The sequence below is a fragment of the Falco punctatus genome (genome assembly GCF_963210335.1).
Source record: "Falco punctatus genome assembly, chromosome: 10".
NCBI lineage: Eukaryota > Metazoa > Chordata > Aves > Falconiformes > Falconidae > Falco > Falco punctatus.
The window spans coordinates 1,329,560-1,447,411 of NC_137590.1; the positions used below are offsets into that span (position 1 = coordinate 1,329,560).

General features: G+C 52.0%; 5 protein-coding genes across 21 annotated transcripts; 3 read left to right on the forward strand and 2 right to left on the reverse strand.

The window, feature by feature from the left end:
• Positions 1–12,940: 12,940 nt before the first annotated feature.
• Positions 12,941–17,623, forward strand: SRSF6 (serine and arginine rich splicing factor 6). Its single transcript, XM_080405684.1, has 6 exons — positions 12,941–13,267; positions 13,515–13,663; positions 14,956–15,083; positions 15,309–15,517; positions 15,875–15,964; positions 16,086–17,623. Exons 1-6 carry the CDS (start codon positions 13,161–13,163, stop codon positions 16,447–16,449), a joined length of 1,047 nt encoding a protein of 348 aa, XP_080261810.1. The 5' UTR covers positions 12,941–13,160; the 3' UTR covers positions 16,450–17,623.
• A 128-nt stretch (positions 17,624–17,751) lies between these two features.
• On the forward strand, positions 17,752–53,136 carry L3MBTL1 (L3MBTL histone methyl-lysine binding protein 1). 10 transcript variants are annotated; one of them, XM_080405673.1, is made up of 23 exons: positions 17,752–31,105; positions 32,123–32,320; positions 33,501–33,663; positions 34,534–34,757; positions 35,529–35,673; positions 35,827–35,965; positions 36,653–36,776; positions 37,425–37,512; positions 39,683–39,774; positions 40,407–40,511; positions 41,381–41,516; positions 41,819–41,919; positions 43,605–43,756; positions 44,675–44,751; positions 45,156–45,241; positions 45,826–45,936; positions 46,221–46,335; positions 46,577–46,676; positions 47,588–47,785; positions 48,112–48,158; positions 49,120–49,277; positions 50,122–50,184; positions 51,167–53,136. In XM_080405673.1, the coding sequence occupies exons 3-23, from the start codon at positions 33,528–33,530 to the stop codon at positions 51,299–51,301; spliced, it is 2,532 nt and encodes an 843-aa protein (XP_080261799.1). In that variant the 5' UTR covers positions 17,752–31,105; positions 32,123–32,320; positions 33,501–33,527; the 3' UTR covers positions 51,302–53,136. The 10 variants fall into 10 exon arrangements, with proteins under 10 accessions (XP_080261799.1, XP_080261800.1, XP_080261802.1 ...); XM_080405674.1 differs by having other exon boundaries at positions 17,752–27,082; XM_080405676.1 differs by having other exon boundaries at positions 17,752–26,154.
• Positions 53,137–55,329: 2,193 nt separating this feature from the next.
• LOC308070929 (osteoclast-associated immunoglobulin-like receptor) lies at positions 55,330–60,065 on the reverse strand. Of its 2 annotated transcripts, XM_080405688.1 has the most exons (7): positions 58,066–60,065; positions 57,813–57,978; positions 57,687–57,737; positions 57,236–57,505; positions 56,702–56,986; positions 55,874–56,068; positions 55,330–55,459 (listed from the first exon to the last, which is right to left on the reverse strand). In XM_080405688.1, the coding sequence occupies exons 2-7, from the start codon at positions 57,844–57,846 to the stop codon at positions 55,440–55,442; spliced, it is 855 nt and encodes a 284-aa protein (XP_080261814.1). In that variant the 5' UTR covers positions 57,847–57,978; positions 58,066–60,065; the 3' UTR covers positions 55,330–55,439. The 2 variants fall into 2 exon arrangements, with proteins under 2 accessions (XP_080261814.1, XP_080261815.1); XM_080405689.1 differs by lacking the exon at positions 58,066–60,065 and having other exon boundaries at positions 57,687–57,722; positions 57,813–58,059.
• Positions 60,066–62,160: 2,095 nt separating this feature from the next.
• Positions 62,161–76,949, forward strand: LOC308070918 (sacsin-like). Its single transcript, XM_080405662.1, has 7 exons — positions 62,161–62,514; positions 62,931–63,018; positions 63,153–63,255; positions 63,565–63,711; positions 64,060–65,392; positions 65,592–65,680; positions 66,299–76,949. The coding sequence occupies exons 1-7, from the start codon at positions 62,492–62,494 to the stop codon at positions 76,399–76,401; spliced, it is 11,886 nt and encodes a 3,961-aa protein (XP_080261788.1). The 5' UTR covers positions 62,161–62,491; the 3' UTR covers positions 76,402–76,949.
• Positions 76,950–78,054: 1,105 nt separating this feature from the next.
• CEP250 (centrosomal protein 250) lies at positions 78,055–114,595 on the reverse strand. 7 transcript variants are annotated; one of them, XR_013930925.1, is made up of 32 exons: positions 114,466–114,595; positions 113,689–113,745; positions 112,899–112,981; positions 112,134–112,299; positions 111,353–111,459; positions 109,852–110,079; positions 109,169–109,265; positions 108,587–108,685; positions 107,442–107,603; positions 106,948–107,126; positions 106,352–106,534; positions 105,270–105,414; positions 104,840–104,986; positions 104,420–104,650; positions 102,026–102,219; positions 99,670–99,797; positions 99,300–99,469; positions 98,350–98,529; positions 97,046–97,180; positions 96,562–96,705; positions 95,807–96,108; positions 94,370–94,529; positions 93,276–93,588; positions 92,739–92,866; positions 92,355–92,475; positions 90,508–90,662; positions 85,811–88,855; positions 84,016–84,168; positions 83,504–83,611; positions 83,293–83,343; positions 80,915–81,439; positions 78,055–79,064 (listed from the first exon to the last, which is right to left on the reverse strand). XR_013930925.1 is itself a non-coding variant. In XM_080405664.1 (31 exons), the coding sequence occupies exons 1-31, from the start codon at positions 114,580–114,582 to the stop codon at positions 81,152–81,154; spliced, it is 7,719 nt and encodes a 2,572-aa protein (XP_080261790.1). In that variant the 5' UTR covers positions 114,583–114,595; the 3' UTR covers positions 78,055–81,151. The 7 variants fall into 7 exon arrangements, 2 of the variants coding, with proteins under 2 accessions (XP_080261790.1, XP_080261789.1); XR_013930926.1 differs by having other exon boundaries at positions 78,055–80,557; XR_013930927.1 differs by having other exon boundaries at positions 78,055–80,692.
• Positions 114,596–117,852: the final 3,257 nt, after the last annotated feature.

The window sequence follows — 117,852 nt, forward strand, 5'->3', positions numbered from 1 at the left end:
CAACAGCTTTGCTGGGCCAGCCTCTGCTGCACCCCGCATCACACAGGTCCTGCGCCTCAGCATCCCTGGGCAGGTCTTCAGAAAATGAACCCTGCTTTGCAATATACCAAAGTTTATCCAAGGCTTTACATTAATGAGAGATGATTAAAGTCCCAAATCAGGCTCTCAGAAGGTGTCTGATGGCACACCTGGAGCTGGCCTCTCAGCACAGGACACCAGCTGAGCCACCCAGTGCACGAGTGCCAGCTGGCCACTGCTGGCTGTGGGGCTGCAGGGCCGACATGCGGGGTGGTTGATTGGTGGAGAGGGCACTTTGCATCAAGCCCTAGCTAGATTTGTGGAAGCAGGCTTAGGTGGATCCAGGGGTGAGAGGGAATATGAGCTGGGCACGTCGTGCCACCTCTGCCCGATGAGAGAGAAGTGGCTCACCTGAGGATGCTCCAGGCTGATAGCCTCGTCATCCTCTCAAGTGCTGCTGAGTGTGAGATGTCAGATGAGCACTTCTGGGTGTCTGGTGAGAGCTGATTATGCAGAGCCAGGCTAATATTAGCAGTCAGACAAGCTCTTTGGTCTGGAAAGGAATAGGCAAAAAGCAGACTGGAAAAACTAACCTGATCATAAATCACTCCCAAAGAAGCTGATGTCTCCAGTGATCCATCCACAAGAATAAACCCAGGGACACCCCCTGGATCGTGATCAGCCAGGCTGGATCCGCAGGTTACAACAGCAAGGGCTGAATGTGTCAACAGGATGGGACAGACTGAGCCACTGGCTTATTTCTCTTCTTTGTCTCTACACAGGGAAAATTTACTGCAGCTCAAATAACAACACGGCAATTAATTCTTCCTGCCTTCTCTATTTGGCAGTCATTGCAGCAGGGAACTGATAGCAACATTTCTGAAGGTTAGGAGCAGTGCTCAGGAGGTCACAAGCCTGGCAATCCATGAATCCTGAACAGAACTCCTACACCATCACCTCTTCTGGATGTTATCATGTCTTGTTTTCTTTTTACTCATGAGAAACTTGTTCCTCTAACATGTGCTGCTAACTCCTCAAAGACTTTGAGATGTTCTGGGATCAGCACCAGCTGGCTGGTGGCTGGAGGGACCACAGAATCCTCCAACGGCTCCTACCTGCTTGGTGCTGAGGGTGTGAGTGCTGGAGCTACTCTGGTCTCACCACATTTTTTGGTCAGCTGGGGAAATCAGTGCTGTTCACTGTCAGCAAATGGCGCCCCTGGGGAGATGCTCCTGGAGGACCTGAGACGAGCAAATCGCTTCAGAGATAACTGAAGCAGCTGTGACTGCTGCTCCAAGCCCATTGCAAGAGACAGCGGTGGGGACAGAAAGACAAAAAAACATCAGTTTTTTAAGTCAGTCAGCTGGTTAAATCAGAGGCCAATTCAGCAGCCAACAATTATTTGGACAGAAGAAGTCCAAAGAGATCTCCAGAGTTTGGGGAGACCCCAAACACTCTAATACAAAGGGCCCAGTCCCAGATGGAGAAAAGCCTTTGGTGGCAAAGGGATGTGAAGAAAACCCTTAATTATCCCTGGGAGGAGAGAGCTCATGTTTGCCAGCTGACTGTCACATTTCTCTTAGCTTGCACAGCCAACACCTCTCTTTTCTGTGGTTGTATGGCACTGTGGACCACGAAGTTGCAGCCCATGCCTGGTCTTCCAGCATGCTGCCACATCCAGGGAACCCGGAGGGAGCACAGGCAAGGTGTGCAACTGTGAATTCTTTTGCACTAGTGCCCATCTCTAAAGTGGCCCAGTCCTGCAATGTGGGCTGCGGTGGAACGGAGCCCAGTGGGACGGGGCAGCACGGAGTCTGGTTGCTGCTGGCCCAGTTCCCTTGTGCCTCCAGGAGGACTCAGGGGGGGAGGCGAACTGCTTGCAAATGGGGCACTGTCAGGTCAGACAATCTATTTTCTGTCCCCTCCCAGCAACTCTGGCATTATTAGAAGGTGCTGATGTCTCCAGATTGATAAACAGGAGCAGAGGAGCTGCAAGGGAAGGTCACTGGTAATCACACGCCAGACAGCCTGATTGCTTTTTCATATTGCCAAGCGAGGCATTCTGCCTGTGAAGTGTCACCCTCTGGGCTGAACTTTGTACACACAGGGACAGCTCATCCCAGAGAGGGCACATGATATGTGGGGTCCAGGCCACTTTCTGACTTGCCTTCCCACAGCTCTCCCTGCCCTGGTGTGGGAGCGCCAGGCTGAAATGCAGCCACTCCACTCCAGCGCCTGTGTTGCCTAAACAAAATCAGCTTTTCTTTCCCACAGTCCCTGCGCAATCCCACAGCTTAGAGTGTCTTCACTTCTAATGCCATCACTTCTCATCCTGCACGCTCTTTCTCTCCTTACGTTCCTGTATCTGCCTGCCTGTTCCCACCCGCGCAGTGTGTTTCACACAGGGACTATAAGCCAGGGCTGCACCAAGGTCTGGCCTTTTTTAAGTGCGTTCTGGGAGACTGGACTTGCTGTAAGGACTTGAAGGCTCAGATTCAGCTGGCCGAGTTGCCCCTAGATCGCTTATTAGCTGCTCAAGGCTTCATTCCCCAGGACCACTCCGCAGAGGTGGAGAACAAGCCATTCAAGCAGCTTCCAGAAGTGGTTCGCAGGTCAGTTCCCTGATGAAGATACCAGCGTCATTAACAGGGCTCTGTCTCTGCCCTGGTAACCAGGCCTTTCTTGGGGCTCCCGCGGTGACCACCAATGCGATGCCCTGATTGAGGGGACTGTGGGTATCTGGCTCCAAGGCTCAGCCCGCTTATGTCAGCTCCCTGCTGGAGCAGGACAAGATGCTGGAGGCAGTGGGACAGTCCCTGCACAGCACCCACCCCACCACAGATACAACACGTGCTGAGGTCACCGTAGCCCCACCAAGAGCCTTTCAAGGTCCTCTGTGCCGTCTCATGGCAGATCTCAGCTCTACACCCAGCTTCAGCCAAAACCCACCGATCTGCCGCCCGCAGCCCCAAGTAGCCTGGGCAAGCTCTGTGCTGCTGTACATGGGCACCACCAAGGTGCCAGGAGTGTCCTCAGCTCCGATGTCTTCATAGCACATGGGAAATGCTACAGGCATGGCTGATAACCCAGGTTTTATTTTTCTGGAACAATGGATGCATTTTAGGTTTTACTGGGGGGGGGGGGGGGGGGGAGGGGAAATAATTAGCTTATTAAATGACTCCCAAACAAACTTCTACCTAGGTTTGTACAGTGTACACTAAACCATTCTTATAAACAGGCTTGTCAGCAAGGCAGCAAGTCATTAGAAAAGGGTAAAATTAAGCCATGAATGACAATATTTTAATAAGAAAATCTGTCATGCCTTCAAAGTGAAAGCAAACTAAAAAACCATCAAATCAGTAAAATCTGGGGAGAGGAAAACTAATGAACTATTCTTACAGAGGTTACCCATCCTTGAAAAATCCACAAACACACCGATTTCCTATTCTGTGCCACCTAAAAGGTACAAAAATGTTCTTGTTTCAGTAGCACCTTCCATCCCAGGCTCTGTAAGCACAACACAAGACTGTCCAATTGTGCAAGCAGTTACCTGCACCACAGTCATTCTTCTGTTTAGTTGTGTGTGGCATTAAGTACCTCTCTCTCGCACACATGGCATAAGCCAGAGATGTTTCACTGGATTTACCAGGTTAATTCTGAAGTCTGGTCACATAAAGCTGTGGCAGAGAAAAATAAACTCCAGACATCTTAATTCAAAGCCCAGAGATATAACCTTCATGGAAAGTACTTTGCACTGCTGAGAATAAATCTATATCTCTGCTCATGTATAAATATCCAAGAATAAATTATTTGATAATGTTTATCCTTGCGACACGTGTGAAAGTCTTATATCATTCATTAGATGTTTGGCTTTCAGGATCAGCAGATGAGCACTGGCTGCTGCTCTCTTGACTTGATAGAAATTCAGAGCAAAAGAATTATTTTCCCCTCCTAGGATAGTAAAGGGCCATTGCCTAAAAGCCATGGCCAAGCTCAGCCCTGCTCCCGTGTGGCAGGATGCCCCCGTTTGCCCACCAGCCCTGTCCTGGAGGGGTGGCACCACCCCATCCACCACCATCGCATCTCCTGCCGGCTCTTCCCCAACACCTCTGCTCTGTTCACTGGATCTCCTGGGGCTCCTCCATCCGCCTCCAGAGCCTCTGACAGCTGGGTCCAACCCTCCTGCTTGGCTTCATCATAGTGCTCCAGCAGCAAACCTTGCCAGCATCCCAAGGACAGCCTCTCCCTCAGCAAGCCAGCGCAGCCTGGCAGACTGAAGGGCATGTGCCCAACCCCACATGCCACCAGTTCCATGACAGCTGCACTAGCAGGTCGGGCATTTTGCTGTCAAGCCTTAGCTCTCCACTTCCTTCCAGAAGCATTTTATTCATGATCTCCCTGTTGCAAACCCTGCTCCTTCACTGTGGTTTGGAAGGAGCTCTGACAGGTTGCTTCTCATAGAGAGATCATCTCATTGAATTTCCAGCCCATAAGGGTTTAGGTTTTATTAACACTGTTGGGAGTGGGATTTTTAATGCTAAATAAGTTTCAGCCTGAGCCAAGGAGGCCAAGTATCAAGGGAAGCATAGAGAAGGAATCATTGATGTTAAAGAGGGTTGTTTTTTTTAAAAAAAAATGAAAAAAAAAAAAGCTGTGACTAATCTCCTTAATGCAAAGAGCATTTTCTGTGACATCAGTTTAATGAGTCAACACTTTTGCCACCGCGCTGCAAAGTCCCTCCACTCATTCAGCTCCTGGAGTCCATAGAATTTCTGCTTTCTATTCAGAACAAAAATTGTTGAACGCCAGGGGGAGGGAGAATAGCTGGAGAAGGGGATAAAAGCCCCGTAGGATGGCGGGCAAAGAGACTTGGCAAACCACCACCCTCACACCAGACTTGAGGTTTCGGAGCCCCATCCCCACCCACCTCCCAGCCACTGCCTACAGCAGGCTCTTCCCACCCCCTACCCCAAGACCCCCCATGCCAGCAGCCACCCTTGTCCCTGCAGTGTGGTCGGAGGGCTGGGAGGGCAGGACACGAGCCTCCATGGGACGGGGACACAGGCACTGCCTGCGGGGACAGCCAGGGCTGGCCGCGGGCAGACCCTGCCTCTGTGGCAGTGGCCAGGCTGTGGTAGCCACCCTGGCCACGGCCCCCCAGGCGGCACCGGCAGCGCTGGGGACGAGCGGGCAGGCGCTGAGCAGGGCGTCCCGGCGGGCTCCATGCGCTGTGCTCCACAGAGCCATCCTGCAGCCACACACTTCTGCAAGGCCTGACACGAACCCAGAGCAGATCGACAGAGGCTGGAAAGCAGATGGAGAGAAGGAAATTTGGATGCAATTTGAAGGCCCCAAAGTGTCTTGTTAGAAAAACACACGCCACAGGCAGCTGCTGAGCAGCAAAACAGCCTGCAGCCAGCCACGAAGGCAAAGGTGGAAAGGGGAGGATGCGAGAGGAGGCAAAGCACCGCCACCACTCATGAGCAAGTCACGACCTGCTCCAGCCACCAGCAGGCTCGAAGGACAGCCAGGGCTCCGAGCAGTACCACGCACCTCGCCTCAAGCTTGCTGGCTGGACCCAGCACGGACACAGGCAGCAGCTTTTCCAGCCCTTGCAGGCGTCCAGCCCACACTCTCCAAGCAAACCAAGCCAGGAAAGGCTGAGACCTCTGCCAGCCCCTGAAACAGGCTGCTTCGCCCCCGGCAGCAGCAGAGCACCCCTGGGGGTTTCCTTTAGCTCATCATGCCCCGTGGTCAGGCCTTGGAGCAGGCTGCCCAGGGAGGCGGTGTGATTGCCGTCCCTGCAGGTGTTTGAAAAAAACAGATGCGGTGCTTAGGGGCAGGGTTTAGTGATGGACTTGGCAGTGCCGGGTTCGCAGTCGGACTTGATGATCTGAAAAGCCTTTTCCAACCTAAATGATTCTATGAATCTGTGCTCTTGGCCAGAAACCCCCGTGCTGGCCATCGCCAGGCCAGCGCCTGGTCCATGCTGCCTGCGGCACGGAGTGATGGGCACAGTGCTGTGCCCGCAGCGGGGCAGGGGTCTGGGCCACTGCACCGCCAGCTCCTGGGTAGCTTGGTGGGCTTCTTCTCACCTCCTCCATCACCCCCACCCCTGCCGCCCCTCTCCGCAGGGTCGGGGCGGCAGCCGGGTCCCTCTTAGCTTGGTTTCTACACCCCTCTGCTGGGCACGTCATTTATCGCTAAATAACGTGGCAGAGAATCGCAGCGGTGGGCAGGAGTGAGGGCTGGCAGGGAAGGAAAGAACACCCGACAGAAGACATGTTTTCAAAATGGAAATGTCCCTGAAAGAAAAGTAACCTCAGCAAAACTTCCCAGGATGGAAGGTCTCCGCCGGCCCTACGGGCAGACGAAGTTGGGGTCCGCACTGACAGCCCCCAGCCCAGGTCTGCCTGGGGCCGGGACAGGATCAGATGGGAAATTTTCATCAGAATCACTGAAATAAAAATAAGCTGGAAATCCTTGCCCTGCTCCTCTAGATACCTGCATGTAAGAGCTGGATAGCAGGCATATAGAAAAAAAATCATCACTCGTCTTTATATTCTTGTAAGGCAGCACAGGCTGGGGATTCAGGCTTGAATACACCCCAGATGGGAGGGGGTTCAGCCCAAGTTCAGCCCAAGGTGTCCTGGCATCCTGTGGCACCTGTGCGGTGGTTTAACCCCGGCCGGTAGATCAGCCCCCCACGGCCACTCCTCGTGAAGAAAAAGCCACGTGCAAGCCAGGCCCGGCAAGGCGTTCATTCTGCACTGCCCGTCGCGGGGCGCTGCTCAGCCACCCCGGGACAGCCGGGCTCCATCCTGTGTAACGGGGACCTGGGGGACCAACGGCGTCACTCCGAGTGTCCCCCCAGTTTATGCGCTGTGTGATACCACATGGTTGGGGTGTCCCGGGGGTCAGTGGGGGTCAGCTGTGCCGGCCGTGCCCCCTCCCAGCTCCTTGTGCCCCCAGCCTGCTGGCTGTGGGGTGGGCGAGGGGCAGCAAAGCCCTTGGCTCTGTGTGAGCTCTGCTCAGCCACGAGGAAAACGCCCCCCTGCTCTCAGCGCTGTTCTCAGCACAATTCCAAATCACAGCCCATCCCGGCTGCTACGAAGAAAATTAACTCTACCCCAGCCAAAACCAGCACAACGTGTTATAAACCAGCAGTGTGCCAGCTGTATCTAGGCTCCCCATACAGACAGATCAAGTGGTTTTACATAAATATACATAGGATGAGCTGAAATATTCAGTCTCCAAATTGAATAATACAATAAATTTGGGTTCAACATGTAATTAGTGCTTTGTCTGGGCACAGAATGGATGGCATTCTTCCTGTGTCCTTCCTCAGGGGCACACAGAACCTCCACCTGGAACGGAGCAAGAACTTTTGCTGAAGTCTATGACCATGTGGGAGATGCAATCACCCACGTAACATCAGCCACTGGTACTGGAGAGAAGAAAAAAATGCTTTCACAGCCCAAGGGTATCCATTTATCCCTGTATGTGTAAGTTGTAGCTGTATAAACACTCATTCAGACCCACTCTGGGTGCCCCTGCTCAGATGGAGGGTCCATGGGGGAATGAAACCCATTTACAGAAGAGAGAACAACAGACTGAAAGCCATGAAAGCCCACATGCATCTACACTTGGCTGCTGTCCTAACAAGGTGCTTCAAAGACTGTGCCTATAGGGGACCTGCAGCATATATAAGGGCATTCACTCACATATTGCAAAAAAAAGCAGTAGGAAAAAGTCACATCCTAGCAACTCATGCACAGAAACAGCCGTGGTCAGCTCAGCAGCTCTCTACATGTGTGTCAGGAGGTCTCAGTCCAGTCCAAAGCCCAGACTGATGCTCATGAGTCAGTGGCTGGGCTGACCTAGTGTGGTGGCTCCAAAGGAGCTGCTAATGCAGATAACGAGCTGCTTGAGCAACAGCTCTGGGCAGCTGTTAATATCTCCCATGCCTCGGCTCCCTTGGAGACACTTTTTTATTTTGTACTGTGACTCGATGATGACAGCTTTTGGAGCTATTATGTTTTAACAGGTTGGTGCAGCTGGAGGACTAAAAATCCATACGAAAACATCCATTTCAAGCACGCTGATTTGCAGTGACCTGTCTCTGAGACAGCACTGCTTTGTCAGTTTGCTTTCTTCCTGCCATCCTATGGAAGAGACCTTTATACCCTCCAATGCTGCCTGACCCTGAACTTTGGGGAGGAGGACCCACGTGTGAGAAGAAGGGACCCTTGCAGGCACAGCCTGCTGCACAGCCGGGGGGGGACCTCACGCCCTCTGGTCTCCCTAAGCCTCCCTTCCTCACAAACAAATGAAGGTGCAGGTACGTCCGCAGAGAAATACCCAGTGATCATAATACCTGAATACACCTGTCAAAGACCTGAACTGAATTGCCCATGTTTTGCGTGTGAATCCCGACTTGCTCTCCAGGGTCAGTGTCTATGGGATTCACAGCAAGGAGCCACAGGGAAACATGAGGAAGCCAGCCAGCCTGCCAGCCTGCCCATCCACTCTGCCTCCCCAGCAGCACCCATGTTCTGAACCGGGTTCTCCATCAGAGACGTGACAAGGATGAGGTGATGGGAGAGGGAAGTGTAACACTTGACAGCAGCATGCCGAGACACCAGTCTTGGCAACAAACAGCTGGTGCATGACAAATTCATGATATGCATATTTTATACTGTTTTCATGAAACGCTCACATACAGCCATACCCACTGCTGGCAAGACTGGAGAAAGAGCATGAATTTCACACCAAGGGCTCCTCTAACAACAGATTATAAGAAATAATCACTAGACAAATATTAGTCCTCAACAAGACAGACAAATTAGGAGTGATACTTTTTATTGGACTAACAATAAAAGAACCATAAAAGGTGACGACAGCTCTGTTTCATATCTCACAGATTATGATTAATCACAGACTTCAAACCTTTGTACCAAGAAATTAGAGCCTTTTGCCCTTAGGAGGAAAAAACGATTAATTGTAGTTTCTTCTTATGACACTCCTCTCACCTTCCACTGTGGAAGTGGCATGAAAAGGTTGTAAAGCTTATCTTTCTGCATTTCTCTCTTTGTCTTAAGGGCCCAGGAAAAACCACCAACAGTTTGAACTACAGAGCTGTGGTTTCCAGTTCTGCAGTGCGGGTTGATTTGACGGATCAGGCCACAAAACTAATGCATTGGAGACATTTATCCGGGGCTCCCAGGGGTCAAGAACACACGTCCCTCTGTGCGTGAGAAAGGCTATTGATTCAGAGGCTGAACCTGCTGCTGTGCATGCTCGGGTACGTCAGGAATATGACTGTTAAGTCAAGGGCGTGAAAATAATTGGACACAACAGAGAGAGGTCAGGGAAATGGCCTGGGCCCACTGATCCAGAAGGTTGAAGAAGATAATTGGATCTTATCTGCATCTCCTTTGAGCAACATCCACCAGCCTGCCTGGATTGCGTAAGAGGTGAGGCTCATCTCTGTTCACTGTGTCACTGCTTTACAGCCACTTCTTTCTGTTCAGGGTTACCAACAGACCATAAGAGAAGGCACAAGAGAGCACAGGGCTGAGGCCATTCTAATTAGAGCCAAGGCTGGTCCATAAATGGCCTTGGAATAGGAGGAGTTTTTGTCATTCTCCTACTGGGCACCAGGCTGGTCCTAACACAGCCATCAAGCTCCCCAAGGTGGGAGAAGGCTAGAGGAAGAAGAAACGATGGTGAAAGCCAGATAACTGATTATGTGGGACAAACAGTGAACAAAGGGCAGGGGTGTGAGAATCAAGGATTCAGAAATGGCTTGAGGGGGCACTGGAGCGGGACATGGAGCATGGCACCCAGTGAGGTGGCACCTAGAACGCCCTTTATTCCTCCTCAACTATAGGAACAGAAAAGCAAAACAAGTCTGCAACATCCTAACATGAATCCTCCCTCCCTTCTTCCATGTGGCCTCAGCAAATCTCTCTCTTTTGCCACCTGCCAAGAGCTTTGAGATGTCCTCCCAGAGAGAACCATCATGTAATGGGGGCCCTTGGAAGCCTGACATACCAGCCAGCAGCAGTGTATCAGTATCCCATGGAACATGGGACTTCACATCCTATGTGGTCACATCCTCTGTATGCTTACCAAAAGTATATGGGGCACAGGCAATGATACTCCTCTGGAGAAAGAGGCACCGCACACGTGGAGGTACCCGCACCGCCCCTCTGTCACTGCATGTGCTTAGCACGTGTATGATGGAGGGCCACCCTGCATGTGTGCTTTACTGGTCCAGAACTGGGGAGGCACCCAGTGCCTCAGGCCCAGGCAGCTCTGCTCACCTCGTCAGCAGGATGTGTTGCTTGTGGTAACGAGCTAGGCCAAGGGGAGACAGAATCAGGCAGCTGTCCCTTCCTTCCCTCCCTAGACACTCCCCTACCTAGCAAATGCATTCCTAGTGCCACTTGTCCCTTTCACAGTCTCTCGCTCTTCTGCACGGCTCCATTGATTACTTGGGTTTTTTCCAATCAATGTTGCTTTTAGAGTGGGTTTGTCTGACTGTCTCACTACAGGAGGACCGTCTCACTCCTGTGCTTCTGTTTCCTACTGCTCAACATTCCAGCACTTGGGATGGGCAGGTCCCAAGCTCTGTCCTTTGCACACATAAAATGAGGCCAGAAAGTGCCGGGACTGTCTGTGCTCACTCATGTTCCATATGGCCCTGCACTGAACAGAATGGTTTTCATCCATTTCTAGGGCATTGTGTGGGGATGTTCTCCCCAGAAAAGACAGTGATACAAACACCAGCTGAAGGCTTAGAGGATGCATGGACAGTGCTTTTGTCATGAAGAATTTATTTTTCCCTCTTGGAAGGGGGAAAGAAATTTCTTATACTAAGAGGCAGAGACATTGAAATGGGCATCATCACCTATGAGACAGCAGCTTTTATGGGCTGTGAGGAAAGTGCCGATCTTTCAGGAAAGGCAGTTATTTAAGGCTCTGATCCTGAGGAGCATCCATTTGTAGGGACACCCCTAAAAGCAGGCTTAGCTTTCCTTCTTATCCTGGTACTTCAGTGCAGGCTTACACGTTATCTTCAACCAAGCACAGGATGTTTTAGCAAGAACTATCTAATTGTGTCATTCCCAGTGAGTCTTAGCACACAGCTCTCCTACTTCGTAGGTGCCAGCACAGACAATTTCAGATGAATGCTCATTTCCAAGGTTTTTAAAAGTTGAGACAGCGAATCATTATCCTCTTACGAGCAGGAGTGGAAAATAACAGAACATAGCTGTAGTGGGGAAAGGACGTTTATGATCAGACATTATAACCTGCAGTTATCTCAAAGAAGACACAAATGACTGAAACAAATGGATTTTTTTTATATTCTGAGTTTTTAGTAGGAGCAGCCATCCTTCAGTCCTGTACATAGAGCGCTCCATGCAGTGGCATTGCTGTCCATGGGAGAGGCTCGGAGATACTATTACATTTTAGCAATCAATAGCTGTGATGCTTTTCCCACTTCCCTGTTTCAGAACTTGTGCTTCAGAACTTGTTCTCTAAACAAAACAGCTGAAAGACCATGAGTGTGAGATACATCCCAGCTCTTCCAGGAGAGCTTTTATTTCAGTAGGCTTAGGGTAAGGTACAGCATGTCTTGTGCTGTTCCCTTCTTGGCTGGGCTATTCAGGGCTAAAAAAAAGCCTTTTGAATTGTCTACACAGAGCTGACAAATGCTACGGCCTGGCTAATGGTTAAATTTATCCACAAGTCAAAGTATCTCTTGGTGATATTTTATAGCAGGCCCATAAATTAGTAACTTATCTGCATAAGACTTTCTAAAGCAGACCAAAACCAATGAACTCGTGAAACCTGCCAAGCGCTGTCCACTATAGCGGAAGAGGTCATTCATTGCCTGTTGTATTGGACAAACCAAGTTTTTATTAAGGGGGAGGGAGAAAAGGAAAAGAAAAAAAAATAAAAGAGACTCTCGAGTGAAAGTCAAGAGATTTCCCCCCACTTCTTTAACCCAAACTTGGCATTTGCTTTGTTACAGATTAACACAGGTAACATCCTGGAAAACGAAAGCAATCATGGTGTCTTTGGGGGGCTGCATTACTGACTAACCCAGATGCCCACAGTACTGAACCATTAGGCAAACACGAGCTGCTTCTCATGCAGCTGGGAGAAATCCAGTAGTAAATGCAGCCTTTCCACCTTAAAAAAATTGTACAGTGTACATTATAAAGATATAAAATAGTGTATATGTAAAATAGTGTATCTGTAAAAATGTTACATGTTATTGTAACATAATCTACACTTACAGTTTGTATCAAATACACAAATCCTAGTATACGCCATGAGATAGCATTACAATGCACAGCCCAGCAGACTGAGACAGCGGTTTCAGTACTGCAAAAGAAATTAACTAATGCTGAAGGCGAGCCCGGACACAGAAGTTGTAACCTCGGGGGAGTACTGGGGACCATGATTAGGGTCCCACGTAGCCGTGCCTACACAGCAACTGCACCAAGAGGCCCCCGGGCTGCCCCCGCCTGAGGGGCCCCCCGAGGGCCCCGGACCTTCGGGCGGGCCACCCTCCCCGGCACCAGCCCCGGCTGAAGCGGGCCCGCTCGGAGACGACTGCCGGGCCGCAGCAGCGGGAGGCACTGGCCTGCGACCTCCTCCGCTGCGCTGGGAGGTGGAGGTGCAGCCCCCAGCCCCCAACCCCCAGCCCCCCCGCAGTGCAGCCGCCACCGCGCAGGCCCACAACGGCGCGGCCGCAGCCTCAGCCCCACCCGGCGCCAGGCGCACGCGCACCGCTGCCCCCTCGCTGCCGGCGCGCGGCGGCGTGATGACGTCCCCGCTGCGTCCCGCTTCCATCCGGGCCTGCGCCGTAACGTCCGCCCCGGCCCCGCCCCTCCTATAAAAGCGGCGGCGGGCGGCGGGCGCCATTGTGCTGCGGAGCAGGCCGCGGCTGTGGTGCGTACGGGCCTGCAGCGCCGGTCCCCGCGCCCCTCTCGCCGCCTCTCGCGCTCTCTCTCTCCCCCTCCCTCCCCTCCTTTCTCTCTCTCTCTCTCTCTCTCTCTCTTCTTCTCCCTTCTTCTCCCTCTCCTCCTCCTCCTCCTCTCCCTCCCCTTCCCCCCGCCGCGGACATGCCGCGCGTCTACATCGGCCGCCTGAGCTACCACGTCCGGGAGAAGGACATCCAGCGCTTCTTCAGCGGCTATGGCCGCCTGCTCGAGGTTGACCTCAAAAACGGGTGAGCTGCGCCCCGCGGCCCCAGGGCCGGCCCCGCCCGGCCCACACACACACACGCACGCACGCACCCCGCCGTCCCCTCCGGCCCGGCCGGGCCCTCCCCGCCGCCCCCATGTCGCGGCCGCTGCCGCGTGGCGCCCGGCGCAAGATGGCGGCGGCGCGGGGGGGAGCGGGGGCGCTGCGGCGGGGCCGGCCCCATTGTCCTGCCGCGGGCGGGCGGCTCACCGGGCCGTTCTCCCATCTCCTAGTTACGGCTTCGTGGAGTTCGAGGACTCCCGCGACGCCGACGATGCCGTTTACGAGCTGAACGGCAAGGATCTGTGCGGGGAGCGCGTGATCGTGGAGCACGCCCGCGGCCCCCGCCGCGACAGGGACGGGTACAGCTACAGCAGCCGCAGTGAGTACGGGCCCGTCTTCCTGCGTGGTTCGGAGGCCGCTTCGGGCGGGGGGGCGCGGGGGGCGGCTCGGCCGTTGGCGGGGGGGGTGCCTGGTGCAGCGCCGGAGCCCGCTGGCTGCGCGCCCGGCCCCGCGCTGCACGCAGGTACCCCCGGCGGCGAGCGGGCGAGTGGCGTGAGGCAGCGGTGGCCGCAGCGCTGTGGCCGGTGGCGAGGGTCTGTGGTGCGTTGGGAGCGGCCTCTGCCCAGTGCAGGGCTCCGGCATTCTCGGGAGCGTTTAGCTGATACGGTGATGTTGCATCACTGACGTTAATGAATACCGTTGCATAATTGGGGTGGAAGCAATCAGCTGTGAACTTTCATGTGAATGTTTCAGTTGAATAAATATATATATGGAAGGGGAGGGGGGAGGTTTTCGAGCAGGAATCTGTTGTGCTAAGTGGGGGATATTGTAAATATGTTCAGCTAACTTGTATAGCTCCTTGAGCTGAGCCGTATAAGAACCTAGCTGGCCTAGTACTGTAAGTAAAAGTACTAAGGTCCATTTTTTGGTAGTCTGTAGAAGCTTGGTGTTGGGGGGGTGGGTATCTTGTCTTTTTAAAAAGAATCAAATGTATGTTGTTTAAAATTGTTGCATGTTCAATTCAAACTTTTTAACAAGTCCTTGATGTTTCAATTTAAAAGTGACCAGTGGGGCTGAGGCTGTGTCCACTGAGGCTAAGATGACTGCCTTTCCTGATTGGCCATGGCTTTTCCATACATTGTGTGACCCTTGCCCTATGACCCTTTGGCTGACCTTACCGGAAGCCATGACGACAGCAGCCTTTTGCCATTAGACGCAGGGTGATGGTGAGGATTCCAAGGGTTAGACAAAACTGGTTAAACTGAACTAGGTGACTGTTACCTTGCGTGTTTTGTGGCCAAACCACCACCAAAAACCTCATACTGTGATGTAAGTACTTAGTGTAACTAGTAAACGTTTTTGTAAAATGTAGAAATGCATGTAATCAGTTAAGTTTTATATTTTACAATGTTCTGTAAAATAAAACTTAGCAAGGTGAATCTAATAAGGAGCAGTCACTCTCTAACAGATCTTAGGAGCGCAGACTTGTAGGATTTTAGTCTGTTTGATTTGCCATTAATATAGATTATGGCAAAATTGCAAAGTTTATTGGAGGCTTAGAGAAATAAAGTCCTACTCCAGTAAATATAACTGTTTAACTAACTTTTTCAGAACATTTTATTTTTCCTCATGCTAGGAGACGACCTAACTTTATTTCTTTGTACAATAAAGGTGGGGGTGGTGGCGGATATAGCAGTCGGAGACAATCTGGAAGAGATAAATACGGACCGCCTGTTCGTACAGAGTACAGACTGATTGTTGAAAACCTTTCCAGTCGCTGTAGTTGGCAGGATTTGAAAGTACGTATTAACGTTCTATCATGGAGCCTGTTGTGACTAGCAGGAAGCAATAACTTCCTTTAATATCAATGTTCATTTTGATTTAGGTAGAAGTAATTGAGAAGTATTTGTGCATGAATGTCTACGTGCAATTAATGCTTCTTGCATTTGCTCAGACTTGTCTTAAGTTAACATAGAGTATAAGCATGTGGAATGGTTAAGTAATTCTTCATCTACTCCCTGAAGGATTTCATGAGGCAAGCTGGTGAGGTAACCTATGCAGACGCTCACAAAGAGCGTACAAATGAAGGAGTGATTGAGTTCCGATCTTACTCGGACATGAAGCGTGCCCTGGACAAACTGGATGGCACAGAGATAAATGGAAGGAAGATCAGACTGGTTGAAGACAAGCCACGGTCAAGCCACAGGCGATCTTACTCTGGCAGCAGGTCAAGGTAATGTTCTGGGACGAGCCAGTCTCTGCATCAAGACTACATACACTAAGAATGGGTCTAGGTTAGCTCTGTCTGCACTAGTTAACCTTTGGCTGGTATTTTGGGAATAGGAAGATGTCGTAGAATGTAGAAGGTATTACTTTAGGTAATACAGCAAAGCCAGTTTGGAGAGTTTTTTGTCTGTGAAACATCAGATGTCATTCGTTGACAGTATATCGACTGGGTGGATGAATAGTACGTCTTGGTGTGGCCATACCTGTTCTTGAGAAGTTCTTTAGCAGCTTTCCTCTGTTAGGTAGGATAGCAGGGCATGCCAGATGAAGAATAAGGGGCAAATTGCATTTTAAATGTTTGTAGGTCGCGATCTAGAAGACGATCTAGAAGCAGAAGTCGTAGAAGTAGGAGCAGCCGCAGCAGATCCCGTAGTGTCTCCAAAAGCCGTTCACGGTAAGTGATACGTTGCTTTCTGTTGGTACAGGAATTTCTACTTGCTGATTGATAGGTATTATACAGCTGCTGTAAGTACTCTTCAGTTCATGCAGAATAAACTCTTGTCTCTTTTTGAAAGATCTAAATCCAGGTCACGAAGCAAAGACCGTTCACGTTCCAGATCTAAAAGCAGGAAGTCTAGATCAAAGAGCAAATCGAAACCCAAGTCTGACAGGGGTTCACGCTCTCACAGCAGATCCAAGGAGAAGTCTGAGAAGTCTCGGTCCAGATCCAGGTCCAGGTCTCGATCTCCCAAAGAAAATGGTAAAGGAGATGCTAAGTCTAAGTCCAGGTCAAGGAGTAGGTCTCGTTCCAATTCTCCGCAGCAGCAGCAATCTGCCAAGGCTCGTTCAGAGTCGCCACCCAAAAGAGCTGCTTCGAGGTCCCGCTCCAGATCTCGTTCAAAATCTCGTTCACGATCAAGATCTAGTTCAAGAGATTAAGACTAGAACTCTCCTCTTACATTGCACACTATTACGGAACATTTTCCTACTTGTCAGGCCATTAGTGTTATGTTAGTACTTCAGAAGTTGGTTTTTTCTCTTGCAGGAGTGAATGGCCTAAGAACTAAGTAATGAGGCATAAAGGTTTCATTTGTATCCCAAATTTGAAAATACAAGATCGGATGGTGGTACAAAGCAGGAAAAGTCCCCCTTTTGTAGAAATTCAGCTAAAAGTTTGATTTTATAGCATTTCTGCAGGAGTAACTTAACTACTCTTAAGTGCAAAGTGGTTTTTATATTAAAAATAAACTGAATATAAACAGGCTTAAATCTGGGCTTTTTTGAAAGTATCACTTTTTCCTATTTTTTTCATGGTTTTCGAACTATGGGTATCGTTAGCTTAATAGGTTACAGCTTGCTACCAAAGGCAGGATTGCCTTGCTGGGCAGGTCAGATAATTCTCTGGTTTATCTTAATTTGTGGAAGCAGGCTGCAAACTGTATAAACTGGTAACAATACTACAAAGATGTTAGACCAGCAATAAACTCAATTTGGAGCATTTGTATTGTATCTTAACTTGCCAAAAGAACATTCCCCCCGTACTGTGACTGTATTAAAGGTAATAAAGGTACTCCGGAACCTGTATCATACAGTATTGCTGAAAAATCCTAAGTTTCAAACTTGAAAGAACGAAAGCTCTTTTTTTTTCTTTTTCTTTTTTTTTTTTTTCCTCTCGAATATCAAGTGTCACTGTTGTCAGACACTTAACGTGTCTCTTGGATGTGGTCCAAGTCACTAGTATGTTGTATGGTTTGTCAGCCTCTGAATACCTATTGGTTATGAAAACTAAGTGAATAAAACTGTCTTCCCTCCCTTTTGACTCATTTATGTTAACATTTTGCTTCAGACTAGGAGAACTATAATACTGTTGTGTGTAAGTCTGAACTTTATTGGAAATGTAATCTCTTTGAGCTAGAGTTCTAGTCTTAACAAAGGCTTTGCTAAACCACAGTTGCCAATTCACTTAAATTGTGGAATAGGACTCATCCCAAAAATTCCCCTTTATAGCTAAATTGATTTTTTTTGTAACATGCAATAGCAAACATTAGAACTGCCTTGTACTCTTTATACAATGTGTAGTTTGACTTGTATAAAATTAAATTGGTGACTCAAACTCTTGTGTTTATTGCGGTGTAATGGGATTCTTTTTCTGCCTCATGCTGGGGAAATCACAATTCATCCTACTTGCCTCTTTTGCTGGAGTAACTTCTTTGTTTTAGTAAGAGACTTGGGAGTTCTTGAAATGCCCTTGGGTTTGTGGTTGAGACCAGCTAGTGAACCAAGCACCGTTTCTCCCAATACATTGTCCTTTCTTCAAGCGTGACTGGATATGAAAGCAACACCGCTGACCAACCGGTCAAAAATTTTACACATCTGCTCAGATGAATTGGATCTGGCACAAGGAGCACATCAAGCGCATGTTCAAATGCGACTTGATACCAGCTTTTCTTTCAAGGAATTACTTTGATCTACACAGTTTCCCTGAAGAGTAACACTCAGTTTCCATTTCCTGATCACATCTAGAAAGTTTGAGCTTTTGCCTGTTGCACAGGAGTAGCCACACTAGTACCAGAAGGGATCCCAGGATGAGTGAAGTTAGTTTTGCCCAATAAACGCAAGTTCTTAGCGGAACCTGAACAGAAGTGATTACATGGCTTGTCTTGCCATCAGATCGGGCTGCTGTTGCTTTTATGTTGTGTACCTCTGCATGCCTTTTCTATCCCAGGGGTGGAAAAGCAGCTGTATTTGAGCTGCCAAGTCAAGTTTCCCCACAATTGATCATAAAGCCATGGAGTCTTAGAAGTATTTCTGGCATGACTAAATCCACACTTCTGCAGAGTGCATTTAGTGCTAAGAGTTTTATTCTCTGCACCTGGAATGGGGTGACTCCTGTGTTTCATTTGTTGTAAGGGTTTTTTGTTGTTTTAATTGAGGCATTTCAGTTAAGGTCTATCTTAGCATAATGATTAGAAAAAATAGTTGCTGTGGTTCTGATCACTGCAGGTGGTACCTTCTCCACATTGGATTTTTAAGTGGGGGGTTAGTACTGGGGACTTCCTACAGAAGCCAGACTGCACAAGAACAGCTTAATGCAGGTTTACAGCCCTAAGCTACGCTTGTGGAAATACTTACCTCCCTTAAACTTGACACAAGCATTATCCCCCCTTGATTTTTATTTCTGCCGACCATGGAGTAGGTCAGACTTACTTCATGGAAAATCTCTCTCTGATTAGCCTCCGGGGGTCTTCAGTATAATACAGGTCACACTTAAAACAGGAATAGAGCTCGGTAGATGAGAAGGTATATATGCATATTTCCAGTAGCTCTGTGTCTTTCCAGTAATAAGGTGTTGGCCATTAGTTTTTTGCATATGCTCGTAGCTGTTAGTAACAGTTTGTTTCTAAAACTGATTTCTAGTGCCAGCATGAGAATGTCTTGGGCTTATAGTAGCCGATCGCACCCGATGCATAACAGTGGCTTTTTACCAACTATATTCTTAGCTTTCTGAAGTGAGGTGGTTATGACAGTGGTTATGTTTGAAGTCGTCTTTATTCATGAGGTACAGGGAGGGCCTAGATGGGGTTTAACCAACATGTGGTAACGCCGATATTTAAAGGGAACTCCCTTAGACACTGAAGATTTCTTTTACCGGAGCCACCTTCGATGTCTCCCTTGGCTGCTATGCGAACGAGAAAGGCCCCTTTACTGTGAAAATGAAGGAGGAATTCCTTGGCATAACTTGTATCCTTCTGGATTAGTTTCCTCTGGAAAGCTAGTAGAATTTCAGCAGTGCCAGATACAGAGCCAGTGCAGTTAAGTGCAAGGCTTGTGATAACTAAAGAATCTACCAACAAACCCCAAACACTGTAATCCCTTTACCTCTGTCAGCACTATTTTTTGTAGGAGTGGAAGACTCGATCTGGTATGTATTTGTGACCACAAGTATTTGAGATCTCTTGTAGGTGTTACAAAAGTGTGATTTGGGTAAGTGTCTTGAATCTCACAGAAGAGTAAAAGGCTGTGGAAGACTTGCAAGCTTGCTGCATTTTGCAGACGTAGCATGTGCTTTGCTTTGGCGTGCAGTTATAGCAATAGTTGACAAAAGTCATTTGGCATTGCTCATCTTGGTTTTTAAACTAACTGGAGCCATCTTTTCAGAGATGTGCTTTAGTATTGGGCATCCAAACTCTCCTGGTTTTTTTTCTGCGCTTCGTATAACCAATATAAATTTGTTCTTAAAAAGACAGAAGAGAAACATGCCTTCTCACCAAATGTGGAGTGCGGGACTGACTTAAAACGTTTGTGTCCTATAGTGAATTGTGAAGGAGAAATCAACACTACTGTTTAAAAAAAAAAAAAAAAGTGAAACTTAGACTGCGACTGCACTTGGAGTCTGTTGCTAGCCTTTTCCTGTATTTAGGAAAGCATCCCTCCCTGTGTTTTGGTGTTAGATGTAAATGCAAGTTCCATCCTTAAATCAGTGATTTATGTGATGTAAAATACCTGCTTTAAAGTCATATGATGAAAATAGCGCTTCCCTTTAGTGTGTCTCACTTAAACACTGGCAGACGGTAGGAACGTGTTTCTGCTTTGTGTAGGTCGTGGGTGGGAGTGCGCCTCGTGATGCCGCGTGCGTGGCCTTGGAAGCGATCGCAGTCTTTGCACCGTTTCCCTTGGACAGCAGTGGTGCCAGCTATTGCACACAAATGGGGAAGTCTGGTATTAAACCAAACTCATGCCTGCTCAGAGTTTCTGGGTGCCCCATCAGTTGTGTGCTTTGAGCTTAATCTCCTTGGTGGCCCACGTCAGGAGGTCATGGAAGAGGATTCTTTTGCCCAGTTCAAAAAGGGGTTTTTTTCCATGCTTTGGCTTCCAGCTCAGTGCTTTGATGGAGAAGGGAACAAATCCCTAATGCACGTGGTCTGGTGAGGAAGCAAGCTGCAAAATGTGATTACTCCTGATCTGGGTAGGTGACTGACTCATCCTGAAGTATGAAATGTGGTCGTGCTTTAGGTTTTGGTGACTACAGTGAGCATCTTGGCTGGCAAGGAAGGTAATTTGGTTGTCCCCAGAGCCAGCAAAGGGGGCGGATGAATAGAGATGCTTAATTCCTCTTAAATGCTAAGGCCCAGCAAGGCTCACCTTAGCCTTTGCATCCACGACACGTGATTTTCAGAAGCTGCTAACAGTACTGTTCGAGTCCATGCAACTGATCCTGCTTCAGTGAGTACCTGTCCACCACAAGTAAGAATGCAGCATGCTTTATTAGGCATACGGGCTTGTTCCGTGCAAAGCATTCAGAAATCATTGCTTAAAAAAGAGCAGGAAATGGACTAAGAATGAGAGGATTTAAAATGTGCTGTCACAAACCATACCCTTTGAAATGGCCATTTGTATTGCATTGCTAAGAGAAAACGGGTACGGTATGTTGGCTTGCTGTAAGGAAGAGCACAGCTTTTGTGTTTAATGTACATGGAAATGAGTATCTCACCTAGCAATATTGCCGTGTTTAGAGTGAAACTGAGTGACTAGAATAGGTGACACTCGTTTTTCCTGCTCTAACATTTCTATCTCTAAATTTTGCAGTTTTAAAGTCCGTTTACAACTGGGAAATGACTGTGTCCCAAATGAGACTGTAACCATCTTTGCATGGGCAACAGGAGGGGCATTTAAAACATGATTGTTGGATTTATTATTCACAGATGGAATAACCTGAACTGTTTCCAGCTCCTACTTCAATCTAATTCAGGTTGGTGTAACAGCCACATGGCACCCACAGCACAAATACGTAAGTTAAAGAGAAAAAGCTGGCAAAGTAGGAATTGGGCTCAGGAGCCTGGAAATCCTGAAAATTTAGCTGAGCTGATGTTCGGGATGTCCTTGAGAGATGATGCAAAATGCTGTGATCACTTGAAAGATGCACAGTTCAGATGTTGCTCAGGAGGTGAAGTTCCTGCCACACCATGAGCAGATCTTGGCTGTGTTTCCTGCATGTGTTGTAATGGCTATTTCATGAGAATGGGAATGCGTTATTTCAAAAGGGGAGAAGCAAAACTAATACAAATACTGCTTTGCGTAGTGGCAGCTATTAATGGTTCAAGAATTTTAACTATCTGTTCTTGGGATCATAATGGTATCTGTCAGCATTGTGGTCAGCCCTTTCCCCCCATCTTTTGTTTTGTGGTTAGGTGGAAAAAAATCAAAAAGCAGAATGTGGGCTCTTGACTTCTTCACACATTATTATTTTGCTAAATGTGTATGTAGATGTCAGAGGGGAAGTTTCAGTTGTCTCATAATCCAATAAAAAATTGAAATAAACAAACTACTCTGAAGTGGCTCATAAACTTCTCCCCTTTTAGCTACATCTGTCACTAAAATGTGAGCTAGCTGGATGAACGCGGGTGTGCTCCTGGATGAGCAGCAATGGCTCACAGCAGCTGGTATGATCCATGCCACTGACAACGTACTGGCAATAGGAAGATGTCTACAGCTAATGCGTGCTTTGGGGTGTGCTTCACAACAGTTCATACCAATACTCATGTTTTGGGCAAGATTCTGAGGGATTCTCTGACTCAAAGCCTACATCCTCTTGTTCACAGAAAGTGGCTTCTGCAGGGCAGTCTCATTTAGAATGTCTCAAATACTCATTTTTTAATATCAGTATTTTTACTCATTTTAAAAGCAAAAGCTTAAGTTTTGCTCCAAAGTTTTGCCTTTCAGCAATAACTGAATACAGTGATTTCAGTCCAAAATACTGATAATGGTGGAGGAAAAGCTTGGTGGGTCACGCTGGGGTTGGAGGTGGCTGGAAGGTGCAGCCTGTGCTGTCATGTGGATGGAGTTGTGGGGGGAATGACTTGGGCAAAGTCATCAGTGGTGTCTGCAGCTCCTGGAACAGGGTTGTCCTGTAAATATGAGTAAGGAAAGTTAGTGCCATTAAGTCAGCAGGTGTTTTGAACAGGTCACACCTGACCTTCTTGGAGTAATCACAATGTACAGTTGCACCCAGTTGATCTGCTAGCCAAAGAGCAGTGTTTCTCCCTGAAATGGGTAAAGAGCAACAAGCTTCCCCTGCGCAGCGTGTGTGTTCCTTGTTCTGCTCCGTGCTGACTGTCTGCATCCTTGCTCAGCACCAACACGAGAGGAAAATGATACGGCAGATGGTCTCTCCTAAGCACGGTAGTGCAACAGTGATGCTGTGCAGTTAACCTAGGGGTAGCGATGGAGTGCAACAGCTGCCCTGGGGTGGCATCTCCTGTTCTGCTGGGCTCTCTGGTACAGGCGTGTCACTAGGTGTGGAGTAAGTACCGACAGTAACTGGGGAAACAGGAGAAAATGTTCTGAAAGAGCCCCTCCACTTACCCCGTCTGGGTCTGTTTGCTGACAAAAACTGTTGCTCTGCGAGCTGAAAGTACAGTCCACCATTTGTCATAATTTCGGTGTCATCTAAGTACATCTGATAGCCCAGAGGAGATGTGTTTTGTAGTTCTCGGTATGCAAAGGCCCCCTAGAGCGCGTGAAACTGAGGCACAGAATGGCAGTGACTTGCCCAGCGGCAATAAAAGTCGTGGATGTCAGTTTGTACTTCAGGCTTACTCCTATTGTTTCATGTTCCATAAGGTGTTTGTCAGGGTTTTGGGTCGGATGGGCATGGGATGTAGCTGGGGGGGAGGACAGGAGTGGTGGGCACGGCCACCCGCAGGCGCTGCCTTCCTGTGAACCGCAGTGCATGGGGACGGGTCCTGGCTGAACCCATCCCAGAGCAGCTCTGGGAGATGCTGCAGCCTGCACTGGTTGGGTCCAGTGGCGTTAATGGCATAGTGGAGTCTGAGAAGCCACATCTGAATAAATAAAATAATAAACCCATTAGTAAAAGCTAAGTTTAAATAAACAAAAGCTCACAGAACCACAGAGTATCCTCAAGTTGGAGGGACCCCATCAGGATGGTGGAGCTCCCTGCTCCTCGCGGGGCTGCCTGGAACTTGGCTGGTGACTAAGGGGGTATCTGTGGACAGGGGGCACGGCCAGCCCTCGGGCTGCTGGGGCACGCTGCCCACCTGCCCAGACCCCGGAGCTCTTCCCATGGGGCTGCTCGCCAGCCCCTTGTCCCACCGTTCATACATGAAGGGAAGGTGCTTTACAAGGGGTGGCGGAGGTGGGAGCTGAGGCACTGGGGCCTATTGCGGAGCTGGAGGGCTCGTGGGGGAGCCGGGGGTGCCGCCTCTGCTCGGCCCGAAGCAGCCGTGTCCTGGGAATCCATCACTCTGAATTCCCGATTTTTATGGCACAGCCAGGAGCAGGGAGCAATGGGAGAAGGCGAATGCCGAGCTGCTTTTCAAGTGCCTTGAGTTTCACTCTGCTCCCGATCTGAACCTCCCACTACAGCACTAAAGGACTGGTAAGGGAAGATGTTCCGTACTGTGTCCCCGAGGGCTGAGGCGAGACCGGGGCGAAGGCAGCGGCACCGAAGGACGCACCCGTCCCCTGCACCCCCATTTTCAGGATCACTTCATTGGAGTCTGACTTCATCTTCTGTCCTGCGTGACAGGTTGTGGGGCGCAGACCCAAGCTGATCGCAGCTGTCAGACACTGACCCCAGAAACAAAGTGCTGGCCCCTGTGCTCCACCGGGCGAGTGGGGGGCTGCAGGGGCCACTGCCTCCCCCCACTCCCCCTCGCGTGGCTCTTGGCACCCCTCCGTGTGTGGATGGTCCTCGTGCTCCCCTGCTCCCACCCGCGGGCCCGGGGCAGCTGCCAGTGCCCCCCACCGTGGGCAGCCAGAGCCGGGGGACAGCGACCCGCGTTTTGAGCAGGGCCATGGGGAAGCGCCGCGCGGGGCGCCCCCTGCGCCCCCCCCCCCAAGACCGCGCCGCAGCACCCTGTGTCCCCCCGCGCCGCTGGGGGCTTCGTGCCGACGCCCCCCGGTTGCTGTCCGAGGCTGCGGTGCGGGCGCTGGGGGGGCTGTCAGCCCGGGGGTCCCGGGGGCCGCGTGCCGCAGCCCGGTTGCTGGCTGGGGGGGCACACACGGCACAGGTCAATGTCAGTGACTGGAGGCAGCTGCTGGCGGCGAGTCCCTCGCCCCACGAGGGGCAGGGGGGGCACGCAGCGGCACGTCGCCCCCCGCCCCGCGCAGGGTGGGGATCCGCGGCAGCCCCTCGGGGCGGGGGGAAACGGGGGGCGCCCGGCCTGGCCGGAGCTGGGCGGGGGGGGGGGGGGGGGGGGGAAGATGCTCGGCGTTGCCATGGCGACCCCCCGCCGGCCCCATCCCCGAACCCCTGCGGCGGAGCGAGCGCGGGCGCTGCGGCGCGGCGGCACACGCGGGTTGCCATGGCGACGGCGCTCATTAAGCGCCTGCGAGTCAGCCTCCCAATTACCGCCCCTCCCGCCGCCCCGGCCCCCCCCGCTCCGCGCCCCTCCCGCCGCCCGCGCCCCCCCCCCCCCCCGGCCGGCGCGGCCCCGCTCGCAGCCCCGCTGGCAGCCCGGGCCGGGCCGTGCGGGCGCGGCGGCCCAGCCGTAGGGCGGCTCCGCGCAGCGCACGCCGGGCCGGGCAGCCCCCGCCGCGGCTGGCAGCGAGCGCCCGGGCCGGGCCGCGGCCGCCGGGCCCCGCCGTGGAGGTAAGGAGCGCGCCGGGCGCTGCCTGCCCCGGGCCCCCCCGCGGGCCGGGCCCCGGGCCGAGCGCGGCTGGGGGCCGCGTCACGCTCCGCGCCGCCCCCCGCAGCCGGGGCGGCCCCGGGCCTGCCGGGGGGGATCGCTCCGCCACGGCCGCCGCTCGTCAGAGGCCCCGGTGGTGGCGGGGCCGGGGGCGGCGGGGAGGGATGGGCCGGGGGCTGCTGCCTCGTGCCCCCGGGGGGGCTGCGGAGCCGCCGCGGGTCGTTCTGCGGCTGTAACGTCCATGTGCAGGGAGGTATTTTTTTCCTCGAGGCACTACGCCCAACAGCAGGGATGTGTGACCAAAAAATAATAATAAAAAATAAATAAAAAAGAGTACGTGCATGTGCATGTGCTTATCTTAACAAAATTAAAAAAAAAAAAAAAAGTACGTGCAGGTGCTTATCTTAACAGAAAAAAAAAAAAAAAGTATGTGCAAGTTCTGGTCTTGCTGAAAAAAATTTAAAAGAGAAAAGTACATGCAGGTGCTTGTCTTACAAAAAAATTTAAGTAAGTCTGTGTGGGTGCTTGCCCCCTTTGGACAAGTTCTGTGCTGGTGGGCGGTGGGTCTCGCTGGGCAGACTGGTCCCAGCTGGGCGCGTGTGGTGCCAGGCGCTGCCCGGGGTGGCCCAGCGGTGTGGGACGGCTCTGCTCTGGCTCTCCCGAGGGATCCTCTCCGGGAGACACGAGGTGGGAAGCCCCTCGCAGGGGGGGCGCTTGGCCGTCTTCCCTCCGGTGCTTCTCAGGCACCGCAGGAGCACAGGCTGTCCTGGAGCCCAAAGGTGACACCGCTGTGGCCCTCGAAAGGGTCCTGCAGCACCGGGGGCATCAGCCCAGCCGAGGGGGGCACCCAGCAAACAGTCCAGGCTATGGGGTGGGGGCTTTGGACCTGCTGGGACACGTTCTGGGTTTGTTTCTTTAGGAGTTGTAAAAGACTGCACATCTTGAAACATTTCGGGATCGTGTATCAATCCTCTTTGGATGTTTCCGCCTGCTTGTAAGTGTCACTTGCAGAAAACCACCCTGTGTTGAGCCCTGACGCTGGCAGGGTGGGATGCTGCAGCCCGGCTGGCGCTGCCGACGGGAGCGGCTTATGGCAGCAGAGTGGAAGGTGGGACGTGGGTGCCCCCTTTGTGCCCCTCCAGTGTTGGCTGAGGGTCTGCGCCCAGTCGGAGCTGCCCAAGCTCCCTTCCAGCCTCAGCACTGAGCGTGGATAGTGTCACCTTGAGCCCACTGGGGTGGCATGTGAGGTTGCTGGTGGCTGCTCCTTCTCTCCCCCTGTGGCTCTGAGCAGATCCACAGGCCCAAGAGCTAGTCCCAGTGGCAGTGACGCCCCTGGGAACAGCAGGTGATGCCCAGCCCAAGTGTCTCCACTTTGTTAGCTGTGCCTGAACCTGAAGGTACCTTGCCGCTGTCTTGCCCTTCTTCCTCCGATTTCTCACTTTCACAGAATCTATTAGCTATTTTGAAATGTGCAACACGAACGGCATCTTCCTGCATGGAAGGATGCTTCATCCTGCTTTGAGGTGTTAGTAAATACCATGGTCTGTTCCAAACCTTACCCCATGCTGCAGCAGAATTAGGAGGACTCTGTGGCCCCTGGTTCCAGGGGAGGCGTCGCCTCCTGGGTTTGGAGCAGCAGTCAGATTTGGAAGGGAAGAAGCCGGTGTGTTTGCCTTTCTCTGCTGAGCCGCTTGCCTGTGCAAAGGGTGTTACTGACTGTGCTTCTCTGTATACGGAGCAAACACTTTCTGCAGTGCCGTTGGTCTCTTAAACGCCTGCCCTGGGCAATGTCAGAAGATGGGAAGATCCAAGGGAGCAGCTCCCAGCCCACCATGTCTCTGCAGTGCTCTGGTGTACCACTCGTGGTTTTAGCATGATCCCAGCTGGTGCATTTTCTTAAAGGCTCGATGTTGCCACAGGAGGTAATTAATAATCCATACCTCACCCACTGGTAAGGATGGGGAAGTTCTTTGTTGTGGCTGAGGAAATTCCTGAAAAAATAATTCGCAGATTCACGGGCTGATTGAGGTTGGAGGCACCTCTGGAAGTCACCTTGTCTAGCCCCCTGGCCCATCAGGGCCACCCAGAGCTGGCTGCCCAGGACTGTGTCCAGGTGGCTTTTGAGTATCTCCACAGATGGAGGCTCTACCACCTTCCTGGGCAGCCTGTGACAGTGCTTGGCCACCCTCACAGGGTTCAGAGGGACCCTCCTGTGTCTCAGTTTGTGCCCATGGCCTCTGGTCCTGTCCCCTCTGCCCCCTCCCTCCAGGTGTTTGTACACATCAGTGAGATCCCCCGGCGCCTGCCCTGCTCCAGGCTGAGCAGCCTCAGCTCTCAGCCCTTCCTCACAGCAGAGATGCTCCCATCCCCCCCTCATCTTCACAGCACTTTGCTGGGCTCTCTCCGGCCTGTCCCTGTCTCCCTTGTACTGGGGAGCCCAGTGCTCCAGCAGCGGTCTCCTGGGTGCAGAGCAGAGGGGAAGGGTCCCCCCCTCCACCTGCTGTGGCGCTTCTCCTGGTGCAGCCCGGACACCGCTGCCACCTTCGCTGCAAGGGCACGTTCCTGGCTTGTGGGCAGCCCGGTGTCCCCCAGGCCCCCGGGTCCTCTGTCGGCTTTAGCTTTCCAGCTGGGGAGCCCCCAGCACATACCAGTGCAGATTTCAGGAATATTTAAAAAACTCAGAAGCCGCAATAAACATGTTAATATATTTTGAAATATGGTAATTTTAAGGCAATTTTGTGATGAAAAGGAACACTTATTTTGACCAGACTGTGCTTTATAAAGTGCTGACGGGGCTGTACAGTGTCTCTGTGCTGGGAGCTGCTTTTCTCTGAGCCCCTCTGTGGCCTGTTGCATGCAGTGTATCCCTCCTCTTTCCAAACAGAGGGGCAGCCCCTGGCTGTGCTGTGGCGTTGTGAGAGGGTGGGTGTGAGGCTGTGGCGGAGTCAGAGACTCTGGTGTATAGCAGCCACAGAAACGCTTGCTTTGCAAGCCCCTGTGTCACCAGCCCGGAGCGCTGCTATGCCAGCACCCAGCCTTGCTGGTTTGATGAACTAGAAACTCTGAGCAGCAGGACCAGTGAATCTGGTGGCCCTAAAACGCGTGTTTGGTGGCCAGTTTCGCCTGTGTGTGTGCACAGATCAGCTGTCCCCAGGCGCACTCTGGTGCTCAGGAGGTTCAGCCCATGTTTCATGCTGACGCCCTCCCCTGCAAGGTGGGGGGCAATGTGGAGACCCTCTTCTCTGTGCAGGTGCTAGGTTTCCCAGACTTGAAGGTTTTACTCTGACAGAGACCACCGTTACAGGGACGTCTAATCTTGCTGTCAAAGCTGGTTGAAATAGGCTGGCGAAGTCTGACTGCAGACAGATGGCCGTATGCACGTACATACTTGTACATGGAGAACGTGGTTGCAAGAACCGCTTTACCAGAGCGAAGCAGGCCAGGAGAGAGAGCGCTTCTGTGTGGAAGTTGTCTTGAAAAATTCCTCCTTCCAGCCAGCGTGTTGTGGCAGTCTCTGGAGAGACCACAGGTCAGCGTGTATGCATGGCCAGGCTTCCCTAGGGTGGCTTTTCTTCTTTCTGGCTTCCCCAGAGTGGGAGCCCGAGGTCCTTGGCCGCCCCTCGGCAGAAGGCAGCGGAGAGCAGTGGGTGTGCAGGCTGAACAGCAGGCTTGTTGGGGCGTGGGGCTGACCTACACCCTACGGAGTTACGCTCAGTACCAGGAAAAATGGAGAACTTGGGGCCTCGCTGATAAGTTCAAAATAGCTTTCGCGTCTACAATTGCTTGCTATTTTAAAATCTGGATGGTGGGATTTTTGAAAGCTGCGAAGTGTTGGCCTAATTATGGTCCTGTCGGCGCAGGTGGAGATTCTTCAGATGTCACTGGGGCATGTGTAGGCCAAAAGCTTTTTAAGATCCCACTAAATAAAAAATTGAGAAAATAAGTAAACCTTCTCTTTATCGTCTGGAGCAGTCACCAGAAAGGGAATGCGTTAGGTAGTTTTGCTAATCGTTGTGCTAATTTGTAGGGAACGTGCTTTCCCTGCTGGGAGGTTTTCAAGACCAGACTGGATAAAGCCCTGAGCAACCTGGTCTGATCCCATAGCTGACCCTGCTGTGAGCAGGAGGTTGGACTAGAGACCTCCTGAGGCTCTTCCCAGGCCGAGTTATCCTGCAGTCCTTAATGGGCCATACCGTGGCTTGTAGGGGACCCCTTGAAGTGTTCTCTGGGGTGGTGGGACCTGCCCAGGCTCTGGCTCCATGCACTGAAACAACCAGGCCTGTCTCAGCTGCAGGCATCTTCTCCCTGACATCTGTCAGAGGTTCTGCTCTTGGGCACCAGGGTTGTCCAAAGGGACGTGTGCCAGTGCCTTTCCCTGCTGGGGCAGTGGTGCTAGGGCAGGTCATAGCTGTGGCTGTGCTGCCTTACAGAGATGCTTGTCCTTTTCTCCCCTTTTCCTCATATGCTGCTTCTGACCTGAGATACCTCACAGCAGGTTGGGCTTCCAGGTTTTTTTCTGCCAGCGTTTTGAAAACTGTGAACTGCAAACAATGTCTCCAAACCTGATTCTCACTCCTCCAGGTTGGGGATTGAGCTCTGCAGCCCAGGTGTCGTGTCATGCCCACACCCACCCCAGCATCGAGGCTCCGGGGCAGTGCTCTGCGGCTTGGTACTGCTTCTGCAGGGGTTATCTCAGAAATTCCAAGTTAAAAGTTTGCATGTGCTATGGTTGATGTGAGCAGTGTTGGTGGTAAATTGTTGTCTAACACCATGGAAGCCCTTGACAAGAGGTGGGAGAGCCCTGGGAATCCCTAGGATTCAGCTGTGGCAACAATGTGCTTACAAGTTCACGCCAGCGGTGTTCTTGCTGCTCGTGTGTGGCCTTGGAATAGCTTTGGGCCTGTCAGCCCCCACATATCTTAAAATGAGAGAAATGTGGCTTGAGATGTCTGTAAGCATAAGGGTTTGTGGTGTCTAGGACCTCAAAGCCTTTGTTCCCTGTGGGATGGAGCGGGACACGTGCTGGGGGAATTGTTTGCAGAACCTGTGCTCCCCACGTGCTGGAAGGGCAGGAGCTGGGGCAAGGTGTTAGGGAAAGGTTTCTGCCAACAAGAAAGAGGTGCTCTGGCCAGAGGTGCTGCAGGAAGCTTGGGCATGGCTGCTGAGGGGCAGAGAGGAGCAGGAGTGACGGTTTGTTGTCGGGCAGGGCTGTGGGCTGGATGGGCTCCTCTGCCTCCCTCAAGCTCCCTGGAGGGCTCTGTACCCTCTGAGCTGGGCTGCCCAGCAGCAGGGGGGGGACACGTGCCCTTTGCTGCCATGAGGCCTTTCCCAGGAGCCCTAAATCTCAGTTATTTAGTTCTTCCAGTTTAAGGAATAGCACCACAGTCTATAATCCAAATTAATTCTGTTCCCCCTGACCTCACAAGGCACAGGAGAACCAGTCTCAACAGCATTTGCAGGCAGCCCTACAAGGATTTGGAGAGTGACACGTGATAATTACTGCTGATTATTTCCTGTGCAATTATTGTTCACATTATGGACTGCTCTACAGAGATGAGTTTGAGCATCACCCAGCTTGGGCACTGGATCTAGTTATTTCTTTTCCTTTCTAGGCATTTCCAGTCCCAAGTTCTCTTTAAATAAATAATTTAAAAAAAAGCCAACAGCTCACACAGAACGAGGAGTTGTCCTTGGAACGTTTGACCCATGTGATGAATCAAGAATAAATAACAGATTTAAGTACCTAAGGACGCAAAGAAGTTCCTAGTGGATATTGGGAAGCACCAAGACAGGTTGGCTGCCATATTCATTTTGACTTTCAGTTGGAGTCCGGTGTCAAGCTGAGTTACCCAGTTCCTTTGGTTCTCCTGAGACTTAACAGTCCTTTTCTGGTGCTGCACCTGGAGGGCCTTAAAGGTCCGTATCATCTGTCAGTTGAACATCAGGTATTTCTGATCACAAACCTGGCAGGACTGTAAGAGAGAAGTAGTAGTAGATCTTCCCCCTGACGTGAGCACACCGTCCCACTCTTTACCCTCTGGTTGTAACGCCTTTGTCTTAATGCCTCAGGTTTTAAAATTTCAGACTGCCCTTTGTTGCCAAATTCTTATTTAACTGTGCTTCACAGAAATGGTCGTCCTGTTTTCCACGTGGCTGTCTTCTCTTTCAAATCCAGGTTGCATTGAAAGCAACCAAGACACAAGCACAGTCCCTTGCTTAGCCCCATAGCTGCCCTGCCTCTGTCTTGACAGAAGGTGCTTTGGAGAGGGTTTGGGAAACAGGGCAGGTCCAAATTTCTTCCCCACCGCACTGTCCTCAGGCTCCAGAGTGGTCTCTGGGACACTGCCCACCGGTTTCAGTAGGCGTGGAGACATCTGCCTACCCTGACCGCATCCAGGGATACTGCTGGTTTTCCACTCAGCCCTGTGTACCCATTGCACCTTTCACTTGGGCAGGAGCAGCACCAAGAGTCGTCCCTCACCAGGGCACCCTGGGCACCACAAGGCAATGCTGTCCTTCCCTCCAGTTTGCAGGCAGACCCTGGTCTGGGGACATCCTGGTGTAGGCACCATCCTGCCTGCTGGGGCACAGGAGGGGCCAGCTGCTGCCACAGGAACAGGGAGGCGAGGGGGGCAGCTGGCAGGGCCACCGTGGCCCACTCCAGCTGGGAGCTCAGGTCACTCAGGCAAGGTCTGAGACCGAGTCAGGATGCTAGCAGCAGGTCAGGTCCTGGCATAGGCAGGCTGAGAGTGGGCTGACATCGGTGGACGTCCCGGCGGGCCGGTGAGATCCAGTAGTGCCCTCAGGGCCCTAACACCTTGCCTGCTTCTTGAAATTGATGGCTAAATGGGTTGAATGTCACCAGTCCTGTGAGAAACTCAGCTGCATGCAATTGATGTCATGTTCTGTGCCCACCCGCCCCCTTGGTTGACTCCTGTCACTTGTGAAATTCTCTCTTACAGCCAGTTCGAAGATCAAGGGTGGCAGCCCAGCAGGAGAACTGGAAGGGGAACTTCAGGGACCTCCGTCTTCTCCAGGATAGAATTTGCCAACCCTGAGTCACAGCCTGCATCAGAGTGGTGTAGACCGCAGCGGGAGCTGGGAGCAGCCATAGCTTGTGGTGGACCTGCTGTGCTCGTACCTTCTTATGGTGGTGCCAGGTAAGAAAAAACCCTCAGTGTTTGCAGGCTTTGAGATGGGATCTCGCAACAGGGGTTTTACTAGGTCATGTTGGTGCCACTCAGTGGATAAGGAATTGGCTGGGTGGTCGCGCTTAAAGAGTTGTGGACAATGGCTCAACGTTCAAGTGGAGACCAGTGACGATGGCATTCCTCAGGGGTCCATACTGGGATCGGTGCTGTTCAACATCTTTGTTGGTGACGTGGACAATGGGATTGAGTGCGCCCTCAGCAAGTTTTCCAAGTGGTGCGGTTGGCATGCTGCAGGGAAGGGATGCCGTCCAGAGGGACCTTGACAGGCTTGAGAGGTGAAACTCATGAAGTTCAACAAGGCCAAGCATAAGGTCCTGCACCTGGGTCAGGGCAGTCCCTAGTATCTGGGCACAGAATGGACTGAGAGCAGCCCTGAGAAGGACTTACACGTGTTTGTTGATGAGAAGCTTTACCTGACCTGGCAATGTGCACTCACAGCCCAGAAAGCCAACCGTACCCTGGGCTGCGTCAAAAGAAGCGTGGCCAGAAGGTCGAGGGAGGTGATGTTCCTCCTTTACTCCACTCACAAGACCCCACCTGCAGTACTGTGTTCAGCTCCGGAGCCCCAACATAAAAAGGATGTGGACCTGTTGGAGTCCAGAGGAGGCCGTGAAGATGATCAGAGGGCTGGAGCAGCTCTGCTATGAAGACAGGCTGAGAGAGTTGGGGCTGTTCAACCTGGAGAAGAGAAGGCTCCAGGGAGACCTTATAGCACCTTCCAGTGCCTAAAGAGGCTTATAAGAAAGATGGGGACAGACTTTAGTAGGGCCTGTAGCGATAGGACAAGGGGGGATGGTTTTAAACTGAAAGAGGGTAGGTTGAGGTTAGATATTGGGAAGAAGTTCTTTGCTGTGAGGGCGGCGAGGCGCTGGCACAGGCTGCCGAGAGCAGCTGTGGGTGCCCCATCCCTGGCAGCATCCAAGGCCAGGCTGGACGGGGCTGGGAGCAACCTGGTCTAGTGGGAGGTGTCCCTGCCCACGGCAGGGGGTGGGAACTAGATGGTCTTTAAGGTCCCTTCCAACTCAGACCGTTTTATGAAATGGAGGGACCATCCTCCACAGTGTCTTTCTCGCTTCTTTGTTGTGTTTGTACTTGTACCAAACTTGATTTCTTTCTTGCTGTCTTCCAGTGTCTTGCTCTGTGCCCAGGCAAGGTGATGGACAGCAGAGCAGAGATGGAAGTTGTGAGAAGCACGAAGGGGAATGTTGCTGGGGAGGTCAGCGTCCACGTGGTCACCACTGAGAGCACTGTGCAGAGCACCCACCTGCCAACGACTGCCTTCATCATACCAGGTATGTGGAACTGTCCTCTGTAACTGTGCCTCCCCAGCCTTCTCCCCCCACACTGATACCTCACACTCCTTGCGTATCTGTGCTCCTCCCAAATCCTTGGGAGGCAAAGCTGTGCTGCTGTTGCAATCTTAGAGGTTCTCTGTGACTATCCCACATCACTTGGACAATTTGTGGCTGATTAAAACCTCTTGAGTTTTAAACCAAAGCCCTGATGTCTGGGGCCCTGTGTCAGTGCAGCGCAGTGTGCTGGGTGCCTGCGCGCAGGGCATGTGGCCTCCTGGGTTGCTGCATTGTTGTAGAGTCGTAGAATGTCTCAAGTTGGACAGAACTGATAAGGATCATTGAGCCCAACTCCCTGCTCTTCACAGGACTGCCTAAACCTAAACCATGTGACTTTCATGAGGTGTGTGAGCAAAGCATGGATGTGTTAGCTGAGGTCAGGGATGTTCTTGCAAAGCAAATCTCCCAGTTTTTGCACTCCCAGTGCCTTGGATCCCAGTGCAGAGAGGCCCTGGACTGCACAGTGAGTTCCTGTGAAATTAAACTGAACTGGGAGATGCAGTCCAGGAGCTTGCCAGCGTGCTCCTGCCACATCAGAGCATCCTGCTCGTGGGAACAGTCTGAGATTAGGCTGAAGTAGGAACCCTTGAATGTGGATAGTGTTGGGGCCACCCCCCAGCACAAGCCATTGCTGGCTGCGGATCTTGTTGGGTCACACTGCCTGCTTTGTGGGTGCTTTAGCCCACAGCACAGTGCCCTTGGCAGCGAGACTATGTCCTCTCTGTCATTTTGTGCTGCCTTTGAGCCTTGTTTGCATCAGTTAAGTGTTCTGTGTGTGCCTCTGGTTGTTTCCTTTCTTCCCTTCTCAAGCAAATGCCACTACCATCAACCTTCCCACGAGCACCTTAGAAATTCAGCGATTCCCCCGGGAACCACAGAGAAGCACAGGGGCCGAGAGGCCAGAGAGGGGAGCAGGGAGTGAGCCCATCACAGCTACTGTCATTCCCCAGATCAGCGGGGTGCAGACCTGCAGCACAGTCCGTGTGCTGGAGTGGAAAGATGGGGTGGCTACTTTGCCTGGGAGTAACCTGCGGGTAAGTGTAGCCCTGGGACACCGTTTCTGCCCCCCCGCTGCTCCCTGCAGCTGCTTGCCCTTGTAAGTGGCAGTCCTCCAGCCTGTGGCAGGCAGGGACCACCAGGATGACATGGCCCTGGCAGTCCCTGTGCCCCAACTGGAGGGTCCCTCAGCTGCTCTGGCTCTGCAAAGCTCTTCTTGTGCCCCATCCCTATGCCCCTTCCATCTTACGAGCTTAGCAGACAGAGCATACACATGGTGCCTGAGGGGCTGCAGCAGGTCTGCCATGCACAGGGAGGCAGAGGGATGCTACGTGTGTGGGGTGGCTTTCCTTTCCAAACTGTGCCATGGAATTGGCTCTCACCAAATGCCTGCACTCACCCTGGAAACAGTGGTCTTGCACTCATCAGACGGCGGGTGCCTTTAGGTGTACCCCTCAGTACATGAAGTGGCTTGCACAAAATGCACCAGTTTCTCAGCTGCTGCTCAGCCTCAGGGCACCACATCCCCCAGCCATGTCCCTGCCCCTCATCTCACCCAAGCGCAGGCAGTGTGCTTGCCCTGGCAGGCTCAGCGGCCAGCGCAGGGCAGTGCAGGCAGCTGCAGCAGGGCAGGTGCACTCTGCTGCTGTGCTCACCTCTGTCACCAGAAGAGCTGTCCTCTTGTTGGACACGCTAATGACTGAAAGCGTCCCTTGTTCTCAGAGCTCACGTGCACCCACTAGCTATCAAGTTACATTTCTGTCCTCCTTGTTAACTATTTTTCCTTGTTTTTTGGTTCAATGACATAGTTTCGAATAAACGAGTACGGGACACTGAAGGTAGTGAGTGCTGATAAGATGCCTCCAGTAGACGCTATAAAGGAGGGTCACACAGAGAAGGACGGGGACTCAGAGGTGGCACCCACCAGCAGGGACAATCCTACTGTGGCTCAGGGTAAGGGCACCATGGTAGCACTTCTGGGGTGGGTACCCTCATCCAGCAGGCGCTGTCTGGCATAGGCCCTGAGCAAGGCAAATATCTCCTGCTTCCTGCTCTCCTTCCCTCACTGCACCTTGTGCCTCACTGCTTCTCTTCTCTGTGACTCAGATGTGCCAGAGCAGATCAAGCTGCCGACAGCAGAAACCATGTGCCACTGTGATACCTGTGGCCGGAGACATGTGTCAGATGGAGCCCGGGAAGGCCGTGGCTTCTGCAGTGAGCACTGTCACCAGCAGTTCAAAGAAAGGTAAAGGGAGCAGAGTCTGCTCTGTGCAGAGCAATATCCATCTGTCTGCCCTCCTTCCCCTGGTCCATATGCTCCAGCAAGGGCTACAGGCACATCTGTCTGCAGCAGATGCTGAGCACCCCACTTGTTTCCTTCTTTCCTGTAGGCAGAGTGCCCTGGTTGCAGTGGTGGGGGGATGAAGGCTTGTCCCAGGGGTCAGCAGGAAGCACAGGGGCCAGATTTTGTCCTGCCCAATTTGTGGCCTCATAAACACGTATCCGCTGGAGCAGGGCTGCAGCGGGAGGTTGCTGCAGTGGGTGCTTCCAGGCTGAGCAGCAGTGGGAGGCATGGATCATGACAGCATTTCTAGCCCTTCTGCTTACTGATGTATCTCATTTTCCAGCATCTCTGTGTGACTATGATGCAGCTTAGAGCCCTGCTGTGAAACTGGATCCCATTTGATCCATCCCTGGATTCAGGTTTCTGACACCCAAGCGGGTGTGAGGGTGATTCTGGTCTGTAGCATGGTTCTGACCTCTTGCCAACTTGTGTGCTAAGAGGAGCGCACACATTAGTCAGGAGGGATGGGAGCATGTGTGAGTAAGAAATGGGGTGACAGTGATTCTCCAGGAGCCGCTGCACTGGCTGATGCCCCAGCCATTGCCACATACCGTGCCACAGTGGTTTATTCTTCCTTCCTCTGTGCAGGTCCGTCATTGTGGAAAACTCTGCCAGCAGCACCAATGCTGCTGAAATCCTCAAACCAGTGAAGAAACGAAAGAGGAAGGACTACCAGAGCCCTTCGGAGGAAGAATATGAATCTGAGCAAATGGTAGGAAGAGGGCAGGGAGGGCACGTGTGGGCATGTGCTGGTGTCAAGGGTGGGCCGTGGGTTGCCCCTGTATGCGCTGAGATTGTGCACAGTTCTCATCTGTACTTTTCTGTGCTATGTCAGCTATACGTCAAAGGTGTAACCTCTTGGCTGTTAATGCCCAAAAGACTTGAATGTGTAGAGCATCAGGGCTTCTAGACACTTGGCTAGCTGTTTGGCATGCCGAGCGCCTGGGGCTGGGCATGCCAGACACGTCCTCATCGGGCTGTAGGTATCGAGCGCTCTCAACTGCTCTTTTGAGTCTGGGCCGCCAAAGTCAAGTGTTGAAGTAAGAGGGTGTCTGTCTGTGGCGTGTGTCCGGGGCAAGGGAGGGTGACACTGACAAGGCAAGGAAGCTCTGCTTGCCAGCCCTGGCTGTAGCAGATACATGGCAGGTGCAATTGCTACCACTGGGCACCAAAATCCCGCTCAGGCTGCTGTCATCAGATCCTCTTGGGTGCCCATTGCTGGGCCAAGCATCAGTCAAATCGTAGGTGGTGTGGAGGCACAGTGTGGCCCTTGGCAGTAGTGTGAGGGTATAAAACTCAGCATAAACCTCTGTGCAGACCTCCAACATGATGGATTTCTGGTTTGTCTGCTCATGTCTAGGAGGAGAAGCAGGAAGAGAGGAAAAGCTCGATGGGAGACTCTGCCATCAGCAATCCAGAGGCTGATACGTGGAATGGGAGCCAGCACGGTATGGAGGGCTGGGTGGGTGGTGGGGTGAGCACTCCTGCCTCAGCTGTGGGGTCCCACTGTGGGGCTGGGCCAGAGGTTTGGTGCTCCAGCAGAGTCAAACACCCAGTGCAGCGCACTGGTACATGTTCCTTAAGGCTTGTAAGCTCCTCTGCTTGCTTGATCCTGCTCTCTCTGTCTCTTTCCATTTCTCTCCTTTCCTCTCTTTCTTTCCGTGGGAAAGGTGCACCATTACAGATATGGCTGTGTCTTCTTCAGGTACTGGGCTGTACTGTACAGTGCTCTCCAGTCCCTCCCCTTGTGAGCTGAATTTATTACTCGTGGATACCATGTTTACTCAGAGATGCACAGTCCTGAGCAATAATGTGACTCAGTGCCACGTATGGCTTTGCCTTGCCTTTGGACAGTCTTATGGGGAACTTCCCTCGCTTGTTTGGGAGCTCGCAAGTTCTGGAGCTGCTCCTGTAGGTCTGGTGCTGTTGAAGCTGGGTGATTTGGGGTTGTCTCACCTCATGGGGATCTATTCCTGGACTGTAGCAGAGGAGGTCTTAAACGCAGAGCTGTTGACACAAAGGGAAGGGAGACAAGCTGAAAGATGCAGTGTTTGCTTGTTTGGGTTTTTTCCTGCAGCGCGATGGGGGAGAGGGGGAGGGAAAACTTGGGAAAATACTGAAAATAAAGATTGATGGGAAACCTTTCGTTTTTGAGTAGTGAAAGGTCATGCTCAAAGTAATTTCAAAATTCAGCTGGTCCAGCTTCATACTCCTCTCCATAACCAAGTGTAGGGACAGTAGCAGGGGCCAGGTGTCATTAAGCCCTGATGTTACAGAGTTAACCACTATTTAGAAGGAATCTCGTACTCTCTTACCAGGTCCTTTTCTCTACAGTCTGAGCTTTGAACATGTAACCTTCCCTGCTGCATACAAGGAAGCAGTGCTGAGCCTTGTTATGTCAGCATTTTATTTTCTCTTATTTTAGAAGTACATCAACAAACAAAATGCACACCTGGATGCTTTGGTGCAGCAGAGTCGGTGTATGCTCTGGCTGCAGGCGTATTTGTCATTCTCTAGAAGTGCAGAGCTTGTACTTACAGATTCCCCAAACATGCCCACTGCTTTTTCCTATGTCCTAAAGAATAATAAAGGTGTTTGGCACTCTTAAGTATTAGTGAAGCATCTAGGTTAGTAACCTTGCTTACTGAAGCTCAGCTTTCATGTCTTCTGCAAGTTCCTATTTTTTCCACCTCCCCTTCCTGTAAGCTCAAGAGAGGAAGGAGCCGGGCTGTTTTTGCCCTGCGTTGCTGGCCTGCCCTGCTCAAGGCTGTCTGCCCTGGCTGACCTGTGCCTGTGAATTACTCAGCACCATAATAGGCACAGCACTCCCAGAGTCCCTTCAGGCGATATGAAGCAGGGAGAGAAAGTGGATGGAGAGCAAGAGACTTGGTTTGTGTCTTGTGTGCCTTGGGCGAGGCCTTTGTGGCCTTCCCAAAAGGGTCAGAGGCATGGAGAATCCATCTCCCTGCCTGTGAAGAGACGATGCGGTCTTCTTTTCATGAATACCTTAAGGGCAAACGCATCTCTAGGGCATCAGGGTGGCGCTGGTGTGCCAAGGGGGGCTCAGGTGGTTGTCTCAGCAGAGGATAGCAGAGCTGGTGCCTCTGGAGCAGCAGTGGGAGGTGAGCCCACTGCTGGTTTGACTGGCCGGGAGCCCCTTGCATCTGGGAGTGATTCCCAGACCTCTGGATGGATCCTGCTGGTTGTCCCAAATCCATCAGTGCTGTGGCCGTTTTGGATGTACTGACTGGAGGAGGACTGGTTGCAGAGGTGTCCTGATGCTTTGCACAGGATGGCTTGTCCCTCAAGCTCCTTAGGTGCCTTACTAGAGCATCATGCAGCAGGAGAGGACATTTGGGTCATGGGGACCTCTGTGAGAGGGGGGCCTCTTGGCTCTGACCCTCCTCAGCCAGCCAGCCAGGTCTGCTGGAGAAGGGGTCCTGGTAGGACGGTGCTGAGCTTTGGAGGGATGCAGGACTGTGTGCGAGAGCGGGACGTGGCCCCAGCGGGACCCATGCGCTCGCCTGCCCTCCGCTGCCCTGAGGCAGGCAGGCAGGGACAGAGGCTGGAGTGGACCCTCAGCAGCGCGTCTTGTGTGTGCGTTTGTGCTGCGCTCAGGTGCCAGTGAGGAGAAGAAAGAAGGCTGGTCTTGGGCGTCCTACTTGGAGGAGCAGAAAGCTGTCGCTGCCCCTTTAGATCTCTTCCAGGATGTGAGTTGGGATTTTCCTGTCTTTTTCCCTCTTTCATCTTCTCTTTTCTTTCCCTTTTTTTCCCACCCCTCCTCCTTCTCCTCTCTTCCTTGCTTCCCTATTTTGCGCGACTCTGAGCGATAAGCAAGCTCGCATCTTCACCTGGAGGTGACCAGTCAGCCTCCAGTTTTGATTTGCCCCGAGTCCCACTCCCCAGCAGGGTGCTGTCCCCCATCCCAAGCAGCCCACGCTGGCCTAGGACATCCCTGTGGCCCTGGCAGGGTGGCGCAGCCTTTCCAGCCCTTCCTGGAAGGCAGGTGTGGGCTCTCCCGAGGCCACGTTGCTGCACCGCACTCCTGCGCTCAGGCACCTGCTCGCCAGGGTGCAAGAGGAGTCAGGCCCGTGCCCCACGTGCTGCGGCCGCTAGCGCAGGGACACCCTGCCCTGCCAGCAGCAGGGGATGCAAACCCACAAGGAGCTGGAAGAATGCCTTTTTCTATGGGAAAGAATTAGAATTCGAACCAGAACATAACCTGTGGCCCACAGTCTCCTGTTCCCAGCAGCTCCCATTGCCTGATGGTTGCTCCTTGGGATGGTTCTAGACCCAATTATCTGTGTCGTTTTTTACACTGTAGTTTAATTTTTGTTTCCAGTACCAAGTAGCTTCCCAGCACAAGAATGGCTTTAAAGTGGGGATGAAGCTGGAGGGGATCGATCCGCAGCACCCGTCTATGTACTTTATCCTGACGGTGGCTGAGGTAAGGTGCCTCCGGCGTCCGTGTTCCTCGGTCCCCTCCTTGCGCCCGCGCGTGGGAGGCTCTGTGGCGGGGGCTGCTGCTGGCCGGTCCGTGGAGGAGACCGGCTTTGGACCCTCGCCTGCATGTCGCTGCATGTGATGCTCCCACACCTTGGTCAAGCGAGCAGGGAGTTCCTCCCAGCTCACGGGGCAGGAGACAGTGTTGTGGAACAGTGGTTCTGCCCCAGCCGGGTTGGTCTGTCTGTCTCTCTGACACGGCAGGGCCACACGGGGGAAGAGACTGTGGTGATGGTAACAGCTTTTTGGAGCTGATGCCCCTCAGACAGGTCTGAGCCCTGGCGATAGCGGGTGCGGAGGCATCCCATTGCTCTTCCTTGTGTCCATGGAGGACCTGTCTGTGGGGCTCCCCACTTAGCCTTGTGGCAGCTGAACCAGTCCTGCCTTGCAGCGCTCCCCAGGCAGCCAGGGAAATCAGCTGTACAACAGTGGCTGCTGTTCTTGCTGCTGGGGAGATGTCACCAAACCAGCACGGCATTTAGCCAGAATCCCTGCACCATTTCCCCGGGTGCAGAAAAGGGAATCCTTGCGCTTGCTGGACCCAGCAAGGTGCCCCACCATGGCATGTCACGCACCAGCCTGAACCTCCCTTCTTAGGGCTGGCTTGGTGGCCTCGCACTTACCTTGTTCTGTGCTGTACGCCTTTTGGGGCTGGCATGTGCCCCCTGATGTGGGCACTGGCCGATGAGTGACTTGGCTTCCCTAAGTGATATGCTGAGGTTGTGTGCGGGATGGGAGGTGTGCGTGATGCTTGGCCAGGGACAGCAGGAGGGTTTCATGCTCCTTTCCTTTTCCTGCCCTTCCCGCTGGCAGGTGTGCGGTTACCGGATGCGCCTCCACTTTGATGGCTACTCTGAGTGCCACGATTTTTGGCTGAATGCTGACTCCCCCGACATCCACCCTGCCGGCTGGTTTGAGGAGACTGGGCACAAACTCCAGCCCCCAAAAGGTAAGGAGTTAGCAAGTTGCTGGGTCGTGTTGAAGTGGAGACCCAGAACGTAGAGCTGGAGGTGGGGACAGGGTGGCTCCATGGAGCCCTCAAAGGGATGCTGCTGTACTGGGGGGGTTCCACAGGACAACCTTTCGGGCACCCATTGTGCTAAAGATCTCTGCTTGCTCCCATTCTGGGGCAGAGCCCTGCCACCTGGATGTCCCAGTGCCAGGCTGCAGCCAGCAGCTGTGTCCCAGGGCACAACCTCCTGGCTGCTCTCTGTGAACTCTCTCTCTCTCTCTCTCATTTCTCTTCCTGAGGGGTTGTAGGTTATAAGGAAGAAGAATTCAGCTGGACAAACTACCTGAAGATAACAAAGGCTCAGGCAGCTCCTAAGCACCTCTTCGTGGTTCGAAATACTGTGAGTAGCAGCTTCTCCTTCCTGCCAGAGCCTGCAGGTTCAGGTGTGGCTTCTTGCCCTCCAGCTGAGCAGAATGCCTCCACCATTGCTGGGCAAAATTTTCTCTGTCCACCCCTGTCACGGTCTGCTCAGTGGGCTCGTGATGGTTCATTTACTATGATCTCGAAGCGCAAAAATCAAGGTGACCACGTTGAGGGGTTATGCTTCAATCAGTTTTATTGTTTGCCCGTAAAGCAGTGTGCGATAGGGAGAAGGACAGAAAGTGAAGAAAAGGTAAAGTGAAAAGGAAAGAGGATTATAGCGACCACCACCGGTCCAAGGCGTCCCTATGGTCCCAGGTCCAGGCAGCGTCCTGCCGGTCCTTCCGGGCGTCGTGATCCTTGGTGGGGAAGATCTCCAAAGTTCAGTTGCTAAAGAGTCCTCTTTTATGCCGAGCAATACACGTTGCTCCTCCTCTGGCCCGTGGATTGTTGTCAGTCTCTGCCTTCTCGAGCCAGGTTATCACGCATGTTACGGTTCATTGTAATGACGACAGTTGTTATACGACCTTATTGTAGTCGTTCCTTCCAGTCCCAGGTGGCAGGGAGCGGCACAGCACTCCTCGTACCGTGCAGTTCTCCTTCCCGGGGTCTCTGGGTCTCGGTGTCCATGAGGAGCACATTCCATCTCCAGGTCTCTGTTAGCAGTGTTGAGACAATATCGTTCTCTTTAGAGTGACTCTTACAACCCCATGCTTCTCAAGTTCGCAGTGCAGAGGGCCAGGAGAGCATACTGCTGGCATTGCTTAATGAGATGAGGCATGCTTTGCTGCTGAGGATCTGTAGTTTGGACACCAGTTTGGTGTGCCCAAAATTGGCATTGGCCTGAGTCACTCTTTCATTCAGGTTGGTCTCATGGACAGTTAAATATGTTGCAAAAGTACTGGTGAGAAGTAACCACTACTCTCAACAATTACTTTGCCAAACCCCCTCGGTTAATATTTCATAAGTGTAACTCTTTTGTCTCTGTTTTGTGTCTTCGTTGTTTCTGTCTCTGCCTTTATTTTTCATATGGCAGCTTGGGTAAGGAAAGCGGGAATGTGGAGTGCAAAATGTTGATGGTTTCTTTGTCAGCTGCTGAGGAAACTCAAACCTACTGATAAATCAGCCTCTCCCAAGTTATTTATTGTGCCTAAACTCTTCTGTTCATTGCTGCAACAATCCCACTAGCATGTGTGATGCAGCATTTTGCACAGATTTCTGAATTCCAGAGATAAAGGTGAGGTGGGATGAATGATGACCCCATCCATCCCAGCTCCTCCTGCTAAGCCTAGGGCGTTGGTTGCTGCTAGCACACATGGAGAGCATGACCGCAGACAAGTGTTTTGTGACAAAATACAAATCACTGGAAGTCTGAGGCTGTTTTTCTCTTAGCGGTTATTGCTTATAGAAGATCCTGAGGTTCTGAAGATGTCTTTTCCTCTTTGTTTGTTTGGCCAAACTGAGTTACCCTCTGCCTTTTTTCTTGCATGCAGAACAGGGCACTGCCCTTCTGGAATCCTTAGTGGTCCCGGGCCTGCTGGAGGCCAGGCACAGTCTGGTTTTGGGAGGGTTTGGGCAGATGCCTCCTTGCAGCAGGCAAGGGAAGTAGTGAGGAGGGCACTGGGACTGCAGCTCTGAAGGAAACCTGCTCCTCTTTCCTCACAGCATGAGGCTTCCCCAGGCTTTGAGGTGGGCATGAAGCTCGAAGCTGTGGACCGCATGAACCCTTCCCTGATCTGTGTTGCCACAGTGACTGATGTGGTGGACAATCGCTTTTTGGTGCACTTCGACAACTGGGATGATACTTATGACTACTGGTAAGTGCACAGAGGCTCCTGGGGTGCCAGCACTGGGGAGACACCCTGCCGCTGCTTCAGCAAGAGTTGACGGGGTGCTCAGGAGAGCACGGGGCAATCCTAGCACGCTGCTGCAGACAGGCCACCAGTGGTTCCCCTGTGCTGGGAGACAAACCTTTGCCTGTTCCGTGACATGTCTTGGGATGTTGCCACGGCTCTGTAGTTAATGTGAGGCAAAGACAGGCGTGATGGCATATTGTGGGCTGCCCTGAAACCCACCTGGGAGATGGAGCCGCCTGCGATGCAGAGGCCAAAGGTCTGATCTTTAAAGGAGCTCCTGTGTCTGTAGGCAGGGGATTGTGACCAGGGCGGGGAGGTGTCCCAGCTGAGGCTGGCTGAGGCTGATTACCATGGCCAATTAGCATAGTCAGGGTCCTGAGAGCAGGTCCTTCCCTTTGTGGCTGGAGCCCTCTGACCTGTCGCCCCGAGGAGCTGTGGGGCTGCAGTGGTTTCTGTCCCTGGCTGCTCCTCACTCACCCGTGTCTGCTGTGACCTACTGGGAGCCATGACCGTCAGGTTCCCGGATGCTCCGGTGTCATGGCTGCGGGCTCTGGAAGGCACAGCCTGTCTCCCGGCAAAGGGTTGCTGTTCCCCGGGCACTTCTGCAGCAGGGCTTGCACCCGGCGCGTGTTCATGTCCTGACCCTCCGAGCTGGAGGCCCCCTGCTCTCGCCCTTGCCTTGCCAGCGCCTGTGTTTCCTGGGTCACTCAGGGACCAGGGTGCTGCAGACGACCTCGGCTTCTGCAGGGGCTTGTGCTGGTGCTGCAGACCTGGGGGGTGCTGCCCCGTGGCCTGCCCTGCGCCCCTGCAGCCTGCGCTGTCTGGCAGCGATACACCAGGCATCTCAGCCTTGTGTAAGGGATTGGGTGTGTTTTCTAGGTGCGAACCCAGCAGTCCGTACATCCACCCAGTTGGATGGTGTCAGGAGCACGGCAAACCCCTCACACCTCCTCAAGGTGAGTCAGTGGCCCGGGAGCGCTGCCATCACTGGCGCATCCCTGGGGGACAGGCTTCCCAGGGTGGCATGGAGGAGCCTGGGGGTGCAAACCCCATGGCCCTGGCTGGCTGCGGGCCCAGGCAGTTTCCTTCAGCCAGGCCACAGCGGGGGAGGTGGCACGCTCCTGCTGAGGCTCCTGGACACGTGTTCAGGTGCAGCGGTGGTTGTGTCAGACCAAGTGTTTCTGCTTTCTTGTACCCTGGGTTTCGTGATGCACGAGAAAACAGTAGCACGTCTTGGTCCCTCTCACATTCCCGTGTGTCTGGCACAGGCTTGGTTCGTCCTTCAGGGCAGTAGGACATTCTGGGGTACTTGCTGTCTTCCTGCAGGTGTGTCTCACCGTCTGCATATTCCCCCTTCTAGATTATCCTGAGCCCGACAGCTTCACCTGGGAAAAGTACTTAAAGGAAACTGGAGCATCTGCTGTCCCGGCTTGGGCCTTTAAAGTGGTGAGTGCCACAGCATCAGCTCCGCTGTGCCTGGGCAGGAATTGGGGGTTTCTCCATTGTCGGGTCTTTGCTTTTATGAAAAGTCAAGTGGTGTGCATTCAGGTCATTCATGCTTCTGCCACAGGCCTGGGGCTCGGACCTACGCTCAAGTCTCAGAAGTCAGGGCTATCCTGAGCAAATAGTTCAAAACTGGGAAAAATGGGAAGTCTGACCATCCCCTCAGCTAGGCGGGAACTGGTGATGGGAAATTGTTCAGGCTTGCTTGATCGTTGTTGTCTCCAACTGCAGCAACAACAGCTGTGTCCAGCCACGCGTGGCTGCAATATAAATCCCCAAAACGTGTCTCTTGGAGACCTTCTTCCCTTGGGCACAGCTTTCCCATCTTGTTAAAACACAGCTCAGACCCGGGAGGCCTGTCCCCACTCTCTCCTGTTGCCAGTGTGAGCTGGGATGGCTCTTACCCGGACAGGCCAGGGCTGGGAGCTGGGCTTGAGGAGCGCACGCTGCTGGGAAAGCTGCCGAGGGGCGTGGGAGCCCGAAGCACAGTCCTGCTCCCCGCTGACCTGGGTTCTTCCTGGCCCCAGCGCCCACCCCACGGCTTTCTGGTCAACATGAAGCTGGAGGCAGTGGACAAGAGGACTCCTTCCTTCATCCGAGTGGCCAGTGTGGAGGATGTGGAAGATCACAGGATAAAGGTGGGTGCTGGAGCATCGGTGCTGAGCCTGTGTGCAGATGCTGTGCTGGCTTGCTCCTGCCCTTCCCAACTCACTGCCTGTTGCAGTGGCAAAGCGTGCGGAGGTCTGCAGAAGCACACCGCTCCGAGGGTGGCAGGTCGCAGTGGCTGGCTCCAGGGGTGGGGGGGGGCCTTGTGCTGCAGTTCAGCTCTACTCTGCTGCTTGCTTTCACCTTGGAGGGCTCCAGAGCTCCTCCGGGAGGTGCCCCGAGGTGTGAAGGCTGACCTCTCTACTTGTCTCCCCAGATCCATTTTGATGGCTGGAGCCACGTCTATGATTTCTGGATTGATGTGGATCATCCGGACATCCACCCCATAGGCTGGTGCTCAAAAACTGGACACCCGCTGCAGCCTCCTCTCAGTAAGTCCTGCGCCTGGGTCAGCCCCCCATACCAGCGTGCCAGATCTCCGCTGTCGCTGCCACCTGCCCGTGCACAGAAACAGGAGGGCAGGTGCTGGCTGAGGGTGGGCAGGGAGGAAGGGCCTTGCCACAGAGCTGTTATTTGGAAAGTCCTCCCTGTTTGATGCAGGCAGGGAGCCCGGAGCCCTGGCTCTGTCTGGCACTGCAGCCGTGACAGTCTCTCTTTCCTCTCCTGGTCTAGGGCCAAAGGAACCAGCCTCCTCTGCCCATGGGGGCTGCCCAACCCTGGGCTGCAAGAGCATCCCTCACACCAAGAGCTCCAAGTACAGCTTTCACCACAGGTGAGCCCCCCGGCTCAGCTCCCTGGCTGGCCCTTCCTCTGCACCCACCGCCCCAGGCAGCAGCCAGCCCTTCCCTGCACCCACCCCACGCCTGGCGCTGTCCCCCGCTGAGGGGCAGCCCTGGCACTCCCCTGGCCCCACAGAAGCCTGGAGCCTGTGGCTAGTGTAACACCTGCCAGCTCCTACTTGGTGCCTGTCCTGTGGCACCCAGAGACCCTGGAGCGCCCTACGTGCCCATCTACCTGTGGGGACATATGGGCTACATAGGGGACAGTGCCTCTAAAATGCTGTTCACTGATACCAGCTCTGAGGATGATGTTCCTCCAGCCCCTCATGGATGCTTTTCACTGTGAGGGTATGAGCTGGAAAGTTCCAAGAAGGAACAATGCCATCTCCACCAGCTCAGTCAGTCGCATGCGTGACCTTTTCCAGGGGAAGCCAGGCACGGTGTAGTGCTGACCCCAGCGCGGCAGGCTGGTGCCAAGAGAGACGAGTATGGTGGAGCATCCATGAGGATGGGGAAGGCAGATCTGGCTCCCAGGTCTACTGGCCACATTGGTGACACTTGCTTCCCCCTCACTGTGAGGCTAGTCGGGATGCCCATGGGGACAAGGAAGGGAAGATGGAGACTGTGAACCCCAGTGACCTGCTTGGTCGGCACTGTGGCGCACAGGGTGGCTGTGATGGCAGCGGGGAAGTGGGACAGGCGTTTGTAGCTAGAGGGACTGGGCATGCCCTGCCCATGCACGCAGCACACTCGCCCCGGGAATGTGTTCAGCACGCCTTTATTCTGCTTCCCACGGCCAGGGCTACGGCTTCCCGTGCTCGGGGGCAGAGGGGTGGCCCTGCTGGCTCGACCTGCAGTGCTGCTCTGAGCTGGGTCCAATGCTTGCCTCCCCTCTGTTCTCTAGGAAGTGCCCCACGCCGGGTTGTGATGGGTCAGGACACGTGACGGGGAGATTCACGGCCCATTACTGCCTCTCAGGGTGCCCACTGGCAGAGAAGAACCAGGGCAGGCTTAAGGCGGACTTGTCTGACACCGAGGCCTCGACTCGCAAGAGGAACCTGATAGGCTTCCCTCAGCGGAAGAAGTCTCGGCACCACGGGAGGTAGGGGCGAGCCCGGTGAGCCCTGTGCAGCAGCGCACGGCCCCTGTGCCACGACTGCCGTCCCCGGGAGGGGTGGCCGAGCCGGAGAGGCTCCTTGGCTGCAGGGGAGCGTGGTTGCTGGCAGCTGGCATTTGTCCTTCCAGCTCTGCTGGGCACCTCTCTTGGGTTTTCTTCCTATGTCTTGTGTCTTTAGCTGTCAACCCCTTGGGTCAGGGTCCAGGAGGTAATCCTTGCTCCCACTGCCAAGGCATTGCTCTGTGCGGTGTGGAGGAGGGCCCTCGGGCCAGTTCCAACCCAGTTGGAAATCAGTCTTCCTGTCTTTTTAGAGGGCGACCCCCAAAGTACCGGAAGATCCAGCAGGAAGACTTCCAGAGTAAGTGCCATCCTCTGCCACGGTGTCATCACAAGGGCAAGGCTGTAGAAGCTGGGGTGGGGGTGGCTGGAGGCAGGTCCCCCTGGACCCACTCGGTCAGACCTCCCCCAGGGCAGCCCCGGTGAGGAGCTTGTGGCTGACTGCCAAAGCTGACCATCTGACAAGGAGCGCCCCTGCCTCTTACCAGAGCTCTGCTCCGTCCCCTGTCATGTCTCTTGGTTTGTGTCTGTGAATCTTTGAGTGCTTTAGGGCAGGGAATTAGGATCCTCTCTCTGTGGCAGTGCAGTTTCCCTGGTGCTTTGGTCTCTTCAGACAGGGATGCGGTGCCTTCATCCTGCGGCTGCCCTACCCCAAAATTATCAGTGTGCGTGTGAAGTGCCAAATCATTGCTGCAGTGCAGAAACTGATGCTGAACAGTTTGCTTGGCATTTAGTTCTGATAACTGACGTGAGACGATGACTGACGTTTATTCCAGCCACTGTCTGTTTTACCATGGGCTGTCCTACTGCCTTCCCCAGCGCTGGTGGTGAATGAAGAGGGATCTCTTCATGGGAGCCATCCTTGACTCCTTGGAGCACAGAGCAAGGGAAGAGCTTTGTTAAAAAAACTGAAATGAACTGAATGATATGGGATGGCATTCTGGTGTGAAATTTGACATGGAAGTCTAGTTCAGTGTGGAAAATGAATGATTGAAGGTGGTGAGAATAAGGCAAAGCCAAGCTTCTCTCTAAACTTCTTCCCCCACCATCCCCTATCCCACCAAATGGAACACCTGGATACACTGATATCCTGTTAATCCAAGGGACAGCTACTCGCTCTTTATACCCAGACCCATGAGACCATCTGCTGCCAGCCCTGGGCCCTCCCCTGAAGGGGGCCCTCCCCGAGGCTTCTAGGATAGGATGGGGTGAGATGTTCTCGTCCTTATACCTTGTATCACATCTTCCATTTTTATTGCCAGCAATTTCTTCAGACAATATGCACCAGTCGCTCTTCATGTCTGCCCTGTCTGCCCACCCTGACCGCTCCCTGTCGCTCTGCTGGGAGCAGCACTGCAAACTCCTGCCAGGGGTGGCTGGCATCACAGCGACTACAGTGGCCAAGTGGACCATTGACGAGGTAAGATGGTTTTGAAGACTGCATACTGGCTCCTAACCCACTGGCATGGCTGGGAGCACTCTACCTGCCTGTGCAGCACCATGTATGTACACCAGGCACAGAAGTGCTTTGGCGGCCACTTCCTTGAGTCAGCTGGGCGGTCTGCTGGGCTTGCTTCTGGGGTACAGTGTGGGCAGCTGCCAGATGTGAGCCCTGATGGCAGTTTCTGGGAAGCACATGCAGAACTCCCACATTCTCGCTTGGCTTGAATGTGACACTAGCCCGGGGCAGGCGAAGGCAAACAGCAGTCTCTTCATTTAGCAAGTTAACGGTTTTCCAAGGAAATCAGTTTCATCTTTGCCAAGTTAAAAACCTAAACCATAGACTGCAGGTAAGAGGCCGCTTCCCTGTTTCTCTGAAAAAGAAATCTGTACTTCAGATTCTTCGTAGTCGCCCTCATTCAGGTTCTTGGGCGTCTGCATGTAAGGCTTGGGTAGCTGGCACCCTGGCCCCAGCCCCGGCAGCCAGCCCTGCCTGATTTCCCCATCACCCTGCAGTGTGCCCCTTCCTTCCTGCCCCTGCCCCTCCGTGGGAATTGCCTCGCTGTGCTGGAGCTGGCTTGCCAGAGGCGAAGCTGCTGTAGCATTTGCTGCTCTGGGGCTGGAGGAGGCCGGTACCTGTGCCCTCATCCAGGGGTGATCCCTGGGCATGGGAGGGTGCTGCAGCTGCAGCCTTTGCCCTAACAGCCACATGTTACTTTATGGGGCACAAAATGCTTCTGTGGAACTGAGGGTGTGGGCTCACTGGGGGGTCTCCGGCCAGAAACATTGCCTCTGTTGTGACGTTTTTCTCCGTTTATTCCAAGGTCTTTAGCTTTGTTCAGACTCTGACGGGTTGCGAGGACCAAGCCAAGCTCTTCAAGGATGAGGTGAGAAGGGCTGGAGGATGAGTGCAGGTGGCCAAGGTGACAGATCTTTGCTACCAGGGCAGGGAGGAGTTGGCCAGTGGCCTTCCTGCAGCCATTGCCATCAACGCTGAGAGCATATCCAGCACCTGGCAGGGATCCCGCCCCGCAGCCCTGGGAGCAGCAGCCCTGCTGCATCCCAGTGTGCAGCTGCCAGCCTGTGCAGATGTGGTGGCAGGAGGGGAGATGCTGACCCCAGGGAGCTCTGCTGCCGGGCTCTCCCAGCATAGGTGAGGGAGGGCCCCGCTGAGGAGGCTGGGATGGGGGAGCGGGAGGAGGGTGGGGTTGCAGCCTTCACCATCACCTCCTGAGGGAAGCTGCTTACTCCTCACCCATTCATCCTTCCCTTCCTGCATCCTCTCATCAGCACAACAGTTCGGTGACATTGCTGTCCGTCAGCCAGGCTCATTGTTTTTAGACCCCTCTGTGGACAGAGGCACAAGGGCGCTGCGGTACCCCTGGCGCAGGGCTGATCCTGAGCACGCTGGGTACAGCACGGGTCCCAGCCCACCAGTAAATGGCCCCTGTGCTTTAAGGGTGCTCAGGCACGCCAAACTGAGCTGGGAGCAGCCTCCACGCGTGCTGGGACGTGGAGCAGGGAACAGCTGGGCGTTTGCCCGGAGCAGGCTGTGTGCTGGCTGCGTGCTGTGCCTGTTGTGCTCCAGCACAGGAGCTGGGCAGGCTGCAGTGTGGGCTCCTGGGGCGGCCCCTGCCGTGTCCCCCTCTCTGCCCTGTTCTGGGCACATGAGCACCCAGCTCTGGCTTAGCCGGGGCAGTGCGGGAGTGCAGCGGGTGGCCCTGGCCCTACTCCTGGGGATCATCTGTGGCACCTGGCTGAGGGTGAGCGTGACTGTGCACATCCCCAGGTCATGCCCATGCTGGCTGTCCCTAGGAGGTCACAGCCTGGGTTTGCGGTGAGTGCCTTTGTCCCTGCTCTCCTCTCCAGATGATCGATGGCGAGGCCTTCCTCTTGCTGACGCAGGCTGACATCGTCAAGATTATGAGTGTCAAGCTGGGCCCGGCACTTAAGATCTACAATGCAATCCTCATGTTCAAGAATGCTGATGACACCTTGAAGTGACTTTTCTTGGCCTGATTGGGACCCTCCCTCAGCACTGGTGCTGCCAAACTGTCTGGTCAGGACAGAGATTCCCCCTGACTGGCCGCAGCTTGTCACGTCCTGCTCATGTCCTCTCGGGTGCCGCATCTCCGCTCTCCCACCAGTCCATCTCCCATCCTCTCCGCTCCACGCTGCCCTTCTCTTCCAGCACTGGGTGCAGGCTGACCCCAAGCCTCGGGGTAGCTGCAGGGCTGGAGGGTGGACGTGGGACTAGTCTGTCCTAGTGCAACAGCTGCCCCCCAAGTCCTGCTGTGACTGCACTGCTGTGGGGGGGTGTGTGCAGAGGGATGGGGGAGCAGCGCAGAGGGTCTAGCAGCTGGGGGCTGACACCACAATCAAGTCACCCAGATGAGGGAAGGGACTGACTGCCACATACATGCTTGCACCTGTTTAAAGGCTGGTCTTGGCTTTGCTCAGCAGCTGAGAAAGATTTTATTTTTTCTTTTTTGCCCTCAGTGTGTTTGGGGGGGGGGGGGGGCTTCTGCTAACACTGTTTCCAAGTGATGCTCTCAAGGAGCTTCTCACTTTGCCTTTTTCTCTGAATTCTTTTGACTTTCCCTTTTAAGGTCAGGTGATGACTTTGCCCCTTCACTGCACTGGGAACCAGTGGCCCACATCTTGCCCCTTCTGGGGAGCAGTGTGTCCTGGCTGCTGCTCTGCCCACCACTGCTGTTTGTGCTTTATTCCTCTAATGCAGCAGCCTCAGGGCCCTGTGGGGCCAGGGCTGGGTCGGTGCAGAACAAGCTCCATTTCCACTTGCGCTTCAGGCTGCCTTGGCCAGTAAGTCTCTGGGAGAAAGGATGCTCAGTTAACTTGTTCCCCTTGCAGCAGTTCAAAAACCTGCAAAGGAGAGTCAGGCCCTCTTTGGTCTCTGTATTAGGAGCAAGGCCCCTTCTAGAGTGGAGACAGCTGCCAAGGGCAAGAAGCATCCATTCCTCCATAGCCAGATCCATGGCTCGCTTCTGAAGGTGTTCTTGAGTTGGCTGACTCCATCCTGCCAAGCCGCCTTCTCCCCCTTTTTTTGCCCTTGTGAGGCCCCCAAATTTTGCTGTTTGAAGAGCAGGATATTCTGCTGTCCCTGGACTCCTTACTGGCAGAGCTAAAAAATTCAGCAGTTAACTGGTTGGGGGGTTTTCTGTCCTTTTAGTAACACAGCACCTTTTCAAGAAGGGTGCAGATGCTTTGGGAATGCCCGTGTAACTGTCTCTTGTAACGGAGGAGATGCTGAGCAGGCTAGGACTCCAGAGCCAGGGAAGCCAACATGCCTGGGGGGTCCTGGCAGAGTCCCAGGCAGCTGCTGACAGTCCCCATGTCTCCTGGCAGCACCCACGTTGCTTTTGCTGTGGTCTGTCATCCTGTGCACACCTGCGGTGGGACTGTTGGAGCAGTGGTGAGTGGGCAGCGCGGTGCCAGAGCGTGGCCACGGGCCCCAAGGGCTCTCCATAGCTTGCAGTGATGCATCAGAGTCCCTGGTCCGCTTTCTTTCCCATTCCCAAGAATGACTTAGTGGTGGCAAAACAATTTTTTCCCCTTCCCCAAGTGCCGAAAGGGAGGGATGAAGGGATTTTAACAAGCGCACCAGCAATGTGTCTCGGAGCAGCGCTGCCTTGGGAGCCAGTGTCACACCTGGGTCAATCTGTTCTAGGCTTCCCATGGAAATGTAGCATTTTGACTCTTTGTTATTGAATATTTGGGGTCACATTTGACCTGCTCTTGAAACGTCTGCTGCTTGCTCTTCATGCGGGACTTGCAACTAGTCTGTGTATTTGTTTTGTCAATGCTTGGGTTTGATTTAGGCAGCTCTCCCTCTCCTTTCCATTTTTTTGTTCTTCCATCTCTTCAAGCACTGCAGCATGGCTGGCTGTGGAGAGGGAGCGGGAAGGAACAGCTGTGTCCCTGGGTCCTGCAGTCACTCCCCCAGTCACCCCTGATCTGCAGTAAATGGTCCTGAAGTTGGTCTCTTCAGTTGATGGGGAGTCTTTCTGGACCACTGCGTGCTGGGGGAGGACAGGAGCCCTGGGACCTTCAGCTGTGAGACTGTGCGAGCTGAGAGCTCTCCAGGTGTGAGTGGGGTGGAACGGCTCCCTTGCACAGGACATGGCTATTGAGCTCATAAGGAAACACCGTATGAAAGCGTGTGATTGTCACTGTCCCGTTCCCTCATGCTAAGTCATCCTGTCTGTTGGGGAAGGGACTAAGCACTGTCCCTGGGTGCTGGGGGAGGAGCTGCTACCCAGGCGTCAAGTCTGAGCCTAGTGTGAAGGATGGAGAGCCTTGTCTCTCACGGGGTCCTGGCAAGCAGAAGTGGTGGTGACTCGGGAGATGCCTGCTGCGGGGGAAGGGGTGCCGTGAGCCGAGCCCTGGCTGGCCTGCAGCACTGGCTACCGCCAACACCAGCAGCACGGGCTCTGCTGTTGGGTGCAGCCAAGCCGTGCTCCGCCTGGGCACCAGCAGACAGTCCGAGGGGTGTGCACTGGGCTGTGCCAGCCGTGGGCATCGGTGGGAAGCTGTGTCCATGCGGTGCTGCCGTGCCTGGGCTCTTTTGACCTCCCTCGGGAGGAGCTGGCAGGCTGGACAGGGCTGCCCAGGCGCTCACCCGTGGCTGCGGGGTCTGGCTGCGCAGCCGGAGCCCAGCTCTCCACTGGGTCTGAGCTCTGCGCGGGAAGCCGCTGTCGGGGACCCCAGCCCCGCCTGGGGAGGTGAGATGCCAGGGTCTCTCTCCCATGCATTTGCCTGCTGTCTTGAGCATCAGTTCATCAGCCTCTCGGGCCAGCTCAGCCATGTGGGTGCAAAGCTGCTGGATTCATCTGGTGAGAGAGCTACAGGGTCTGTAGGTGGTAAGGGCTATTTACTGTTAAAACTTACAACCTTCTTCTTGTTTCCTTTCAAACCGAACCGAACCCAAAGCATCGTGTGTGTACGTGTGGATGGGTGTTTGTGGCAGTACCACGATGCCGTTTCCCCTACTGTTGATGTGTCGCTGTTTTAATGTGGTGGTCTCTGTGGCTGTGGGGGCAGCAGGCTCTGGTCCCAGGGTCTTGGGTGACGTGTCCTCTGTGAGCGCAAGTTGTCTCTGGTCCCAGCAGGGAAGCCAGGAGAAGGTTTGCTGCAGCCCTGGCCTTGGCAGGTCCTCCACCTCCACAGAGCACTGGTCGGGAGTCCCCCCTCAGGGAGCACCAAGGCAGAAGCACCAAAGGTTTTCATCCTTCCCTTGTTGCCCGGCCATGCTCCTCCCAGGGGTGGCCGTTGCTGTGTCGCTGAGAAGCCGTAGAGGACAATGGGGCCGTCTGGCCCACCAGTTCCTCGCCAGGGTCTTTCGGAGAGGTGTGACTCCAGCCGAAATTTCTGAGTCGATGAAGAATTTTTCCAAGTCAAATGTTCTTTTCAGTGGAGGCCCCCAAGCCTGTGCTCCTGCCTCCCCTGCCGCCGCTGCTGCCGTGGGAGACGTCCCGCTCCGTGCTCCAGCCTTGGGCACGGGGCAGCTCCTGGTCCGCAGGCGACGCTGGGTGGTGGGAACAGCTGGAGCCCCTCGGGACAGTGTCTTCCCTCCCCGGGGAAAGGGGCAGCCCTGTGATGGCGTGAGGCCAAGGGCAGCAGCCCGCAGCTCAGCAAGGAGGGCGGCCGTGTCCCCCTCGCCAGACGCAGCGGCCGGCCTCTGCCCCCCCCCCCCCCCCCCCCCGGCATCACCATTTGATCACAAGCACTTTTAGAAAAGAAAGAGACCCTCCAGTGAGGAGGGGGGACTCGGAGCAGCTGCTGCCTGCAGTGGTGCAATGGGGCATGGGAGGGGTGGGGCTGTAAGCGGGATGGTGCTTGGTGGCTCCTGAACCTGGGGGAGGGGGCTCTCGGCGGGGGGGAGGGGCTGAGGGCTGCAGCCTGGCCCCCTCCAGCAGCCCCTTCCCTCGCTGCCTGCGGCTCGCTCATCCCGGGAGGGAGGGGGGGGCTATTTTGGAAGGAGCGTGATTAAGATAACAAAAGCTTTTTTGCACTTTCATTCATTTTGCACTCGTTTTTAATTTCTTTTTTCCCCACGTTTTTGATATCCGCACCTCCTGTTTGTTTTTTCATAACAAAAATACTTTTGTTGTAGCCAGTGAAGCTATTCTGGAACTTTATGTCCTGAGTATACAGAGGTTTAAAGGTTCTATATATATAAATTTATATCTGTATAAAAGTAAATTTATATATATAGATCATGGTGTGATGTGTTTCGTCAGTGTTTTAAAATAATAAACGAATGTGAGCAATGGCAGTCCGTGGGGCTGGCAAGGGACTGGTTATTGGGGGATGCTGCCACAGGAGCCCCCCACTCTGCACTGACCGCCCCCCTCGTGCCCGCAGTGACCCTCGCAGCCCCCCCGCACTGACCGCCCCCCCCGCCCGCAGTGACCTCCGCAGCCCCCCGCCCCCACCGCCCCCCCACCGCCCGCAGTGACCTCCGCAGCGCCCCCCCCCCCCCACCGCCCCCACCCCGCCCGCAGTGACCTCCGCAGCCCCCCCCGCCCCCCGGCTCGCGAGCGGCGGTTCAATTACCCGTCTGTGCGGCGGCAGCGTGGGATCCCAGTGCTGCTTTACTGGTCCCAGTGCCGGGGCCGCCGGCCCGCCCGCCGCCCGCCGCAGGGGGGGCTGCGCCCAGCGCCGGGGGGGCCGCGGCCACCAGCAGCCCCAGCAGCAGCAGGACCGCGGCCCCCAGCGCCAGGCGCGCCACGTTGCTGCGGGTGTAGTCCGCTGGGGACAGGGAGGGACAGTCACTGTGGGCCCCCGGGAGCAGCCCCCCGGCCCCCCCGGGAGCTCCCAGGCCAAAGGAGTCCCATGGGGCAGCAGGGGGGCCCGAGGGGGTGGCAGGGGCACACGGGGGTTGCCAGGGCAAGCAGGCACGTGTGGGTAAGGGGCACACCGGGGAGCCCCTGGGCTGGAGAGGGACAGGGGGAAGCTTGTAGGGAGCCTCAAGGGCTCCTGTCGGCTCTGCCTCCCGCATTCCTGCCCGTGGGACCCCCCACCCACCGGCTCCAGCCTGTCACCCCACCCAGGGGCACCAAAGGCCGCGGGACAGGACCGCAGAGCCAGCACCACTGGGCTGCGGCCAGACCCACACCGGCCCTGGGGCTGGTGGGAGCAGGCGTAGGTGCCCCCTGCCCCACAACTGGTAGCCTCGGAACCCGGTGTCTATAGGGTCTATAGGTCATCTGAAGGGTCTCTGAGGAGCTGCCAAGGACCAAACACATCTGAAGGTGGCTGCAAGCCTCTGCCTGGACCCTATTACAGCCACTGCCTTCTCCCACACCCTCTTTTCTGGTTCCCCCAAGAGGCAGCAGATGCCAGGAAGGGAGCAAAGCGTGGAGGGGGCAGGGGGTGGCTCACCTCTCACCACCAAGTCCAGCGGCTTGCTGGCCGCGGACCACTGGAAGGAAGCATCCCTGGTGAAACACTGGCAGCTGTAGCGGCCCCCATTGCCTTTATGCACGCTGGAGAGGTTGAAATGATCTCGTTCCTTTGAGAGCAGGCTGAGGGCTTCGATCTGGCCCTCCAGGTACAGGAAACAGCCAGCACTGGGGTGCACGATGGTGCAACGGAAAATCACATAAGTGCCTGTGGCCACCTCCTGCCCAGGCAGGACTGAGAGGGTAGGTTTGGGTAGATGGAACTCTGTGGGGAGAGGAGAGGGCATGAGAAGGCATGCAGGGCTTTGACATGCAGCCAGGAGCCCCCCGGGAATCTCCATCGCCCCACCACCTGGCTGAGGTGGAGGTGAAGATGGTCCCCACCTCTCCAAGCCAGGTAAGAGGGGACAGTCCCTGCCCATCATGCGGACGGGGGAGCCAAGCGGCTACCTGCATCCTGCTCCGCCCATGTGGCGTCTGACCCCACGCGAGGGGGTAACAGCACACCCCTCACCTTGTACCATGATGTCCAGGGTTTCGCTGCGAGCCAGCACGGTGCCTCCACCCAGGCAGTGGCAGCTGTAGGCACCCGCGTCCTGGTGGGAGGCATTAAAGATGGGGAACTCGGCCCTGGTGCCACGCAGCTGCAGGGTACGGAACTCACGGCCGTTCTTGTACAGCACGAAATTCCCACTGTCCTGCTGGCAACTGCAGCAGATGGTGGCGGAGCCTCCTGGTGGGATCACCCCAGGCGGCTTCAGGAAGACGGAGATTGTGGGGGAACCTGCACTTGGAGAGAGGTGCTGCCAGACGGACGGGGACCCCCAGCGCCCTGCAGCGAGCCTGCCACTGGCCCCAATCACTAGGGTGGGTTTTGTTCTGTGGGGCTGGGGAAGAGCCCTGGCAGATGGGTGGGGGACCCAAGATGTGTCCAACCTCCCCGTCTACTGCCTCCTGATACTCACGCGATGTAGCCTTGCTCTGTGCCACCAGCCAAGCACCTGCAAGAGAAACAGCTGTGTAACAGCTCTGTGGAGTCTCCAGACACCTCATGTCACCCTCTGGGAACCCACACAGCCTCTGGCACTCACCGAAGGCTAGCACCTGCGTCACGCGCAGCACCATGTCCCTTCCGGCTCAAGCAGGGCTTCCTCGGAGGAAGCTTTGGCTGGAGGCGCTGAGCAGCTGCGTGGTGTCTCGTGGGTCCTGAAATGCCCTTGTTGCCACAGGCCACCTTCTGTTGCACGGCTTGGGTTTCTGCAGACACAGTTGTGAGGCTAGGATGGTTGAACTGGAACCAGAATGTCCCAGTCACCTGCCCAGGGCTTGGACACCCGTGACAACCTGATCGTATGATCCTGCGGACCTTAGGAAAGAAGCTATGGGAACCTTTTTGTTTCTCTTTCTTAGCTCTGGTCACTTGATGGGGAAATAGTTTCCTGTCGGCCCTTGCCAAATAGGGTGATGTTTTGCAATCAAGGCGAGAAGAGACAGCGCAGGACTCTTTCTGAATCTTGGTGAGGAAGCTCCAACAAGTGACATCGTAAAATAGCTGGTTTAATAAGGCAGAAGAAAAAGGGGACTATAGATAGCACGTAAATTTTACATCCCTTCAGAGACAGGGCACCCCACTTTCCTGCAGCATTGATGGACCTGGGATAGATTTTGCCACCGCATGCTGTGCAAATCCCATCTCTCCGAGGTCCAGGAAGACCTCTGCACCATGTCAGGCTGCCTCGTCATGCCCAGAAACCCTGCATGGTGTCCCCCTGCTGCAGTGCAGACCAGGTCAGAGAGAAGGAAAGGACACTGTGTCCAGCCATAGGCTTCATCCAGGCTGTGGAGCAGGTTTGGTGGTTCTGGAGTAGAATAGGAAGGAAGCAACTTGGCTTCCCTTTTGTTGTCCTCAGGGGCCATTTTATCCCACCTGGCCTATATTGTCTATTGGAGGAGGGACAGCAATATCTCCCACAGGTCTGGATCCACTCCGTGGCACTGGCGCCATTCCTCATCCATCCCGGCTCACCAGTCCTATGCTGGAGCAACGGCAAGGTCCTCACTCCAAATAACTGCTCTCTTCCACCACACCTGGAGCCTGGGCTCCAGCCCCTCAGCTGCCAGCTAGTCTGGGCTGACCAGCAGTCCCTGTGGCAATGAGGGGTTAATTAAACAGCGGAAGCTGCTTGCACCTTTGGGCAATGTGGGAGGGAGGAGGGCAGGGTAAGGATGGCTTGTGGGACTGCAGCAGTGTGGGACAGGTGGCACCTTGCCCAGGGATCCCACGCTGCTGAAGGCTGCGGCATCTGTAGCTCCCTGCCACCCTGCCACCTGCGGGCAGGGACATCCTGCCGTCCGGCTGGGCACAGTCCCTGCTACAACTGTCCCCAGCAGGAACAACACTGCAGGGCTCAGGGCTGGGCAGGCAGTGTTTGTGTGGCTGTTGTCTAGGGGGAAAAGGCAAACTGGCCACTGGGCTTCTCTAGGGCTCCCGGAGGTGGTCCCCCTAGACCCTTCCTACCCTTTTCTTTCTTCTCCCTTCAGCCCTTTTGGTCTCCCTTGGAGATTTCATGGGGTAGAAGTTTTACAGCAGGGTGCCCTGTGGCCTTCTCCTTTTCTGGAGGCACCTCTTCTGGCCCCATCTCCTGTCTAACCCCCCTTTGCCCCCCCAGGCTTGACCAATTCTTGGCATCTCCTTGGACAGCCCCCCTTTGGGCTCATTCATCTCAATGGCCTCCACTGTCCACACTGGACTAGGGGACACCAGGCTGCATCAGTGTCCCGTGGAGAGCAAGCTCCTGGCTCACCCTGCTGTCCTGACACCAGCCCAGGACAGAGCTGGTGGCATTGCCACCAGGCCAACCCCATGGGCATGCTGGACTCCTGGGCCTTCCTCCACCAAGCCTTTTCTCACACCATTCATCACCTCTGGGTGCAAGTCCAGGGTGTGGGACCATGGAAAGAGCTTTTCCCTCTCCACTGTTAGGGACTGCTGCATCCAGCAGCCTGAGGCAGAGGAGGCTGCCGCACCCCACGCCCCCAGGTCCAACCAGCTGTGGAGCTGACAGCTGTGGAGCTGACAGCTGTGGAGCTGACGTGTATTTCCAGAAGACAGAGGTGCATGCACACCTATACGCCAGCCACACAGATCGATACGGGCACACGGAGCACTCTCACACAAACAGCACCAACAGCCTCATCCTGCTCCCTTCTGGCTGACCAGGACGTGCCCCTTACCGACCCCCTTGAGGTGAATTTGAGCTCAAGTATAAAAGGCTTTAATGAACAATGCATCGGGCCAAGTCTTGCCACCTTAATCGGTTCTACAAAGAGTCTGAAAAGATGCAGCACGTGCCAGTTCCTTGTACACACTTGCAGCAGCACTGAAGAACCAATCCTGCAGGCATGGGTTCACCCCCCAGCTCTACTGGCCAGCATTGCATCAGGGCTGCTGCAGCTCTTATCAGCACAGGAAATTTCACTCCCTGACAACAGGAGTCAAAGTCTCTGGCATTCCTGCTCCCAGCCAGTTTAACCCCTTCTGCAGTCTGACACCCTCACCTTCCCTACGAGGTCACTGCTTGGATACAAGTCACTATTGCTGAGCAGTTACACCTTCACTGGCCCTGGTTCGTCTGTGCTCCGTGTACCTGCAGATGAGCTTTTTATCATGTAATGTAACAACTGCCAGTTCTAGGGGCCATGGGACCCCAGTGGGACAGCTGGTTCCATCCTTCTGGTGCAGCAGCAGACCCGTGGCCCACTGTCACCCTGGCCAGCCAGTGGGTCCTGGCAATGGTGGGGGCCCCATCTCCATCCCTGCAGAAGAGGAACATCACAGCCCAGCACCGGCACGTATAGCATATGCTGTCCCCAGTCCCACCACAGCTCTGAGGCTCATGGGCATGAAGAGCCCAGTGTGACTCTGCATGGAGAGGGAATGAAGCCACAAAACGCTGACCTGTAAACCACTGTGGTCAGGAGCAAGGTGGCAGGAGAAAGGTGAGAAGGCTTCCCTGAAGAGGTGCCCCACTGCATTCCCTGAAAGTCGTCCTACACTCACCCCAAGGCAGTGTGTCCTAGGTGTTCTTGCCCTGACACGTTCCAAGACCATATCCTTGCAGCCTTCGTCAGCGCAGTCAGTGTGATTTCCCGTGCTCTCCATACAAAGAGTCCACGTGGCCTAAATTGGTCTCACGTGATCTATACAGTGCAAATGATCTCCATGTGGTCCCCAAGATCCATTTGATACAGCCCCTTCATTCAGGACAGTTCAGATGATTCTCAAGGCCAGTTATAGGCAGGAGACCAGAAACTACCTGCCTGGGGTCCCTGTCCCTCCCAGCCTTGTCCTCAGCGCTGATGGCCCCCTGTAACCTCCCCCCAGGCAATCTGTGGACACTGGCTGGTGTGCTACCCTGCACCCTGTAGTGAGATGGTGAGAGACAGACAGATGCATGGGTGGGTGTATGAAGAGGGTCTGTGAGGCCCCGGTCTGAGGTAGTTGCCCTCAATAAATGCATATCATGGTCCAGCGTCTTCCTGGATGCATGTCTGACTCCCATACATTGCCCCCAGATACGTCTTGGTCCCTCCCCATCCTTGACACATGTACTGTCCCGTATTCCCCACCTGGACACACGTCCTGGTCCTGCCTTGTAAGGGCCCTTTTTGAGAAGAGGCTTTGCTCATCGTCTGGGTGCCAGGTGGCAGAGTGATTATGCCTTAAAATGTAGTGAGGAAGCAATTAGCACTAAATCTGCCTCTCTGAGCTCACCTGCAAATCAGTTCTGTGCACACCTGCCTGCAAGGAGGGGCTGCCCAAAGCCTCCCACAGCCCCAGTCCTGCTCTGGGAAGGGGAGGGCTCCTTGGAGGAGCGCGGAGGGAGCCAACAGCTCCGCGGAGCGTTCTGGCTGCAAAGGTGCTTTGCTGCACACAGGCTTGGCTCAGGGCAGAACTGGGGTGGGTAAGTGATTGTATATAACCAGCACTTAGGTATGTCATGAAGGGTCTCATCTGGGGTCCTTGTCTTCATATGCCACACTACCTCACGCAGAAACCCCTGTGGGTGGCCATAGGGTCAGCTCTGCCCAGCTGAGTCCGCAGCACAGACCTTCACTGCCCCCATCCCTCAGCAGCCCCCTGTCCTGACCGCCCCTGGGCTCAGGGACTCTGCAGGGTCCTGTGTCCCCGGAGATGCTTTTCTCAGCGCCCTCCAGGTCCTCGTATCCTCCCATCCCCTCTGTCCCCACACAGTTCTTGTGACTGTGGGGTGTCTTCAGCTGCCTGTCCATGGGGACGTGCCACATAGGGTCTGTGGCACCAGGCAGGGCCAGCCCTCTAAGAGGTGACCTGTTTGAAGGAGTTGGGTGGGCTCAAGGTCACCCCGAGTCTCCTCTTGGCCAGGGCCACTGGCAGGCCAGAGACCTGCTAAGCCTTCCCTCGCATCAGTCCTACCACAGCCCTCCAGCCCACGGCCGTGCTCCCCCCTCCCCACAGCCACGCTCCAAAGCCCCCGTCACCCCACAGACACGCCCCACGTTCTTCCCCACCCCGCTGCCCTGCCCCCACGTTCTCCCTGCTCCTCGGCCACCTCCGGCTCGCCACGCCCTACAGCCACGCCCCAGGGCCCGCCCCTTCCCCGGCGCTGAGTGCCGGGAAACGAAACTGCGGGGCGGGGGCGGGGCCGGGGGCGGGGCGGGGGCGGGGCCAGGGCCGCCTGGCCAGCGGGGCGCGGCGGTGGGAGCGGTACATCGTCCCCGCGGCGTCCCCATGGCCCGCACGCAGCCCAGTCCGTGAGTGGGGGGCGCTGGGGAGGCACTGGTACTTCATGCAGGGACGTGCGGGGTGGCCGGAGTGTTCCGGTGTGACTGGGGGCGTTGGTGTGACGGGGAGCTCCGGAGGTAGTGGGGAGACCTGAAGGGTCCCAGCGGGAGGTGGGGGCTACGGGGGCTCAGGGCTTGCTGGGGGATACGGGGAAGTTTGAGGGTTGCTGGAGGATCCCAGGAAGAGACGGGGGCTTTGGGGAGGTCGGGGGTCCTCGGAAGTGGTTGGCTCAGTGAGTCCTGGGAGGAGATAGGGTCCTTGACACCCTCCCACACCCCCCAAGGAGGGGGATGAGGGATCTGAGAAGGACATGGGGGTCCTGGTTACCCATGGAGGCTACCCCTCCTGCCCCTCCCCCCCCCCGCCCCGTTTCTTTGCTTTGCAGGGAGGCTTTCTGCCAGCAGGCACCCACCTTCCTTGACTACCTGCACAGCATCCTGCAGAAGTACCCTGATGGGGGGCAGATCCTCAAGGTGAGACCCCCTGCCCCACTGGGCAGACCGCAGGGCCCCGCTGTGGGTGGTGGCCCTTGCCCAGCACCAGCTCCTGGGTCTTGCTGGGAAGGTGGGCTGGTGCCCTCCGGGCTGAGCACTGACCCCGACCCCAGGAGCTGGTGCAGAACGCGGACGATGCTGGCGCTAACGAGGTTGTGTTCGTGTCCGACGAGCGGGAGTTCGACATCGCTGGAGGAGGGCTGGCAGGCACCCAGGGTGAGAGGCGCTGTGGGTGCCGCAAGAAACTGGACAAAGTGCAGGGGTGGCATTGGCACATACTGGGAGGACTGGGGGATACTGGTGGTGAATTGAAGAGGGATCAGAGTGGACTGCAGGAACTGAATCCTGGTGTTCTGGGATGGCGGGGGGGGGGGGCACTGAGGATACTGGGAGGGCTCAGTGGTACTTGGGGCACTTTTGTGGGACTGGAGCAGGGGGGACTGAGATTGTGGGGACACTGAGTGAGGGTCACAATCCTCCATACATGTCCCAAGTCTCCCCTAACCTATGGTCCTGACCCCCCAGGCCCAGCCCTCCTGGCCTACAATGACGCCCTGATGTCCCCCCGGGACTGGGCAGGGCTCCTGCACCCGGGGGTGTCACACAAGCAGAAGGACCCCAGCACCGTGGGGCGCTTTGGCCTGGGCTTCACCTCCATCTACCATCTCACTGGTGAGCAGCACTGGGGACCTTGACTGCAATTGAACTGGGGACATGGGTTGTACTGGAGGCACTGACCTACACGTGCCAGGGGCCACTGGGGGGCACCGAGGGGGTGCAAAGTGGGGGGCTGTGTCTGAAGTGAGGAAACCTGAAGCACTGGGAGGCTGTGTGGCAATGGAGGGCAGGGCTGCAGGGGCAAACTGAGGGAGGACTGATGAATTGGGATTAAGCTTGGGACCATGGGAGGCACTGTGGGGCTGAACTTGAAGATTCAAGTTCAGGTGATGGGTTGGGACGATCTGGGGAGGCAGTGGTGTCCATGTTGTCCCTGTGGCCTCACGGTTCCCCTGTCCCCAGACCTGCCAGGTGTGCTGAGCCATCCATCCTTGGGAGTACTGGACCCTGAATGCCAGGTGCTGCCAGGTGCCGGTGCCCGCTGGGACATCTCTGCAACCCAGGACCTTCCTGGCCTTTTCGAGCCCTTCTTGGCTGGGCTGGAAGCTGTGGGACAGCACCGTGGCTCTCCCCAAGGCACCCTCTTCCGCTTCCCCCTCCGCCGGCAACCCTCGAGAATCACTGCAGGCGTCTCTGATCCTCAGCGCCTCCGCAGCCTTCTCCAGACCTTCCTCACTGAGGCCCCTCTGGCCCTCCTTTTCCTCCGCCATGTCTGCCGGGTGGCCCTGCATCACGTGGCCCCTGATGGGGTCCAGACATGCATGGGGACCCTTGTGGCATCTCAGCAGCCTCTCCCTGTCCCAGGGCCATCAGGGGCTGAAGGGCTGAGTCTGACATGGTCCCTGGTGTCCCTGCATGGGGATGGGGTGGAGGATGACAGCAAGTGGCTGGTGGCCACAGGTCGGGCCACAGAGGGGCCGACCGTGGCACTGGGTGCAGGGCTGGGATGCTACCCTGAGCTGAGCCTGGCGCACCCGCTCCATGGGTCCTGCCAGGGGCGGCTGTGCTGTTTCCTACCCCTGCCAGCCACAGATGAGATGGTCACAGGGCTGCCTGTCCATGCCAGCGCTCCATTTGCCCTCTCAGATGATCGCCGCCACCTCCGCTGGCCAGAGGAGGGTGAGGAGGGTGAGGATGATGCCCGCTGGAATGCTCTGCTGCTGCTTAATCTCCTGCCACGGATCTACAGCCACATGGCTACCGTGGCCATGTCTCTGTCTGACGCAGATGCCTACAGCATCTGGCCGGACCCCGAGAGCATGCCGAGCTGTGGCCGCATCCACAGCTTGGTGACCCACATCTGCCGGGAGCTGGCAGCTGCCTGCAGCCTGGTGCCGGCCACGGAGGGGACCCCAGGGCAGCTGCGGGCCCCCGAGGCTGTGCTGCTGCCGGAGGTGGCGGGGGACGTGGCCGCACGGCAGGCAGTCCGAGCCTTGCTGGTGGCAGCTGGGGAGCCGGTGGCTGAGGTCCCAGCCCATGTCCGGAGGGTGCTGGCTCTGGGGATGGCAGAGGGCGTGCGGGAGGCCACGGCAGGCCACGTGCGGGAGGTGCTGCGGCACCGTGAGGCTGTAGACCTCCCAGCCACCGACCGGCTCTCCCTGCTGCGCTACGTGGCTGGGGATGGGCACCATGCCGAACTGCAGGGTCTCCCCCTCCTGCCTCGTGCTGATGGGACCTTCGTGACCTTCGGAACTGCATCAGCCACCGTCTATGTGGACACATCCATCTGCCCCAGGTGAGTGCGCAGCCCCGTTCCCAGCAGGAGTGGGCAGGTGAGCCAGTTGCCCCATGCTCTTCAGCTGGAAGTGGGGGGCTGTGGTTGAACCTGGGCATGTGGCTGCTCCACTGCCCGCCTCTGCTCCCCTGGTAACACCGAGTGGGGGCTGAGCCCCGTCCCCCCTCCCATCCCCCAGCACCTCTGTTTGTCCCCACAGGCAGCTCCTGCCCGGCCTGGCCGGGTCCTTCCTGCCCTCGGATCTGGAGCCGGGCTTGGACAGCCTCCTGCGAGGCATTGCCAAGGCGGGTAAGACACAGGGGGTCCCTGGACCACCTTTGGGTCCCCTGATCTCCCTCTAAACCCCAGCACCCCTAGGCACCCCCTGGGGCTCCTCTGCAGCCCCAGTATCTCCCTGTACCACGCTGATACTCCCTGTGCAAGCCTGGGGTCCCCGATCGCTGTCTGAGGCCTCTCTCTGGGCTTCCCCCATCCACCCAAGAGCACCCTGGAGCCCAAGTCCCACTGTCTCTCCTCCGGTTTGGGGTGTGTTGTCTGAGCCCAGGGCCACCTCTCCTATCCCATGTCTCCCTGTGTCTCCAGGGACTCCCCTGTCCTTGCTCTTCTTCCCACAACCCCCCATCCCCTCTGTGCTCCCTCAGATCCTGGGTCTCCCTCTGTTCCCCATCTGAGGACCTCTCTGCCCCCCAGTACTGGTACCCCTGACACCTCTTTCCCTCTCAGATCTCCTCCATCCCCACCAGTCTGGGCTTCCACTGTTCCTCCTATTAGGGTATCCAGTGGCCCTCCAGAGCCCAGGTCCTCCCATCCTCCCCGCTGCCCCATCACCTGCAGATCTCAGGTTCTTTCCCTGCCAGGTCCCAGGTCCCACGTACTCCTCACCCAGCCTCTGCCTCCTGTGCACAGGGCTCTTCTCCAACCTGGTTCTGCTGAACCCAGCCGTGACTGCCCAGACCCTGCGCTTGGCTCTGCCCCCGACCTGGACATCCCAGTCTTCAACCCCAGTGACCTGGTGCCCAGCCCAAGGCCCTCCCCAGCCCCCAGCCTCCTGGTTCCCAGCCCTGTGGCAATTCCTGGCTCACCACGTGGAAGACCTGGGCCCTCTGGAGGGGCTCCCTCTCGTCCCCCTGTCCCCACTGGATGCCCCCAGCATCTGCCTGGCTCCACTGATACCCCAGTCCAGTCTTATCTTTCAGGCCGGTGAGGACCAGCACCTGCCACCTGCTGTGGCCTCTGTGCTGGAGGTCCTGGGTTGCCCAGTGGTGCTGCCAGGTGTGTGGCAGCGCTCCCTGTCCCACTATGTCCTGCCTGCATCCCCACTTGGCGCCCTGCGGGCCCTGGGCAGGCAGGGGGCTGCAGCTGTGGCCTCCCGCCTGGCCTCGCTGCCTGCCTCAGACGTGGACTCCCTCCGGCTCTACCTGGCAGACCTCCCATCCCTAAGAAAGGAGGACAGTGCCACCCTGGCTGCTTTGCCCCTCTTTGTCCCACTGCCCTGCTTGGCTGCCCCACAGCCCGCAGGGCTGGTGCCAGCCAGTGCCACCCCGGTGCTGGAGCCAGGGCTGGAGCTGCCCAGAGATGTGGTGCTGCCAGAGGCCATGTTGCAGTGCCGGGATGAAGCTGACCGGCAGCTCCTGGGGAGGCTGAAGAAGCCCCTTGTCAGTACAGCCTGCATGGTGCTGGAGGCCATCGGGGCTGTGGCCCGGGGTGCCTATGCAGGGCTGGTGGCCGAGAAACAGGCTCTGCTGCTTTGGGTGCTGCAGCACGGAGACGTACTCTTTGCACAGAGCCCCCCGCTCCAGCAGGCGTGCAGCAGGCTGGCCTTCCTGGAATCCCCCAAAGGCCCTGCACGTCCGCAAGACCTCTATGACCCCTGCAACAGCACCCTGCGGGCGCTGCTGGGCCCTGAGCACTTTCCTCCTGCTGCCTTCCGCAGCCCGCCTGTGCTCCGTGCCCTGAGAGCCCTGGGCTTGCGGCAGGGTGAGGGGTGCCTGACGCCTTTTGACATCCTAGAGGCTGCAGCGAGCGTGAGTCAGCATGATGCAGCGGCTCTGGGCAGGGCTCAGGCACTGATCAAGGTCTGCAACTGCCCCAAGGCACTGGCTGGCTTCAGCGCTGAACATCTTGGGAAGCTCCAGGCCCTGCCATGGGTGCCTCGTTCTAAGTGCACCAGGAATCCTACGCAGCCCTTCCTGCCCCCCAGGAAGCTGCGGTCCGCCCAGTACCAGCCCCTGGTTGGGCTGGCCATGCATCTGACAGATGCCTTTGTGCCAGAGGCAGAGCAGAAGCTGGGGCTGAGCCAGCCTCCCCCACCACAGAAAGTGTGGGAGCAGCTGAGAAAGCTGGTAGGGTGCAGGGATGTGGGTGAGGTAGTTCGTGCACTCCAGCCTGTCTATCGGCACATGCAGGAGAACCTGAAGACCTTTGGGGCTGCCCCAGATGATGCTGTGGTGTGGACTGGGGCTGGGTTTGCCCAGCCACGTGATGCCGTGCTGGGCTATCCTGAGGAGCTGGAGCAGGAACTGGGGAAGCTGGTGCCGGAACTGGGGAAGCTGGTGCCCTGCGTGCCCCCTGAGTTCCTGCCCTACAGCTGCCTCTTCAGGGCTTGGGGCGTGGGGGCGAGGGTGAGTGAGGAGAGGGCGGCTGCGGCCCTGCGCTGCCTGGGGCAGGACATAGACACCCGAAGCTCCAGAGCTGGCACCGCAGCAGAGTTGCAGGTGGCTGTAGCTGTCCTGGAGTGGCTTAAGAGCCGAGGGCACCGGGGTGAGGGCACCGTGCCGGTTCCTGTGAGGATCCTGGAGGGCTCAGGCTTTGCCCTCCGCCCAGCTGCCTCTACCGTGTACCTGGACATGGACCTGGAGCCAGAGGAGGATGTTCAGGAGGTGGTGCATGAGGCGGTGCCATCCAGCACAGCCATATTCCTTGGTGCGGAGCTGCTCAGTACGCGGGTGCTGGGGCCAGAGCCATTCACAGCCTGTGGTCCCTCTGAGGCCATCACCTTACGGCTCCGCAACATCCTCCGGGAGTATGGTGAGGAGAGCGACCTCTTCACAGAGATGGTCCAGAATGCCGAGGATGCTGGAGCTACTGTGTGCCGCTTCCTCCTGGACCTCCGATGCTGCAGAAAGGCCACCTCTGGGCTGCTAGACCCTGGCATGGCTGCCTGCCATGGCCCAGCCCTCTGGGCTTACAACAACGCCCTCTTCACGGAGGATGACCTCCGTAACATCACACGGGTCGGGGCTGCTACAAAGGAGGGCCAGGCAGGCCAGATTGGGCGCTTTGGCCTGGGCTTCAGCTCTGTCTACCGTGTCACTGATGTGCCAGCAGTGCTGAGCGGGGAGACACTACTCATCTTTGATCCCAACGGCACCCATCTGGGAAAGCACATGCCCAGACCCGGCTGCCCTGGCATCCGCCTGGACTTCTCCAACCGACCATGCATCCTCCGTGCTTTTGCAGAGCAGTTCTGGCCCTACCACGGTATCTTTGGGTGCCGCCTGCCTGAGCCAGGGCCCTTTCCAGGGAGCCTTTTCCGCCTGCCTTTCCGCACTGAAGAGGAAGCTGTAAAGTCACAGATTTGCTCAGAGGCCTTTGGTACAGAGCGCATCCAGTCCCTTGGCACCAGCTTCCTTGGCTCTAACCGGCTCCTGCTGCTCTTCCTCAAGGGAGTGAGGGAGATGTCCCTGGAGATGCTGCCACACACGGCCACCTCTGCGAGGGACACCATGCCTCTGGCCATGCTACGGCGAAAGCTGATCCGAGACCTGGGGGCCCCTGGGGGCCCCCCAAGCCGGGCAGCTATCGAGCAGTTCACAGCCTGCGAGGAGTCATTTAAGACCACGTGGCACTACCTAGTTTTGGTGTGTCAGGGTGATGGGGAGCTGCTGGAACTGTTTCATCAGAACAGGCAGGCAGGGCTCCACCCTCCGCCTCCCATGGCTGGCGTGGCCCTTCCCCTGGCCCTGACTGCAGATGGTAAGTGGGTGCCGCGTCTAGATGCCGAGGAGGGGCGAGTCTTCTGCCACCTTCCCATGCCAGTCAACTCAGGGCTGCCAATCCACGTGCATGGGGCCTTCAGCATCCTCTCCAATCGCAAGGGGCTGTGGGACACGGCACACCAGGGCAAGTGGAACCGGGTGCTGCTCCGCAATGCTGTGCCAGCTGCCTGGCTCCAGGCACTGGACCAGCTCCGCACCATGCATGAGGCAGGTGAGCTGAAGAGCTATGAATACCATGTCTTCTGGCCGGACTCTAACACTGCCCGCTACCCCTATGTGGAGGCTGTGACTGGTTTCTACCAGGCTATGGCAGCCAGGGATGGTCCCAGGCTGTTTTCTGATGGCTGCTCTTGGTGCTCACTGCAGGATGCCCGGTTCCTGCACCAGGCTGTGGTCAGACACCCTAAGCTGGGTGCCGTTGCGCAGCGTGTCTTTGCCAATACCCTGCCCCGTCCCCTGTTAGCTGTGCACTTGCCAGAGCACGTGCAGAGGGGTCTCGGGAGGGCAGTGGATGCTGGCACCTATGACTGGCCCCGCTTTTACTGTGAGCTTGTGCTTCCCAACTTGAAAGACCTCTCTGCTGTTGATCGGGAACCGCTGCTTCTCCATGCACTGGATATTTCCCATGATGATGTGGACAAAGTGCTGCAGAGAGTGCCCTGCATTCCTGCCACCCCTCATGGCCACCTGCAGCTCATCAATCACCTGGTGCATCCCGGAGGCTGCACTGCCACTTTGTATGACCCTAAGGACGGGCGCTTCCCCATGGGGGATGCCTTCCTTTCCCCGGGAATACTAAGCCAACTGGAGAGGTTGGGCATGGTTAAGGACAGGATGACTCTGCCAGAGCTGCTGGAGCGGGCAAAGACAGTGCAGCTTATTTGGACCAAGGACCATGCCCAGGCCTGCCAGAGGGCTGTATGCATCCTTCAGCTGCTTCAGGATGCAGTGGAGGAGAGGGTGGACAACACCACGCAGGCAGCTTTCCAGACTGTGCCCCTCCTCCCTGCTGTGCTGCCCACTGGTGACCACGCGCTGTTGCCAGCTGCCCAGCTCTACCATCACCTCCATGCCCTACTAGTGGGACTCATCCACCCTGTCTTGGCTTCCAAAATGCTGGGGGAAAACTTCAGCATCCCTAAGGAGGTCACATCCTTTTTGGGACTGGACCGGCAGCCACCAGCAGCTAGAGTCCTTGAGCAGCTGCAGGCACTGAGCCGCAGCTCCAACGCTCTCTCTTTGGAGACCCTGCAGGACAGCACCCACAGCTGCTACAGGTACCTGGACATGCTGCTCCAGAGAGATCACTCCAGCTGTGATGAAGTGATTTCTGCAGTGGCCCAAAGGGAGCCCTTCATCTTGGTGGGCTCCTGCTTTGTGCCCGTCATGGCTGTGGCTGAAAGGCTGTCATTTGAGGCTGCCCCATACCTTCACCAGCTCCCAGAGCAGTACCGGCCCTACAGCCAGCTCTGGGAGTGTGTGGGGCTGCGCCACACGTTTGCCTGGGAGGATTATGCCCGAGTGCTCTGCACGCTGGCAGACATGTACGCTGGGGAGCCGCTGCCTGCCGCAGAGCTGGCTCTGGCCTTGCAGCTGGTGTCTTCTGGCTTGATGGCAGTTGACAAAGAGCTTGATGCCTACCAGACCCAGCAACTCTTTCTACCTGACCAGGAGGGCATCTTGCGTTCATGCGACAAGCTCTGCTTCAATGACACGCCATGGATGCCGGTGGACAGAGATGTCCTGCTGTGCCACGAACAGCTGTCCCGAGCCACAGCCCTGCGCTGTGGGGTGCCTACCACACGCCACCGGGCGCTGGAGAGGAACCGGCTGCTCACTGGAGACCTGAACTCCTGGGTGCAGCCATTTGGTGCCCATGAGGACTTGCCCACACGGCTGAAGAACATCTTGGGTGAGTACCCGGCATCTGCTCGTGATATAGTGACAGAGTTGCTCCAGAATGCAGATGATGCTGGTGCAGGGCTTGTGCACTTTGTGTGGGACCGCCGGCAGCACCCAGCGGATGCCACTTTCAGTGACAACTGGAACTTCCTGCAGGGCCCTGCCCTTTGCATCTACAATGACAGCCCCTTCCAGCAGCAGGACATCGAAGGCATTCAGCGTCTGGGGGTGGGTAGCAAGCAAGGCCGGCAGGATGTCACAGGCAAATATGGCCTTGGCTTCAACACTGTCTTCCACTTTACTGACTGCCCAGCCTTCCTTACTGGAGACAGTGCACTGTGTGTCTTTGATCCCCATCTCTACTATGTGCCTAATGCCACAATGGAGAGTCCTGGTGGGATGTTCGCTGTCAACCCTGAATTCAAGAAGACCTTTCCAGACATTTATGGCACCTTCCTACCCTCCCTTTTCAACCTGAACAAGGGTGTCATCTTCCGGCTGCCTCTTCGCACTGCAAGTGGGGCTGCCATCTCCAGGGTGTCTGGCATGGTCGTGCGGGACCAAGACCTCAGGGACATGGAGACAGTACTGGCTGAGGAAGGAGAGGACTTGGTGCTCTTCCTCCGGCACCTCCACACTGTGGTTTTCTCTGAGATCCCCCCAGATGGGGAACAGGCACTGGAGAGGCTGCGGGTTGCCACAGAACTGGGAAATGGTGATGCAGAGCTGAGACGGGGTTTTCAAGAGAGATTGAGCCAAACTGTTGATGGGAACAGCCCCACCTCTCTCTCCTATATCATGACAATCAAAACCAGCACGGCTAAGGCCAGCAGTGTGTGGAGGGTGATGTCCCAAATTGGGGTGCAGGAAGGGGCTGAGGAGTCTCCAGTGCCTGGGCGGCTGCCCTACGGGGCTGTGGCTGCCTGCCTGAAGCCATTGCCCCACTTGGACAAAGTCATGGGCAAAGCTTTCTGCACCCTCCCGTTGCCGCTGACCACAGGGCTGCCTGTGCACATCAATGCCAACTTCGCTGTGGATGCGGCCAGGCGCAATCTCCGCCAGGACACAGGCAGCACAGAGGAAGCCTGGAATAGCTTCTTACTCCGGCGCTTGGTGCCTCCCCTGTACTGTGCCTTTCTCACCAGGCAGTGGGAAGCCCTGCAGCCTGAAGGGCTCCAGTTTAAGTCTCTGTCAGACTGCCAGAAGCGCCTGACCTCCCACTACCTCCACTTCTTCCCTGCTGGGACAGGGGTGCTACCCACCTTTCAAAACATGGTGAGGGAAGTCTATAGGCACCTCAGTCGTGCACGCCTACCCCTGGTGCCTGTGTACCACCTGAAGCAACCTGACAGCACAGTGACAATGACCTGGGCATCTCCAGGTGGTGGGGATGTGCTAACAGAGCCATACTTCCTCGAGTCAAAGCCTGAGCCAGTTCTCCAGGAGGTGCTGCAGCGCCTGAACATGAACCTGGTGCCAGCATTCACCCACCTGCGGCATATCTACAAGGAGTTCATTGCAGCCAATGTGGACGCCATTGCCTTTCAGCCAGACTCCCTCCGGCGCTTCCTCAAGGCCCTGGCACTCCCTGTGCCGTGCAGGCTGGCTGAGACACCCATAAGGACAGCAGAGAGCTGCTCCATCCTGCTGAGGCACTGCCTGGAGCCCATGAGCACGGACAAGGCAGAAGTGGAACTAGAACTGGAAGGCCTTCCCTTGCTGGCCACACAAGACGGCTGCCTGAACGCCCTCAGCACCCACCACCCAGTGTTCCACAGCACTTTTGCCCACCTCTTTCCCCGCCACTGCCACCTCTTCATTCACAGGTCGATCTCGGACTTGGTCCTGCCCTGCTTTGTGAAGATGCTGGGCCTCCTGGAGGCCACACCGCTCATCCAGGAGGCTCTGGCTCAGCTGAACTGGACCACAGAGGGGCAGATGTGGCTTAAGGAGCTGTGGAGATTCTTCAGCGCTGTGGTCTACCCAGTCATAATGACCAAAGAAGAGATAAACACCAATATGGACTCATTCATGGATCATCTCCAGGATTTGGAAGTGCTGCCTGTTCAGGGGCGTGACAGAGACTTGAAGCAGCGACTGCCACTGTCCTCCCTCCCCAATGTTCTTTTTAATTGTGACAGGGGTGTGGCCAAGGTGCTGCACAAACTGGGCATCCCTGTGCTCCAGCTGTCCCTGCTGCCTTCTAGCTTTGCCTTCTCCTGCCTGCAGGCAAGGACACTGCAGGCCACAGACCCTAGGGCTGTGGTGGCCTGGCTGGCAGGCACCAGAGCTGACCTCCACTGGAAGGACTTAACTGAGTGGGATGTGACTTCTCTGCTGTACTTTGTGCAGGGAAAACTGGATTTGTCGGCACAGCAGCAGCTCCAGCTCCTGCCTCTATTCAGGAAGCATGATGGGGAGTACGTCCCCGTGAAACCCTACCGCAAGGTGCTCTTGCTCAGCAGCCAGCTCCCACGTGCCCTGGCCCTGTACAGCCTGGACAAGGACATGTTGCTGCTTACAGCAGACAGGAACCACCAGCTGCTGGCCAAGGATTTGCAGTGGGAGCTCACAGATGACAAGAAGCTCTTTAAGTCTGTAGTGCTGCCCCGGCTGTCCCAGCTCACAGCGCAACAACTTATGGAAGCTTTGCGCTTATTCTTTGACCTGCAACACCCCTATGACATTAAGTTCAAGGAAGCTGCTGTGAAAGCTTTTCAGACTGTGGCTTTTATACCCGACTCCCACGGTGTGCTGCGCCTGGCCTCCTACTTCTATGACAACACACCCTCCTTCCGCAATCTGCAGCTCCAATACCGCTTCGTGCCCGAGTCTTTCTTTGTGGACTTAGATTACAACCGTACAGCTGCTACAGCTTTCCTGCTTGAGGTGGGTGTGTGCACCACCCTCTCTGTGCAGGATTTTGTGGCACTGGCCAAAAAGATAGAGTATGAAGCCACTCGGGCAAGGTGCCATGCTGAAGACCTGCAGCTGCAACAGCGTGAGATGCTCAACAACCTTAACACCCTGTTGGATGATCCCTCATCCATGGGTTTCCTGAAGCAAATTGCCTCCATCCGCTTCGTGCCTCCACTGGACATTCCCCCAGATCTGGTGAACCTCCACCCCCCTTTTGCAGCCTGCACTAAGCCCGTGGCCCTGAAGGGCAGTGTTTACTACTGCCAAGAGGATGTAGCTCAGCTGCTGTGGACATCAGCCAGCATCCTGCCAAAGTCCTTCACACTCAAGCAGGATGACCTGAAGGCTATGGAAGTCCTTGTGGAGATACCTACCGCCCTGGTGGTGGCCAACCTGGAGAAGGTTTGCCGGGCAGCCTGCCAGACACCAGAGCAGGTGAACACACGGGCCAGAGTACTCCAGAAGGTGTACAACTTCTTGCAGACCCATCTGAAGGAGGTGGATGCAGAGCACCTCGCCTCACTGCCTGTGGTGCTGGCCAAGTCAGGGGACATGGCCATGCCATCGCAAGTGGTGAACTCGCTCCTGGATGAGGCTGACTTTTACCCCTACCTCCTCACACCTGACCCCTGCATTGCTCTCTATGTGGAACTCCTGCAACACCTTGGGGTGGTCCTGCTTCCCACACTGACTCACTACAGCTACGTCCTGACCCAAATCCACCAGGAGAGCCAAGCCAGTGGGATCCTCAATGCTATCCAGAAGAATACAGTCCTGCTGGCTACACGACGCTTCTTCCAACTGCTGCAGGAGGCACAGGAACTCCCTGATTTCTCCACTGTGGCTGAGCTGTACTTGCTGAGCACTGCTGACTGCCTTGAGTCATCCCACAGGCTGTACTTCAATGACTGCGTGTCCTCAAATACCTGTAGGGCCTTGGGGAGGACCTTTGTGTTTATGGCTGAACTACCAGGGGTTAGGTGTAACGCCTGGTGGCTGCTGCAGATGCTACCGGAGCGCCTGCAGCCACGGTTGCTCTCGGAGGTGACCGAGCAGCAGCTGGAGGAGCGCAGACTGCGGCCGTGTCGCTACGGTTCTCACTGCGCTGGGCAGAAGCGTCTGCAGACCCTCCTGGTATCACCGTGCTTTAGGAGGGGGCTGGAGGCCCTCCTCCAGTGGCAGAGCCACAGAGCTGTGATGAGTGTGAAGGAGGACGGAGGCTTTTCCTTGGAGCAGCTGAAAGTGCAGTGCTGCGAGGACATCCGCACTGTTCTGGTCCACTGTGGTGCAAAGGTGGAGGGCAGCTCGCAGTCACGGGTCATCTACGTGTGCCAGGCTGGTGGTACCCAGCGGCTCCTCTACATCCGGCATGCCGAGTTGGTGCTGGGCCAGCAGCAGCTGAGGATCGTGGAGACGCTGGCGCAGGAAATCAATACCATCCTGGGTGGACAGCTGGAGGCACCTGCCTTGTCAGTGCTGCGTGAAATGCTGGTCTGCCAGACGCCAGGGGAAGTGGCCACTGTTCTGGAGGAGAATGATGTGGCGCTGCAGGGTGCTGCACCAGAGCCAGAGAAGGTCGTGGAACCAGAGCTGGAGGAGGGGCTACAGGAGGAGGCTGTGGCAGAGGTGAATGGCAGCGTGCATCGTGGCCTGGCAACCTCCTGGCAGCTGTGCGATGCCAAGAAGCCAAAGGTGCCACAGGACCTCTACCTCCCCTGCTGGGGACAGGACCGCCATGGCTCCCAGCTGGGCAATGAGGCGGCCATGGCCCCAGTTCCATCCATCCCAGAGGCCCAGCGGTGGTTGCGGCAGGCCAAGAGCGACCTGCAGGCAGCCTACAATGACTTCAGACGCGGCTGCCCCAACTGGGTCCTCTTCAAGGTGCACCAGACCCTGCAGAAGGCACTGGTGGCTGCCATACTTTGCCATGGTGAGGCCTTTGAGGCCGGAATGGGGCTGGTGGGGCTGGCCCGATGGCTGGAGGTAGCGCAGCCGAAGCTGAAGGGCTTGGCAGAGGAGGTGAAGTGGTTGCACGGCTGTGGCGTGGATGGCAAGGCCACACAGTACCCCAGCTGCCACCGCTTCCCCACCACCCCTGAGGAGGCATTCCACAGCGTGGATGAGGAGGAGGTACTGAGGAGGGCGCAAGGTGTGCTGGAGAGGCTGCAGGACCACGTGGGCAGGATGTGAGGGTGTCCCCACAGAGGGGACACTGCCACCTGGGCCACGGCACTGATACCGGGGGAAGTTTAACAGTGTGCTTAACTGTAAATGTTGTAACTAACGTATCAGTGACATGGCTGAGCTGTACAATGCTGTATTATGTCATTTAGCTACTAGTAGAATGCTGCATTGTATAGTTTAGCTATTAAGTAGGTAAGAACTGGTCCAAAACCAAGACATAAACCAAGCGTGCTGAAACAGGGCCAGAAGAAAAGGTCAGGAAAAGGATAAGAAAAGGAAGATGACGAAGAGGATCAAGAAAGGATGAAGATGACCCATCAGAGGACCCCCAATATATTAGGCCACAAGTGTAGTAACACTGTAGATATGATAAATCGTTCTTGGAACTGTAATGCATATGCTAATAGTTTCTCAGAAATGTAATTTACATGTATAGATCAGCCATATAAAGATAAACAGTGAATAAAGTCAGTATGCATGCTGGGTGGAAATTATCCCCTGTATATCCGGGGCCAAAAATAAACGATGCCTGCTTTCTGAAACTCCAAACTGATTATTAGAGAGTTTTGTCTCCGATTTTTTGGCATCAATCCCTCTGAACCTCTTTCAGTTCAGCTCTGTCTGGAGGTCCAAGGCTGCACCTAGCATTAAGATCCAAGCTAAGCATGAAGAGGCAGGGGCATAATGATTTTCTTTCTTTTGTTCTTGGTTGCTTTCCTAGTTATACATATCACTGTATTTCCTGCCCCCACCCCAACCTTTTCCTGGGCAGTGTTTCATGGCACCAACCAGCAACCGAGGAGTTTTCCCTGATCCCTAAGGGAAATGGACAGCTCAGAGCCTCGCCTTTTTTTCATATGTGAAGCTGAGACTGTTTTCTGCCTCAGTATAACTCTTCTTCATAATCTTTTGTAGAGGAATGAAGGCAGTGGGTTGATTAGCATCGATAATATGCAGCTGTGGCCTTCATGCAGAGGTGGTGAGTTGACTGACATGGACAATGTGCAGCTGTAGCTCGTTCCCACTAAATAGTTAAAGTAGCCCTAAGGATGGTGGGAGAGGTGGTTAGCTGGAGGAGCAGCAGTGTGGTCTGACCTCTGGAGGAAGGAGCAACAGCACTGATGGTAAAAGCCTTGTTGCAGCAATTTTTTTTTGTTGCTGTTAAGAGGGTTTTTTTCTCCTTTAATTACAGATAAAGATCTTGAAAGCACTGGTCAAAGCTCTGTGAGTTCCCCTGGAAATATCTCATTTGGATTGTAATTCCACATAAGAATTTACATGCATGTGATTTTTGATCCCTTTAATAAGGTCTACATGAATACTCAATCCTATTAATACACCTAATTGAACATCGCACTTAACAGAATGTCATGCAGGATGAAGTTGAACATCTAAGAGACTTCTGAAGATTCCAAATTGTTGTCATCATAAACCACACTAACAATCAAAATATTTTTTTTACTAGCCAGATTTGGCACAAAACCATGATGACTGAAGTTATTTTTGCCTCTGGGTTCTATTCCCCACCGATTTAAATAAGCAGAGAATAGTGGGGGGTGAACAAGACCATCAGCACTATGGAAGCTCATTCCATTGCACTGCTCTCCTTACCTCGTGCTGGCACAGCTATACCACACCTATGCAACTGATCGTTAGATGCCAGTTCATACTTTTTATTTAAAAAAATCTGTCACTAGGAAATGCTTCCAAATGTAAACAGAACAAATGCACCCCCCTTCCCCACAGCAAAACATAACACATTTCCAGGAAGGGCGCACGACAGGAACCCCATGATGCTGCAGCTGCTCCGCTGCAGGAAAAGAAGGTTCAGAGGCTGCCCCAGCTTCTAAGTCTCTGTTTCCAGAACAGCAGCCTTGGGTTCCACATTTTTATTCTTTGGTGTTATTCACATACTAAAGCCAGCACACCAGGTTTTCAGTGCTGTTACTCTCTCCTGAGATTTTCTGTTGCTAAATAGATCTCCAGCTAGGGAACCTGCACTGGCGTCTTTGTGATAGTGTGAAGGGTCCTATTCAGAAGCACCTTGTAAATCTGACCCTAAATGTAATCCTGATCTGAGCTTCTGGACTTCTGTCATGTGCTTGGTGTTAATATCTTCAAAACTGTAACTTCTCTCCTTGGTAGAAGCAAGTTGCTTTTCTCAAAAAGCAGAGTAAGAAGTAAGAGGAGACAAGGGGCTAACATATGCAAAACAGAACTGGCACTGCATAAGGTGCAATTTTATTCCTGTTCAGTTATGTTAGCTTTAATTGTGTGTAGCTCAAGCTTTATGTCCTTTTGTTTTGTTGGAGTACCTGCCCTAGCACAGATGTGTCCCAGAAGTTGTCCTAATTTTCAGGGAATACTAATTTCTTGTTTGGACTTCCTTTTCCATACAGTTCTCTCTCCTTGCCTATGCTTTTGTTCTTGCATACTCATATTTTGTCCCCAGAAATCGTTTGCCTGAAATAATGCTTTATAGATTCTAATACTCATCATAAGGTAAGGTTTGACAGCACCAGCTGAATGTGAGAGGAATATAGGTAAAAGGCAGGGAATGGCTTTGCACAGGAGCTCACCCCATTTCTCACCTCCATGAGCCTTGATTCTTTGTCTTTGGCTTGGCAGAAACTCCTCCATTAAGACAAAGATCAGACATCTCATTTAGACTAGGGAAAAAAAAAAAGATTGAAATTACATACAAGTTTGTTAACATTAGCTAAATTCAGTTACTTTCCTATCCTAATCAGGAGAATGCTAATGAGTAGCTACCAAAATCAGATTATCAGCAATTGCTCTCCCAGTTTTTTTCATTTCTAAAAACTGTGTGAGCACATAAACCCCAGGAAGGTCCTCCTTAAAAAGTTACTGAATATCAGATTTTGTTAGTTACAACAACATTTGGATATTCTGAGTTATGTATCGACAATATGGTATGCGTATGTGTTTCAATACAGATGTGTATGTTGACTAATGGGTACCTTTATGCCCAAAGGACCTCTGACGGTGTCCTGATAATCTCTTTTTTGCAAGGTAAGTGTTAGACATTTCACTTGTTTTAACAAAAGCTCTCCTCCTCCCTGTCTTTATGCAATATTCATGTGTCTGAAGGAACAAGAAACACTGGAAATGCTGAAGAACTAAAACTGTTTAACAAAACAAAAGCTTGTCCACTTGCAATAAAAGTTATTTTGTTCTTTTCACTATGTTTTGTTTCTGCCTGCATGAATGTTAAATCCCAGTGAGATTGTTCCCTTCACTTGTTGTTTGTGTGGATGTTTTCCTGTGCTTGGATGTGACTTTGGTCTCATGTACTTTGATGTTGGTTACATACTTAGACATATGTACCCAACCTAGATGAAAGTTGTTCTGCACTGGCATTAAACACAACTCTGCATTCCTTTTGATTTCTCACAATCCCCCAGTCTGGAAGGAAATGTAATTTGGAAACCGAGGGAAGGTGTTTTTCTGTATTCAGATAACTGAAGAGAAAGGTCAGACTCTGCTGGGTTAACTCAAATTTTATCCATCCATCCATCTTCACATTTCTAACTGGAAGACTCAAGAACTGATAAAGTTTAACCCCTATTATACCTAAAAAAGGTAAGACTTCTGCTGGGCTCTCCCTCTTGTAAGTAAGTAAGGAGATGCCATGTTCTTCTCAGCTGACCATTGGAGGCTAAGCACTTTATTACTAGAATTATTTCTGTAGCATAGACTTTTTTAGTATTTTATCTTAGTTTTCATCATTATTAGATCTTTTAGCATGTGTTGCTATTTATTCCTTGTCTCAGGTCACAGAAATTCTTCTTTTGTGTCTCTTCAGGCAGAGCAGTCAGTCGCAGAGTTGACAGGGGCTCAGAATAAGCTGAGTGCTGAAATAGCTGAGCTACGTGTCGCAACAGGGAACATGAGCAGTATCAATGAAGCTCTTGCACTGGATAAAGTGCAACTGAACACACTTGTGCTGCAGGTGAGCAGAGTTGCCAAAGATCTTGCCAGGTGTTTGTCTCCAGCTGCTGATGTTGCTTCTCAGACTCCTTGCCCTCAGACAGCATGACCGAGTGAATATGGAAATGTTCCTCCGTTTTCTGTCCAAGCCAAACCTCCTGCAGAGTAAATCTTACTGTATTTTATTTCCTCTGTGCTTCTGTGATTGTAGCTGGAGCAAGAGAATGAAGTTCTGTCAGGTAAAGTGGACGAGATGGAGAGAGCAAAGATCTCTGACCAGGAGAAGCTGAACTTGTGTAAGAGAACAAATGAAGAGCTCTGCGCAGAGAAAGCCCGCCTGGAGCAGCTGCTGAAGAAAGCAGAGGAGCAACACAGTATCACTGCAAGGAGATTTCTGCTCAGAGCCTGTGCAGTGTTCTTGAGAAATAAATGTATTGAAAAAAACCCGAACAGACAAAGTCTTGTATACACTATAGAAACTGACAGGAACAGCCTAATGTGGGGGGCCTGTGTGGAGTCAGACCAGGCATGCTGTGATGGAATGCTTTAGAAAAGGAAGAAATTTTACCTGCTCACCAGGTTCATCCTGCTTTTCCAGGCCTATGACTGACCCCATCCAGACAAGCCAGCACCAGTTTTGTCCCACCACTGCTTCTGCTGGGGAACCTGCAGTGAACACTGTGCTCTGAACTTTTATCTTACTTTGAGACTCATGCCTTGGACCAAGCCCCCTGCCACAGTTCACCTACTACAGCAGGTCCCCGACTTGGCTCCTGCTGAGACCTCTTGCTGTACACTGGTCCTGTTACCTCAGGTCATTGCTTCTGGCAGATCTGGCTGTTGAATGCAATGTCTGTCTCTCAGGAGACTGACGGTCCAGAGAGATCACAGCCAAGTTAAGGTTCAGAGACCGATCCAGCTTCCAGGTCTCTGCTTCCAGGACAGTAGCGTTGGGCTCCCTGACCACAGCTGCTAAGGAGTAAGAGAGCTCTTGGTGAAGGTCTGACAGCTCCTGGCTGGTCTTTGCACAGCACTCAATATAGTCCTGCTTGTATTTTCGTTCTTGTGCCAGCTGGGTCTGCAGAAGGGACACCTGAAAGAGGCAAAAGGCTGAGCTCAGACAAGCCCACGCTGTCAGAACTGTCTGTAGCTCCATGGTACCAGCTGCCAGGGAGACGCACACTCCAAATCCAGCCCTGACAAACACTTTGTCCTTGTGGAATGGGAAGTAACAGGTTCCCAGAGTCACCCTGAACTGAGCTTAAATTATCAACAATTCTGAGTTTCTCAGTTTCTCTTATATTAAAGCGAGAGGCTCCTACAGGATTTGAAAAAAAGAGTTGGGTTACTACAAGAGAGATTTGGGCTACTGACATCAGTTCAACATGCTTTTTCCTCAGTAGGAGGGCTACTGGTTACACAAGGTAGTAGAGAACTGTTATGATCTAGTTTAAAAGCTTGACAGCTAGCATGTGAAAAGGGAGCAAACTCTCATTTTTCTTAACTTTAAAGCATTTCACAAATAAGCATAATTTGATGAACAAAGCCCAGGGGAAGATAAGCCTTAAAGGACCACTGAGGCCTTGAAACTCCTTAGATTCTCTTTTCCCAACAACATGGACTTATGCCAGCTGGGCTTTTGATAGGAGAGACCGAGCTGCTCTCACCTCCTGTCAGGTTTGCAGTGCAGTGCCAGCCACAGCAGCTCTGGCATGTTGCCCTCTGCCTGCTCTGAAGTGGAGGAGATGCCCATGGAAAATAACGCAACAAAGGGACCTCACAGCAAACATCATGCACAGGCTAGGGAACACCATCACTGGAGAAAAGGACAGGTCTGACCTTCTCTCTGACATAATAAGGGCACCTTTGTGAAACTGGGCTTGGAAGCCTGAAAAACCCTCCCATGCTCTGGCAGGTAACCCAGAGTTATGAGTGGGAGAAGTAGCCATCTGCTGCTAAGAGCATCTCCCATGAAGTGGGAGACCAAGTTCCAGTTCTGCTGTTGCCCACACCCAGAGGAGTGCCCTGACTAGCCAGCTGGGGACTATTGTCTGAGAAGAGCACCTCCAGTTTCCTCCTGAACTGCTGAAGTAGGTCCACAGTGCAGGCAGACACAGCAGTCACAAAGGGAAGGAGGCTCAGTTAGTTAGCTGTCACAACAGAGCTTCGGACACTGAGGCTCCCTGGTGAAAACATCCTTAAGATATACCTTGAAAGCTTTAGCAGTATTCTCGGTTCACTTGCCAGAGCTAAGCATTGTGCACTTAGCTCACATAAACATTATATGCATTTTGCCCCAAATGCCTGTGAAGATTCACCTCCTCAAGCAGAGCAGGGTGTACCAAACCCATAAAGGTACATGGAAAAGAAGTCTGGGGATTGCTGCTAGTGCCAGTACTACTGTCAAAGGATGCAGTAGGCTTCAGTAGCTGGAGCCTATGTTCTTACACTGAAAAAACAAATGTCCATACAGTGCTTAGGTCTCTGACTTGGTCCAGTATTGGGATCACGATCTGCACAGCAATCTCATAGCAATATGAGACTAACAATTGCCTGAAGGCTGTAAGCTCTGGCACTGCCTCACATCCCTGTAGCACTGATACAACGCAAGCTCCACTTAACAGTCAATGGAAAATGGGAATGGTCAACAGGATAAGTAAAACTCAAGAGGAATGCCCTGAGAATCTTTTCTATTTTCAGGCGAGTTGCAGTCTTCTGAATTTCCTTAATCCCTCTTCCACCGTGCCGCATCTTTAGGCAAGTCAGAGACTAGACCTAGGGGAATTATGTTGTTTGGCTATAGCCAATGGATACGGCTGATTATTTCCACTGCCTGGTGTACTTGCTTCCTGACAGCCAAACAAAAGTCGGGCTGTAGCATCATGCAAAGCTGCACCGATTGGTACAACCACAGCAGCTTTTGATGAGGTACTCCCTACTCCTCACCTGGTTCTGTAACTCAGCTAATCGACAACTGCAGCGAGCATGAGACTCCTCCTGTGAAGAAAACACAAGGATTTCTTTTTAGTCTCCAGTCTGGTCAGGGCCATGGTCTACATTGAACTTCTGTTAGATCTATATTGGGGGGCTGCTGTCACTCGGATTTGCCATTGTTCCTCCATATGGCCAGAGCCTCCTCCCACCACTGCGTTCTCACCTGTCTAGAAGCAGGCATCTTGTGCTGGTCAGACTCAGAAAATCCACATGCACCTGGCAGTGACCGACCACCATAATCTCTTTTCAGTCTCCTCCGTTCACGTTCCACCTGCACATTGGATAGGAGAAAGGGTCACAGCCATCAAAAGGACCTCTGGACATCATGGCAAGGAGATGTCTGCTCAGAGACCGTTAATTGCACCAGAGAATGTTGGGGGCAAAAAGCACTGCATGTAGACTATGGAAGAGAAAGAGCAAGAGGAAACAGTTCCTGACACGAGACAGTCAAATGTGTGTGTATAGGGACACTGGGGCAAGAAGGGTGGTACCAGAGTGAACATGCATTTGTGAAGGCAATGGGGTGCCAGAAGAAAGAGAAAATATAAAAGCACGTGTCCACAGGGGAAGGTGGGAGAGGGATGGAAAGAAGCAGAGGACTCCAAAGTGCAGTGTATGTTGTGTTACAGAGGACCATAACAGAGGTTTTGCAGAGACAGTGAAACCCTGTTTTACCTGCTCAAGAGTCCTTCTGAGCTCATCATTGAGTTGCTTCAGCTCAGTCTTCTCCTGTTCCAGCCTTGCAACTGTTTGCTGCAGACATTCCAGCCGCTGTGACAGGAGTCTCTTCTCTGAGAGCCATGATAGCTGCTCCCCTTGTGCAATAGCCTGTTGGGTATTCAGAGAGGACATGATGTGAGCTGGTACCACATAAAGGTTAGGAGGGCCAGAATCAACATCAGGGAGAGCAACTAGACACTAGAGTCAAGAATGGATGGTACTAAGTCCCTTCTTCTCCTGGTCCACAGGCCAAAACAGCACACACTTTTCCTAGGGGGTCTCCTCCAGATCACCTTGGGAAATGGAGTTTTTTGTTCTGGACATGCTTCCTGCTAGTTTTGTTCAGTCCGCCCATTCAGGTTTTGGGAGAGACTGGAAACATTAATTTCCTTTTCAGCCACTTAATGGTTTTACAAAGGTCTCAGTATTTCCAGCTCCCTCTCTCAGCCATTTCTTGTCCATCATGAAGACTTCCACATTTACATGGTCCTCTTACGGAAGCTATCCCTAGGGATGACCATCTTTGGTCATACTCTTTGGCCTTCACTGTACTTCTATCCTATCTAAAAGTTCTACTCTCTGTCCTCAGACAACCAAACCATATGCAAGATGTCAGTCAAGCAGGTATTTCTGCAGTGACAAAATACTACGGGTTTGCTTTCTATTCCCTTTACCTGTTACATCATCGTTACAGAACTGCTCTTTGAAAAAAATCCCATGATCAGTCAAGCCCCTTGCATTGCTTTGAACCTAGTCAAGAGCCACCTACCCTCATGTGGGTTTCTTGATGAACTGCTCCTTGAAGCAATCTCTGACAGCATCTATAAATGTAGTCTTGATATCAGCAGCACTGTACCGATCTATATAGATGCAACTGCATTACGTGATCTAATGCTGTTGTATACCTGATCTATATGGATGCGGCTGAAATCTCCCCCTGTTGTTTTCATGTTTCCTGCCCTTGTCACTTCTCTGCTTCCCATCAACAGATCACAATACCTGTCAGCATCCTGATCAATCTGGCAGTAATATTTCTTAAGTAATGTATAAATGTGTAATGCATAAATATAGTATTTTATTAGTAGCAGGTTTTATTACATTAATGTAGTGCCTAAAAGTACTGGCAGAGACCCAGGCAAGTCTGTAGCACAGGTTGTTGCAGCTGCTCCACTGGCAGTAGCCAGGTCAGACCACCTTCAGGAATCCACAGAGATTTGCCTTCATGCTTTCTGCACTGCAGCACAAGCACACCCAATGCACGATGAAGCCCTTAACCCGATCAGGCAATGGCACAAATTCCGTTCTTTTTAATGTACCAGAAAAACCTGTACCTTGGAAATGGACACCTCTGAAAGCATCCTCTAAGCAGCATCAGCGTAGCTGCTGTTCAGTCATCATTATAAAATTCTACCAAGTTTAGTACACTAGTCAAATGTCAAATCCTAACCACAACAGGCTGGCTAAGCCCACCTACGTAGGAGAGAGCCAATTACCCGCTGCCAACTTTTGGACTTGATCTAACAGCAAGCTCTGCAGCTCTTTCAGTAGTTCTGGGCTTGCCAGCTCTAGCAGGTGAATGGTCTCTGGCCAGAACTGTATAGGCAGGCAAGCCTGCTGGCTGCAGTCATGTCTTCTTTGGCCAAGCAGGTCATGTTGTTACGGGACTATGTATTCCCCTATCTTTATGGGAAACATCTTTAGAATCCTTTATAGATATTTTAGTTGACTGATGAACAATCACAGTGCCTACCTGAAGATGAAAGCGGTCCTTGTCCCTCTCTGAAACCATACTTTGTAGGATGGCTATTTCTTCCCTCAGAGTCCCATTGGCCATTTCACTCTTGGTAAGAGCAAGACTGAGTGCTTGTGCCTTCCCTTTCCATTCAATTTCTCTGCTTTCATTCTGCTTCAAAACAGAAATCACATGTTCCAGTTCTTCCCCCTTTGCTTTCCTTTCATCTTCCAGTTGTTGGGCTAGCTCCTTCTGCCTTTTCAACAGATGGTCTCTCTCCTGGAGAACTTTCCTCTTTGCTGCTTCCTCTTCTTCCCACTTTTGGAGCTTCTGGATTTGTTTCTTTAGGGTCTCCCCTTCACCTTTCCATTGTAAAGCTGATGTCAACTGTTTCAGGACTTCACTCTGCCTCCTAAGCTCTTGCTCTCTCCCTGTCAGAGTCTCCTCTAAATACCTGACTCTGTCTCTCTGATACATGATCTCTTCACCCTTCTTTGTCAGGGTCTGCTGAACATGCTGGAGATCTTCCCGAAGAGCTCTTATTTCCTCTTCTAACTCTTTTTGCTCACCTTGAGCCTTGGCCTCTTGATCCCTCTCAGGCAAGGCTTCCTCCAGAAGCTTCTCTTGCTCTGTGTGGTGCCTGACCTCTTCATTTGTTTCAGTTAGCCTAAGCTGGAGATTCTGCAAGACCTTCAGTTCTTCTTCTTGGTGATGAAGTTTTTGTGTAAGAGCTTCATTGTCTTCATCTCTCTTCCTCACCACTTCCTCAAGCAGATTCACTTGCTTCTGGCATGATGTTAGTGCTACCTTCATGCTTTCTTCACGAAGCTGGAACATGTTCATTTGCTCTGTCTGCCTGAGGAACTCTAAATGGTTCTTCTTCGCTATTTGGCTCATTTTGTCTAGATCCTGCTGTAAATTCTTGGCTTGCTTGCCTTCTAATTCCTTCTGCTCTTGAAGGTGCTGCACATGCTCTTGCAAAGACGCTATCTCTTGATCTCTAGTTTCTAGAGAAGATTCAGCACATTCTAGTTTTTGCAGTATGGCTTTAGTCTGCATCGCTGCCTCCTCCTTTTGCTGTTGAAGCTTAGAGATAGCCTCCTCTAGAACCTCTATCTTTTCTTCTCTTTCTTTCAGAGTCAGTTTTGTTGCTTGAAGATTTGCTTGCTCAGCTTCATGGTTTTCCTCCTCTTCCTTGCATGACTCACGTTGCTTTCTAAGGGATAAAATTTCTTGCTCTTGTTCCTTTAGTGCCACTTGAAGATGCTGCAAAATTTCCTTCTGCTGATTGGAGTCCTGTTCTTGTTTTTGGAAGGTCTCAATCACTTCCCTCTGAGATCCAATCACGAGATCCTTTTCTTCCAGTATTGCCTTAGTGTATTCTAAGTCTCTATGTAAGACATTCATCTGTTCTTCTGTTTTTTCCTCATAGCTCCTCATTTGTTGCTTTTGGATGTCTATGAGTCTGTCCTTTTCTTTTAAGGTTTCTAAGGTCTGCTCCAGTTGGTCACGGACAATACTTAACTGCCTTTCCATGACTTCTTCAACTTCCTGAATTTGCTTTTGTTGTGACTCAAACTCTTGATCTTTTTTAGATAAAGAAAGTGTCATCTTTTCTACTTTACCATGAAGCTCTTGCAGGTGCCCATCTTGCTGTTCCTTGTACTGCTGCAAGTATCTTAACTGACCCCTTTGAGAATCACACTCACTCTCTCTGTCCTTGAGAATTGCTCTCAGGTGTTCAAGATTTGCATGCAGAGATTTCACCTCTTCTCTCTCCTTTTCTAGTTCTTGGATCTGCTGAGTCAGGGACATAAGCTCTATGTTTTTCTCCTTCAAGTTTCCTTTCATATGATCAAGATCCACAAGTAGATTTCTCACTTGTGATGCAGCATGTTGTTCTAGAACCATTATTTTCCCCTCCTGGAATTTGATCTCCTGGTCTCTCTCCTCCAGGTCTTTGCTCAGCTTGCCAACAGCAGTCCTCTGCATGTCCCGCTGCTCCTCCAGCTCCGCTATCTGTTCCTGCTGGGATTTGATCTCCTGGTCTCTCTCCTCCAGGTCTTTGCTCAGCTTGCCAACAGCAGTCCTCTGCATGTCCCGCTGCTTCTCCAGCTCCGCTATCTGTTCCTGCTGGGATTTGATCTCCTGGTCTCTCTCCTCCAGGTCTTTGCTCAGCTTGCCAACAGCAGTCCTCTGCATGTCCCGCTGCTCCTCCAGCTCCGCTATCTGTTCCTGCTGGGATTTGATCTCCTGGTCTCTCTCCTCCAGGTCTTTGCTCAGCTTGCCAACAGCAGTCCTCTGCATGTCCCGCTGCTCCTCCAGCTCCGCTATCTGTTCCTGCTGGGATTTGATCTCCTGGTCTCTCTCCTCCAGGTCTTTGCTCAGCTTGCCAACAGCAGTCCTCTGCATGTCCCGCTGCTTCTCCAGCTCCGCTATCTGTTCCTGCTGGGATTTGATCTCCTGGTCTCTCTCCTCCAGGTCTTGGCTCAGCTTGCCAACAGCAGTCCTCTGCATGTCCCGCTGCTTCTCCAGCTCCGCTATCTGTTCCTGCTGGGATTTGATCTCCTGGTCTTTCTCTTCCAGGTCTTTATTCATTTTGCTTAGAGCAATCCCTTGTTCTTCTTGCTGCTTCTCCAGTTCCTGTATGTGTTCTTGCTGGGATTCTGTCTCCTGTTTCTTCTCTGTTAGGTCCTTAATAGCCTGATTGAGAGTAGTTTTATGCATTTCTTTCTGCTTTTCCAGCGTTCTTATCTGTTCCTGGTACAACTTCATTTCTCCCTCCCTCTCTGACAGGATAGCAGTCATGAGAGTCAGATTCTCCTGCAAAGCGTCTCCCTCTGCTGCCACTTTCTGTAGCATCTGGATTTTCTCCCACTGTGTTTCCAATTCCTCATTTTTAATTTTTAAGATAGACAACATAGTTTGGAGTTCTTGTTCAAGGGAGTGATTCATATCTGTTGCTGTATTTGCTCGCGTTTCAGAGGCTGTGACTGATTCCTGCAGAATTTTTATCTCCCACACCAGTTCTTCTTTAAGTGCTTGCAGTCTGTCCCGTTCATGCTGCAAAATAAGAGGAAAAAATTCAATAATTCCACCAATACGTGTTTGGTTTTGATACTAGATTTGAACTCCTGGTCCAGTGGCAGTCAAGGCCTGAAGCCTGAGCTTTTAGTAGAAAATCTGAGCTATTTAGCTGTTTTCCCTGTTCAATATAAATTTTCTACTGTCACTCAAAAAATATTTGAGAACCGTACTGTATTTATCAAACTCCATCCATAACAGATTTTGGAGTCACTGTAAATGGAAAAGTGGGAAAATACTGATCATAGAATCATTTAGGTTGGAAAAGACCTTTAAGATCATCAAGTCCAACTGACTTGCATGATTACTTCCCCGATTCTAGCACTGTGCCAGCTTGTGACAATTTTCAGTCTCCTCCTGACCCCACATGGACCTGCTGTATTTACCACACCCTTTGCCAAGGCATTCAACAAGTCTGCTCTGCTAGAACATCTCCTGTCATACGCTTGCAGCATGGCTCTTACTACCTTCATCAGACGGGCTCTTGTTCATGTCTTGGAAAAGAGTGAATGACCACTTTCCCCTTCCTCCCTGCCTCTCAGGCTGTTGTAGACATCTCCTGTGACACTCTTTAGGCTGTGTCTTTCCCAACCTACTCAGCCAGTCCTGTCTTTTTGCTGTTCTCTGAACCTCTTCTAGCTCTAGTGTGTTCTTTTGAGGAGGAGCTGCCAGAGCTGCAGCCAGGATTTAAAAGTCCAGACTAACAGTGGCATGATGATGTTCTCTCTTTTATGAAGAGAGGACACTTCATTTACCTTTTCTTTTTGTTTGGACCTCTACTGTGTAGAATTTTCATGGTACCATCCTCTAGAACCCCACTGTCTCCTCTTGAAGGAGTAATGGTGAGATCACAGCCTGTCATTCTGTTTTTGAAATGAGGACTAGTTTTTCCCTTGCAGACATACATATTTACCTGGATTGGCACTTTTCTCAAATTGCTCTGTTTTCTCCCCACTGTCTGCTCTCAGATGGGCAATTTTGAACAGCTTTCTATTATTAGCAAACTATCTTCTCACCCCTTTTTCCAGATCCAGATATTTAGAAATCTAAACATGAATTTGAACACAAATAATTGCCCAATTATTTGTGTGCCACATAAATAACGTTTGAAAATTATTTTAAAGCTTCAATGGCACAAATCTTCAGAATTGGGGAAAATAAACATCCTGAATCATAACTGAGTTTTATGACTACTGCATCTTTTCCTACTTATTCAGAAGAACGCAGTTGGAAAAGCTAAACAAAAAAGCAACCACTGGTATAAACAATATCCTTCTGCTCTTGCAGTGGTCCGTGGTCTCTCCACATAGTCTGTGATATGGGTCATCTTGACGATCTCACCTTTCTTGACTGTTTTCTCCTACCCAAGGTGATGGATGACCCTGCTAATTCAGCTACATGGCCTGGCAGGAAAGCAAAAGTCTGGCAAACAAGGAATGATGAGTGGAAGGAAGGGGAAAGTGAGGGAAACTTGGTCAGCATTTGCATACTCTATCTTCTCAGATTTGGACTGAATCTGTACAATACCACCCATAATCAGTTCTCCACTGCAAACAGTTGCTCCTTAGAATTATAAAAGAAGGCCCAAAAACATGTAAGGAACGGCCCTTGATGGCATCTGCCAGCCTCACCAGGACATCCTTTCTCTGCCTCTCAGTGCCCTCGAGTTTCTTTTCCACAGACACCACCTCTTGATGTAGAGTTGTAGCCTCCTCTTTTAAAGCAGCGGCCTCTTCCTGCAGGGCAGCTTGTAGAGAGTTCTTCTTGCATTCTGCCACTTGTGTCTCTGCAGCAGTAAAGGTGAAGGAAAAGGTGAAAAGCAAAGAAAAACTAATCTGATTTGCATCCTACAGAGAAAAAATACTTTTCTTATCTGCCTGTCTGTGTTTTCAAGGCATTAAGTCCACAAGGACTTTCAAAGCAGACATAAATACTTTCAGGCAGAGAAAAAAAAGAATGAAAGTGACAAGATTTAGAATAATATGAAAATGTGCTTGCTTTTCAGCCTGTTGAAAGGCCAGGGCTAAGGGCATGGCAGCACATCATCCACAGTGTTAGAAGCAGGTAGAACTGACATCGATGAAACAAGGACAGAGACAGTAGCTGAGAGTCAGGTCTAGTGTCCTAAAGGAAAAAGTGAAGACTGACAATGACGCAGTTAATTGACCAGGAAGACAAAGAGACATTAGAGAAAAAACAGATGTCAGTGTTGCTCTTGAAGATGCACTTTAGTATTTGTCCATAAGAATGCTAGAGGAAGACATCGCGCACTGGCAGAAAAAGAAGGAAATGTTCAGTGATACTGGAACAACAGTAAGGCCAGAATAATTGAGCATCACACCAGTACCGAGATCTGAAGCCAGAAGGACTACAGATAGACAGGGACTAAAACTAAACTAATAGACTAAACTAATAGACAGGAACTAAAGAGGAAAAGAACTGACTAGTGCGACAAGGAGGATGTGTCCAACGGCAGAATTGAAGTATATGAGCTGTTACCACATGTAACATATGTAATAAAAACTACAGATGTTCCAGAAAAAGTGGTGATCTAAGGCCTGGAAAAGTCTCCTGTAAAAAGTCTGAAAAACGATTAGCAGTTCCATCTTGGAGAGAGAACATGAAGAAATACTGCACAGGTAAAGGCACCATATCAGCAGGCAACAGTCTGTGGAGGAGGCAATAAGCAATGCCCACACTTCCACGTTCCTGCAGTCTGAGACAAGAAAAACAAGACAGTGAGATGAAAAAGCAATTCTGATGTGTAGAGTGGGAAAACATACGTCAGAGAAAGGAGCAGGGGTGCCTGTCCAGCTATGATAAAGAGAGGCCAAGAAGCCCTGGAGGCTCTGGGATGGCCTGGAGATTAGAGGAAGAGGTGGGTAGTTACATGTGAAAAACAGTTTATAGACAAACCCAATGTGAATGTGTCACCAAAGACGTAAGTAAGAAGTGGCTAGGGAAGCAAGAAACTGTTTGCTGTGGCTGTGAGCTCAGACCCCCAATCAGTATTGGCAAGAAAACAGGTAAGAAGGATGCAGAAACACTTAGTACCAGAGAACTAGGAAAAGCAGCTGAAGATGCAATAATATAGGACCTTAACGCTGAACTAATGCTCTGTGAATCTGCCGTGTAAGAGGAAAAGGAAGTCAATACAGACATGGGTTTTTGCAGATTGGTGCTTTTAAACAACATATGGAGAAGGATGCTGTGAGGCATCGAGCTACACCTACTTAGCAGTGACATGTGACTTGAAAGGCACCACCTCTGCACATTACAGCAGTAGCACAGCTGGGTGCACTGCCAGCCACTGGATCTTTCTCTATAAAAAGCTTTCTTTGGAAGTTCTACAGGTAAGTCTCATCTTGTTTTTCTCCTCTGCCCATCTCCAGGCACTGCACTTTTCCTCTGTGTGGTATCAGACATCCCTGCTGGTGGGACAGGATGGGGTCAGTGGATTGGAAAGGACAAGCCATACCTTCCTGACTTTGAGCCATCTGTTTCTGCAGCTTTTGATTGTGGGTGCTGAAATGGTCCCTCCCAGCTTGCCACCTGCTCAGCTCCAGCTCTGAGTCTTGTATCTTCTTCCTCGCATCATTCTGGAAGAGGTAAGAAGAGAAGGATCACCTCACAGAGCCACTGCTGGCAGGAGACAAGAGGTACAAACACTAAGGCAGAAATAGCCAAGGTGGGAGGGCGCAGCTGACAGTAATAGTAGATGTGATCATGACTCTCCTTTGTCCCCATGGCAGCAAGCCAACCTGGCCTAAACGAATTCACACCCATTCTGGCTTCAGCACTCTGCTTGTCAGTTCAGTTCAGCAAAGGGACAGGATTTCTGGGTGCACTAGACACACATTACCAGATCTTGTTGAGTCTGCATCAGGTGCTGACGCAGGTCTTGTAGGGCTGCTGCCACTCTGTCCACTGTGAGCTCTGCAGGGAGGTCCTTGGCCTGAGAAACAGTCAGGTCCCAGACTTGACCCTGTTCTGAAGAGAGAAGCCATTCTGTTTCAAGATTTAATTGAAGGGTCTCCAACAAACATCTCCTCATATGTAGGAGAAGGTGGCAGCGTCTTTCACATTGTCCTAGAGGTTGTGTTAGTGAGATGCGTGTCACAGGCTAATGTTGAGGTCCACTAATGTCAGTGCTGCCCCAGAGAAGAGCGCACATGCCCTACGACTTGACATGACCTGGGCCCTATTTCATTTTGATGCCGGTCATTTCTCCACAAAGAAACATGGACCTGTCTCTCTGCAGGGATGTCAGGCTTTTAAGACTTCCCAAGGCTTGAGTCAGCCTAAACCGAAAGGACCGGATTACAAAGAACCATGCCTTCCTCCATCTGCTCTCCTGTATGTGCTCTACAGACTTGTTAACCCAGCCTCCCACACTCACCTGAACTCCAAGTGACTAAGTCTCTGCTGTCCCTGATCATGCGGTGGAGAGCCGAGTGCAGTTTGTCCAGCTGGGATCGGGCATCACAGTGGGCCCTGTTAGCCTGCTGATGCTCTGTGGCCAACGCCTTCGCTCTGTTCTCTGTGCTACAAAGCCTCAAACGCAGTTCAGACATCTCAGCCTCCAGCATGCGCAGAGAGTCCCTCAAGCACCGTTCGCTTGCTCGGGACTCCTCCAGATCCTTCAGCAGCTGCTTCTCTCGAGCTGCCAGGCCAGCCTCCTTCTCCAGCACTACTTCTTGCAGTGACTCTATCTGTAACACAGATGCAGAGAGCCTCAGGGACAGTGCTGCTACTGAGGCAGCAGAGCTGGAAGTAGGGGGAGGAACGAAGGATAAACTACTACAAGAAAAAAACACACTGGAAACAGAAGGCACAAAGCCATGGATTCAAACTGCGCAAAATAAGCTAGAGACAGGTATCTGGGGGCTAAGAGGCCAAAGTTTCCTCACCCATAGGTGAATGGTCAAACTGTCAGGCTTTCATGCTTTCCAATCTCAGAAGCAAAGCTCTGTGCTTGTGTGTGTATATGAGAGGGTGAGAGTGGGTGGCTGGCAGCGTGAGGTAGCAGATCAAGCATCCCTGCATGGAGAATGGGGCTGCCAGGGATGCTTGGGGGTAAAAGTAAAGGGGAGACAATCAACAGCCTTTACAGGGCATCTCCAACATGCAGGTGAACTGGATGAGATGGAAGTGCCTTCCACAGACTGCAATAATCACTTCTATTTCACCAGACTGCTCAGTGCCTGGCAGAGGTAGAAACACCATCGGGGGACAACAATTACAACAGAGATACTGAGAAGCTCCAAAAGGAGCCTTCTGTCTCTCCTCAGACAACTAATGCCATGAACCACGACAGAATACGGGAAACACAGGCAGAACATAGCTGATCCAGCCTTGACCTCAGTGTGCAAAGTCTCTGGGCAGAATACAGAAGGAATGCATGTTGTTGGGAGAGGAAACAAGTTGGGGCCTACAAGCTGAAGGTGGTTTTCTGTGTGTCCCTGGAGAAGAGGATGCTAGTGTATAGGTCACCTGGTTGTTGAGCTCTTGTATTTCTCTTCTGTGGTCCGAATGGAGCTGCTGGGCCTGGTGAACAGCTGAGAGAAGCCGAGACACCTCATTGCGCTGGGCAAAGCTGTTTTCTTCCAGGGTTCTGAGGCTCTTTTCCTTCTCTTCCAGAGACAAAGTCAGCCTGAAAGATAGAGCAAGCAACTCATTACTACACGGTATAACGTTTAATAAACTCTTAGTACTTCCACCACCCAGGGGAAAATTGCTTTATTTACTGAGATTTGTCTAAACAACTAGGCTGCTTGTTCAGCCCTAAGCCAGGTTGGCAGTCACACCCAAGCATGCGCCCACTGTGCTTTTTTCCACAGAAGAAAGGTGAATTACTGGCTAAATAACTTTTTTTTTTTTTTTGAGACGGGAATGTGAATATAAATGTAACAAAGTCTTGAAATGAAGACATGATGGAAAAGGAAAGGGTTTTTTTTTTTAACTAATGAGACTCCAAGGGAGAGGTTTTGTCAATAATGAAGAGACATTTTCTTCCCCTAGCTTGTATGTCCTGGTAAGAACAGCAGCAACTGATGGCAAGGTGATCTCTAGGGAGTTCTGTAAGACTTGACAGCATCCATTTTACTTTCAGCTAGAGGAACGAAGGCCGATACCAGAAGTGGTAATGTAGGCTTGGAAGAAATACTCAGATCCTTACAGAAGATGGAGGATCCTGCACAGGGGAAGCAGGAGTGCACTGCCTTTTATTTCTCTTCTTCAATGAAGATACGCGTTGAAGACTGGCAGTGCTTTGACCAGGTGAAGTAGCCTACCTACCCTTTCTCTTCTTTCTTGTATTCCTTGGACAGTCAGCAACTTCTTTAACTGTTGAGGCTGGCAGGGACCCTGCTTTAGCCCCTCCAGAGACCTGTTGAGATTTTTTGAGGAAGGGGGAAACAGATGGCAGTAAGAAACATTCTTGTTTGTTGGGTGCTGCACAGGGGAATCTGACTTAGTTCAAAATCATGGTTTTAAGATGGCTTCTGCCAACCAAGGGTATCAGGATGGAACACTGATACAGATGCCAGATGTTTCAAGTTTAGTGGACCCAAGGTGGAGCCGATGGATCTACCTAGCTCATTATATGGAGCTCATCCTGCCTCCCTTGGTGTGTTTCAGGTTTGAAACCCATGGAAGTTTCATTTAACAGTATCAACATGCCAACCTAACAAAAAACCACCTCCTTTTAAGGAAAGGACTACTCCAAAACCCATTGTCCTCAGAAAAACTGTAACTGAAAGATTAAAATAAAAGAAAATGAGACACAACATCAAGAGAATGAAACATATCTGCAAGGACAGTTCAGAACTCTGCTTTTTAGGAAATACTGCCAAAGCCACTTGCATATGCAAAGATCAGGAAGAGGGAATCCACTAAACAGAATGGAGAGTCTCACAGGCTTTCATTTACCTGGCTCTTTCACTCTCTAGGACCTTCATTGAAGCCTGAAATTCTGTGTTGTGACGCTCCACTTCTTCCCATCGACTCCTTTCCCCCTCCAAGGACTGCAGACACAGTTGCAGCTCTTTGTTCTGATGTTCTATCTCTTCCCATTGACTCTTCTTCTCCTCTAAGATCTTCTGGAGGTGCATAACCTCCAGTGCCTTCTGCCTTGACAGTTCCTGTGCCTCGCTCACCTCTTGCTGAGCTTTGCGGCCAGTCACTTGCTGGGACTCTTCAGAGGCTGCTAGCTGAGATGTCAACTCTTCCACCTCAAGTAAAACATAACAAAACAGTCAAAGACTACAACTTGTCACTGCCAGATATATCATATCCTGTGAGCAAAGGGAAAGAACAAGTTCAAATTTCACCCTATCATGAGAGTACCACATTCACAATCGATACAGCCGACTTCTTTAAAAATCTAAGTGGGTCACCATCTTCACCTGAAAATCCACCTTAACAAAGAAGGTTAGTAGTAACAGGCCAGCAGAAATCCATGCTGATTTCTGGCAAACAGGCAAAGAGGCAAAAGGCCCACCTGTCCAGGGCAGCAGCTGAGATTCAGCTGACCAGTACGTCTCCCTCAGACCAGCTGAGATGGAGACCACAGTGTGATGGCAGCCAGAGGGACTACCCATCAGCCTGCTGCTCTGCTATGGAAAGGCAAGAAAGGGAGAGACCCCCTGTTCGATGACTGGAGTAGCTATTGCTGTTTCAGTCACCTGTTTTTGTAGAGCATCCCTCTGCTGAAGTAGGACATCCATTTCCTCTCCGATGGTTTTGATTTCTTCCTTGTGCCTCTTCTCCACTGCCTGGATCTTACTGTGAGTTTCCTGCAGCTCTGCTTGCAGCATTTCTGTCATGTTCTGTAAACACAAATGGAGAGCAAGTTATTGGGACCTACCATCAGTTTTAAGCATTTCCCTCTTTCTGTCTCAAAATCACATTCATTCAGACACTTCTTTCTGCTTTTCTACCCAGCTCTGCTTCCAGTGTAACTCCTCCTTCCTGTTGCTGATCTCTGGAGCTTGCCAGGCTCTGTGCTTTCAGAGCCTGCAGTAGTCCCTGTTGCCTCAAGTCACAGGACAATGTTTTATGTCCTTGTTACTGCCCTTCACTTTGTTACTTGGCACTCTCAGCCTCTTTCAGCTTATGTCCAATTGTCAACAGCCTGTTCTTTCCATCTACCCTACTAGTCAGACTTACCTGCCCATTCTCTTGCTGCTCTTTCACCTCCTGCCTGAGCTGCTCTAGCTGCTGGCAGGTGTCTCTTAGCTCTCTCTGCGTTTGGAGTAGTGTCTCTAATAAAGCATTCTTCTCACGCTCCTCTTCTAGCAGGACCTGCGCAGAAGCAAAGAGAAGATGAGTTTAAACTTCCCATACAAAATTTGTGTGGCAAGACTCAAAGACTGATGGGCTCATACATTCTCAAAGCACTACGCTGCTGGTCTCTTGGTCACTATCTTTCCCCTTGGAGACACAGCTTCCTAAGTGAGACTGGCAGTATAAACTGCCAATCCATGGCCCGTGGTCCATCCACAGTCCATCTGGGATTGAATCTCCAACAAACTCTCAGTCATCTAATAGGGAAATATGTGGCATTTCTCCAATGTCTCACCTTACTGGTGAGGGCACCCCTCACTTTCTGCTGTGTCCTGCTGGTCTTTCAATAGCGACTTTTTCACACAGTTAGCAGTAGAGAAAATGCAAGGCTGCTGGAAACTAGCAGCTCCTTCATAAAACCAATCCATTCTAAGTGGGGTTTGGTGAAATATTCACTTCAGTATTAAGGTATTCAGTAGACTTTGGTAAAGTACTGACCTTACAGGGACACACTGTCATCTCTGAGTACTGCCCTGTCACTTCAATACCTGCAGACACAGTTGGGGATACTGCTGTCCTTAGGCAGTCTTCACAAAGAGGAATTTGGGTAGGACACAAGGAGGACTCTCAGTGTATGACAGGGTTGCTTTGGCACAGAAGATCTGGGCACAAAATAGCTTACCAAGAAGTGACTTAAAACACAGCCCAGAAGACACCCTGTTTTACTGCTCAGCAATATTTCAGAAGTCTTTTACATTTTTTTTTTCTGTCAACAATCCTGCCATGTCCCCCTGTTCCCCCAAACAAAAATTCCATCCTCATGGTGATTCGTTCCAGCAAACTCACTTGGGTCTTAAATGTAGTTAAAAGCTATAAGCAACCAGTACACATCAAAAGAGGGCCATTAAGAGAACTGTGAAGACACTCTGAGGTAAGTCTTAAAAAAAAAAAAAAAAAAAAAAGAACACAATAGCAGCATGAATCTCAACTGAAAGGTGACGTTTCTGCCTGGCTTCCTACGAAAGATCTCATTCCTAGTCCCAAAGATAGCCTCGAACACACCTTTCACCTCACCAAATTCAGTGTAGAGAACATGCAGGACTGCTCCACACAGCCTGATATCCAGCCACCTCCCACAGCTCTAGCTTTGCAAAAAAACGCACAAATTTTCCTTTCACAGTCCTTACCTCTTGCTTGGCATCTTCGACTCTGATTAGTTCCTCTTCTTGTTGAGCTTGCATGGTAGCAACTCTCTCCTTCATATCAAACAGCTTCTTCTCGTGCTCCCCTTCTCTCTCTGCCTTCTCTTTTTCCCATTGCTCCCGCATCTCCTGCAGCTCTGAATTGCGCCCTTCCCGCTCCCTTGCCTGGTGAGGGGAGAAGAGATTTCAAGACAAAGTCCCAGCCAAACTCCTCACAAAAAAAAAGTGAAGCTTCATCCCTCCCGCAAACCTCCACCTGAACAGTGCACAGTAGTGACTTTGTGCCCCCCATAAATCATCCTACCGAGGAACTTAAAAGGAGGGTCAGCAGGTGGAAGAAAAGGTGTCACCTTTCCCTCCTCTGATGGCTGCCTGCTTCCTAGCACCTCACGCCTCAGGATTTCTTTCTATTTTCAAAGCTCAGCCCCCTTCAAACCAATAGAAAGGTGAAGATGGACTGCACGATGAGAAACAGGCCAGTACCCTGACGCCCTACTCACAAGGGAAGCCAACAACTGAAGTACCAGGAACAAGGGGCCTGTTCCATATGCCTCAAGCCCAAAGATAATACTTCTGTCAACTGCAAAAAGACAGAAAGAAAGGAACAAAGTTCTTGTGACTGCAGCTGGCAGCAAACGTTAGGAGTCTACTTCATGGTAGACAGGAGTCTGGGAAGAGCCTACCCCTTTGCTGCCATGCTTTGGCTGGGGACCACCCAACCTTCTGTTGAACTCGTCTTATGCCCACAGTGACTCTGTGGCTGCATTTATTGTCCCAGCATAGTCTTGTGGGTCTTCAGGTGCCTTCAAGTATAAGCACTGCAACATGTGGCGTATGACAGATGACTGCTGCCATTTCACATGCTCAGGCTATTATTCTTCTAAAGCCAGCCCACAAAGCTTGCTTGAAGAATTCAGAAGCATATTGTTTCCTACCAGGTCTTGCAGAAGCTTGTTTATTTCCACTCCGTGATCAGTTTCCTGAAGTTTCAGGGTATTGTTATACTGCTGTTCTGTTTGCATGAGCTGTTGCTTCATGTTTTCACGTTCCTGCTTCATGAGAGCTCTCTCAGCTTCCAGCTCATGTTCAAGGCACTTCACTTCCCCTACAAACATAACAAATGGCAAGATTCAGTCTACACAAACAATGGTTCTGACTTTACTGAGCTTAAGCCATTTGAATTTCAGTGTAGGAGGGATCTGCCTCCAGTTCCTTCACTCCTCAGAAGCACTGCAGACAGAACTATTTTTATACCATCTTCTCTAGGCAGGGGATCACCAGAAACAAAGCACATGAGGCTCTCACCTTGTATTACCTCCTTGGCCTGTGTAACTGCATGAAGTTGGATTTCAAGCTGACTCTTGGTGATCTCCAGCTGAGATAAGTGCTGCTGAGCCTCAAACAGGCTAGATTCCAGGGTCTCCTTTAGTGACCTGCAAGTTGTGAATACAAAGAGAAATTAGTTTCTTTCCAGTAAGAAGGCATTCAAGATCCTTACCTCTGAGTGCAGAAAATGGGTTGCATGGAAACTTGTATACAAAAAATACATTTCTACCATTTAAAATAGTGATGCAGGCCTCTCTGAGGGAATGTTCAGGCTTTCCTTATGACCTATCACAACACAGAACACCCAGCCGAATTTGATCTCAATGACCAAATCTTAAATTGCTGTCATCTGATCTACGACACATGAGTAGCTGTGCCCATGAAGTCTGTGTCAACAAGCAAAAACCCAGCCTATGCTCATAGCCCCTTATCTCAGCTGCACTTCCTAGCTGCTCTTCAGGGGGAAAGAGTAAGAGTATGTCCCTGGCTGACTCATGACTTTTTAACGCTGTTCATAGAGTAGGTATAGGCAGGTAATTTTCCAGACTCCCTATATTTAGAAGGGACTGAAGAAATACATCAGATAATGTAGTAAAATCTTATGCTTGTAGCAGCAAGAGTAAGAAATCAGAACTAGATTTTATTGAACAAAAACTATCAGAAAGGAGAGACAGCTATGCTTCAGTTTAAGTTGTTGGAAGTTCAAGAGAAAAACTCACTACCTTTAAGTTACTAAGTAATTTGGGCTACTGCCACTTGTCACTCTTTAAAAGGGAAGTTGTAGTACCACAGATGCAAACTGTTACATGCACAGACTTCAGCCAACTGCTGCATATGGCACACATGATTCTGGAACAAGGAGCTGCAGCTACCTCCCTAAGCTAACACAGCACCTGCTGTGCCAGGCTCCTACAATACATGGCACTGCCTCACTAGTACAGGGACGCAGTCAGGATAACACCCTTCAGGGTAAAGGGGCACCTGAGTGGTGCAACAATAAAACCCACAAAGAAGGATTTCACTACTCTGATGGACGATGGAAGATATATCTTCAAGAACAAGTACATATTTCTGATTATGCCAATCTCTGGCAGTCTGAAGTAAATATGCTCCATTTTAAGGATAAATAGAAGTCAATCTCTAAAACAGAACAGAAATGATAGAGTATAAAACTGTGACAACAACAAAAAAAAGGCTCTTGACAACAACATCTGGCAAGAATAGTTGCTGATTTTTCGTTATCTGTTGCCAAAGGTTCTTCATAACCAATTTATCTTACTAAAAAAATAATGTATCCCTTCTCAAAAAAAAAAAAGGAGCTAGTAACAGCCCAATAACTAACCAAACATAATTCAGCTGGATCAAATAAGAGATGCTAGAGCTCAGGTGAAGCAGCAGCTCTGAAGAAACACACTAAGCCGAAGTGGTGTTTATCAGCCTTGCTAACAACATACTCTGGAGTGATGAAGTGTAAAAGTCAAGCAGTGTGACAAACAACCTCTAAAACATCATTCATACAGTTATGCAAGTTCAGGAGTCTTCCAAAAAACTCCTAAGAGGAGGACAAACTTTTGGTTTTTTGGTGGGGAAAAGCAGAACTTGTCCCATTTGAGCACACCTGATACAGCAGAAGCACTAAATCTTATTCCTTCCCCGTGTAACTTCTCTGTGACATCTGTCTCCAAACAGCATGCGGTAAGGAGTACAGGACCCAGACATCAATGATGGGCAACAATCCTCAAAGACTGGCAAGAATTCCAAAGAGGTTTCCCTGCTGCTGGTCTAACCAACTCTAGGTCCTGCACCATACTTAACAAGAGTTAGCTTAAAAACAGAAGGCCCTCAACATTTTCAGCATGAGCCACTAGCTTCACCTTAAATGGCAGTGTCCTACTCACAATGTCTGTATGCAACAGCCTTGAATTCTGAAGATCCCATGTCAAACTACTCAGTAAGGAAAAGGTCTATGTTCAAATGCACAGAACAAGAAACCAACACCAGAAAGAAACTTCAGGTATCAATAAATGTCTGCATGGTTTAATTATTACTCAGTTCAGAGCCAAGCTGACTTTACACAGTAATGTACAAGGGGGCATAAACATACTCCCAAGGCTCAGGAGAGCTTTGCTAGCTTTAGCTGTCAGAAAAATAACATTAAAATTACGGTATACTTCCCCCCTTCCCTTCAGGATTCTTCCATTTTCTGTCCATGAAAGCTGAAAACATCTGAAAAGCACACAAGATGCAATCCTTGTGTAATGATTACTACCTTTATAATTACAAACATTAAATAATCTAGACCACTAGTCCTGCCTAGTCTCCTCCCTGCCTTTACCTGGCCTCTGCCAGCTGCTCTGAAAGGCCATGTCTGTCCCGCTCCATGGCTGCCAGTCGCACCTCTAGGGCAGCCTTCTCATGCACCAGCAATTCCTTCTCTTTGGTCACCTTGGCCAGTGCGTGCCCTTGGCGAGAGGACTCCTGGCGCAACTGCTCCAGACCACTGCTAGCTGACTCTTGCTGGCGGTAAACCTGGAAGCAGGACAAAATACAGTTACGAGTCCTTTCTCTGGAGTTCTGTGCAGAGCCTTCCAAATGTGCTACTTCCAAATGAGCTGGAGGAGAAGAAGCTCCTCTACTGTGGGCTGTAAGTTTAAGAACATCTGCTGTGTACCGCACTAATACCCTGGGCTGTCAAAAGGCACTGGCACTGTTAACTTGAGAGTGATACGTAAGGCCATACTGAGTTGTCTGGGACCAGACAGTTCCTTCACAAAAAAAACCAAGTACCCCAGACACTATGGTTTCATCCAAAAATACTGTGTCTTCCAGAACTGCCTTGCAAAGTAAAATTGTACCAGAATCTATTCCAGTGTTGGAAATTTTCAGGTAAGGTTGAGCAAAAGCAACTCTTCTGCTCAGTGAAGAAAATGAAAATACACATGGCTTCTCCTTCTAGGAAAAAAAATGATCAAAGTATCACCTGCTTCAGAGAGTAAAGTAGTTGGATGAAACAAGGTGATGCATGGCAGTGTCATCTAGCGATTTATGAAAGTCTGGCCGAGGGGCCAGAGAGATGGTAGACTGTTTGTACAGTAGTTCATGTCCGCAATACTGTTTACTTGTCTTATTAGAAGTTCTCTAATATAACTCTCTGGTATTCAAGCTTGAGGATTAACAGTGACTTTTTCCACTATTTTCTTCAGTATAACACCTTTGCTGTGTATTTGCCAAACATGCCGCATACTCCTAAACTAAGACTATCTAACAGAGAACAGACCATCAGAAACAAACAATTCTCTCAGTGTTATTCCATAATACCCAATATTATATATTATGAAACTGACAGTTAAATGATGACAAACTCCCTAGTCTCCTTCAGTGACATGACTCTCCCAAGCTCTTTTTTTAGGGTACTGAAATAAGTTAGTCCAGAGTGAAGTCTTGTGTGATCACCTATTTCTCATCTTCTTCCTCAAAGCCTAAAGAGGCTCTAACAGTTCATAGAATCATAAAATCATTTAGGTTGGAAAAGACCTGTAAGATCATCAAGTCCAACTGTAAACCTAACACGGCCCATTCCACCACTAAACCATGTCCCCAAGTGCTATGTCTACATGCCTTAAATAACTCCAGGGATGGTGACTCAACCACCTCCCTCGGCAGCCTGTTCCAGTGTTTGACCACGCTTTCAGTGAAGAAGTATTTCCAAATATCCAATCTAAACCTCCACTGGCACAACTTGAGGCCATTTCCTTTTGTCCCATCACTTGTTATTTGGGAAAAGAGACCAACCCCCACCTTACTACACCCTCCTTTCAGTTAGTTGTAGGGAGCGATAAGGTCTCTCCTGAACCTCCTTTTCTCCAGGCTAAGCACCTCCAGCTCCCCCAGCCACCCCCCATCAGCCTTGTGCCTCAGACCCTTCCCCAGCCCCGTTGCCCATCCCTGGACACGCTCCAGTCCCTCCATGTACCTCCCGGAGCGAGGGGCCCAATCCCACACACAGGGTTCCAGATGCGGCCGCACCAGTGCGAGCACAGGGGGACGGTCACTACCCTAGCCCTGCTGGCCACACTGTTTCAGATAAAGCCAGGACGCTGTTGGCCTCCTTGGCCACCTGGGCACACCGCTGGCTCACACTGAGCTGGCTGTCAACCAGCACCCTCAGGACCTTCTCCTCCAGGCAGTTTTCCAGCCACAAAGTTGTATGTACATCTTAAAATACAACTTCAACAATTTCAGGATGTCATCCCCATTCTTAGCAACATGAGACAGCAAACATTGACTTGCAGCTTTGTCCTGCTCAGACAAATGGAGTTTTGAAAGCTGCAGACTTCACAACAAAAAGCATAAATAGAAACGTGCAGCCCTGTTTTCTGCCTTAGAAAAAGCTATAGCTTGTTTCTTCTGCCACACTGTGAGAGCAGTAGCCCCACTCAGATTCATGGACAACACAATCACCTCTTTGCAACTTATCAAAAGCCAAAAAAAAAGGCCAACACAGACAGGTGGATTAGAAGAATCTGTGGAAGCAGAGAACAAATGCAGAGAATTGCAGAAAAGCTTTGCAAGCCATCAACATGTTTCCAAAAAGAAGTAAAGAAAGCCTTCTGACCTCCAGTGCTACCAAGGGTCGCCTTGACAAAAACACTGCAGAATCTAACAGATCCAGCTTCACTGAGCCAAGCAGCCAGATGCTCACCCAAAAGCACCAGGTTTTTGGTCTCACCTGACTGAGTTTCTCTTGGGTTTCTTCCTTCTCCTCTGCCAGTATTGTCAGCTGTACCTGCAGCCCCTCCTGTTGCTCCTCTGCTTTCTTCAGCAGCTGCTCCAGGCGGGCTTTCTCTGCGCAGAGCTCTTCATTTGTTCTCTTACACAAGTTCAGCTTCTCCTGGTCAGAGATCTTTGCTCTCTCCATCTCGTCCACTTTACCTGACAGAACTTCATTCTCTTGCTCCAGCTACAATCACAGAAGCACAGAGGAAATAAAATACAGTAAGATTTACTCTGCAGGAGGTTTGGCTTGGACAGAAAACGGAGGAACATTTCCATATTCACTCGGTCATGCTGTCTGAGGGCAAGGAGTCTGAGAAGCAACAGCAGCAGCTGGAGACAAACACCTGGCAAGATCTTTGGCAACTCTGCTCACCTGCAGCACAAGTGTGTTCAGTTGCACTTTATCCAGTGCAAGAGCTTCATTGATACTGCTCATGTTCCCTGTTGCGACACGTAGCTCAGCTATTTCAGCACTCAGCTTATTCTGAGCCCCTGTCAACTCTGCGACTGACTGCTCTGCCTGAAGAGACAGAAGAACAACATGACAACAAAGGCAGGACAATCTCTGAACTCAGGCAGCAGCTCCACATCACCCATGTGCCTCTGACATGCTCCCAGTTCAGCACTCTCAGTAAGCACACGGGGACTAACTATCCCAAAGAGCCTGTGTGGTCTGATTACAATTTTTCAAGAAAGAGAACAACATTGTCCCTTTCTTCTACTGCCAGAAACAGCATCTGTGGTGGTCTTGCTATCAGAGCTGCCTCTCCCACAAGTGCTGCCCAGGAATAAGGTGACCATACCTTCTCCAGTGCCATGGTAAGCTCATGTTTCTCTTGCTTCAGCAGATCCCTCTGAAGGTGCAATTCCTCCAGTGTCTCTCTCGCAACTACCAACTCATTCTGTAATAAGGAATATTTCTCTTCAAGGACAGCCAAGTCCTTCATTCTATAAGAATGGGAAAAGACAAACAAATGTTAATGTAAAAACATTCTCATTTCCAAAACTTAGAGTACATACTATGTTCCAGATATGGCAGTTTGAACGATTTCTACCACTTTTACACCTAAAGAACACTGGCATTTCCTGACTAGAGATGCTTCACTCTCTCATTGATGTAGGTGAAACATTTGTCATGGAGGAAGTAAAACAAGCTTCCAGGAATCACAAAACACCTCCAGAAAGTTCAGGTACACTCAACTTAGCAGCTTTCTCCCTCTTAGTTTTCTCTCTCCTTTTTGATACACTGGATGTAAGTCTTTCCAAAGTTCTTCTTCGGGTAAGACAGACTCTTTCAGACCAGATTAATATTCCCATAATTACTCCTGCCTTCAGCACTGAAATGATGAAAAAGCCTGCAGTCTATCTGGGGAGGAGATGTATGACTTTCCAATCCAACAGTCATAGGATCACAGGATGATTGAGGCTGGCAGGCACCACAGGAGCCCCGTAGCCCAATCTTCAGCTCAAAGCAGCTGGGGTCAGCTATGGGAGCAGTCCAAGTTGCTCAAGGCTCTATCCAGTTGGGTCTTCCAAATTTTCAGGGATGGAATCTGCACAACGTCTCTGAGGAATCTGTTCTGCTGCATGACTGCCTTCATTGTTCAGTTCTCTGTTCTGCTTAAATCTAGTCTGAACCTCTCCTGTTTCAGTTTATGCCTGTCATCAACTATTCTGGTCAGGTTTGGCATGATTATTTTAAAGAGTCATAAAGGAAGTACAAGGAGGCAGCTATGCTGCATGTCAGGAGGTAGCCAGACCTGTCCACATGCTCCCTTCACCCTTCCATGCTACAAATGGCAAGCATGCAAAATTCCTCTTATATAGTGGGCCTCCCGAAGTACAGCAATGCCCACCCTTGCCCAGAAAAAGCTTTAACGCTCACAGGAGCTCCTGGTCACTACGTGCTCTCTCCATCATCTGTTGCTGCTCTGCCACTTCCCCCTGGGCTGAATCTTCCTTCAACTGCAGTTCAGTGTTACTTTGTCGCAGACGCGAGGCTTCTCGCTCTGTTACTTCAAGCTGTTGCTGTAGGTCTTCCCTGGTCTTCTCGAGGTTTGCACAGTCACTGCAGAGACAAGGCTCAGTTAGAAGAATGAAGAGGCTTGAACATAGATCCCATTTTCATCATTCCAAGATGGAGTTGTGGGGAATACAGTGACAAAGAACTTGCACCTCCCTTCACAAGGTAATTGAAGAGGGAAAGAGAAAGTAAGGCATGTTTTTGCCTTCATTCAGTGAGAAGCAGTGGCTAGGAAAGACCACCCAAAGAACAGAATGCAGAGTAGCAGCATGTCGAATTGCTCTGAATCTCCAAGAAAGCCTTAGGGTTCACAGCAGAGCATGAAAAGCAGTGACAGCAGGATGCTGAAGTGCCAAACACGTGGTAGGGAAGGTGAGTTCTTTGCCCATAACACCTCTGAACTCCCTAAACTGGAAGTAGATTGCCTCTAGAATGAAGGAGAAGAAGGAAACACTCACCTTCTGAGTGCTTCTACTAGAGAGTGGAGGTGCTGCTGGTGGCTGCTGGACATCTTGCATTCCTCCTCCAGCTGCTCAACCCTTTGCTGCAGCTTGCTGCACTTCTCTTCCCACTGTCTGTGCTGGTGCAGCAAGAAATTGATAGAATCCTGTCTGGCAGAAAGCTCTTCTTTTAGGGCCTGCAAGGAACGGGCAGGGAAAGAGCACAAACAAGCAATAAGGAGCAGGGAAGATGGCTCCACATAGCAGGGAGAAGACGCAGGCAGAGAGATATCTCACCTGAAGGCAAAAGCTGTGATGAGGGGGTGGAGATCAAGAAGAGAAAAGCAGTAGAACACGGAGCTGGTGAGACTGGCAAGGCAATATGGTATGAAGAATGGGAAGGCTAGAAAGAAACTAGCCAAACTGGCTAAGTAAATGGAAAGGTTTCAAGCTAAGTGAAGCATTAGCAGCTGAGCCTGTGGCCAGCAGTGAAGACAAGCAGAAATTCTCACCTGTGTTGCCCCTTGCCTCCTTGCCAGTGCTTCCTGAACCAATACAAAGGCATGCTCTGCATCAACGGACCTCAGAGAAGAGAGGATGTTGCTATACTCTGCATGTTGGGAACTCTCGGTGCAGATAATGTTGACTGTACTGTCACTGTCATCTAACACCACCTGAAAGCCCACATCAAGCTGTTACTCTTTACTCATTCTACTTCACTCATTTCTTCTTTCTCCCCCACTTCACCCTAGAGTCACTAAAAACTCAATTCTCTCATTTCTTCTGTCAACAAAGAAGTCTTGTCCCTGTGACCACAAGTACTCCAGGGATTTCTGAGTACAATTACTATAAACCAATAAGCAGCAAGTGTGAAGCAGCTAGAGGCTGCCTGAACACTCGGTTTCTTCAAGATCTCAGGAATGATTTTGGTCTCCTTCAGCTTCTTAGAGCACCAAATCAATGCTCGAAATAGCAATAAAAGGAAACATCAATGCTGCCCAGGGAAGAAGGAAGCTGAGAAATACTGGGAAACAGCAATGAAAAAGCTAATGTTTGTAATTACTCTGAGCAGCAGCACAAGAGGATAAAAATGACTACATAAGGGGAAAGAACTAACTCTGTGAGAAGCTGTGTAAAAGACCTGATGATTAAATGTTCCTCCATAGAGCAGAATTTAGGACCAAGTTAAAGTTACCCCTAAACAGTTAGATCAGTTGCAATTCTGGGGAGATAATGGTCAGTGAAGGTAGAGTGGAGCAGAGTTGGCAAGTGCATTGATTGAGTCAGTGGCCTTTTATTAAAAATCTGAAGAGCAACAGAGTCATTACTCAAGGAGGGTGGGGGAAGCATTCAAGGAACACTGGAGTACACGTGTCAAGCAGCCAACCTGGAAAGTATAGTCCAAAACAGGCCTCAGCAGGACAGTGAAGGCAAAGGTACTAAAATTTCTAGTGACTCACCTGAAGTCTCACAGGACAGCCAACTTGGAAGTTGTAACAGGTTTTATGTCAGAAAAGTGGTATAAAAATTAAACAGCCAGTAGCAGTTAACATAGATAGTAAAGAACATATATATCTATTCCCTGCACTAGTCCATTGCCTTCCTCAAATACTGTGAAATCAAATTTACAGGGATGTGGTCTCAACTCTGTACTCACCTCAGTTATATCTTTTATCACCTTTTGGAGGGAAAGATTCTCCTCTTTGGCACTTTTAGTCAATGAAGCTTCATATTCTCTCTCTAACTGACTTGCTTCCTGAGAACAGAGTAAGGAAAGGGTGGTCAGGGAAGAGCTGCTCCCCTCTGCAGCATTCCCATCCCCAGCAGTATTGTCACACTGATAAGCCTCAGCCCTAGTGATTCTACTGTATTCCTTCCCAGATCTACTCAATTTCTTCTTTGCTAAAACTGAGGAAGACCAACAGCTCATTTTTATAGACTGCTATGAAGCTGTCAATTCCAAGGAACTTTGATCCCCAGAGGCTTAAAGTCACAGGCAGAATAGCATTGATGCAATCTGCCTGAGGAAGACAACTGAATTGTCAGCAGCTCCCTGCCACTGTCTGCACCTGAACTGATCACACATGTGCCAAACACACAAGGAGTATTTTGGCAATATGCCTAATGTTCCCATACAATTTGCATCTTTACTGCTTCTTCTCCTGAGGAAGCCACATCCCTTTGTGCTAAGGCTGGAGAGCAAACACTGGGCTACCTCCCAGATAAAGGTAAAACATACCAGAATCTCCAAAGTGTCGTTAAGCACTTTCATGGCCTTCTCCTTCTCCTCGTTTTGCTTCTGAGACTGTACAAGCAGGGCTGAGAGCTCCATCACCCTGAGAAGACAAGGTCCACGTGCCATTCCAAAAGCATTGCACACCACCACCTGTTAAAGAGCTAAGCAGCTCCCAGAGGCATAGCAGAGAAAGTTCAACCCAGAAAATACAGCAAAGGCTGCGTTCATCCCTACAGATTAATATGCTTGATGCTGCAAATCGGCACTTCTTGCCCCAAAGGCCTTCTGCACTCAGTCTGCCCAGGAACTGTCAGTACAAAGGTGCTCCAGTGCTTATGCTTGCTGTGGGCAAATTCCTCACAACACTTTAGCACAACCCCTTTAGCAAAAGGGCTCTACAAGACAGAACTCTCCTCACACTGGTCTCAATTTCTCACCAAGAATCAGTTAAAACAAAAACATTATAACATGCAATCTCTTTTCCAGTCTTGTCTTACTCAGAAGAGCTTCCATCAGTCAGACATTTTTTTCTGTCCTTTCTGTTGAAGGCAATAGTTTGACCAGGGACAGAAATAATAGGGCTATGCAGAATGGGTGTGTTTAAATGTGAACACAACCCACCTATGAATCCAGGAAGCAGCCACAAAAGATAATGTGTGTAATAGCAAAGTTTAAAGCACCTTTACCTGTCTTGAAGCTCCTTCTTCTCCAGGTCCTCCTTGACCTGTAAGCACATCACTTCTCCAGTCTTCTGGTTAATTTCCTGTCCTGCTTGCTGCTGTGCCTGATCCTTCAGGACAGGTCTACCCAGAGTGATGGACTCCCAGAGCTGTATGCTGGAGTTTAGACGGGAGCAGTTTACAAGGACAGATCCAGAAAGCCTCATCTGCTCTGCCTTCAGCTCTGACAAATCTCTGAAAAAGAATCAAGGAAGATACAACGTTCACACCACTGTCTTTATCAGCTGATTCACTTCTGAGGCATGTAATAGCACAATAGTGAAAGCTGGCTGGAAAGATGACATCTTCATTGAGGACAAATCATTCATCTGATGCTTTGGGATCAGGACACATCTTGACAGTTGAGCAGTGAGTCTACTGGACAGCTGAGGAATGAGTCTGTTCCTCATCAGAGATAAGAAGAAATGTATGGCACAGCCAGAAAGCTTCAGGGACCTCTAATTACTCTTATCAATTGTTGCTCCTCCTCTATCTTATTAACATACTCTAATTATCATTAATAGGTGTAAGGAATTTTACCAGGGTCCTCAGCTTTTATACCTAGGAGATCAGCCTTAAGCGACCTATTATTATCAACACTTCAACTGCTAAGAGGCCCATGACAGTATCTACATAATAAACATTTCAGGAAGGTGGTGTAAGAATAATCCTAAAATGCTGTAACAAAAAAGCACAAATAACACAAGAATGTAATAGTAGATCAGGCATACTCTACACATTAAGGAAGGCTTATAATCAAGTAAGGTAAATAGCTGACAGTAACCCAGAGTTTGAAATCACATGCTGGCATCAGAAGAATGTACCATTACTATTTTTGTTCATGTAGAAGGCAATCATGAGAAAGGAACCTTCCAGAGCCCAAGAATAAGAAAACACTCATAAAGAGAGGTATCAAACCAAGCAAAATAAATTGGATAAATGCAGTAACAGAGAAGAGAAGCTATTCTTTCCCTCAACAATATTGGTACAGGATTAAGCAGATACAAACTGACCAGAATAAACATAAACTGGAAATGAGAAAGAAAAAAAAATGTATTTATGAATGATCTTCCCATCAGAAGCAGTGGGAAAAGAAACTCAATGAGATTTCATCATTCTGTAAAAGAGACTGCTCCACATGCTGCATGCACAGCTTTGGTGAGTCCCTTCCAATGTGTCCATATATGCCTGTGTCTGTGTTAATATGCTCAATCATCACCATAGCAAAGTCATCTCTTCAGGGCCTTTGCATTCCTTATAGTTCAAGCCCCTCAGTTTTATCTCAAAACCAGCATAAAACAAATTGATTCCAAAAATAGCCTAAAGCATGCTTAACGGCATTAGTTCAGACTACCACAGGAGAAACCGTATCTTTAGCCACAACTGATGTAACACTGAGACTTAAAAATCAGGTGTGAAGGCAAGCTACATTTTTTTGCCAAGAGATCTAGCCTTAACTTCTACTCACCTGTCAGTGGCAGTCTTCATTTCCAGAAAATGACGGCGGAAGGTTACCACCTGACGCCACAGGCCGATGAGACGGTTATGTTCACCCCTTAAGTAGTTTTCATAAAGCTAAATGTGCAAAGTCAAAAAGAAATGCCAATTCAGCCTTCACTGTCACTATACAGTGACACTATGCTTTCAGATAGCAGAGAGTACAACCACCACCAAGTCTCCTTTAATAACAGTTCCGAGAGGGGCATCAAGGACTTAAGAGGCATCTTCAGCAGACCAGCCACCTGACTTCAAAGAAGGGAACATTCACACTCCTCCTGCAGGAGTGGGTATCTGCAAATGATGATCACCTCACTTTGCAGAGGTTCTAACAGTCTTGGTGGAAGAAGACAAAAACAAGCCCCTCCAAGACCAGTGTCAGATTTGCTTACCACAGGCAAGGTAAGGGAGGCCTGTCCTGTTCGTCCATCAGCTACTCTGAATCTGAAAACACACAGATCTCTCTGGTCTCCTGGACTGTTCTAGATGGACATTTAAGAGCTACTAAAAGATGAGCAGTACACAGCAACAGCAAGCATTTGCCTTTAGGACCGAGCACAGCAGGTGGGCACCTTCCACCACCACAATCTGCTGACACTCCTCCATCTCACACCCCTGCCTTCTGCTCTCAACACCAGTACATCCTCAACAGACCCACAACTTTCACACAGCAAGTTCTCTACACCAGAAATAAAATGCATTCTCATTCCACTCTGGCATCACATCTGATATTCCCATAGCCTTGTCCTTACCTCACGGTCATTGCGCCATTCACTCTCCTTCAATTCCAGCTCCTCCCGGGCCCTCATCCAATCTGCCATCAGTTTTCCAACATCTTCTCTGAGGGCTGAATTCACCTCATTTGCTTTGTTGAGGTGCTCCCGCAGGAGAGTGTTCACTTCTGCCAGATTCTCACGCCTTGGAAAGGGAGAAACAGCAATGAGGTTGACTGAGCAACTGCTACCCTGAATTTTCCCACAATATCCCACAATTTTCCAACTCCCTCAACACTGACTTTGTTGTCAAACTGAGAGGCAGTAAAAGTGCTTTCTAGGATTAACTAAGATCTCTCTGTGATGGTGCACTCATTTGCTTCTCCTTGCTTGAAACCTTCAATTTCCATCAATTTCCATCTATGCTTTTGGTTTCCCCTCCCTCTTCAAATTTCATGATGCCCACAGTTAACGTCTTACATCCCCTTTGTGCTGTCTGATCACTGGATGCATCGCCTTTTTCTAGCATTGCCCTGAGTCACTCACCTACTATTCTAACCCTAGAATAATTTAGGCTGCAAAGGGACCTGTGGAGGTCACCCAGAATAACCCCCCTTCTCAAAACAGAGCCATTCAGCACACAGCACTGTTGCTGCACCACAGAAAATGGACTGTGGACCCTTCTCCTTTCAAAGTGGCTTGCCCAACCGCTTCCCTTGGGGAGCCTAGGTAGCACTGACAACTTTTCTCTCAGTTCCATAAGCATCAGGATACCAAGTTTGAGGGAATGCTTCTTCCTTGTACCTTTGCTGCTCCTCTTCCACCTGAAGCAGTGCTTTCTCCAGGCTGTGGTCTTCTGTGGCTTCCCACCTGCCTGGAAGGCATCCCTTAAGAAGAAATGAAATGTTTAGTCAGATTCCTGTGTTCACTGCTGTTAGCATCCATCACTTTCACCTCCACTTGTTGGGTATCTCAGGAGCTCGTGGCTTCTTCCAGGCATAACAGTGTCGTGACTATGAAGAGGAATGGAGGGGAAGGGTGTTACTCAACACGAGTAGCTCTCAGTCTCCCACTGTCACACTTTCACAGCTAAGTATCCTCAGTTCGCAACTGTGAGGGCTAACTTTGACTTGAAGCCTGGGAATGCTCTCCTACTCTCTTACCCTTTGTTTCCTAGGTTTACTTTAGCCGTGAAGCAGAAAGAAAAGCAGAGAGCCAGCTCTGGATGCTGAATGCCAACATTCTTGCCTTCCAAAATGCTATGTTTGAACCAATTCTTTTTCAGAGACAGCCATATAATGTAACAGGCAGTACAGCCCTCTCCCAAGCATAGGACAAAATGTTACTCCAGCAATAAAGCACTCTTCTGCAAATCTAAGATCCTTCTTGATAGGGTTTTCTGAAGCAGCATTTCCATGACTACTGCTCTAAGAACAGCAAATGGACAAAACACTGCGAGGCAAACTTACAGCGCTTCTTTAAACCCTCAGGGTGCAGAACCTTCTCCTCTGTCACTGCTTTGGGGAGGTTTTTCTTTTGTCTGTGTTCACAAATTCTACGTACACTGTCTTCAGTTAGCAACCTGCACACTCACCCCTCCTGTTTCCACTTGCTGTTCCAACTCTCGACACAAAGTCCGGTACTGCAGCACCTAGATGGTCACAGACAAGGAAGATGAGCAAATGCAGCTTGTAACAGACTCCGCTCCTCCTGCATTAGCTCTTCTCTTAAGTCTTTACAGCCTGCACACAGTACGTTTCACAGCGCTGCCAACACAGTCAACAAGTTGTTACGATACAGGGAAGCTTCACTTTGCCTAATATTAAAGAAACGGAGACAGGGTTTCTTTTACCGGTAGCGCTATCTGCTCAGCCTAAGACAGTGATGGCAAGCAGAATGATGAGACAGACTCAAAGACAGCCATGCCTGGCCTATGGCCACCACGTACCCCAAATCAGTATTGCCAGCGGGCTAAAAGCCCAGCGGGTTAAAAGCCCAGAGGGTCCCTGAAATCAGAGGAATGAGTTTTCCAAATTGCTTTATCAGAGTTAGCTCTGAGGCAGCCCCCGCTGCAGAACGCGGGTTTGCGCTCAGCAGCGGAGCGCAGCGGGCTGCCCGCAGCAGCACCGAGACCGGCCCGCCGCCCGCCGGCCCTGCCCGCGCCGCCCCCCCGGGGCCCGCGCTGCCGGCCGCTGCCCAGCGGGCAGCTTCACTCGGGGGGGAAGGCCCGTGACAGCGGCGGGGCCAGGCGGCTCCCTGGGCCTCCCCCGAGCTCCGGGCTCGGCCCCGTCCCACCCGGGCGCGGGCTCCGCCGCGGGGTGCCCCCTTCAGCGCGGCCGGCCCCGGGCAGCTGCCGCACCGGGCTGCTCACCTTCGCCTGCAGCTTCCGCACCAGCACCGCCTGCCGGTGCTGCGCCTCCCGCGAGCTCTGCAGCTGCCGCCGCAGGGAGGCCTCGCTCCCCGCCGCCTCCCCGGCTCCCGCCGCCATGACGGACTCGGCAGCCGGGCCCGCGCCCGCCACGCTTCGCCCCGCCCCGCCGGGGGCCGCTCCGCTGCCTGCCCTGGCGCACCGCGCTCAGGCGGGCCCGGGCCGCGGCCTGCGCCTGCCCGCCGGGCGCCTGCGTGCCGTGAGCCCTGGGCCGTGCAGGCGCGCCGGGCCAGCCGGGAGCGGCGGTCTCCCATTGCCGCGGGGGTTCTGCTGGGCAGGAAGGGAAACTCCTGAATGGTCTGCGCTTCTGCACGGCGCTCGGTACCCGCAGAGCCTCCTCCCGCCCGGGGAGACGCACCGGTGCCGACGGCAATTTCTCTGAGGAGGACAGGGGTACTTCTCGGCTTCTCCAGAGAAGCCAGCCCAGCAAATGGCAGCAAAGGCAGCCACAGCTGCCGCAGCCCTCACAGTGCTTCGTGCGCAGGCATTTTCTTGCACACGGCTGGAAGTGTGGCAGCAGGGCAGTGGTGCAAGACAGCGGTGCAGCTGCCAGATCATCACTGTGAGGTGTGACTTTCTACAGGCCCAGTCTGTGTCTTGTTTTCCTCTCTTGACTACTAAGACTGCCTAGGTAATCCTCTCCGGTACAGTGGAAGCCTAAATGTAACTGAGATGGATTCAGCTCCATGTATTGTAACATAGCTGAAGCATCATTAGAAATCTAGGCAAAACCAAAAATATACAGAACTGAGGGTAGCATCTTGTGAAGCAGTGGTTGCAAAAAAGGGTTTAGGGAATGAGTTCTAAAAACCTGTTTTATAGGAAGCAGCTGAAGTAGCTCCAGCTTATTGATCAGAATATGAAGAGAGCGGTTAATTTAAAGCTATACATTCCTTTCAAATGAGACAAAGATAGAAAGGAAATCAAATATCTGAAACTGCAGCTAGACAAATTCAGTCTAAATACACAGCAGCGTTGGTGGGTGTCCCAGCGTTTTTTATTTTCTTGAACTAAAATGCTGCTCTGGAAGAGCCCAGAGCCTCTGCTTGTGTCTAAGCACTGAGGACCTGGTCTCCAAAGGGACTCATGGTCAGTCACAGCAAGCAGCTGGATGGCTCCAAAGGTATGTGCTGTCTCGCACCTCTCCGGGCCTGCTGTGCCTCGGGTGTGGGCTGTGGTGGGGACACCTTGGAGCTCTCTGAGGCTCTTGCGCCCTTGGATCTATCCTGGAAGCAAAGAGTTCTCCAGCCTTGCTAGCAAAATGCTGCAGCCTCAGCTGGGCTGTCATCGTGGGGCTTGATTCCCAGCAGCCTGGCTTTGCTCTTGCCTGTAGTGTTTCAGGTGAACTTCTTGCATAAATGAGCTTCTTTCTCGTACCAGATCTTCACTGTTTTGAGACTACTCAGATCCAAAGACAACTTCCTTTCCACTGATTCCAGGTGACATCCAAAAATGTTGTTTCCTTTTTGGGCTGTGCCTGGCTTTCTGGACCTACCACGTAGGCATCATGGCAGCAGACAGGTTCTTTTTAGTACTAGTGTTCTTGAGACAGGACATGCAGTGGATAGTATCCCAGTGCTCTTCTCCAGGCTTGTCCTGTCCGTAGCTGACTACTGTTCAGAGGCATAGCCAAGTCTCTTGGTAACTGATGACACAATTCTTTCTTTGGACTTCCAATATTTTATGTATCATCATGACATTGTAGTACAGCCTTTTATAATTATGCCACAATTTCCCATGTTAGTAGGAACTTTATGATGTTTGGTTTGCTCTGGCCCAAGACAAGAGCAATTTTTAATTATAGCATCTTGGAATTTTCTGTCATTCTTTCCTTTCAAAAAGCACAGAGCTCTTAAGTTCCTTCCTAAAATTATCTTTTCATGCTTTTAAAAATCAGTCCCCAAAAAGGTATGATGCAGAGGTCTAAGTTCTCACAGAAATAGAATGTTAATTAGTTTCAATTAGCAAAAGCAATGTGACAGAAAATGGCTTAATATATGGAGTTAACTCAATCCTGTAAGTACTTTCTGGAAATCAGTTCACCTGGGAAAGGACAATGAAATAAATTCCTGATAGATCACTAAAATAAAGATTTCCACGTGAAGATCAAACTTCAAGTTTGCAGCAGTGAACAGATTCTGACTTTTGGCATCACGTATTCAGTGGAGCCTCCTTGGAGCCACGTTGGGGTGACCAACCGTAGATGGTATATTTTAGAGTGCACCCTGGGAGTTCTGGACTCAGTGGGAAAGCCTGGCATTTTCTGCTCAGCTCAGCCCTTGCCCTTATTCCACAGCATCCTCTGACAGATCAAGCAGGTGATCTGAGCTTTCCGTGAGAAGGACCCCGCTGCTGCCTTGCTGCAGCACTGGGTGGGACTTCAGCTGAGCAGTAGTGCTGCATCCAAATGGCAAACATCTACAGGTAGCAATATGATCACAAGGTGTGTGCTTCAGGGAGCACATCAGGTGTTGCCGTGTGCCTGTGCCCAAGCATTAAAGAAAAGTATAGACAGCATCTGGTATGCTGGAAGGGGCCTATGCACTGTGGCTCCAGGGTCTACTTCATTGTACATGGAACATGCAAATACGTTGACCTGGATAGGACCTTCTATCCTCAGGGAAAGGCAACTTTTCAACATTGTGAAATGTTCCTTCAGGCCCCCAGAGTGATCCCATCCTCTAGCCCACTCTGGATTGTCCAGAGGAGTCACTGAAATTGTCTGTTTGAGAAGGTGGCACAGCTCATACAGGCATAATCTTAGGATCTGGAGAGCAGGAGGCAATGCATTTCCAAGGAGCAGGGACAAGGGTAGCCTTCCATTTTCAAATCCTTACATACACTGTGTGAGGAGCTGCCTTCACAGAAGGGACCAGAAAGGACAAGTGGGCTGTATGAACCAAGCCACTCGAGTGGCACACACAAACTTAGCTGGTGGTGAGAAGTAACAGGCCTCGAACACCTCTTTCACTGTGTCCTATAGCTGATCTAAAGCCTGTACCAGAGTGAGGGTTTCCATCTACATAGTGAAGATACCAGTTGCGTTTGAGCTTAGCCAGCTGGAATAACTCCACATTAGTGTAGGGCCGTAAGGCACCTGAGGCTATGGGTCTTATTCAAGGCCAATGTTTCACTCTGGGGGCCACTGTACTATGTTCCAAGCACCTAGATGGAGAGCTGCTCCAGAGAGCCTCCTTTAAAGACAGATAACAGTTTGCACACCTTGCTTTGCTTGGTTTTGCTCTCTTTTTTTTTCTCTAGGCCACCCAGCCCATTAAGATATATTAACCTCAGACATGTAAATATCATTTGAACATATGATTGATTGTT

What these genes read in the sequence shown, in the direction of transcription:
- SRSF6 (XM_080405684.1), top strand. Translation starts at nt 13,161, where the DNA reads ATGCCGCGCGTCTACATCGGCCGCCTGAGCTACCACGTCCGGGAGAAG. An exon ending in GTACAGCTACAGCAGCCGCA is followed by an intron (nt 13,664 to 14,955) that starts GTGAGTACGGGC and finishes TGTACAATAAAG; the next exon opens with GTGGGGGTGGTGGCGGATAT. An exon ending in TACTCTGGCAGCAGGTCAAG is followed by an intron (nt 15,518 to 15,874) that starts GTAATGTTCTGG and finishes AAATGTTTGTAG; the next exon opens with GTCGCGATCTAGAAGACGAT.
- L3MBTL1 (XM_080405669.1), top strand. Translation starts at nt 33,411, where the DNA reads ATGGAGGGACCATCCTCCACAGTGTCTTTCTCGCTTCTTTGTTGTGTT. An exon ending in CACCAGCAGTTCAAAGAAAG is followed by an intron (nt 35,966 to 36,652) that starts GTAAAGGGAGCA and finishes TCCTCTGTGCAG; the next exon opens with GTCCGTCATTGTGGAAAACT. An exon ending in TCTTCGTGGTTCGAAATACT is followed by an intron (nt 41,920 to 43,604) that starts GTGAGTAGCAGC and finishes CTTTCCTCACAG; the next exon opens with CATGAGGCTTCCCCAGGCTT.
- LOC308070929 (XM_080405688.1), bottom strand. Translation starts at nt 57,846, where the DNA reads ATGGTGCTGCGCGTGACGCAGGTGCTAGCCTTCG. An exon ending in GACGCAGGTGCTAGCCTTCG is followed by an intron (nt 57,738 to 57,812) that starts GTGAGTGCCAGA and finishes GCTGTTACACAG; the next exon opens with CTGTTTCTCTTGCAGGTGCT. An exon ending in ACAGAGCAAGGCTACATCGC is followed by an intron (nt 57,506 to 57,686) that starts GTGAGTATCAGG and finishes CTCCAAGTGCAG; the next exon opens with GTTCCCCCACAATCTCCGTC.
- LOC308070918 (XM_080405662.1), top strand. Translation starts at nt 62,492, where the DNA reads ATGGCCCGCACGCAGCCCAGTCC. An exon ending in GACACATCCATCTGCCCCAG is followed by an intron (nt 65,393 to 65,591) that starts GTGAGTGCGCAG and finishes TTGTCCCCACAG; the next exon opens with GCAGCTCCTGCCCGGCCTGG. An exon ending in GCGAGGCATTGCCAAGGCGG is followed by an intron (nt 65,681 to 66,298) that starts GTAAGACACAGG and finishes TCCTGTGCACAG; the next exon opens with GGCTCTTCTCCAACCTGGTT.
- CEP250 (XM_080405663.1), bottom strand. Translation starts at nt 114,582, where the DNA reads ATGGCGGCGGGAGCCGGGGAGGCGGCGGGGAGCGAGGCCTCCCTGCGG. An exon ending in CTAGAGAGTGAAAGAGCCAG is followed by an intron (nt 94,530 to 95,806) that starts GTAAATGAAAGC and finishes TCTATCTTTCAG; the next exon opens with GCTGACTTTGTCTCTGGAAG. An exon ending in AGGACCGCTTTCATCTTCAG is followed by an intron (nt 84,169 to 85,810) that starts GTAGGCACTGTG and finishes AATACCCAACAG; the next exon opens with GCTATTGCACAAGGGGAGCA.